The sequence below is a fragment of the Hemitrygon akajei genome, chromosome 5 (genome assembly GCF_048418815.1).
Source record: "Hemitrygon akajei chromosome 5, sHemAka1.3, whole genome shotgun sequence".
Classification (NCBI taxonomy): Eukaryota; Metazoa; Chordata; class Chondrichthyes; order Myliobatiformes; family Dasyatidae; genus Hemitrygon; species Hemitrygon akajei.
The window spans coordinates 148,993,748-149,130,004 of record NC_133128.1 but is presented as its reverse complement, the minus strand read 5'-3'; the positions used below and the strand labels follow the sequence as shown (position 1 = coordinate 149,130,004).

Here is a 136,257-nt window from a genome sequence, read left to right as displayed (position 1 = left end):
GTGATTTTTTTCCCCTTCTCTGTGCATTGGATGTTTGTCTTTATTTTATTTAATTGGGTTCTTTCAGGTTTCTTGCTTTGTGGCTGTCAGTAAGCATACAAATCTCAAGGATGTAAAATTGATACATTCTTTGTTAATAAATGTACATTAAAACTTTTAATTTGGATATTGGATACTCTTGACCTTGGTGTTTATCCTTGATTTTAAACTTCAGTATTCTTAGTAATTAACGTTGATTTTTTTAATCAAACACATGAATTTATATTCTTCTAATTTATTCATTGTTTAAAATGCTCTTGGGAAAAATGAAAATTTAAGATATCATAACACTCATAGCATTTTAAACAACAGGCTTCTGCAAAATACTTTGAAGTGGAAAACAAATGTTAATTGCTTTCTTTGGTTTTATATGTTAAAAAACTAGCATTTCCAGGATTACCATTTAACCAGATCATGGTTTCACCTACAAGAGAAAATCTGCAGATGCTGGAAATCTGAGCAACACACAAAATGCTGGAGGAACTCAGCAGGCCAGGCAGCATCTATAGAAAAAAGCACAGTCAATATTTTGGGCCAAAACCCTTCGTCAGGACTGGAAAAAAAGCTGAGGGGTAGATTTGAAAGGTGGGAGGAGGGGGGAGAGAAACACCAGGCGATAGGTGAAACTTGGAGGGGGAGGGATGAAGCAAGGAGCTAGGTAGTTGATTGGTGAAAGAGACATAGGCCATGGAAGAAAGAAAAAAGGCGGGAGGAGTGTCAGAGAGAGGCGACAGGCAGGCAAGGAGATAACATGAGAAAGGGAAATGGAGAAGGGGGGGATGTTTGAGAAATCATTGTTCATGCCATCAGGTTGTAGGCTACCCAAAAAGAATATCAGGTGTTGTTCCTCAAACTTAAGTGTGACCTTATCGCGACAGTGGAGGAGGCCATGGATAGACATATCAGAATGGGAATGGAAGTGGAATTAAAATGGGTGGCCACGGGGAGATCCTGCTTGTTCTAGCGGATGGAGCATAAATGCTCGACGAAGTAGTCTCCCAATCCATGTCAGGTCTCACCGATACACAGGAGGCCGTACCGGTAGCACCGAACACAGTATATGACCCCAACAGACTCACAGGTGAAGTGTCGCCTCATCTGGAAGAACTGTTTGGGGCCCTGAAGTGAGGGAGGAGGTGCAGGGGCAGGTGTAGTATGGTTTCAGCTATTGACAGTGCTTTGAGACAAGTATGTTCCCAATGCATTATTGACAATACTGTGCCATTAACAATTTGCAGTATAAGCATTTTATAGCATAAGTAATTCAATGACAGAGAGATAAAAAAGTCATTTATTTCATTTGTCTATGCAAAATAGTCTTTCAAATACACTTTATATTTGCATGCATGTAAAAAGCACAAAATGGACTATGTCCCCTAGAACAAGGTCCTTCAATTTTATAATATTCCAAGAAGATTTAAAAGAAAATAGTAATAGCTAATCATTGAAATCATATATTGCACAATTATGCCAGCTCCAGTTCATCAGTGCAGAAGTTCTTCGGAGCATTGTCCTAGAGCCCAAACATTTATATCTGTTTTCTCAGTGACCTTATTTTCACCACAAAAGCATAAGTGGAATGTTCACTGGTTATTGCACAGTATTTGCAAGACCTAGACAATGTTTGGCGTATTCTGATAACTGCATTACAATAATCTAGGCAATGAGTATCTTTCAGAAAAGGGAATGCAACTACCTACCTTTGTCATTTGATGGCATTACCATTGTTGAGTTTTGCTCCATCATTATCCAGGGATCACCACTGGCCAGAGAATCAATAGACCAGTCACATAAATACTATGACTAACAGAGCAGGTCAGAAAATTATATGTTATGGAAAGTGACTTATTTCCCACTTGCCAAAAGCCTTTATACAATTAAGTAAACAAGAGTTGGGAGTGAGAAAGAATACATCCTTTTTGTCTAGATGCATGACATTCCAACAACAATAAAGTACTTCAGCACCATCCAAGACAAAGCCACAGGCATCAATCCATCACCCTAAATGTTAATTTCATCTGCCACTGGTACTTTGTGGCTGCAGTATATGCAATACATTTAATCTACTGTAGCTTCTCACCTAGGCTACGCTGACGGCATCTTTCAAATCCACAACCCCAATTACAAAGAAGGGTGAATACAATGTGCTTATGGGAACACAGCCGTTTGCAGATTCTCCTTGTAATCATTCTCATCTTAAGTTATGATTGCCAGATGTAAATTGTGGATTTCATACAAACAACATTCTGAGGGTACTTTCATCAGATTGACTACGATTCTCCAAGAAGATGGCCTGCAGCTCAAGGACAAGTAGAGGTAGATGGTGACAATTCTGGAGTAGCAAACAATCTGCTGGAGGAACACTGCAGGTCAGGCAACAAGTCAGGGAGAAGGAATTGTTGACATTTTGTTTCACAATCCTGCAACAGGACTTGTTGGGCTTTAAAGTTCAATATAAATTTATTTGCCGACAAGCATCACATTCTGTTAAGAGAATAGATTGATAAACTACTTCAAAGATGAAAACTGTTCATTCTTATTCCCTGGCATGAAGTAAGTATGATAAAGATGTGATAGTGAAACACAAGGCAAGGAAACAGTACTGAATTCTCAAACAGCCTTGAAATATTTATTTTTCACATTCACTTCATAGGAGTAGTTCTTTGGGCAAGTTACCAGAGCTCATTCTATATTTTTCGCTCTGTTGGTGGAACAAGACTTCAAGTGAAGAGAAACTGATCAGATCAAGTTCAGGGTATAAAAAACAGCATATATCAATTCTATTGAGCATTCTTCCAATTTGGAATTTAAATTCTTATCATCATTCTTGAGTTTTACAATAATGGGATAATGATATTTCAAATGGTACTTGGCTAAAGAAATTGATGATTTGTATCAGCACAACTAGAATGAAAATAAACATGAGAAGTACTAAAATATAATGTATCTAATTACTCCGTATGATTCATATGTATGTACTTTGACAGAAATATCACTTGGGAAAGTCAGAAATAAAACAAATTTTAGATTTCAGACAATGTGGGGGAGGGGTAGGAAACAAAAACAAGGCTCTAGAGTAGCAACACAAGAGAATGCAGATGTCGATCGCCAAGGAATTAGACTCATAGACTCAGGGCTCCAGCCATTGGGACTTGACTTTTCCTTAATTTTGAAGAATGACCACTTGTTCAAGATTTCCCCCTCCCCTAGCAGAGAGTTCCACCACTCTCTTCTTTAAAAAAAAGTACTTCTGACATCCTCCTTATCCTTTTATCCAATCACTTTAAAATGATGAATTTCTGCAAGGTTGGCTTCTGGTAACTTTGCAGAATTCAGAGTTGTGACATACTCCTCAAACAACCCTCATCATCATATAAGGCTGGGTGAGAGACATTCACTTGTCTTTATAGAATGTGTATGTTGCAATAAGCCATTCATAAAACATCACAGCCATTGGACAAGTGCTAATGACCACAATTAATATATATACATTGAAAGCCTGAATTTTTTATTTTACTTTAGACTTAGACAATTTCAAGTTTGCTGATTAACATCAAGCTAAAACAAAAAATGTCAAAACCCCTCACAGATCAGGTAGCATTGGTAGAGAGTAACTAAATCAACATTTCAATCCAATCCCACAATTGATTCAGAGCCTGAAATACTAAATCTTTTATTCACTGGTGCAGCATGGCATGTTGAGCATTTTCTGGTTTTGTTTCAGGTTAATAGGATCTGCAGCTAATTGCTTCAGTAATGAAAAACAGATTGATCCAGTGCCAGCTGAACTGTGCCAAGTGAAATACTGTGGCCACGCCCAGGGTAAAGTAGGCGAGGCAGCATTTTTGGAAAGAGAAATAGAATTAACGTTTCATCACTTCATTGGAACTCATGCCTTTGGCATTTCTGTTTATCTTTTGTTACGCCTGCGGCCCCCTCCTTTTTGAGAATCGCAGGATCGCTATTGATTCGAGTCAGGAGACCCAGGAAATGAGAGGGAGACACGCCCATTCCTCAATGGTTAAAATGTGTCCTGGGCCTCCGAGATACAAAGCCACGGAACAGGTCATTGTCTTTTGGAGACAGAATTGTGTATTGAATACTGTACGATTCATCGAAGCCCCCCCCCCAGGCAATGAACCGAGGGGGGTTGGTGGAGGGATTGCATCATCCCAACCTGATTGACATCTGAGACCCTGTGAGTCAGGATAAAAGAGGGTCTGTGGTAACAGCCCCTCAAACGCACCAGAAGAAATGCTAGAACTCCTGTAACAGCGTACTAGTGAAAGCCGGTGGAAAAGCCCACGTGCGTCCTTTTCCATTTGCCTCGGAATCGGTGGGCCTTTACCACGGAAGCCCGGCTTTAGCTAACTACAAAGGGGAAATCAGCCCCCAACGACTCTCGAAGGATTGACATCATAAAAGGAATGGGCAAGTTAAACCTCCGTCTCTCTCTCCAACCAACAAGCTGCAGCTTGAATGAACTTGAGTGACTTTTATATTTCCATCGGACAATACATTATCCCCTAGACGACGATAGAGCTATTTCTTATTGATTATTATTATACCCGCGCTTTTAGATTTAGTATTGACGACGTATATGACCTGTATGTTTGCATTGATATTATTTTTGTGTATTTTATCAATAAATACTGTTAAAAATAGTACCATCAGACTTCAACGGACCTCTCTTTGCTGGTAAGTGACCCAGTTACGGGGTACGTAACACTTTATTCCCGGCGATCAATTTTAACTATCTCATAACAACCACCTCTCACTCTATGTCAGCAAAACTAAAGAACTGATTGTTGACTCCAGGAACGAGAAGGATAGCAAACATGCATCAGTCTACATTCAGGGATCGATAGTGGAGAATCAGTAGCTTTATATGCCTGGGTCTTAATCCAGAATGACTTGTCCTGGGCACACAGGTCATAAAGAAAGTACACTAGCATCGCTATTTTCTTAGGAGGTTAAGGAGGTTCGAATTGTCACCATATACTCAGAATCAGAATAACATTTAATGTCACTGGCATATGTCAAGAAATATGTTGTTTTGCAGTAGCAGTACATTGCAATACATAATAAAAAGACTATAAATTACAATAAGAATATATATATATTAAATAAGTAGTGTAAAAAGAGGACAAAAACAGTAAGTCAGTGTTTTTACTGGCTCATTGTCCATTCAGAAATCTGATGGTGGAGGAGAAGCAGTTCCTAAAACGATAAGGATCCTTCATGGTAGTGATCAGAAGAGGGCATGTTCTGAATGATGGGGGTCCTTAATTATGGATATCTCCTTTTTGAGGCATTGCCCTTTGAAGGTGTTCTCGATGCTGGAGAGGCTAGTGCCCATGATGGAGCTGGTTAATTTACAGCTTACTGCAGACTGTGCAGTGTCTGTACATCTGCATTTCTACATCTGCAGAAATTTGCAAGAGTCTTTGGTGACATTCCAAGTCCCCTCAAATTTATAATGAAATCTAGCGGCTGTCATGCGATCTTTGTAATTCCATCAATATGTTAAGCCCAGGTAAGATCTTAACAAACTCCTATAGATGTACAGTTGAAAGTATCCTGGCTGGCGCATCATTGCCTGGTACAGCAATTTAAATGCACAGGAAAGCGAGAAGCTGCAGAATATAGTCAACTGTGTCCAATACATCATGACACATCCCTCTCCATCATTGGTAGTATCCACATGAGGCACTGTCTCAAGAAAGCAACATTTTTATCATCAAATCATATCTCCCATATCATCGTATGCAGGAGCTACAGAAGCCTGTGGTCCAGGGGTTCTTAACCTGGAGTCCTTGGACCCCTCTGGGGGCAGTGAACTTGAATGGGAAAAAAATTTACATCTTTATTTTCACTAACCTTTAACTGAAATTTACCATTTCCTTCAATTATGATTGTAGACAACAAACTACAGAAGTATTAGCAGTACCTGTGACTTTATCACCAATATAAATCATGGATATTTTCATATCACATTACAATTAGACATTAGAAAGTTTTTAACAAGAATAAGCCATTCAGCCCAAGAAAGCTTGCCAAATTCCTGTTCACATAGTTTGTTGAATTAACTATCAAGTTTACATTTCAACATCTCTAACGTACAACTCTCAACTACACAACCACGTAATTTGTTCCATGTGTCCACAACTTGCTGTGTAAAGAAATACTTCCTGATCTTAGTGTGAAATCTCCTCTTAACGAGTCTGCACCTATGGCCCCGTGTCCTTGATGATGGATTAATTTTGAAGTAGCAGCTAGCATCCACTTTACTTATGCCTGTAATGATTTTGAACACTTCTGACACGTCTGTTCTCATCTACATCTGCTTAGGCTAAAGAGAGTTCGTTCTTTCATTTGTTCTTTGTAGCTCATAACCTGCAGACCTGGAATCAGTTCTCTGAACTCTCTCTGGTAGCTTCACATCCGTTACACAATATGGAGACCAAAATTGTACACAATACTCAAGGTGTGGCCTCATTGAAGAGAATATCCCTAGACTTGAACTCACTGAGTGCATTATATAGCTCATCGTTCTAATAGCCTTCCTAATCACTTCTGTGCGTTATTTAGATGTCAATAGGGATGAGTCTACCAGGATGCCCAAATCCTTCTCATACAGTGCACTTTCTAACTCAAGACCCCCCCCATTGTATATTTATATCTAATATTTCCACTTCCTATATGTAATACTTTAAATTTACTTACATTTAATTTTGTGTCATTTATCTGTTTGAACTGACTGTATTAATACAGCTGTCTGAATGTTATCTGCCCATCCCCCTGATTTTGAATCATCTGCAAATTTTACTAGTTATTAAAAATATCTCAACATATTATTTATGGCACACTCATCGCTACTTTGAAATTATGGTAGTTACTAGACCCACTATTAGATTGAATGTGATCGTAGTTTTTCTGTGCTATGTAGCTGGCCAACTATCGGGCAGCCTTGCGCAACGTGACTCCAAGCGCAACAATACCAAATTCCAGACAGGACAAGATGCCTGAGCTCCTGCTGTAATACTTGTGTCTATCTGAGTATTGAAAAGCCATTAAAAGTGTTAAAACCTTGGATAAATTTTAAAATCTACCTTATTTTACTTGGCACACAAATTTCTTGAATATCTTTCACTTCACTTAATTAACATATAGATTACTTATTTTTTTGCAGATTTATCAAACAAATTACTTAAAAACTGAACAAAATATTGAGTTTCAAAAAACAGCAATTGAATGAAACAACAAACAAGACAAAATCTGCAGGTGCTGGAAATCTGAGCAACACACACAAGATGCTTGAGGAACTCAGCAGGCTAGGCAGCATCTATGGAAAAAAGCATAGTCAACATTTCGGGTCCTGCCAAAAGGTCTTGGCTCAAAACATCGACTGTACTTTTCTCCATAAATGCTGCCTGGCCTGATGAGTTTTGTGTGTGTTAATTGAAGTAAATTGACTAGGGGGAATGCCATACTAGATCTAGTATTAGGTAACGAACCAGGTCAGGTCACAGATCTCTCAGTGGGTGAGTATCTGGGGGGATAGTGACCACCGCTCTGTGGCCTTTAACATTACCATGGAAAAGGATAGAATCAGAGAGGACAGGAACATTTTTAATTGGGAAGGGCAAATTATGAGGCTATAAGGCTAGAACTTGCGGGTGTGAATTGGGATGATGTTTTTGCAGGGAAATGTACTATGGATATGTGGTCGATGTTTAGGGATCTCTTGCAGGATGTTACGGATAAATTTGTCCCAGTGAGGAAGATAAAGAATGGTAGGGTGAAGGAACCATGGGGGGGCAAGTGAGGTGGAGAATCGAGTCACGTGGAAGAAGGCAGCATACATGAGGTTTAGGAAGGAAGGATCAGATGAGTCTATTGAGGAATATAGGGTAGCAAGAAAGGAGCTTAAGAAGGGGCTGAGGAGAGCAAGAAGGGGTCATGAGAAGGCCTTGGTGAGTAGGGTAAAGGAAAACCCCAAGGCATTCTTCAATTATGTGAAGAACAAAAGGTTGACAGGAGTGAAGATAGGACCGATTAGAGATAAAGGTGGGCAGATGTGCCTGGAGGCTGTGGAAGTGAGTGAGGTCCTCTTTGGTATTCACCAGTGAGAGGGAACTTGATGATGGTGAGGACAATATGAGTGAGGTTGATGTTCTGGAGCATGTTGATATTAAGGGAGAAGAGGTGTTGGAGTTGTTAAAATTCATTAGGACGGATAAGTCCCCGGGTCCCGACGGAATACTCCCCAAGCTGCTCCACGAGGCGAGGGAAGAGATTGCTGAGCCTCTGGCTGGGATCTTTATGTCCTTGTTGCCCACGGGAATGGTACCGGAGGATTGGAGGGAGGCGAATGTTGTCTCCTTGTTCAAAAAAGGTAGTAGGGATAGTCCGGGTAATTATAGACCAGTGAGCCTTATGACTGTGGTGGGAAAGCTGTTGGAAAAGATTCTTAGAGATAGAATCTATGGGCATTTAGAGAATCATGGTCTGATCAGGTACAGTCAGCATGGTTTTGTGAAGGGCAGATCATGTCTAACAAGCCTGATAGAGTTCTTTGAGAAGGTAACCAGGCATATAGATGAGGGTAGTGCAGTGGATGTGATCTACATGGATTTTAGTAAGGCATTTGACAAGGTACCACACGGTAGGCTTATTCAGAAAGTCAGAAGGCATGGGATCCAGGGATGTTTGGCCAGGTGGATTCAGAATTGGCTTGCCTGCAGAAAGCAGAAGGTCATGGTGGAGGGAGTACATTCGGATTGGAGGGTTGTGACTAGTGGTGACCCATAAGGATCGGTTCTGGGACCTCTACTTTTCGTGATTTTTATTAATGACCTGGATGTGGGGGTAGAAGGGTGGGTTGGCAAGTTTGCAGATGATACAAGGGTTGGTGGTGTTGTGGATAGTGTTGAGGATTGTCAAAGATTGCAGAAAGGCATTGATAGGATGCAGAAGTGGGCTGAGAAGTGGCAGATGGAGTTCAACCCAGAGAAGTGTGAGGTGGTACACTTTGGAAGGACAAACTCCAAAGCAGAGTACAAAGTAAATGGCAGGATACTTGGTAGTGTGGAGGAGCAGAGGGATCTGGGGGTACACATCCACAGATCCCTGAAAGTTGCCTCACAGGTAGATAGGATAGTTAAGAAAGCTTATGGGGTGTTAGCTTTCATAAGTTGAGGGATAGAGTTTAAGAGACGCGATGTAATGATGCAGCTCTATAAAACTCTAGTTAGGCCACATTTAGAGTACTGTGTCCAGTGCTGGTCGCCTCAGTATAGGAAGGATGTGGAAGCATTGGAAAGGGTACAGAGGAGATTTGCCAGGATGCTGCCTGGTTTAGAGAGTATGCATTATGATCAGAGATTAAAGGATCTAGGGCTTTACTCTCTGAAGCAAAGGAGGATGAGAGGAGACATGATAGAGGTATACAAGATATTAAGAGGAATTGATAGAGTGGACAGCCAGCGCCTCTTCCCCAGAACACCACTGTTCAGTACAAGAGGACATGGCTTTAAGGTAAGGGGTGGGAAATTCAAGGGGGATATCAGAGGAAGGTTTTTTTACTCAGAGAGTGGTTGTTGCGTGGAATGCACTGCCTGAGTCAGTGGTGGAGGCAGATACACTAGTGAAATTTAAGAGACTACTAGACAAGTATATGGAGGAACTTAAGGTTGGCGGTTATATGGGAGGCAGGGTTTGAGGGTCGGCCCAACATTGTGAGCCAAAGAGCCTGTACTGTGCTGTATTGTTCAATGTTCTATGTTCTACATATTTTATATTAGTTTTATGTATTTTATATTTTTGCAGAACTAATTTAAGCTGAAATGTTGAAGAAAAGGAGGTATGACAAAAACTATGTATTATATGGTCTCACTTGCATTGATAGATGTGACAAGACACAAAAGCCAGTGTTCTTTATGTGGAAAAATTCTTGCAAATAGAAGTATGAAGCCAACAAAACTGAAAGAACATCTCATAGTGAGAATGCATTTAAAGATGTGGGTTTTTTCATACAAAGAAAGCTTATATCAAAAAAGTCGGGACATTTCCAAAACTTGGATTTGCCATTTCACAAAAACCTTTTCTTGAAGCATCCTATAAATTTGCTTACCAGATTGCCAAACAAAAGAAACCCCAAACTATTGGAGAGTCTTTAGTAAAGCCATGTGCACTGGAAATGGTTGAGTTGGTTTATGTCAAACATGAGAAAATCTGCAGATGCTGGAAATCCAAAGCAACACACACAAAATTTTGGAGGAACTCAATAGGCCAGGTAGCATCTATGGTAAAGAATAAACAGTTGACGTTTCAGACCGAGGCCTTTCTTCAGGTCTTCAGGATGCTGCCTGACTTGCTGAGTTCCTCCAGCATTTTGTGTGTGTTGAGCTGGTTTGTGGACTGACTGAAATATAAGAAAAAATTGCAAGTCATTCCCTTATCAAATAATGTGATATGTTCTAGAATAGTTGATACTTTTTTAACGTTTTGAAGCAAGTCATTAAGAATTCGCAGCCTCGCAGTTCCCATGCAGTATGCCACTGGATGAAACTATAGATATCTCTCTATGTAGTCAGCTCCTTGCTTTTGTTTGTTATTTGCATACTGATACTATCAAAGAAGAATTCTTATTTTGTGAGTCCCTTTTGGAAATTACAATGGCTGTTGATGTCCAGCATCTTGTGTGAAATGAGAAAACAAATATAAATTGCAAAGAGCTTGGGGGAGATTGAATTAGAATCAAGTTTATTATCACTTATTTATATGGTATGAGAATAGTACAATGCAAAGCTATAAAAATTACTATAAATTACCAAATAATTTGAGCGTAGAAGGTTGAGGGGGACTTGATAGAGGTATTTAAAATTATGAGGGGGATAGATAGAGTTAACGTGGATAGGCTTTTTCCATTGAGAGTAGGGGAGATTCAAACAAGAGGACATGAGTTGAGAGTTAAGGGGCAAAAGTTTAGGGGTAACACGAGGGGGAACTTCTTTACTCAGAGAGTGGTAGCTGTGTGGAACGAGCTTCCAGTAGAAGTGGTAGAGGCAGGTTCGATATTGTCATTTAAAAAAAAAATTGGATAGGTATATGGACAGGAAAGGAATGGAGGGTTATGGGCTCAGTGCAGATCGGTGGGACTAGGTGAGAGTAAGCATTCGGCATGGACTAGCAGGGCCAAGATGGCCTGTTTCTGTGCTGAAATTGTTTTATGGTTATATGTTTGGAAATAGTAAAAAGTTTTTTCGCCAAACAAAATTTTGACTGGAAAGGAAAGCTTCATACTCTGTGCACAGATGTAGCTCCTACGATGCTTGGTAATACATCTGGTTTTGCTACTTGAATGCAAAAGGAAGCTCCTCACATAGCCGTCACTCATTGTTTTTTACATAGGCATGCACTGGCAACAAAGATTCTTCCAACAACCCTGAAAGAAGTTTTGTCAACAGCCATAAAAGACATGAGGTTTATTAGAAGCATTTCTCTGAATAATCGCATTTTTAAAAGACTTTGTCAAGAAATGGGTGCAGAATATGGAATGCTTCTCTACCACAGAGTAGTTCGCTGGCTTTCAAGAGGATAAATCTTGAAGTGCTTATTCCAATTACGGATAGAAGTTTCACATTCTCCTGAAGAAAAAGAAAACCCACTTTTGGAACAGTTTGAAAAAAGGGATTGTATCCATGAGTTGGCTTTCTTGGCAGATGTTTTAACCATATGAATGAAATAAATCTTTCAATTCACGACTTTGAAGTTACCACTATGGATGCTACTGAAATATTACAGGCTTTCTTGGCTAAACTCCCGATATGGAAGAAGAGAGTACAGGCCGATATCTTTGCAAATTTTTCACTGCTGGAGGAAGTGCCTTACAAAGACGGAGTTGAGATACCAAATTCTCTGTCAATTTCTTTGAATAGAGACATTTGTGTACACCTGGAAACACTTCAGAACTCTTTCAAAGGTTGTTTCCTTCCTGATGGCATCAAAGTTAAACTATGGGTCCGCGATTCTTTTCTTTCTAGTACAAACTGTGTTGAAGAATTTGATCTAGCCGAAGATGAATTCATTGATCTTAGACAAAAAACTTACTACAATTAAGGTTTAACGCAAAAGCCTTGGAGATTTCTGGTGTTCCTTAGAGAAGCCTATTCTCGCTTTGTAAAGCAAGCTATGGAAGCTTTAACTCCCTTTGCAAAAGCACATCTTTGTGAATCAGGATTTTCAATGCTTTTACCCATTAAAACTGTGGTGAACTACATATACCTGTCTGGACACGCCCCCCCCCCCCCCCCCCCCGCTGACTGCTCCTGTGGCTCCTCCCAAGGACCCCAGTATAAAGGCGATTGGAGACACAGCCCTGGCCTCAGTCTCCAGGATGTTGTGTGGTGGTCACTTGCTGCTTGTTCTTTCTTCCAGCCAATAAAAGCCTATATCTCGCCTCACGTCTCCGAGAGTTATTGATGGTGCATCAAAAACAAAAAATCGTAATCAATTGGATCTCCACCACGACATGCATGTTGCTTTGTCAAAGACCACTCCACACTTTAATGTGCTTATCCAAGCTAAGCAACACCACCCTCCACACTGATAACTTTAAAAATAAAACTTAATTTTAACTTACCTATATTTTAAATGTATTTAATGCATTAGTAAAGAAACAGATATATATCCATATCACAAATTTTGTTTTTTTAACATTTCAATATAATTGGTTCATTTTGTAATCCTATGTATTTTACTTTATATATTTGAACACATTATTCTGAGATGACACCCAGAGGATTCAATGGACTACCAAAGGGGTCCATGGCATAAACAAGGTTAAGAGCCCCTGCTGTAGTTCCACACCACCACATTCAGGAACAGCTATTTCCCTTCAATCATTTGGTTCCTGAACCAACCAATAAAAGCTATTCACTTTAGTTTAACATGATTATAACCATATTGATCACTTTGCATTAAAATGGACTGTTCTGATCTTGTAAAATTGATATATAATTCATATTTATGGTTTTTTTTCTTGTGAACAATGCTTATATGATGCCATCTGCTTATGATACCATAAGCTTTTTCAAACATTTCACATAAACATGAGAAAATCTGCAGATGCAACACACACAAAATGCTGGAGGAACTCAGCAAGTCAGGCAGCATCCATGGAAAGTCCTGACGAAGGGTCTCGACCCGAAACGTTGACTGCTCCTTTCAACGGATGCTGCCTGACCTGCTGAGTTCATCCAGCTTTTTTGTACGTCTTGATCCATGGAAAAGGTGCTCCTGATGAAGGGTCTTAGTCCGAAATGTCAACTGTTTACTCTTTTCCATAAATGTTGTCTGCCTGCCGAGCTCCTCCAGTGTTTTGTGCATGTTGCCATGTGACAATAAACTTGACTTTCCTTTTCCAAAAAAAAATGCATAACCTATTTGACGAATTACTGTCTCTTCCACAATTGCTACTCGATCTGCTACTTTGGATAAATGGGGCCTTTTCTGGTTGGCTGTCAGTGACTAGTGGGGTTCCTCAGGGGTCAATATTGGGACTGCTACTTTTTGTATTGTTTGTCAATAATTTAGCTAGTGGAATTGATGGCTTTGTGGCAAAGTTTGCAGATGACATGAAGATAGGTGGAGGGGTAGGTTGTGCTGAGGAAGCAATGCAATTGCAGCAGGACTTAGACAAATTGGAAGAATGGGCAAGAAAGTGGCAGATGGAATACAGTGTTGGGAAATGTATGATAATGTATTTTGGTAAAATGGTAAAGTGCAGACTATTATCTAAATGGGGAGACAATACAAACATCTGAGATGCAAAGGGACTTAGGAGTCCTCGTGCAAGATTCCCAGAAGGTTAATTTACAGGTTGAGTCTGTGGTAAAGAAAGCAAATGCAATGTTGGCATTTATTTCATGAGGAGTAGAATATAAAAACAAGGAGATAATGCTGAAGCTTTATAGACGCTAGTCAGGCCGCACTTGGGGTATTGTCAACAGTTTTTGGCCCTATATCTCAGAAAGAGATTTGCTTGTGCATGAGTCACAAAAGGTTGGTTTGCAGGTGCAGCAAGCTATCAAGAAGGCAAATGGGATGTTGGCCTTCATTGCTAGAGGGATTGAATTTAAGAGCAGGGAGGTTATGCGGCAACTGTTCTGGGTACTGGTGAGGCTGCACCTGGTGTACTCCACGCAGTCCTGGCCTCCTTTCTTGAGGAAGGATATACTGGCTTTGGAGGTGGTGCAGAGGAGGTTCACCAGGTTGATTCCAGAGATTAGAGGGTTAGACTATGAGGAGAGATTGAATCGCTTGTGACTGTACTTGCTGGAATTCAGAAGAATGAGAGGGGATCTTATAGAAACATATACAATTATGAAAGGGACAGATAAGATAGAGGCAGGAAAGTTGTTTCCACTGATAGGTGAGATTAGAACTAGGGGACATAGCCTCAAGATTTGGAGGAGGAGTAGATTTAGGGTGGAGATGAGGAGGAATTGCTTTTCCCAGAGGGTGGTGAATCGGTGGAATTCTCTGCTCAGTGAAGCAGTGGAGGCTATCTCAGTATTTAATACAAGGTCAAAAAGGTTCTTGCATAATGGGGGAATTAAGGGTTATAGGGAAAGGCAGACTACAGTGGAGGCCAAGTCAAGTCAAGTCATTTTTTATTATCATTTCGACCATACACTGCTGGTACAGTACACAGTAAAAACAAAACAACGTTCCTCTAGGACCATGGTGCCATATGAAACAATACAAAGCTACACTAGACTATGTGGGACTACATATTAAAGTATATTTAATATATTTATATTTAAGGCAGAAGTTGATAGATTCCTGATTCATCGGGGCATCAAGGAAAATGGTGAGAAGGCAGGTGTATGTGGTTGAATGGGATCTGGGATCAGCCATGATGAAATGGTGGAGTGGACTCGATGGGCTGAACGGCCTTATTCTGTTCCTATGTCTTAAAATCTGTTGGGTGTTCCCAACGTTTTATTTTATACGTATTTGTAATATGTGCGTTTTGAGAACTCGCACTTCTTTTAAGCGAGTTCCCTTCCCTAAAGTGCAACAGAAATTCACTCTACGAGAGGAACAGCATCAATATCCCCGCGTGGGAGGGAAATCCCGCGCACGTGCACGCCGATCAGAAGGGAGGAGGGAAATCCCGCGCACGTGCACGCCGAAGCGGCCGCGCGGATACAGCGGCAGCCCGGGGCCGCGGGCGCGCGCTGTGGGAGGACCGTCATTGGTCGGAGCGGCTGGAGTGGGTGTGGGCGGAGAAGTGACAGCCAGGGCCGGGCCGGGGCGGTAGCGGCAGCGGCGGGACTGAATGTCTTGACTCGCCGCCCGGCGACAGCGTGTCCGTCGCTCGGTGTGGAGCCGGGCGAGAGGTGAGCTCTGCAGGGGCGCGGGCTCGGGTTCAGGCCCTGAGAGCGGCGGACTGGGAGGGATTGTTGATGCCGATGGCTGCTGTTGTGGCTACACAAGATGCCCTGTGTACGAGGCCTTTGTGTGTTCACTCTGCTACCTATGCTTTTCCTGCCCTTGAACTTTTCGTTCTCTCGCTGATCTTTGTACTGGAGATCTCGTTTGGGGTTTGGAGTCCTTGCACAGCGCCCCGCCCAAACCTCACTGCGAAGTGCAGGATCAAATCATCACTGGCACGAAGCTTTGCGTTTTCAGATATGCCATTCCAGGATGCTATGATGAGAGAACGACCAGTCTCATGATCTGTTACTCCGCCTTCTCGTCTTGGCGGCAGTGCCTTTTAAAAGCCAGTTTCTAGTGCCATCGCTAATGTTTTGGAGGTATCATGGCTGCTTGGTCTGAAATAAAAACCAAAGCGCTGGAAGTGATCGGGCTATTTCTCTCTCTCTCTATGATCTTACATTCTGTTTTTTTTTAAATTTAGGGTATCGAACAACTGTATTTTCCGTTTTTTTAACTGCTTAATATGCTTGGACACAGCGGATCAGTTTTCATTACTTTTGCTGTAACAGGGATGGTTTCCATGGGCTTCAAATCCAAAGATTCCCTTTGCGTGCATAATATCTCTAGCTCCCCAGACTAAAATATCTCACTTTAATATACATCTGCCAGTGAAAAGGCAAACGAAGTTGGATTCTTCGGAACCTCCAAACCCACAGAACTCCGCAGTAACAATCTGAAAGAAATAAGAAACTTCCGTGCATGTGAACTTCATGGTCAAATTCACAGCGTAAATTAGGGGACAGAGTTTTGTTTAGCACGGTTACATTATGTGCTATCTCTAATGTGGACTGCTACAGAACATACTATGAATAGTATAGTACAGTACAAGAACAGACCCTTTGGCCCACAATGTTATGACAAACCAATCAGTAATCAAATGGCCAACTAAAGTATTCTCTTCTACCTACATGATGTCTATATCCTTTCATTTCCCTTACTTTTATGTACCTGCTAAGCATCTCTTAAAATGTCCCTAATAGATCTTTCTCAATCACCAATCCAAGCAATGCATTCCAGGTACCCAGCACTCTCTGTACATATTCCCTCATTTCCCCTCAGCCTTCACTGCTCCAGAGAAAACAACCCAAGTTTGTCCTATCTCCTCTTATGTCAATGATATGTTCCAAAAATGCAGTTTTTGCTTATGATGGAGGTGGTTGTAAATAAACACTGTATTTTCAGAACTTTGAAAAAAGAAACATACAGAAGTGGAAGTGCAGCCAGATATTAAGATTTAGTAAATAGAGTTGATAATACCTCTTCATATTATAACAATGTGTGGTTTGGAGTGGATTGGTGTTTTATTAAGCATATTGAAGATGTTAATTTGTCTGCTGAATGAAATGAACTGTGTTTCTTCCATTTCCATCGGCCCAATGTCAAAAGAAGCTTCAAGTGTACACTTCACACTGTTCTTTCAAAGTACACACAAACTCCTGCAATGTACTGCAGTGAAATGCACAATCATGAATAAATACCATGCAGTCCTTAAAAAGCTTTGTTGCTCCTCAGTTAATTACTTGTCCGTGTCTAGTTTTGGGTGCTGGAGATCTGGTTTTGGAGATCTAGTTCAAAGCACAACTAGTCCTGAGTTTAGGGAAGTCTTATGGAAAACTCACCAGCATAATTTGACTGGTATGGATTCCGGAGTTGTGATGAATCTGATTTAAATGTAATAACAGCATCCTTTTGAATACAGACCTGAAGCGCTCATGCCAGCAAGTTTAATCATTTTGAATTTCCCAGCCATTGTACTACTTGAAGTAGTATCTCTTGAATATTAATAACTTTGGTTCATTCAAATAGCACTACCTACCAGAGTAAGTATTGTAGAAAAGCAAGATACTGTTGATTTTGAAAATTGAAGTGGGAAATAAATAGTGGGGAAGAAAAATTATTTTTAATGAACCAGCAACCTGAATTTTATATGCAACCTCCAATTTGTCTGGGATTAGTAAAATTGCTTAATGATTATATTTGTTCAGGTAAATACATTTAATGCATGAGTTCTGTATTTTTGATCGTACCCAGTAGTCTTGTATTTCTGTAGTTGTTCAGGTGGTAGTTGAATAGACACCTTTGTTTAAAAGAAAAATGCTGATTGGAAAATTAACTTGTACTACTTAGATTTCTGGAAAAGAAAAGGGAAATTCAGGAAGTAGTTTCATATTTTTATTTTCTTGAACCTAATCCAATCATTTATCATTAAACCAAGGCTTTTTAATGTGTTTAATTGAACAGATTCAGATTTAGAATAAAGTTAATAGTCAAACTGAATATTATTACTGCAATTTGTGTGGAGATTATATGGAAGAGAGTTGCTGTCCAAGTAAGCTTGTTTTAGAGCATTTCTTAAATGGTACAGCTTTGCATAATCAGATGTAGATATTAGGCAAGAACTGGGTTTTTAGTTTGTTGTATTAAATTTCCACATCATTGATGTAGTGTTACTTTATGGGAAACCAGAATGGTGTGACAGACACTATTTTGAATAGAACAGAAATATGTTTCACTAACTAATTAGATTGAAGAAGATGTTGCATTTGGTCTGTTGACATAGACATTTAAATGGTGTGTCCCGCAGCAGATATTGGCAGTTGTTGTGTTGTTTACTTAGAATAAACTGGTTCTACATCAATTTTTCATATTTGGAATTTTAATGCTCCATAAAACAACTTGAGGCTGGAAAATCTAACATTGCTTTATGATACTGAATTAGGTGCAGGATGGTGGTTAGATTGATTGGAGAGAAATATTACTGATTTACTGTACCTCTGTGGGTGAAGGTAATTATAAAGTTCTGAAACAGCATGGTTCAGAAGAAAACTAGAACATTTTAAAATGTGGGATCTGAAAACAGAGTTCAGGATCTTATGGAATAGAAATGAATCATTTAATGCACTTTTTAAAGACCTCTTCAGAAATAGTGTAGGGTTCCCAGACTTTAACAACCATACTCTTTCTGAGTAACTGCATTATGTTTCCTCTGCTTGGGAGCCAAGATCGCATTAATTAGGTCAGTGATTCTTTAGTGCAGTGTAATTGGCAATCATGAGGTATGAAGGAAAATGCATGTTTTGTGCCTTTGCTGTGTTTCCCTTTCCTGTAGTTTGAAAGACTATTGACTGGAAATTGTACTTAGAAAATTTTTGATGCATTTAGTAGGTGCTATCTTTAATGCTAATGCAAAATGACAAGCCTCAAAGAATCATGACACCAGGACATCCTTGTTTTAAGAAAATATTGCCCCCATAGTTTGCTAGAACTTGATTTGCATGTTTGACAGTGACACTAGATACCATTTTCACAATGGTGAGTCAATATTAAGGCTGTTGTGAACGTGAGCAAGAAGGGTAGTGGCAATGTTGCATTGGTCATGCAGGGGAGACCCACCATCCTGTCTTTGAACATAGAATAGACTAATCAGCGCCAACATCAGTTCCATATGTTCCTTGTCCTTTGCGGATGGTTGTTAGTATTGATTTTTAAAAATATAATTAAATAGATGTGTTTTTTACTCAATGTAGCAGGAGATGGATCATTTTAGTTCATAAAGTTTACTCTGTGTTATGTACAGCCTTTTTGCTGCTATGTATTTATGAAGTTTTTTCTACTTTAACAAGTAAGTAATTAAAATGAATCTGCACTTTAGAGCATCACAATATGTGCAAACTGGCATGGGAAAGTGAATCCTGCATTGAGGGGAATCACAAGGTGTCTGAGCCAATTTCATATAGCATGTGTATTCAGTAGGAAATACATTCTTCAAGATGGGTTTACAAATTTTTGTGCAATTTATATATAAAATTGAGTGCAAAGGAGTTCAAATCGTAGGCAGGTCTATTAGACTTAATTCTGCTGAAGGAAATGTTCGACAATGTGCGCTTTGTAGGCTGAGCCAGCGTGTACCTGCCTACCCCTAGTTGCTTTTCAGAAGGTAGAGGTAAGCTGCCACTTAAAACTGCTGTAGTCTTCGAGTTGCGGGCATTAGGGAGAGAGCTCGTGGATTTTGATCCAATAACAGTGACAGAGTGCCGATACATTTCCAAGTCAAGATTATGTGTTTCGTTGAGCCAAGGCTCCTTGATGCCATTCTCGATCATATGTTGCCTTGAGGTCAAAGACAGTTACTCTCACTTCACCTCTGAAGTTCAGGTCATCCATTTTGAATTAAGGCTGTAATGAGATCAGGAGGTGACTGATTTTGGAACCAAAACTGAGCTTCTGTTGCAAAATAAGCACCTCTTCAAAGTTAAAATCAACTTTGTTGCCATATGCACAGGTGCAATGAAAAACTTTACTTGAAGCAATATCATAGGCACAAAGCATCATATAAGCACAATCGGAAGAAAAGCATAAACAGTCTTCACAAGAAAGAAGACCCATTTAAACAAAAAAAAAGTCCATTTTAGTGCAAATGATCAAAGTGATTGTGGTGTTGCTGAACTGTAGTGATTATTGTTGTGCCAATTGGTTCAAGAACTGAATGGTTGAAGGGATGTAGTTGTTTTTGATAGCATTATCAATTATTTTTTCCATCACTTTACTAATAATTGAGGGTAGACTCATGGGATAGTGATTGGCTTGGTTGAATTTGTCCTGCTTCTTGTGGACTGGACATACCTGGTCAATTTTCCACATTATTGGGTAGGCTGTAGGTTTGAAGCTGGAGTGGAAGAAAATGGTCAAGCGGTGCAGCAGGTTCTGGAGCAGATGTAGCATTGTCAGTTGTTGGCAGTGCCTATGGCCTTTGCTGTATCCAGTTTCTTGATATCATATGGAGTGAAACTTGCACATACAGTACTTAAGCTTTCTCTTTCACGCGGATGTACTGTGCTCCCCCAGCATTGAAAATAGGGGTATTTGTGGAAACTGCTCTTTGAATGAGATGTTTATTATCACCACCATTCATGACTGGATATACCAGTACTGCAGAGCTTAGACCTTATTCGTTGTTTGTGAGATTGCTTATTCTGTCTGTTTATGCTGTTCGATTATACAAGAACTGCTGTCTAGTAGCTTCACTAGGTTGATTTCTAATCCAGAGATATGTTTGGAACTCTACCTGGCATGCCCTCCTACACTCTTCATATAACTGGAGTTGATCCCTTGGTTTGATGCTGATGGTAGAGTTGGAGATGCTCTGTGCCATGAGGTTTTAGATTTATGGTTGAGAATAGTTCTGCTGCTGGCTTGCAGCATCTCATGCATGCCCAGTCTTGAGTCAATAGATTTGTTTGTAATCTCCCCCATTTAATGCAGATGGTAGTGCACATGACATGATATGTATTTTCAATGAGTGGACAGGATTTCATCGCCACAGAAGTGTGTGGTGGTTACTCCTATCAATATTGTCTTAGACAGATGCATCTGCATCAGGTAGATTAATATGGATCCTTTCAGTTTTGATGGGATGCAATTTGTCTTGCTGTCAATGGAATTGTTGTAAACCCTGAAAATATGCTTTTTTAAAAAATATATAGGTTTAAAGGAATGACAGAATTAGTCTCAGAGAAGCTTCTTTGTCTTGTATTTGGAGAAATTAACTTTGGTTATGTAATTACTATGCAAAACACCATTCCTTGCTCAGTTCAGTTTTATGGTTTTATTAATTGGGAAGATACTAATCATACATTTAATATTTGTGAAATTGACATCAATGGCCTAATTAAAAGTTGAATTGAAATGTTCTTTTGTTTCACTGGCATTAAAACTAACAACCATGGATATAGACGGGGGGCAATCATAGCAGTTTTAACAGATTATGCTGTTGTTATTTTGCTTCGTAATAACCTTTACAAAAGCATCAGTTTCAGTTGGTCAAAAGAAATGAGATAATCTTTTAAATGTCCTATTTAAATCTCTTCTGCTAATTTGTCGGTGGGATGTAAGGTTCCCCAACTGACTGTCAATTACTGCATCATTTTTATAGAATTGTTCATTCTGATATTGTTTGTGTGCTAGTTGAGTACAGTCGTCCCTCCTTATCTGTGGGATCTACATGCGCGGATCGGGAAAACCCAGAAGTTCTCTCTCCAGCACTTGTTGTTTGAGCATTGTTTGCCTCACATCTTGTTCGGTCACTACTTTGTTTCTGTGAAAGTATGGCTCCTAAAATGTAGTTAAGTGGTCAAAGCAATTCCTCAAAGGCTAAGAGGGAGAGTAAAGTGCTAACTCTTGCCGAGAAAGTAGAAATCATAGATCTTTTGAGAAGTGGCATGTCGCTTGACGAAGTGGTTCTCAGCCCTCAACCTCCACAGATCCTGACTTTAGTATTATTGAGCTTCCTCCAAAGCCTCCGAGGCAGCATCAGCATTCCCAGAAGAGCTACGATGGTTGCGTCTGTACTGAACATGTACAGACTTCTTTTTCTTGTCATTATTCCCTAAACAATACAGTATAACAACTAATTACATAGCATTTACATTGTATTAGGTATTATAAATAATCTAGAGATGATTTAAAGTATACAGGAGGATGTGCATAGGTTATATGCAAATACTATGCCATTTTATATAAGGGACTTGAGCATCTGTGTTTTTTGGTATCCGCGGGGGGGGGGGGGGTCCTGGAACCAATCCCTCGCGGATAAGGAGGGCCGACTGTAATTTGAATTGTCATAATCATGGATACTGACTTGTGCAATTTTTTTCCACTTGTGAACAGAGTAAAGTATATGCCATGACTCTTAATTTTGCATTTTTTTTCCAACAGTACTGAAACTAGTAATCAAGAAGCAGACTTTTCAGCCCAGCAAATCAATGCCAGGGCCTTGGTTGCACTCAAGCCATTTTTGCCCTTCATCTGACATAAACAACACATTCTTTTTAATCCTTTGTTCTTGTGTGGCTTCTGGGGAATTGGGTAATTTGCATTTGCACAACTCTCTCCAGATTAAAGAACTTCCTTTTGTATTTGGAGGTATTTGGAGCTGAATGGGATTCATTATTAGCATCAAAAGCGTGCATTTATGTTGCCTTATTCAAGCAGCCCTTGTTCTTGTGCGTTACAGCATTGAGTGTCAACAATGAAAGGGCTCATAGATGATAAAAGATTTTGGTACGTGGATGGGTGGCACAGTGAAGCAGTTTAAAGAGCTGCTGACTCACAGGTTAAGTGACCTGGGTTTAATTTTTATCTTCAAGGCTGCCTGTGTGGAGTTTGTAAATTCTCGTTTTGACCTCTTTAGTTTCTAAGGCTACGTCCACACTAGATCGGATAATTTTGAAAACGCCAGTTTCGCATAAAAACGATAGGCGTCCACACTATGCATTTTAAAAAATATCTCTGTCCACGTTGAAACAGATATTACAGTGAATCTCCTCCTACTGCGCATGCTCAGGACACATCTACCGAAAACAAGCAACATGTTTGGTGTCGACTCTCGCTGTGAAAGATGGTGCGTGTTTGTTCAGTTACAGACTAGAAAAACTTAAAAGATGGACAGCTGTTGGCTCTATGCAGGAGGACTTAAAAGTAAAAAAAACAAATACTGGAGCAAATGGAGGCAACTGACAGGGAGTTCATGGACATTATGACCCGGCTGATGACGAACACTGAAAAACTGATGAACTCTGTTGCATTAATAAAGCCCCTTGTTAAATGTATAAAACATGTCTACATCAGTATTATCTTGTATTTCCATACAGTGTCACATTAGGCTGTTACACATCTATTGTCAGAGAAGTACTTGCATACATAGGTAAACCACCTTCATACGAGCAAGGACAGAAAACGGCAAAATGAATATTCTCATTTATTCAGTAAGTGATGGGTCAAAGTATTTGGTGAGTACACTTCTCACTCTGCTGGCTTCAGTCTCGTTGCCATCTGTTCTGAAATTGTTAGGTTGCCTTCAAGAAAACAATGAAATAGCACACTGCCGTCACAATCTGTTCTGGCAAGTCATGACAGCGTTTTCCGATTTCTCCGGTTACCCTGTCCACACTGATCTGCCCAAGTGGCATTTTCAAAATTATACACCCTGGAGAGTGTTTATGAAAATCTCCAGTTTCAGGGGATGAAAGTGCCATTTTAGTGTGGACAAAGGGTAAAAAGGAAGAGAAAAAGCTTCGGTTACGGATTTATCCGGTGTAGTGTGGATGTAGCCTAATAGATGAGCTAGTTACTAACAATGTCCCAAAATGTGCAGGTTGGTGGGTTCTACTCTCATCTACAAACTTCTGTGTGTAAGTATCTGGGGGGAGTTGATGGGAATGTAGACAAGAATTATGGTAAAGTGAGTACAAAGTGGTTTGGATCTACTAAGCTAAATAGCCTGTTTCCATACTATATCTCTCCATAACTATTTAGTCATCCCAGGTATTTCTGTCTGTGCGAACCACTTTGTTCAATTAAATTCTCTTGCTTCTCATGCATCTCTTAGGGATTTCTCCTTTTCAAGAAATCATTGACTTCTTGTTGAAAAGATTGATGTATGTTGAAGGCATAAGGCACTTGAGGGGTGCAAGGACAATGGGCTTTGAAACAAAAGAGAAGGGATTATGGTCAAAGTGTAGATTTTAAGCAGAGTTTTGGGGAGAGCAGAATGGGAACAACAGATATGTGAGTGAGGGAATTGCATAGAATGGGGCTGAGAGATTTAGATATACCATAGTTTGATTCATCAAATTGAATCTACATGTTTTTTTTAAATGTCTGTGATCCATGGCCAGGAAATTATCAACTTCAAATCTATTCAAGAGAGGTCCCCGTCACCACTAAAACTACAGCACTGTCCCCTACCCCCAACCCATCCCCGTCACTCCCTTATCCTGCACACTTAAACTAGATGTTCTGAATCTAGTTTACAGTATTCCTGGTGCCAATCTTGCTGAGATCTTTGAAGGAATTCTGAAGGACCCTGAGTATTTATGACCTGCACGGCTGAGTTGGTAGCAGACTAACCTATGAGTTCTACCATGGTACTCTAGATTTTCCTTTTTATTTTGGTTTGCAAAGAGCTAATAATTTTATATCCATTAAATGTATCAAGGTTGGTTAAATTTTAGAGAATCAAAGGAGCTTCAGGAGACAGAAATTTGAAACAGAAAATATTGGAAATCCTCATTAGGTCAGTTGGTATATTAAGAAAGAGAAACATTAAACATTTCAGGTTCAGAACTTTTTATCAGAACTGAGAAAGAGGAAAACGAGAGACTCAAGAGTCTACAGATGCAAGTAAGACAACATCAATGGAGGAAAATGGACAGTTGACATTTTGGATTGAGACCCTGTATCGAGACTGAGAATGCAGAGAGCAGGTGGCCACTACAGAAAGATTAGAGGGAGGGCTGAGGCTGAGGCATGCATATGATAGCTTGAATCAGTCATGGAAGGGTATAACGTGCAGATTAAGTCATGGGAGAGGAATGCCAGCATACTCCTGACTTGAAGTTCAAAGTAAATCTATTTCAAAGTATATATATGTCACTATATACAACCCTGAGATTTATTTTCTTGCAAGCATACAGAGTAAATCTATGAAACACAATCAAATCAGTGAAAGACTGCACCCAACAGTATGGGCAAACAACCAATGTGCAAAGGACAGTAAACTGCGCAAATACAAAAATAAAATAAAAAAAGCATTAATTATTGAGAATATGAGATGAAGAGTCCTTGAAAGTAAGTCCATAGGTACAATGAACAGTTCACTGCGAGTGAGGTTGTGTGAAATTATCTGTCCCCTTTGGTTCAAGAGCCTAATGGTTGAGAGGTAATAACTGTCCCTGAACCTGGTAGTGTGGGTTGTGAGGCACCTATGCCACCTTCCTGATGGCAGCAACGAGAAGAGAGCGTGACCTGAATTGAAGAGGCCCCCGATGATGGATGCTGCTTTCCTGCGACAGTGCTTTGTGTACAGGTGCTCAATGGTGGGGAAGGTGTTACCTGTGATGAACTGGGCTGCATCCACTACTTTTTATAGGCTTTTCTGTTCAAAGGCATTAGTGTTTCATACCAGGTTGTGATGTAACCAGTCAATGTACTCTCCACCACACATCAAAGAAGTTTGTCTAAGTTTTAGATGTCATGCCAAATCTTCGCAAACTTTTAAGAAAGTAGAGGCGCTGCTGTGCTTTCTTCATCATTGCACTTAATGTGCTGGGCCGAGGGCAGATACTCTGAAATGATAACAATCACGAATTTAAGGTTGCTGACCGTCTCCACCTCTGATCCCCCAATGAGGACTGGCTCGGGGACCTCCAGTTTCCTCATCCTGAAATGGATAATCTGCTCCTTGATCTTGCTGACATTGAAAGACAGGTTGTTGTTGTGGCAACGCTCAGCTAGATTTCCAGTCTCCTGCCTATATGCTGATTTGTCACCACCTTTGATTCAGCCAGTGACAGTGGTGTCATCGGCAAACTTAAATATGACATTGGAGCTGAGCACGCAGCCTTGTGGTGCACCGGTGCTGATGGAAATTGTGGAGGAGATGAATTTGCCATTCAGAACTGACTGGGGTCTGCAAGTGAGGAAATCACTTGGTGGTGTTGAGGCTAAGGTCATGAGGCTTGTTGATTATTTTTGAGGGGATGATGATATTGAGTGCCGAGCTGTCATCGATGAAGAGCATCCTGATTTATGCACCTTCGCTGTTCAGATGTTCCAGGGTTAAGTGAAGAGCCTGGAAATTGGAGTGGATCCAAGTCACTTCTCAGGCTGGAGTGGATACGTTTCATCACCAACCTCAAAGCACTTCATCTCAGTGGATGTAAGTGCTACTGGACGATAGTCATTAAGACAAGTTATCACATTCTTCTTGGGCAGCGGCGTATTAAAGTTTGCTTGAAGAATATGGAAACTTCAGGCTGTCAAAGCAAATGGTGCTGAACACTGCAATCGTCAGCAACCATCCTAACTTCTGACTTGTGATCGAAGGAAGTCTATAGGTGAAGCAGCTGAAGGTAGTTGAGTCCAGGATATTATCTTAAGGAGCTCCTACAATGACACCCTGTGGCTGAGATGATTAACCTTCAAACACCACTTCCTCTGTGCTCAGCATGGTTCCACTCAGTAAGAGTTTCCCCCATTTTCCATTGATTTCAGTTTAGTCAGCGCTCCTTCATAACACACTCGAATCAAAAGTGGCTTTGATGTCAAGGCTTTCATTTTACCTCTGGAGCTCAGCTGTTTTATTCATATTTAAGCTAAGTCTGTTATGAGGTCAGGAGCTCAGTGAATTTGGCAGAACCGAAACTGAACTTCTGTGAGCAGATTGTTGTTAGATCCCATTCTCGATTATCAAGATGTTGCAAAGGATAATTGAGAGTGGGCAAATGGGGCAGTAAAGGGTGGATTAGATTTGTCTGCTTGTGGATAGGACTTATGTTACATACCTCGTGGGTATCTTGTGACTGCCTCATGACCATGATGTAATTGAGTATCTGGTGAGCAAGATTTTGTGGTCTTGTGATGGTGGGGTGATGTATTTTTCCGCCAGTGTGAGGTCACATGATGTATATTCCCGCCAGTGTGAGGTCACATGATGTAATTTCCCCACCAGTGTGAGGTCATGTGATGGCCTGTAACAACAGGTATAAAATGGGGAAAGCCTGCTGTGACGCAGAAGTTTTTGTTGGGACGTCATTTAAGTTGTCCGTTGCTCCGTTATGCTGTGTATTTGGTTTCCTGACGCAGTTTTGTTTTAAAGTAGAGGTTGAATTCTTACTGTAAGGTACATTGTCGTTGTGCTAGCAGTTTTGAGAATTGCTGCCAGTTATGTTTGATGTATCTTCGATTTAATCTTGAAGTCTAAGTATTGGAGAGTGAAGATTTATCAAAGTACGGAAACCAGGACGATTGAGTAAAGTTGGTGTCGTTGGCGGTTTAATACAGGGTCGACCTTATTGGATCTTTGTTCCGGAAATAGTAACCTGCATCCGAGATAGCCCCTGCATTGTAAGAGCAGAAAGGGTTGGGCGCAGTGTTATTCGCCTAAGAAACGGTCAGTTTCTTCAAGCCGTTTTTGTTCCTTTCATCATGAATCCTTCAGGCAAGGCATATTTCGGCTGGGATCAGCAGTAACGTCACGTTGTTGAGAATTCATTACTTCAGAAAAGTCTCTCCTAATTGACTGTTAAATCATATGGACTTTCGCATTTGTCACTTTAAGAACTGTGTTCGCATTTATCGCTTTAAGAACTGTTCGAGTTGCCGTATAGCAGTTAACTTCCGGTTAAGTTAGTCGTTTGTTTACTTTTCATTTTTATTGAGCAGAGTTTAAATAAATGTTTATTCGTTTATAAAAAAAAAACTGTCTCAATTCTATAATCATTGTTGCTGTACCGTAACACTTATCAGGGACTTTCCACATTGCAGAAAGATGCCAATGTGGTACCAGAACAGTATGGTCAAAGGTGTGGCAAGTGCAGAGGCACAAGTCTTAATTAGTATGTCAGGGGCCATAGATATTGCTTTATCCAGTTGTTACAAGAAGTGAACTGAATTGGTCAAAGGCTTGTATCTTATGCTGGGGATGACTGGAGAATGCCAAGTTGCGTCATCTACTTGATACTTCTGAATGAAGATTCTTGCAAGTTCTTTAATTTTCTCTTTTGTACTGATGGGCTGGGCACCACCATTGTTGAGAACAGGCAGCGAGCTGCTTGTGGGATTGCTTAGCTCTGTTTATCATATGTTAATTATTTTGTTTGCTATGCAAGCAGTTTTCAGTGTTATACCGGATTGATTACTGAGATTTGTATCTGAATCAAAATTTGACCCACAAAGTACAAGTCACAGCTGATGTGGCAATTGAAAGTTTATTCTCTAATTTTTAATTTTAGTTGGATTTTCCTTTTTATTTCTTTTTCCAGGCATATCAGATGGCAGCAGAGGAGAAGAGCACATCAGCTCTGGATCCCGGGAATGAACAGTCTCGCTCTCCCACTAGCCCATCACGTCTCACCCATTTTAAGCCTCTGACTCCAGATCAAGATGAACCTCCTTTCAAATCAGCCTATAGCTCCTTTGTGAGCCTCTTCCGTTTCAGCAAAGGTGAGAACTGGATCAATTTCTGAAAAACAAGTGAAGTGCTAACAGCTTATGTTTGTGTATTATAAATTATGTATTAGAGACTAGGTATATTTCATATTACAGTTCAGTTCTGATGCTCATTGATTAAACTCTCGATATGTTTCGTAATTGAACAGTAAATTCTGTTGGTATCATGACACAGATCAATCCTGATTATTGGAGATGATTCACCTTAAGATATTGGAGAGAAGAGTAAATTGATCAAGCAATTCAGGATAGGAATTACAAAAGAAGAGAAACAAAACTAAACACCTTTGTTGCATAATCTTAAAGATCTTGATGTACTGTATATCTTGCTTTAGAAACAGTTCTCTGTAATTCTTTACATACATCGTAAAATGTGAGTTGTTATTTTAAATATGTTTTTGGAAAGACTGTAAAATGAACTATGTTATCATCCAATGTCAGATGATGGGAGACCCAACTCTTCATACAGGCCAGAACTACCCCAGAGTGAACCACAAGTTACAGGAGCAAATTGGTCTAACCACCAAAATGACGGACAAGCATATTTAAGGACGCCACCAGCCTACAAAAAACAATGTATTGCAGAAAACACTCGGAGAGCATCCAGTGCATCAATGGTCAAAGCTCAAGGTGCAGGTAAAGAGAACAGTTAGTGATTTAACTTTATTATTTTTACAAGCATTAAAATTACCTAAAAGCACTTGTACATAATCATTTCACATTGTGTTTTAAAGTTATGAATAACGTTTGGTAAATGCATTTTTATTACTTGAAAGCAGTACTAATGCTTCAACCATTTTCTCAAGATTTTCTTTAAAGGGTTATATAAATACGCTAATAACAAAACAAATGCTATAAAGCAACTGTATCAACCTATTCACTTTATACATTGCTGCATTTGAATGCAGTTTCATAGCTGTATTTCTGTTTATTATTAACATATCATGAAAAGTTAGATCTCATTGAGGTGTACGCTTTTGATGCAGAAGTTAAATTGTTCATCTGTGAACACTCCTTCCTTCCGATTTTAATTATTGATTTTTCTTATTTAACATTAATCTTAATTCTGATTCATTTATCTTCCCCTTTATTTTACTTTTTATGTATGTGATTGGTTAAAACAGGTCATTAATTTTCTTGTTCTTGATTCAGGACATTGCAAAGATTCTAATTTCTACAACTGCAGTTTCTAGTGCAAGTATAATGAATGTCCAACACAAATTTGTAATGCCAGACCACGCATTCCACTGCTCTGCGTTTCATTACCACAGTGCGCGTATGTGCTATAAATTTCAACTGTATGTTAACAACAAAATCTTTCTTCTGTATTTAGCAATGTTTAGGATGCACTCACTGGGATTTTGACTCTTTCACTGCTGGTAGAAAAGATGATAAAATTTTCCTTTTGGGTATAATTTAAGTGATATGGGTTGTGTAAGGATAATCATATTTGAAGTAAAGCTACAATTATCAAACTACAGCAGTTAGAAAATTGTCAGACAGCATTAACATGTTGGTTACTGAAATAGTAATTAAATAGTAATTAATGTATCTGTATCATTGCTTATGCCTGTTAAATTAACACTTGGAATTTCTATGCACGTGCCAAACTAACATCATTACTGCAAAATTCAAATGGCTTTTTTTCATACCTTTGAAGCCATCTGGTAAGTGAAACCAAATGCACTTAGTTCCTCAAACATAAAAAGCTTTCAAGTGGAAAAACTGAAGTTGCTCTGCTGCAGGCCTTTTCTTAGCATAACTGAAGTTTATAGCAAAATTTGCCCATTTTTATCAAGAAGCCACATGATAGAACATGGGGGGAAAAATTTAAAATATATGACATCATCAAACTAAAATGAATTTTAAAATATTTCTCACAGTTTCAACGATAGCAATGTGCTGACAGCATAAAGATCATGAACAATTGTAGACAAACAGCAAATTTAAATTATTTTATGGATTTTAGTTAATGCAGTTAAGAACCTTAAATGAAGTTTGGGTCCAGAGGGGCATAGGTGAGTGGATTGTGAGAAACCTTTCCCTATAATTGAGAGATCTAAAACTAGAGGGCATAGATTTAACGTAAGATGGCGGAAATTTAAAGGGATTCAGAAGGGTACATTTTTTCACACCAGAAGTTGTTAGTATCTGGAGTGTGCTGCCAGAAATGGAGGTGCAAACAGTTATAATATTTAAGATGTATCTGGACAGTTACTGTACTGAGGAAGGCAAAGAGGTATATCGAATTAATGCAGGCAAGCAGGATTAGTGTAGATAGGAATGATAATTTGCAGAGGCACGGTGGGCTGGAGGGCCTGTTTCTATACTGTTTAAGTCTGAGCGACAGGATACAGGAAATTGCTAAAGAAACTACCGTAAGTCAGGCTGCATCTGTGGGAAGAGAAGCGAAGTCAAAACTGAAAAGGAGACTGGAGTTTGGTCCACAGCAGGCAGGATACAGGATGGGAGTTGTCTCTCTTCAGATAATAACCAGATACATTTGTTAACAGTTTATCCTCTTGGTCACTTTGGTTTTACTCTAGCAGAAGTATACTCCTCCTACAATCTTCTGCAGCCGAACAAGGTGAGATCATATTCTTGAATTGGGTTTTGATAAGTGGCACTCATTCTTAAATGTTTTATTCTTTAAAAAAAAATAGCTCTTGAATGCTTCCCAATTGTATTTAGAATGCACATTTGGCAAGATGGACAATTGGCTGAATCAGGGGCTTTTCATTAGCAAGGCTTATTCTGCCTCACCTTGCTGCCATGTAATGTGGTGCAAAAACTCTTCAGACAGGAGCTTCACGAAGGATCAGCCCACCTGAGTGCAGCAGCAAATCTGCAGAAGTTTTACTTGTACTTAGAAATGCCTTCAAACTTCTGTTTCATATTGTATTGAAAGGCTTACAATGTATGGTTTCTAATTTATAGTAAACATGCATCTTGGTTTACAGATTCTAATGGTTAACATTGTAATGTTGAGGGTGAAAGAGAATGAAAGAGCACCATTTCCACTTGTCTAATGGGTATTTAACCTAAAACTGGTCTTGTAGTCCTTGCTTGCAAGTTTTCTTTTATGTGGGCAGCTATCTTATTTTATGGTTTTGTCATCAATTGCTAGCAAGAGCACTGACTTAAGTCCCATCTCCATTTTGTTAAAAGAAAGACTGGCTTATGTTCTGGATTGGTTATAATGAAGGGGAAAAAAAGCAAAGCATTCAACTCCTAATCGATTTGCATTGCAAAATAATAATGTGGTATAATCCAAATAATGTGCTTCCTGTTGCAACATGTTATGTTTAAGATTGGTTTTGTTTTTATTAACCAGATGGTCATAGGAAACCAGATGTTTCTATGGGTGGCCATGATCCTCGAACAGCAGTACAACTGAGGAGCCTGACTACAGTTTTGAAGCGTTTGAAAGAAATAATGGAGGGCAAAAGCCAGGTATAGTACACAGTCAATAAGGAATTAAAATAAAATCAAGCAAGTTGAACAAGTAGGAATAGCTACAGTAAGGTGAGATATGTGATGATTTTAGAAAGGATCAAATTGCAACTTGTAAGACACTTCAAACATAGTAAGGTTCTGTCAAATTAAGCTTGTCACCAATTTGACTAAAGATAAAGTAGGCAAAAGAATTCCATAAAATAATCAAGGGATGATTCATTGCTGCTAACTTGGGGGGGGGGGGGTTGGGGGTGGGAAGAGAGAACAACAGTCTGAGGGAATCTCATTTATGCAGGATTATTCCAAAAAGGAGTGAAGAAGACTTGATTGTATTCTACATTGGTTTAATGTTATGGGATTTGTAAGTACCGCAAAACATTTTACAACTAAACCTTCTATCAAAGGGGAATTTTATTTTAGCCAAATTTTCAATGAGAACCAAGATTTTAGTGTGCAAGACAGGGTCTGATTAGGAACAATCAACATGGATTTGTGCGTGGAAGGTCATGTTTGACAAATCTTATTGAATTTTTTGAAGAGGTTACGAGGAAAGTTGACGAGGGTAAAGCAGTGGATGTTGTCTATATGGACTTCAGTAAGGCCTTTGACAGGGTTCCGCACGGAAGGTTAGTTAGGAAGGTTCAATCGTTAGGTATTAATATTGAAGTAAAATGGATTAAACAGTGGCTGGATGGGAGATGCCAGAGAGTAGTGGTGGATAACTGTTTGTCAGGTTGGAGGCCGGTGACTGGTGGTGTGCCTCAGGGATCTGTACTGGGTCCAATGTTGTTTGTCATATATATTAATGATCTGGATGATGGGGCGGTAAATTGGATTAGTAAGAATGCAGATGATACTAAGGTAGGTGGCGTTGTGGATAATGAAGTAGGTTTTCAAAGTTTGCAGAGAGATTTAGGCCAGTTAGAAGAGTGGGCTGAGCAATGGCAGATGGAGTTTAATGCTGATAAGTGTGAGGAGCTACATTTTGGTAGGAATAATCCAAATAGGACATACATGGTAAATGGTAGGGCATTGAAGAATGCAGTAGAACAGAGTAATCTAGGAATAATGGTGCATAGTTCCCTGAAGGTGGAATCTCGTGTGGATAGGGTGGTGAAGAAAGCTTTTGGTATGTTGACCTTTATAAATCAGAGCATTGAGTATAGGAATTGGGATGTAATGTTAAAATTGTTCAAGGCATTGGTAAGGCCAAATTTGGAGTATTGTGTACAGTTCTGGTCACCGAATTATAGGAAAGATGTCAACAAAATAGAGAGAGTACAGAGAAGATTTACTAGAATGTTTCCTGGGTTTCAGCACCTAAGTTACGGGGAAAGGTTGAACAAGTTAGGTCTTTATTCTTTGGAGCATAGAAGGTTGAGGGAGAATTTGATAGAGGTATTTAAAATTATGAGGGGGATAGAGTTGATGTGGATAGGCTTTTTCCATTGAGAGTAGGAGATTCATACAGGAGGACATGAGTTGAGCGTTCGGGGGCAAAATTTTAAGGGTAACGTGAGGGGGAATTTCTTTACTCAGAGAGTGGTAGCTGTGTGGAATGAGCTTCCAGTAGAAGTGGTAGAGGAAGGTTTGGTATTGTCATTTAAAGCAAAATTAGATAGGTATATGGACAGGAAAGGAATGGCGGGTTATGGGCTGAGTGCTGGTCAGTGGGATTAGGTGAGAGTAAGCATTTGGCACGGATTAGAAGGGCCGAGATGGCCTGTTTCCGTGCTGTAATTGTTGTATGGTTATATGGTTATAAGTGGCTTAAATGCTACACCTGAGCATACACCACCTCCTTCACCCCATTCAGGGCTCCAGGCAGTCCTTCCAGTTAAGGCAACACTTCACCTGTGAATCTGCTGGGCTTGCCTGTTGCGTCTGGTGCTCCTGATGTGGCCTCCTCTACATCGTCAAGACGTGTAGCAAATTGGGGGACCTCTTCATCAAGTACCTCTACTCCATCTGCCACAAGTGTGACTTCCTGGTGGTCAAACGTTTTAAAATGTCCGACATGTTTGTCCAGGGCTTCCTTTTGTGCCAAGAAGAGGCCACCATCATGGTGGAGGAGCAACACCTTATATTTAATCTAGGTAGCCTCCAACCTGGTGGCATGAATATCGACTTTTCTTTCCCTTCTGGTAAACAAATTCCCCCTCGTCCTCTTCCTCTATTCCTTCCCTCTGACCTTTTACCCTTTTGCTGCCAATTACATCCCTCTGGGTCCCCTCCTCCTTCCGTTTCTTCTGTGGTCCAGTCTCTGTTCCTATCAGATTCTTTCTTCTCCAGCCCTTGACCTTTCCCACCGACCCGGCTTCACCTGTCAACTTCCAGCTATCCTCCTTCCCCTCCCCGACCTTTTATTTCAGGCATCTTCCCCCTTCCTTCTCAGTCCTGAAGAATGGTCTCGGCCTGAAACGTTGACTGTTTATTCCTCTCCAGAGATGCTGCCTGACCTGCTGAGTTTCTCCAGTGTTTTGTGTGGGTTGCTCTGGATTTCCAACATCTGCAGACTTCATCATGTTTAGTGATAATATTTTAGATAAAAGGTTTTTGCTTTCACTCTTACACACATAGTATGCTTATTCCATGAAATGAGGCAGTTTGATCTGTCGTCTATACTGCCTTCTTTCATCTGGATTTCTGTTTAAAGTTGCCTGCATTGCCAGCTAAAAATGTGTGTTGTAAATCTGTGAGGTGTACTGTTTATTTGACTTAGAATAACATTTTTCTCTTGAGGTAAGCACTGAAGGTATTGAATTTTGTCTGTCAGTCAATTGAGATGGGAGACTGAGTGCCCATCTGGCTGTTCTGGTGAGTTGGGTAGAGGTGATGGAGATTTAGCACAATTCAGTAGATTTGAATGTTGTCCAGTTATTGTGTCAGCTTCTTTCCTTTAAGACATACCAAGAAAGGGGAAGCTAATAACTGAGATAACAAAATGCTGGAGGAACACAGAAGACCAGGCAGCTTCTATGGAGGGAAATGAACAGCTGGTGTTTTGGGCCGAGACTCTTTGTCAAGACAAACTAACTTGGTCTATTTGACATAGGAAAAAGAAATGATAAACCATGAATTTTTACTTAACGTCCTTTAAATGTTGATGGAGGAAAGGAAAACCAAGCGGGGAAAAAAGGAAGACCAGCAGTGATTAAGGAGTTTGTGGAGTCTGAATAAGCTTCTACCATAAGCTGCTTGAAGGAGGAATAGGACATTACAGATAAATAGTCCAGTTTAAGAGATAACATTTTAGGAAATGCTTTACATTGCTGCCCAATGAGAAGAAAGTATATGCAGAATTGATTTACTTACAAAATGTGCACTTGTATACTGATTGCACTATACTTTGTAGTATTTAAGAATCACTAAACTCTGTTACCTATGTTTTGTAATATAGGATACTGACTTGAAGCAGTACTGGATGCCAGACAGTCAGTGCAAAGAGTGTTATGACTGCAGTGAGAAGTTTACTACTTTTAGGCGTCGACACCACTGCCGTTTATGTGGGCAGATTTTCTGTAGTCGCTGTTGCAATCAAGAAATTCCTGGGAAATTCATGGGTTATGCAGGTATGCAAATAGTAAACCTACATTCAGTGTCCACTTTATTTGATACACCTGCTTGTTAATGTAAATATCTAATCAGCCAATCATGTGACAGCAAATCAATGCATAAAAGCATGCAATCATGGTCAAGTGGTTTATCAGACCAAACATGAAAATGGGGAAGAAATGTAATCTAAGTGACTTTGACCGTGGAATGAATGATTGTTGGTGCCAGACAGGGTGGTTTGAGTATCTCAGAAACTGCTGATCTTCACACACAGCAGTCTCTAAGAGTTTACAGAAAATGGACCGAAAAGCAGAAAACATCCAGTGAGCAGCATTTCTGTGAGCAAAAATGCCTTGTTAATGAGAGAGGTTGGAGGAGAATGGTCAGACTGGTTCAAGCTGACAGTAGGGTAACAGTAACTCAAATAACCACGTATTACAACGGGTGTGTAGGAGAGCATCTCTGAACGCAAAACGTGTTGAACCTTGAAATAGATGGGCTACAGTAACAGAAGACCACAAACATACACTCAGTGGCCACACATTTTTAGATAATGGTCATTGAGTGTAATGTGAGAGATCAAATCCTCTGGTATATGCCAAGATTGATCAGTTTAAGCAAATGGGTAGAACATTGGAAGATAGCAACACATTAAGGTGAGTTAAACAATATAACCAAAGGGCCAATAATTAACTTTAAATTTATATTATATATGGAGTGAAGTAACTGATCAGAATAAAAATATTTTAAATGGAGATCTTGCCGTACATAGAATTAGATTTTTTTTGGTGTGGGATTGGGGATCAATGGAGAATGGGTGAGGACGGCATACACAGTCAATTCTCCAATATTGTTGGTCATTTCAGATGTTACTAAATGAACATTATCTCCCTTCAATCCACACTACCATTTGGTCATTATCAGTATTGGTGTCAAGAATATTTGAAGCTTAAGTTTGTTTACTGTGGCTGCAAGTGCTTTAACTCTGACCCACTATTTGTTCATTGCTATTGCCCATTCACTCCAAGATGTTTCTATCCTAATGCTTTCCATTTGACTAAATAATTACTTTGCAGTCAGGTCTTTGTAACTTATTTTTTTCCTTTGTCATTGTTGATGTATGCATTTTGCCTTCAGCTGTGGATCTGACTGCAGATGGATTAGATGAAGTTTCAGTCTTTCTTTTCGTTCCTTGTTGACATCTCGCCAGCTATCACTCCTTGTTCATTTCAATTTCATACACTTAAAAGTTAGCATCTTGATGTGTCTTTGGTAAACTTGAGGGAATTCAAAACTAATTGCATGTGTCATAACATGTGATGTTTTAAGTCTCCAAATTCTGTTTTAAGTCTGCATTTGCTGAGCTGCATCGACTTGTACAGCCTCAAGATATTCTGTAAAATTAAATGAGGTAACTATAAATTTTAGTGGGGTATTTGTTCTGATGTATATCAGCATACTGGCTCATCCTTATGAAGAATGCATGGGGTCATACAGCAGGGGTCACCAAACTTTTTTGCACCGTGGACCGGTTTAATTGACAATATTCTTGCGGACCGGCCGACGGGGGGTGGGGAGGGGGAGCGGGGGTGTTAATCATGACCAAAATATAGGTGATAAGTCAACTATAAATCACTTATAAGTGGCTAATACACTCAATTTCATTTCTAAAACGGTTTATCTAACAAATTTAATATTAAACACACAGCGCATATTTTCCTTGCATGAATGTAGTGATGTCAGTTATACCTCACTTATAAGTCAATAGCATCATAACATCTTAAGTAACGTTTGGATATTAAGCACACAGCGCATATTTTCCTCGTATGAACATCTAAAATCATTGCAACACACCAGTGAGAGGACAAGGTAAGGGCCAGAGGTCCCCGTGCCAGGGCTGCTGTGGTCGCAGTCCGGAGAAAGCGACTGACCGAGCGAGAAGTGCGACATGACGCGTGCCCGCCCCCCTTGTAGGTAGGTAGGATCTATTGGCAGACAAAAGTTTGGCTCGAGGGATGATTTTCAGTAGATCGTAGCGAGGTAGCTGCTCTGCTACTTACGAAACCCTGAGCCTGAATTAGGTCGTCTGCGAATATTTTAGCACCGGGTCCCCCATGAACATTCGGTGTGCTAAACAGGTTTAGAGGCAGTGCCCATCTGTCCGCGCTCCAGGCCAGTATCAACGGCACTTCTTGCGCTGAGGCCAACCAGTGATCCCTGGCGTGAGGGTGTCACTGCGTTTAGGCGACTGATGACTTTGCGTGCATAATGGCCTCGTGCGTTCAAGTACAACAGTGGGTGTGACAGGGAATGAGGAAAGGTGCAGCTGACTCGTATCGTTTCATATCACCAAATCATTTTGTTTACTCGCAGCCTGGTAGCACACGCTTTGCGGCCTGATACTGGTCCGCGGCCCAGTGGTTGGGTACCACTGTCGTGCAGCATAGAAGCAGGTTCTTTGGGCTACCCATGAAGCATCCATTATTTCATCAATCTTACACTAACCTCATGTTTGCTCTATTCTCCCTGCATTTGTATCAACTCTTCCAGAATATGCAGTCAAATTTCAGCTCATGAGTAGAACAGTTTTACAAGAAACTGGTTTGACCTACGTATCTTATGTTAATACCTTTTTAAATAGATAATTTGAATACACTTATGATTAGCTTGAAATGAGGGTAAGTATGAACATATTTTAAAAAACAAGAAAATATTGAGCCAGTCAGTCCTTTGAATTTGCTTTGCCATTCAGTAATACAAAGACTGATTTGAGTGTAAATGCCACAACATTCCTGCCTGTCCCCTTCCACTTCCACTAGTAACATTAAAGCCTCTTGCTTATTGAGAATCTACTGACCTCCACCCTAAAAATAATTCAGACTGCCTCTACAGTCCTTTTGAGGAAGAGTTCCAAAGACTTGCAGTGTTCTGCAAGAGGGAGTTGGGAGCTTTATTTTGTATAAATAGGGGTTTTTATTTACAATCAGAAATTTACATACCCCTTAGCCAAATACATTTAAACTCAGTTTTTCACAATTCCTGACATTTAATTCTAAAAAACATACCCTGTCTTAGGTCAGTTGGGATCACTACTTTAGGTTAAGAATGTGAAATGTCAGAATAATAATAGAGAATGATTTATTTCAGCTTTTATTTCTTTCGTCACTTTCCTCGTGATTCAGAAGTTTACATATACTTTGTTAGTATTTGGTAGCATTGACTTTAAATTGTTTAACTTGGGTCAAACGTTTTGGGTAACCTTCCACAAGCTTCTCACAGTAAGTTGCTAGAATTCCTCTAGGCAGAACTGGTGTAACTGAGTCAGGTTTGTAGGCCTCCTTGCTCGCACACGCTTTTTCAGTTCTGCCCATAAATTTTCTGTCGGATTGAGGTCAGAAAATGATGTCAAGTGTGGTTCATCCTTGGGAGCAATTTCCAAATGCCTGAAGGTACCACGTTCATCTGTACAAACAATAGTACGCAAGTATAAACAGCATGGGACCACACAGCCGTCATACCGCTCAGGAAGGAGACACATTCTGTCTCCTAGAGATGAACGTACTTTGGCGCGAAAAGTGCAAATCAATCCCAGAACAACAGCAAAGGACCTTGTGAAGATGCTGGAGGAAACAGGTAGGCAAGTATCTATATCCACAGTAAAACGAGTCCTATATCGACATAACCTGAAAGGCTGCTCGGCAAGGAAGAAGCCACTGCTCCAAAACCGCCATTAAAAAAAAGCCAGACTACAGTTTGCAAGTGCACATGGGGACAACGATCTTACTTTTTGGAGAAATGTCCTCTGGTCTGATGAAACAATAATTGAACTGTTTGGCCATATTGACCATCGTTATGTTTGGAGGAAAAATGGTGAGGCTTGCAAGCTGAAGAACACCATCCCAACCGTGAAGCATAGGGGTGGCAGCATCATGTTGTGGGGGTGCTTTGCTGCAGAAGGGACTGGTGCACTTCACAATATAGATGGCATCATGAGGAAGGAAAATTATGTGGGTACAAATGTATATTGAAGCAACGTCTCAAGACATCAGCCAGGAAGTTAAAGCTCGGTTGTAAATGGGTCTTCCAAATGGACAATGACCCCAAGTATACCTCCAAACTTGTGGCAAAATTGCTTAAGGACAACAAGTCAAGGTATTGGAGTGGCCATCACAGAGCCCTGACCTCAATCTAATAGAAAATTTGAGGGCAGAACTGAAAAAGCATGTGCGAGCAAGGAGGCCTACAAACCTGACTCAGTTACACCAGTTCTGTCTGGAGGAATGGAACAAAATTCCAGCAACTTACTGTGAGAAGCTTGTGGAAGGCTATCCAAAATGTTTGACCCAAGTTAAACAATTTAAAGGCAATGCTACCAAATACTAACAAAGTGTTTGTAAACTTCTGACCCACTGGGAAAGTGATGAAAGAAATAGAAGCTGAAATAAATCATTCTTTCTACTATTATTCTGACATTTCACATTCTTAAAGTAAAGTAGTGATCCTAACTAACCTAAGACAGGGAATGCTTTCTAGGATTAAATATCAGGAATTAGGTAAAATTGAGTTTAAATGTATTTGGCTAAGGTGTATGTAAACTTCTGACTTCAACTGTATATCTGCTCTAAGTTATACAAGGTATACTCCAGGCTACTGTGAGAAGTGAAGGAGGAGATTGCTGAGCCTCTGGCGATGATCTTTTCATCATCAGTAAGGTGGGAAAAGAACCAGAGGATTGGAGGATTGCAAATGTTGTTCCCTTGTTCAAGAAAGGGAGTATAGATAACCCAGTGAGTCTGACTTCCGTGGTCGGCAAGTTGTTGAAGATCCTGAGAGGCAGGATTTATGAGCGTCTGGAGAGACATAACCTGATTAGGGATAGTGAGCATGGCTTTATCAAGGGCAGGTCATGCTTTATGAGCCAGATTGAATTTTTTGAGGATGTAACAAAACACACTGATGAAGGTAGAGCAGTGGATGTAGTGTATATGAATTTTAGTAAAGTATTTGATAAGGTGCCCCATGTAAGGCTCATTCAGAAAGTAAAGAGGCATGCGATCCAAGGAGACCTTGCTTTGTGGATCCAGAACTGGCGTGCTCACAGAAGGTGGTTATAGGTGATTCGTATTCTGCATGGAGGACAGTGACCTGTGGTGTTCTACATGGATCTGTTCTGGGACCCCCTCCTCTTTGTGATTTTTATAAATGATCTGGATGAGGAAGTAGACAGATAGGTTAGTAAGTTTGCTGATGACACAAAAGTTGGGGGTGTTGTGGGTAGTCTGGAGGGTTGTCAGAGGTTACAGTGTGACATCGATAGGATGCAGAATAGGGCTGAGAAGTGGCAAGTGGAGTTCATTCATTTTGGTAGGTCAAGTTTGAAGACAGAATATAATATTAATGGTAAGAATGTTGGCAGTGTGGAGGATCAGCGAGATCTTGGAGTCCGTCATGGGGCACTCAAAGCTGCTGTGCAGGTTGACAGTGTTGTTAAGAAGACGTGTGGTGTGATGGCCACCATCAACCGTGGGATTGAGGTCAAGAGCCATGAGGTAATGTTGCACTATATAAGACCTTAGTTAGACCCCACTTGGAGTATTGTGTTTAGTTCTGGTCACCTCACTACAGGAAGGATGTGAATACTATAAGAAAGAGTGCAGAGGAGATTTATAAGGATGTTGCCTGGATTGGGGAGCACACCTTTTGAGAATAGGTTGAGTGAACTTGGCCTTTTCTCCTTGGGGCGACAAAGGATGAGAGGTGACCTGTTAGAGGTGTATAAGATGATGTGAGGCATTGATCGTGTGGATAGCCAGAGGCTTTTTCCCAGGACTAAGGGGGCATAGTTTTAAAGTGCTTGGAAGTAGGTACAAGGGGGATGTCAGAGGTAAGTTTTTCACACACAGAGTGGTGGGTGCGTGGAATGCACTGCCGGCGATGGTGGTAGAGGTGGATGCAATAGGGTCTTTTAAGAGACTCTTAGATAGGTACATGGAGCTTAGAAAAATAGAGGGCGATGCAGTAGAGTAATTCGAGGCAGTTTCTAGAGTGGGTTACATTGTTGCCACAACATTGTGGGCAAAAGGGCCTGTAATGTGCTGTAGATTTCTATGTTCTTTGATAAGCTGATTTGCAATTTCTCTTCAGGTGATCTTCGGGCATGCACGTACTGCAGGAAAATAGCTCTGAACTATGCACATTCCACAGACAGCAGCTCCATTGGTGAAGATCTCAATGTTTTAACCGACTCAGCGTATTCTGTGTCCATGTTGGATCCCAATGAGCCTAGAACTCCTGTAACTGGACGTAAAGTCAATAAAAATAACTTTTTGGAAGAGGACCTTGCATGGCAGAGGTATGAAACATATTTTTGGGAACAGTTTTTAAATATGTATTAAATGTTTGAGTCAAGAGAGTTTTGTGAAAGATTCACCCCTATTACGTTAATCTGACATATTTGTTTCATCTGCATTTTAATTAATCTGTTGATGCACAGCACAAGTTGTCAATAAAATGGTAAACTTTTAATGATCATATTTTTAAAAATAGGAAGGTTCTTATGATTCCGTCAGCTGCCCCTCTTCAAAACTTAAAGTAAATTCATTATCAGAGTATGTTTATGTTACCATATGCTACTTTGAGAACTGCAAAGAAAAATAGTGCTGTGAACACATAGTTGTAAAGAGTCCTTGGAAGTGTGTCTGTAGGTTGTAGAATCAGTTCAGAGTCGTGGTGAATGAAGTTATTCATGCAGGTTCAGAAGCCTGATGGTTGCAGCATAATAACTGTTCCTGTGGAAGCTATAGAAAGGGTGCAGAGGAGATTTACAAGGATGTTGTCTGGATTGGGGAGCATGCCTTATGAGTGTAGGTTGTGTGAACTTGGCCTTTTCTCCTTGGAGCAACGAAAGATGAGAGGTGACCTGATGGAGGTGTATAAAATGAGGAGAGGCATTGTTCGTGTGGCTAGTCAGAGGCTTTTTCCCCCAAGACTGAAATGACTAACACGAGAGGGCACAGTTTTAAGGTGCTTGGAAGTAGGTATAGAGGAGATGTCAGGGGCAAGTGTTTTACGCAGAGAGTGGTGAGTGCATGGAATGGGTTGCTAGCGACGGTGGCAGAGGCAGATACAATAGGGTCTTTTAAGAGACTCCTGGATAGGTACATGGAGCTTAGAAAAATAGAGGGCTATGGGTAACTCTAGGTAATTTCTAAAGTAAGTACATGTTCAGCACAGCATTGTGGGCCAAAGGGCCTGTATTGTGCTGTAGGTTTACTGTGCTACGGTGAACCTAGTGGTATGGGACATAAGGCATCTGTATTTCCTGCCTGATGGCCTTGTAAATGTACTCTATGGTGGGGAGGGCTTTGCCTGTGATGGACTGGGCTGTATCCATCACTTCCTGTAGTCTTTTGTTCTTGGGCATTGGCATTTCCATGCCAGTTAGGATACGCTTCACTGTGCAGCTGTAGAAATTTGTCATAGTTTTTGGTGACATGCTGAATATATGTAATCTTCCAAGAAAGTAGAGGTGTTGCCATGCCTTTTTGGTGATGATCCTAGAGCGGATCCTCTAATGTGATCATGTAATATTTCAGGGGTTTGTTATTTACATGTAGGAATAAATCAGTAAGAATAAAAACTGTTCCATTCTACTTGACATTGATCTTTAAAGTTAGCAGTAGATCTCAAAAATATTTATATTTTGCAAAACTTTTGGACATTGGTGCATGCAATTTAAGAATAGCTGCTGCTGAAGTCTACGTGAATTATTGAGAATTCATTACAAATGTTGTGTTTCGTAATAGGTAAGGAATTATGATGAAAAATAAACATCATTGTAGGCTGTACATGTAAAATCTCAACATAATAAAAAAACCATAGGTAGTGATGGTGGTGACGAGAAGGCGTACAGGAGTGAGATAGATCAGCTGGTAGAGTGGTGTTGCCACCACAGCCTTGCATTCAATGCCATTAAGACCAAGGAATTGATTGTGGAGTTCAGGAAGGGGAAGTTGAGGGAACACAAACCAGTCCTCATCAAGGGATCAGCAGTGGAAAGGGTGAGCAGTTTCAAGTTCCTGAGTATCAACATCTTTGAAGATCGATCCTGGGCCCAACATATTGATGCAATTACATAGAAGGCACAACATCAGCTATATCTGGTTAGGAGTTGAAGGAAATTTAGTATGTCACTAAACTCTTGGAAATTTCTACAGATGTTCTGTGGAGAGTATTCTAACTGGTTGCATCACCATCTGATATAGAGGGGCCACTTCACACGATTGGAACAAACTGCAGAAAGGTGCAAACTCAGCCGGCTCCATCGAGGGCACTCGCCTCCCTTTAGAAAGGTGGCATCCATCATTAAGGACTGCCATTACCCAGGACACACCCTCTTCACATTGCTACTATCAAGGAGGAGGCACAGAGGCTGGAAGACGCGCACTCAACTTTTTGGGAACAACTTCTTTCCCCTCTGCCATCAGATTTCTGAATGGACAATAAGCCTATTCACACTACCTCACTTTTTTTTCTATTTTTGCTCTCTTTTTGCACTACTTATTTAATTTTAAAAAAGAAATACTTATAACTTATAGTGTTTTATTATTAGGTATTGCAATGTACTGTTGCTGCAAAACAAATGTCACAACATATGCAGTGATATTAAACCTGTTTCTGATTCTGAGCTGTACAATTAAATGCCTCTGAAAGAAAGTCAATCTTTTACTTAGTGAATGCTCTTCAAAATCTCTTGAGGTCACAAATTACCTAAGAGCTAATGAACTGGAGGTATTCTTATGATTAGAGAAATGCAGCATCTAGTTGTACTGTGAATATCAAATGATAACGGCATTATTAAACTTGATTATTTAGCTGATTGAAAGATAACTTGCCTTTTCTTGTACAAAAGAGCATAAGATCCTTTTTGTCACCAGTAAAGTCACCAGGGTCTCAGTTTAAAGACTCAGCAGCACGATGGCACTTCCAACCATGAAGAATCCAATGTTGAACTGGATGTGAATAGATTTTTGTGTTTAACTTGAGGATGGGATCTGAACCCGTAAACATTATTATGGAGATAGATGTGAATGAGCCACCTTGAGCATTTTTTGTTATACAATCCAGTCTATAGTTAAATGCAGATTTATCATGTGAAAATTATTGGAAAAGAGCTGTTCACTATTTTTGATAACCATTGATCTGTGAAACAAGTGATTATTCGTTAAATAATTCTACATTTTAGTATTCTCAGTATTACTTGAAAAGCTTTTATTTTCAGTAGCAGTGAAGCCTTTATGGATCTGATGAATGTGTAATGGTCCTGCCGAGTCTTTCTCTTAATAACTCCTTGTCTATTTTAATCCCTGCTGCTATTTTTTGCTCTCATGCTGAAGAAATTATTTAAAATATTCCTTTAATCAAGTATTTTTTGTTTAGTCCAGGTTCTTTCTCAAACAAGGGGACAACGCCATTTTTAAAGTGCAAACTTTCTTCTTTTCCATTTCTTGCATTCCCCTGTAACAAAAAAATTTACATTTTGATTGACTACCATACATGACCTAATTAAATTAAGGCAATATAGGGTAGGCTATGAAGTGAGCAAGTTACAAAGCTGATACTCACTGTATTATTATCAAACAACTTGCTTTCAAGTATCCGAACAGTACCATAAGAAAATTGTGATATTACACCTTCCAAATTGCAAATTGGGATAGGAACTAATGTTAATAATGCTGGTTAGATGTGTTAAAGTGCTGCATTGGTTTCAATATAGCCTTCAGGGAGGTGAACCAGGAAAAGCATCCAGTCCAGATAGGGTAATTGGCTTAGTACTAAAGATCTGTGCTAGTCAACTGGCTGGATGTTCAGTGAGATCTTTAGTCTCTCACTTTGGCAATCTGAGGTAACCGCTTGCTACAAGAAGGCTTCAATTATACTTGTGCCCAAAAAGAACATGGTAAGTTGTCTCAATGACTTTCATACAGTAATACTTGCATCCATGGTGATGAAGTGATTTGAGAGGTTAGTGATGAAATACAGCAACTCCTGCCTGAGAAACAATTCTGATCTGCTCTAATTTGCCTACTGGAGCAGTAGGTCCACAGCAGATACCATCTCATTGGCTCTTCACTCAACCCTGGAACAGCTGAACAGCAAAGATGCATACATCAGGATGTAATTTACTGACTACAGCTTGGCATTCAATACCATCGACCCCTTCAAAACTAATCAATACCTCATTGTGTAATTGGATCCTCGATTTCCTCACTTACAGAGCTCAGTCGGGTCAGATTGATAACAACATTTCCTCCATGATCTTCATCAGTACAGACTGTATGCTTAGCCCCCTGCTCTACTCGCTTTTGATTGTGTGACCAAGCAGAGCTCCAATGCCATATCCAAGTTTGTTGAGGAAACTACTGTTATAGGCCGAATCAAAGAGGGTCAACAACTGTAAATTCCTCGGTGTTTTAATTTCAGAGGATCTGTCCTGGGCCTGGCACTTTAGTGCAATTATGAAGAAAGTATGGCAGCGCCTTTACTTACAGTAGGAGTTTGCATGGATTCAGCATGACATCTAAAACTTCGACAAACTTCTATAGATGTGTGTTGGATAATATGCTGACTGGCTGCATCACAGCCTGGTAAGGAAACACCAATACCCTTGAATGGAAAATCCTACAAAAAGTAGTGGATATAGCCCAGTCCATCATGGGTAAAGCCCTCCCCACCACTGAGCACATCTCTGGAAGTGACCCTGAGTTTAAGTTTTGCATTTTTAGTCTATTTATATTCTGACTATCAGAAAACTAGAATTTGCTTTCTTACATGCAAGATTAGTGCAGTTTTGCAGAGAAGGAATAGCAATTTTTTTTTGTTTTCTGATCAACTTTAGAGTCACTGCCTTAAATCTCCTGGACTAAATCTCTATCTCAAAGCAGAGTTAGATTTACCCAAAACAAAATGCTTAAAATGATGTGACAAAGTCCATGCTTAACTTGTTTGCACACATTGTTTCCAGCTGAATTGGTTCATGGCTGCCTGACCTGCCCTCGTGCAATTCAACATCTGCAAGCAGCATTATTTGTGTATCCTTTACCGATTATAAAAATCAATGATTATTTTTGTATGCATTGCAACAATGTGATCTATGAACTGTCTAGTAAATTAGTATTCTGGATGAAATTCTCACAGCATCTTTTTGGTTAGTTCGCAGTTTTTTCATGCATGCCTATGCCTCTTACATGAAGTTTCCATTTAAGGCCATAATAGTATCTGATGTCCAGTAATGTAGTTAAATGTCAACACAAGGAAATCTGCAGATGCTGGAAATTCAAGCAACACACACAAAATGCTGGTGGAACGCAGCAGGCCAGGCAGCATCTATAGGGGGAAGCCACACTCGGGTTGGATGAACAACACCTTATATACCGGCTGGGTAGCCTCCAACCTGATGGCATGAACATTGAGTTCTATAACTTCTGTTAATGCCCCCCTCCCCTTCTTACCCCATCCCTGATATATTTAGTTGTTTGCCTGTTCTCCATCTCCCTCTGGCCTCCTGTCCCATGATCCTTTCCCTTCTCCAGCTCTGTATCCCTTTTGCCAAACACCTTTCTGGCTCTCAGCTTCACCCCACCTCCTCCAGTCTTTTCCTATCATTTCGCATTTTCCCCTCCCCCTCCTACTTTCAAATCTCTTACTATCTTTCCTTTCAGTTAGTCCTGATGAAGGGTCTTGGCCCGAAACGTCGACAGTGCTTCTCCTTATAGATGGTGCCTGGCCTGCTGTGTTCCACCAGCATTTTGTGAATGTGGTTTGTGTTATGTTTTGTAACTTCAAAACATTAAACTAATTCAAAGGGAAACAAGACAACTGAGATGCGATCATTTTTACTTTCACGAGGTGCGCACATATGTCGAGGTAGCATCATGTCATAAGCAATTGACATATTTTTGCATATAACCTATAATGAATTATTTAAGCAAACAAGAATGCTTATTCAAACAATATATTTATAATATTACTAAACTATTACTGATATATTAAATACACAACAGTTAAGCGTGAAGATTTTAAAGGTTTTGGGGCTTAAAAGTGTGATGGTATGTAAAAGCAAAATATCATAATTTATGCAAATATTCCTAATTACTGTGGGCCAATCTCTCTATATCCTTTCAAGGAGGCCAAATGTCATGAATGCTATCAACTAATAATTGGGACACTCATAAACTATGCAGGATCAGAATCGGGTTTAATATCACTGGTATATGTTGTGAAATATGTTGCTTTGTGACAGCAGTACATTCTTATACTAAGTAAAAGAAAATTATAAATTACAATAATATTAAAAGATTAAATTAAATAAGAAGTTCAGAAGAGGGCATAAAAGGGGGAAAAAAAGTAGTACTTGGATTTATTGTGCATTCGGAAATCTGATGGAGGAGAGCAAGCTGTTCCTAAAATGTTGAATGTGTGTCTTCAGGTTCTTGTACATCCTTGATGGCAAGAGTGAGAAGAGGGCATCTCATTCTGACAGGTGCCCCCTTTTTTATTGTTTTGAAGCATCACCTTTTGAAGATGTTCTTGATGCAGGGGAGGTCAGTCCCCATGATGGAGTTGATAGAGTTTGCAACTTTCTGCAGTTTTTTCTGATCTTGTGCAGTGGCTCCTACATATTATATGGTGATGCAATCATTTAGAATGCTGTCCATGGTAAATTTGTAGAAATTTGTGAGAGACTTTGTTCAAGTCTCCTCAAATTCCTGATGAAATACAGCCACCTTTGTAATTGCGTCAGTATGTTGGGCCTACGGTAGTTCTTCAGAGATGTTGGCACCCTGGAGCTTGAAACTGCTCAACCTTCCCACTGCTGATCATACGATGAGGACTGGTGTGTGCGCACCCTAGAATTCTTCCTAAAGTCCACACTCAGTTCCTTGTCTTACTGACGTTGAGTGCAAGGTTGTTGTTGTAACGCCACTCTTGATGCAATCAGCTGATCTGCCTCACTTCTGTACACCACCTCGTCACCATCTGACATTTAGCTGGCAAATTTGTAGATGGTGTTTAAGCTGTACATAGCAAGCACAGTCGTGGGTGTAGAGCAGTGGGCTAAACATGCAACCTTGAGATGGGCCCATGTTAATTGTCAGCGAGGAGGAGATGTTATTTCCAATCAGCACTGACTGATCTCCCGTAGAAGTCAAGGATCCAGTTGCAGAGGGAAGTACAGAGGTCCAGATTTTGGAGCTTGTTGATTTTTATTGAAGGCATGATGCTGTTGAATGCAGAGCTGTAAGCAATAAACAGCAGCCTAATGTAGGTACTGCTATTGTCCAGGGGACCCAAGGTCGAGTGGAGAGCCACTGAGATTGCATCTGTTGTAGACCTGTTGTGACTAAAGGCAAATTGCAGTGAATCCAGGTCTTTGCTTAGGTAAGAGCTGATTTTGGCCGTGACTAATCTCTCAAAGCACTTCTCGCAGATGTGAGTGCAACTGGGTGATAGTTGTTGAGGCAACTTGCCCTTCTTGGCATTGGTATGATTGTTATCCTTTTGAAGCACGTGGGAACCTCCGACTCCAGCAGTGAGAGATTGAAGATGTCCTTGAACAACCTGCCAGTTGGTTGGCACAGGTTTTCAGTACCTGTCAGATACGCCATCAGGGCCTGAATCCTCGTGAAGGTCACCTTCATGAAAGATGTTTTGATGTTGGCCTTCAAGACAGATCACCAGATGCTGCGGGGAATTGCACAGGTGTAGTTTTATTCTCTGTATCAAAGCACGTATAAAATAGCCTTCTGTGGGTCATACCTGCAGTACTTGTATAGTTCTGGATCACTGGTCTTGAATGCCACAGATCTAGCCCTCAGCAGACTGCAAATCTCTTGGTTGGGTATGTTTTGGTTTGTGTACGTCTGGTATGTTCTTGAAGCCAGACTTTTATCCATACAGGTCTTGATTGAAGTCCGTAACAACTGTGGCTTATTGATGCAGATTGGTGGGCGAATCCCTGAATATGGTCCAGTCCACTGACTCAAAGCAGTCTTGTAAGTGCTCCTCCCCCTCTCTTGACCATACGTTCTTGCTCCACACTACTGGTACTGTGACCTTTAGTCTCTGGTTATATGCCAGGAGTAGTACAGCCGGGTGATCAGCTTTTCCAAAGAGTGGCTATGGGGTGGCACAGTAAGCATTTTTGTTGATGGTATAACAGTTGTCAAGTGTATTGGATCCTCACAACATAGGTGATATGTTGGTGGCAGTTGTTCAGAGATGTCTTCAAACTGGCCTGGTTCAAATTTCCTGCAATGATAGGGAAGACATCAGGTGCTCTGTTATGTGACTGCTGATGACGGTACTTTGCTCCTCCATTGCTGCCTGACATTGGCCTGAGGTGAAATGTTACTAGGATGATGGTGGAAAACTCCCTCAACCGATAAAATATGCAATACTTGACTGCTGGATGTTCTAGGTTGGTTGAGCAGGACTGAGACAGAACCATCATGTCTGTGCAGCACAATGAGTTAATCATGAAGCACACACTCTCTCTCCTCTACCTTTTAAATGACTCAACTGACCTGTCTTTATGATGAAGCTATTGGGCTGCAGTGCTGAGTCCAAAATGGCAGGAGTTGGCCATATTTCTATGAAGACATATTTCTATGTACACAACAGTCCCTGGTGTCCCTCTGGTACTGCAGTTCTGCTCTGAGGTCTTCAGCTTTATTCTCCAGAGACTGTACATTTGTCAGCAGGATTGTTGGCAGTGGGGAGTATAATGCCTCTGCTGTTCATTTGTACCTGAGCCCAGCACTCCTCCCTGCTTCATTTTTCTTAAGGGGGAACTACACTTGCAACCTAAGTCTGCTGTCTGGAGTTCGTCGATTTTGAGGATTGAAAGGTTGTTTTTTAATGTCTTAGAACATTTGCAAGAGCTATATACCTTTTCTAACATAATTATTTAGTGGCCATCATTGGGTTGGAAGTGAATAATAATTACAACAAAGATCCTCGAGTCTTTCTTCAATTACAGCTGTTGCTGGTAATGCATTAGTGATCAAAAAAGCTTACCTGTTAACTCAGAATTTTGTATAAAGACAGGCAAAATTAAGCAAATTTATTGAATGATATCTGAACACTGTTGCTTTTGATTTGCAATTTTAAATATATATGATTCATGTGCTCAATATTAATATATTTCTAATAGGCACATCCAATTGATTATATGTTTTTTTAAAAATTAGCCTGGGTCATCAGGACTCGCAGAATAATGCCTTGACATCACGTCTCACAGCTGTACAAGAAGATGTAGGAATGTCACCTGCACGTAAAAGGTACATGAGAGAAGATTCAGAATTTTGTTCTTTATATTTGTAATTATTTTTCTGTGTAAATGATTGCAATTTAAAAATTAATGAAAAGGATGTAAAATGTTGGAAATACTCAGCAGAATGGGCAGCATCCGTAGGGAGGGAAGCAAAATTAAGATTTCAGGTCAATGACCCTTCATCACCTGCTCAGCATTATCCATTTTTATTTCAGATTTCAAGACCCTTTTTCTAATAGTTTGCATGTAAAATAATCATGTCCATGTAGACACCGTCCACTGTCTTGCCTTCATCAACTTTTCTGGCAACTTCTTTGAAGAACTCTAAGATTGGTTAGACATGACCCACAACACACAAAGCCTTGCTGACTATCCTTAATCAGTCCATGTCTATCCAAATACTCATATCTGGTCCTTAAGAATACCTTCCAATAACTTTCCCACTACTGATGTCAGACTCACCAGCCCATAATTTCCTACTTTATTTTTATTCTTTCTTAAACATAGGAACAAAATTTGGCTCTCTTCCAATCCTCTGGTACCTCACCTATTGCTAAGGATGATTTAAATATCGCTGTTAGGGTCCCAGCAGTTTCTACACTTGCCTCCCGCAGGGTCCGAGGAAACATCTTGTCAGGCTCTGAGGATTTATCCACCTTAATTTGCCTCAGGCCAGCAAACACCTCCTTCCTCTAATCTGTACAGAGACCACGAAGCTGATGACATTTTGTCTTACCTCTGTAGATCCTGTGTCCATCTCTTGAATAAATACAGATGAAAAAATGCATTTAAGATCTCCCCCATCTCTTTTGGCTCCAGGCATGGATTACTATTCTGATCTTCTAGGGGACTAATTTTGTCCTTTACAATCCTTTTGCTCTTAACATATCTGCAGAATCCCTTGGGATTCTCCTTCCTCTTGTCTGCTAAGGCAACCTCATGCCTTCTTTTGGCCCTCCTAATTACTTTAAGTGTTCTCATGCATTTCTTATACTCCACAAGCACCTCATTTGTTCAACCTGCCTATGCCTGCTATGCACCTTTTTTCTTAACCAGGGCTTCTCAAAATATCTCTCAAAAAAACAAAGTTCCCTAAAGCTCTTATCCTTGCCTGTTATTCTGACTGGTACATACAAGCTTTATGTTCTCAAAATTTCACTTTTGAAGCCTCCCACTTTCCAAGTACACATTTTCCAGAGAACACTTGCCAGCTCCTTTCTGATACCATTAAAGTTGGCCCTACTCCAATTTAGAATCTCAACCCGTGGACCAGATCTATCTTTTGTTTATTTACTTTGGAAACGAATGCCATTGTGGTCACTAGATACAAAGTGTTCCCCTACACAAGCTTTTGTCACCTGCCCTGTCTCATTCCCTAATAGCAGATCAAATATCGCACTCTCTCTTGTTGGGATTTCTACGTACTGATTAAGAAAACTTTCCTGAACACATTTGACAAACTCTACCCCATCTTGTCCTTCTACAGTATGTGAGTCCCAGTCAATATGTGGAAAGTTAAAATCACCTACTATAACATCCCCCTGCAACTCTAATTTAAAATAACCCCCCCCCCCCCCACACACTAGCAAACATTCCTGCTTATTAATTCCCTTCCAATTCAGGTGCAAACTGTCTCTTCTGTACAGGTCCTACCTTCCCTGGAAGAGAGTGTAATGATCCGAAAATATGATGCCCTCCCTCCTACACAAACTCTTTAGCCATGTGTTAAACTGTATAATCTTCCTAGTTCTGGCCTCACGAGCATGTGGCACAGGTAGCAATCCTGAGATCACAACCCTAGAGGTCCTACTCTTAACTTAGTACCTAACGCCCTGAAGTCACTTTGTAGAACTTTGTCATTCTTCCTACATGTACACCCAACCCCCCCCCCAAAAAAAACAGCATCCAACGTGGTATACGTGTTGTTGAAGGGGATGGTCGTAGGGGGGTCTCTGCACTTGCTGTTTAACCCCTTTCCCTTCCCTCCCTGTCACCCAGTTTCCTGTGTCCTGCAGCTTGGGAGTAACTACCTTTCTATATGTCCTATCTATCACTTGCTTGGCCTCCCCTCAGCCTTCCGAAGTTGATGATAGCAAGACAGTGGATGTTGTCTATGTTGACTTTAGGAAAGCCTTTGTCAAGGTCTTGCAAAGGAGGTTAGTCAAGAAGGTTCAGCCACTGGGCATTCAGGAGGAGGAAGTAAAATGGGTCAGATGTTGTTTTGCAGGAGAACATAAAGAATGGTGATAAATGGTTCTGTCTCTGACTGGAAGCCTGTGATAAGTACTGTGCCACTAGGATCGGTGCTAGGTCTATTGTTGTTTGTCATCTACATCAACAGTCTGCATGATAATGTAGTAAACTGGATCAGCAAAGTTGCAGATGACACCCACATTGGAGGTGTAGTGGACAGCGAAAGAGGTTATTAAAGCTTGCAATGGGATCTGAACCAGCTGGATAAATGGGCTGAAGAATAGTGGATAGAATTTAGTGCAGACAAGTGTGAGGTGGTACATGTTGGGAGGACAAATCAGGGGAGGACTCTACATTGAGCAGTAAGACTCTGAGAAGTCTGGTAGAACAGAGCGGTCTGGGAATACAGATTCATATTTCCTTGAAAGTAGAAAGGGGTGTAAAGAGAGCTCTTGGCACATAGATCAAAGTATTGAGTAAGTAAGGCCTGTTTCTGTGCTGTACTGCTCTGTATCTCCATGACTTCGACCTTCCATTTCCCTCAGATTCATTTGCCTATCTAAACATCTGTTAAAAATCCCAAATGTTTCTGCTTCTACCACCTCTACCATCACCCCAGGCAGTGCATTCTGGGAACCCACTACTATGTGTTTTTTTAAAAAGACACCAAAAAAACTTGCCTCTTGCATCTCCTTTGAACGTACACCCTTTCACCTTAAATGCATGCTCTCGGTTCAACCCTGGGGAAAAGAAGTACTGTCTGTGTACTCTGTCTATGCCTCTCATAATCCAATAAATCTCTGTCAGATCTCACTTGGCTTCTACAACTCCAGAGAAAACAGCTCAAGTTTGTTCATTTTTGCACATGCCCTCTAGTCTAGAAAGCATCCTGGTAAACATCTTCTGCACTCTTTCCAAAGTCTCGACATCCTTTGTGTAATGTGGCTACCCATTACATCCATTGTGTACTGTGACTGTATGCAATATTCCGGGTGTGGTCTAATTAGAGTTTTATAAAGCTGCAAAATAAATTCCTGACCTTTGTACTCAGTGCCTCAGCTAATAAAGGCAAGCATGCCATATGCCTCCTTAAGCACTCTTATCAACCAGTGTAGCTACAGAGTAATGAATTTGGACACCAAGATCACTCTGCTCATCAACATCAGCTCCTCACCAGCCCTCTGGGACCCTGTCTGTGGCTAGAGAAGATGCAACAATATAGGTTAAGTCCCCAGCAATCTCATCTTGCCTCTCTCAATAGTGTTAATGCTCTTTAAGAAACCCAACACTACCTTGAAATGCCCTAGCATGTTAATATGCCCGACACTGATCTCCCTATCCTCCACATCCTTTTCCTTGTTAAGTATTGACAGAAAGTACTCTAAGGACCTCACCAACATCCTATACATAGAAGCAAACATTCCCCCCTTTATTCTTGAGTATTCCTACTCTCTCCTTAGTTATCTTCTTTCTCTTGATGTATGTATTAAATGCCTTGGGATTCTTTCTTATCCTACTTGCTAAGACTTTTCATGGCCCCTCCTGGCTTTACTAATTCTCCTTGAATTCTTTTCTGGCTTCTTTATAATTCTTAAGGGCTCTATTTGATTCTAGCCTCCTTAGTTTTATATACTTTTCGTTTTTCTTCTTGACTAAATGCATCACCTCTTAAACATCCAAGGTATTCTTACCTTGCCATCCTTGTCTTTCCTTCTGACTGGAAAATGTCTGTCATATACTTGGTGCATTTGGTCCTGAAACACCCTTCACATGTCAGAGATGGATTTGCCCAAAAACAGTTGTTCCCAATTAACTCTCTCTAATTCCTGCCTAATGCTCTCATAATTTGCCCTGGTTCAATTTAATACTCTCCTGCAATTTCATACAATCATTATCTATAGCTATATTAAAACTTGAGGGAGTCATGGTCATTGTTCCCTAACTACCCACTGAATGGTGGGTCACCTTGCCAGGCTCATTACCCACCACCAGGTCTTGTACAACCCCTCTTGTTTGACAATCCACCTATTGATTCAGGAAACCCTCCTGGATGCACCTAGCAAATTCCATCTCATCTCAACCTCTTGAACAAAGAATGTCCCTGTTTATATTGGGGAAGTTGAAGTCTCACATGACAACAACTCTATTGTTTTTGTGTCTTTCCTTAATCTGCCTACATATCTGTTCGTTAATGTCCTAATGTCCAGGTGATTTTTGGGGGCTCTCTAGTACAATCCCATCAGAAGGATTGAACCCTTCCTTTTTGTGAGGTCTACCCATACAGAAGCAGTGAACAGCCCTCCCTATGTCCCTTCTGAGTATGGCTGTGATACTGTCTCTGATTAGTAGTGCAACTCCCCTCGCCCCTCTTTTACCCCTCTCTGTAAATATTCTAAAACAATCAACCCTGGAATATTAAGTATCCATTCCTGTCCCTCTCAATTCTCTGTAATTGCCACAACATCATAGTTCCATGTATTGATCTATGCTCTAGGTTCATCACCTTTTACCCATCTACTCCTAGCATTAAAGCACACACACTTTAAACTATCCATCCCATTGTATATTTTACTTTCTTCCTGCCTGTTTTTATTGACCCTGACATCTACTTTCCATTCCATTCCTCCACCTTCTGATGTGGTGCTCTGGTTCCTCGCCCCTTGCCAAACTATTCTAAACCTCCTCAGGTGGCACTAATAAATCTCCCAGCCAGGATATCAGTTTCCCTTCAGTTTGTATGCAACCCGTCTCTCTTGTTCAGGTCATCCCTGCCCCAGAGGGTGTTCCAATGATTCAAGAACTTGAAACTCTGCTCCCTGCACCAGACCCTTAGCCACTCATCCATCTGTACTATCATTGTATTTCTACCCTGACTGGCACGTGGCACCAGGGAGTAGTCCAGAGATTGCTACCTTGGAGGTCTTGCTCTTCAGCCTCTTCACTAATTCCCTATACTCACTGTGCAGGATCTCTTCCTCCCGTTCTACCTATGCCATTAGTGCCGATCTGCACTAAAACTTCTTGACTGCTCACTCTCTCCCCCTTGAGAATATTGTGCAGCCACTCCAAGACATCCTGGACCGTAGCATCTGGGAGGCAACACACAATCCTGGCACCTCTTTTGCGGCCACATAATCTCCTGTCTATCCCCATCTCAAATCTCCTGTTACTATCACTCATCTTGACTTTACCTTTCCCCACCAGGCCTCAGAGCTGGCCACAGTGCTGCTGGCCTGACTGACTGCTGCTACTGTTCCTTGTTAGGTCAATCCCTCCACCCCCCCCCCCCCCCACCCCAGCAGTATCCAAAGAGGTACTAAGATGCAGACATGCATGTTGCTGAGGGAAATAGCTGCAGGGAAACCCCACACTGACTGCTTCTCCTGCTGATCACACGTGTTCTGTCCGAAGCCTGCACTCTGTGTGTGACCACTTCAGAAAAAGTCACCTGTGAGGTTTTCAGACTCCCTATGGTGCTGAGTGTCCCTAGCTCCAGTTCCTTGGACCTGGTCAGTCAGGAGCTGAAGTTGGGTGCACTTCTGCAGATGTAGTCATCAGGCAGACTGTTGGGTACCCTGAATTCCCACATTTTACAGGAGGGGCATTCCACTGCCTTAACTGCTATCCTTTCTACACTGAACTAAGGAATAAGGAATTATGGACAACATTTAAAAAAAAGCTTACCTTGTTCTGGCCTCTGTCTTCTCTCTGAAACCTTTTGAGTTTCACACTCATTTAAGTCACTTACTCAGCCTCTTCTCACTGTGTTTGTAACACCTTTGGGCTTAACCTCTCAAGCTTAAGTTCTACAATCAAATAAATTATTCCAAATGACTCAGCCTGTTGAGCAAAAGGATTGGTTCTATATTTATTTTATAATACTGTAGTGTTATTTGTTTATTTACAGTTGCTGGTGCATATTTTAATTTGAAGATTTAAACATAGATATCTTGTGTTTAAAGTCATCCTCCTTTTAGAAAAACTATGCCTCCTTTAACTTGGAATTCTTCTATTTGCTTATTTATTTTGTAGCGACTTGCATTAATTTTAAGAAGCAGCCATTGATCTCCTTTATGAGATCTTTTGTCAGTACTTCATACTTTAGTGGCATTGCAACTTGTGTTTTAATTTGATATTCATCAGCTGAGTGGTTAACATCAAATTACTGATAAATGTATGTAGTAATTTAAATGGCATTGTGAATGGGGTTGTTCATTGGCTTCACATTAAGATTTATTGTACTTTTTGATCTGCACAGAAAATTTCAATATATGAATCTTTAATTGCATTGAAAGATTCAGCCATTATGTTGAACTAAGAAGTTGTCTTATTGCTAGCTTTAGTAGATTCATGCCCTCTTTGGGATTTGTTTTGTAAATTGAGAACTCCCATAGGGCGAGTAAAGTAGATTAAAGTAAAAGAAGTGATTAGGAAATATCAAAACTCAATTTGTCTTGATCCTGTTCTATTTGTGTTAATTAGCAGAAGTTTTGCAAAACTACATGTGGAGCAATACCAGTACTTTTCCCTCCAGTGTCATATTTTGAAAGTTACAACTATATTAAGTTACTTTTGGTCAAATGTTTCAAACATAGGTATCAGTTAATTGTGGGTGATAAGGAGACCTAACAGCAGTCTCTTTCTGATCTTGTAGTTTTAATGAGATATTACAAGGCTTACTACTTCCTTTTAATTAGCATTTTTTGTTTTCATGACAGATCTGCGAGCATAACCAATCTTTCTCTGGACCGATCTGCTTCACCCATGATTCCTTCCTATGACAGCTCTATTAGTCCTCAAGCTTCTCGGGCACACATCAAAACTGATCCCAATGAGGAAGAAAGGAAACTCCTTCTGGTACTTGCTTAACTTGGGTTTTAATTCTTTTCTTGATGATGGAAACAGTCTCTGTGTGATGTAATATACTACTTTTTTCATTTTTGCTAGTTAAGTCCTCAAAATGTGCAACTGCATTTATCCACTATCCCTTAGTAATCACTAGCATTGCATTTCCCTCGACGAGCTGGTTGTAATCCTACACTCTCTTAGGCAAATGCAAATAATGCAATAACCAACCACTGAAACAGCATCTGTAGAAAGAGAAACCAGTCAATTGTTTGGGTTGTGTCCTAACCTGAAACATTAACTAATTTCTCTTTACACGTGCTATTTCCTGTAACTGAGTTATTCCAGCATTATGTTTTTTCTTTCAGATTCAAGCATCTGCAATTTTATTTTTCCCATATATATAAGGAATATTTTATATATTCTTAGCTTTCTGTTAGAATCCAATAATAAACTGTCCATTATGACCTGAAAATGTGGTGATTGGTTTTAAAGTAATGTAAATTAATTGGAAATTATAAATTTTTACTTTCATTTTCAGGATTCTGTGCAACTTAAAGACTTGTGGAAGAAAATATGCCATCACAGTACTGGCATGGAGTTCCAAGATCATCGATACTGGTTGCGAACGTATCCTAATTGCATAGTGGGAAAGGAACTGGTGAACTGGTTGATAAGAAATGGACATGTAACTACACGGTAACTTCAGTAACTGATCTTGTGGGGAACAGAATGAATCAGGCTCACTTCGAATCCTCTATTAAAAACACATTTTTACAAAGGCTGGACATCTAAAATAGAACTGAAAAGATACTGGAAATACTCAGGCCAAATGGCATCTGTGGAGAGAGAAGTGGAGGTTGTTTAAGGTTGCTCTTAGATTCGAACTGGAGAGAATTGGGGCTGTAATAGGTTTTTCTCATCCATGGAGCAGGAAAGAACAAGAGAGATGGTCTGTTAAAGGCTGGAGATAAGCAGAGATTGTGTTAAAGAGAGTGAGACACATAAAGGAACAAAAAAAAACAAAATTTGATGAGACAGGATAGGAAAATCTGGAATTGTTATACTCACTTCTGAGTCTGGAAGGCTGCAATGTTTCTGAGTAGAAGTAGAGTTACTGCTTTCCAAGTTTCATTGAAAGAATGTGCAGGTCAGGATATTTTGGCAATGTGTTTTGGGACAGAAATAGAAGTAACTGGTGAAAGGAAGCTTGGGTCTCATGTTGGACTAAGCTGGTGTCCAGTGTACTAATCACCCAATCTACATTTGGGTTTGTCAGCACAGAAAATGCTATGTTGTAAGCAGTGTATGAAAATGGGAAAAAGTTAAACACTAATGTGGGATGTAAAAAAAAGAGTAACATTTACTGTTGTGAGAGAAAGCGGTGGTGGAAATGAATTAAGGCCGGATGAAGGCACTGTCTACTAGAGTAAATAGGCATTCAAGATTAAGCAGAAGGGGAAATATGTCAGAAGCAATGGAAGGAAGGTGGGGATTGTCAAATGAGATGTGATTGAGGTGGTGAAAACGGGGATTGGAAGAGTCAGAAATAATCATGTAAGTCTGAGGGAGGGATGAAATTAGCAACAAAATTGATTGAATTTTCCAGTCCAGGTTGAAAGCTAAGAAAGAACAGCATTAAAATTGCCAGTATGCCAGTTAAAGAGATGAACTGAACTGGAAGACCTATTAAACTGGAAGGTAAAATATTCCATACAGTCTATCTATAAAGCTGGGATCAATATAGGTTCCCTAAGTGGCACATGTCATTTGTAGGAAGCGAGTTGTTTCTTTGGATATATTCTTCAGTAGGAATCACCCATCACCCGCCAGCTCTTGTTTTAACCCTCTTCCTACTCTATCATTCTGGCTTCTCCCTATTTATTTCCAGTCAAATCAAATCAAGTTTAATTGTCTTTCAAACTATCCATGGATACAGCCGAACGAGACAGTGTTCCTCTGGGGTCAAGTTGCCAAAACATACATGTGTATTCAAGTTAACAAGAAAGGGGGGGAAAAGAACAAAGTCACATAAGAAAGCACATTTTTAATCCAAGTCCTGCAAATTGATGGTTCCCGGCAGGCCAGCCTGTATTTCCACCGATCCAATACTGGTGGGTAGCACTGACAGGAGAGGCCACCTTTAACCGAGCCAAGAGGCCATGCTACAACGCAAGCCCAAGGACTGAGGTCTAGTCCTTGCCACAACCAAGGCAACGAGCCACCCCCCCCCCCCCCAGTTCCAATGGGTCTTGGCTGGAAATGTCAACTTTTTACTATTTTCCATAGATGCTTCCTGACCTGCTGAGTTAGTCTAATATTTTGTGTGTGGCCTTGCCTATGCATTTCATTGTTGAATCTCATAAAACTGGCTGCCATTTTTGTCTCAAAGTCAAGTCAATGAATTTGAAAGATTGTTACTACATGAAACAGTTTGTGAAGTTACTTTGAGGAAACACAGAATGCTATTTAAACTCAAAATCACCTCTTCTTTTTCCTCTTCCTTATTTTCAAAGTAAAATTGACTAACGGAAATCAGATCTTGTTTTAACTTCTAAAAGGTATTATTTCGATTTAATTACAAGTATACTTCCATGTTATGAATTGCTTTATTTCAATATCTCGAATATTTTGTGCATGATAATCAGTTTCTCCTGTATTGAGCATCTGATATGATGTGTCAAGGATAAAAGCTATAAATGTGCTTCTATCTTCAAATACGAAGTTATTCTCACTTTTTTCAAGTTGAAGAGCACTGTATAAATTAGTAATATGCTATAATTCAATTTTTTGCAGTGCTATCCCCTGATATGAATATTCCAATAACGGATACTTCATGCATTATCTTTTCTCTTTCAGAGCCCAAGCAATTGCCATTGGCCAGGCATTATTAGATGGGCGATGGCTTGACTGTGTAACTCATCATGATCAGCTTTTCCGAGATGAATATGCCTTGTATAAACCTTTACAAGTATGTGAATAGGACACTCAAATTGTTTGTTTCTGTTTACACAAAGTAGTTCTTTTTAAAATTATTTGCAGTAAGACACCAAAATTATCTGCAAGATCTGTTACAATCTTGCTTGCATTAAATTTTTCATGTTTTTTTTTATTCCACCTTGCTGTGGTAATCATCCCTCTTGGTCCACAGTGGTCTAAAAAGGGAGGGTGAACAGCTGGAAGTTGTGGTGCACATTGATACCAGCAACATAAGTAGGAACAGGGCCTCCCAATCTTTTTTGATGCTATAGACCAATGCCATTAAGCAAGGAGTCCATGGACCCCAGGTTGGGACCCCTGCATGTAGGGTAACACTCAGTGGTGTAGAGCAAGTCATCACTCACCCTCAAAGGTGCATATACTCCACAAGATAGTGGTTTGCTCTAAGAAAAATTCTCTGCATTGAAGCTGAAAAAAGGGAAAGGCCAGTAGCTCTATGGCCTGCAAAAAAAAGTGTCTCAATCTTCTGGTTTACTGTTCAAGGTTCATGTGGCCAAGTCATCTCAGACCAATTTATGGAGATTATCCCTGATCACCATCAGGAAGAACCTGTCTTGAAGGTCCTTCACTCTATTTGCTATACTGTTCTTGGTGCTTTCTGCCATCCCAATGGCAGATTTCCTTTTAAACTGGAATATGAGAAGCGAATCAGAAGTGAAACAGATTTGGTGAGATAGAAGTCTCACCTCACTCCATAAACGCAAAAACATAGCCTTATCTCAGTAGAACACAGTTTTTGCTCCTTACTGTTCTGCTAATATACAATTGATTATGTCAGGTTTCAAAATCCACAACATGTAAAATAATGCCACACAACATGGAGAGTTTGCGTTCCACTTTCACCACTGATCTTGAATATTTGTGGACTTCCTCACTTTATCTGGTGCCAGAATCAAATTTATTTAGCTGTCAAGTAGTGCTTAGACACTGGAATACTAAAGCACAGTACAGGCCCTTCGGCCCTCGATGTTGTGCCGACCCATATATCCTTAAGAAAAAGTACTAAACCCACACTACCCCATAACCCTCTGTTTTTCTTTCATCCATGTGCCTGTCCAATTAGAGTAATATCATTAAACCAGTGGCCAAGGCAAGAAAGGCTTGCGATAGAATGTCACTGGCTAACTTGCTTATTTTTTTTCCCTACTTGATATGGTTAAATCATTTAATTAATGCTAATTATCTCTCCAGTGCATTGAGAAGACTATGCTCAGAGGAGCAGAATTAGATCATTTGGCCCATTGAGTCTGCTGCACCATTCCATCATGGCTGATTTATCATCCCTCTCCACTCCACTCCCCTGCCATCTCCCTGTAACTTTTGACAACCTGACTAACCAAGAACCTGTCAACTTCTGCTTTAAATATACCCAGTGACTTGGCCACTCCAGCCCTCTGTGGCAACAAATTCTAGATTCACTGCCCTCTGGCTAAAGAAATGCCTCATCACTGTTCTGAATGAACATCCCTCTATTCTGAGGTTATGCCCTCTAGTCTGAAACTCATCCACTAAAGGAAACATCCTCTCTACATCTAGGCCTTTCAATATTCACCCCTCCCCCAACCCCCATTCTTCTAAACTCCAGCAAGTCCAGCCCAGAACCATCAAATGCTCCTCATACTTCAACTCTTTCACTCCTGGAATCATTCTTGTGAGCATCCTCTGGACAATCTTCAATACCAGTACATATTTTCTTAGATAAGGGGCCCAAAACTGCTCACAATACTCCAAGTGCAATCTGAAAAATGCATTATAAAGCCTCAGCATTACATCCGTGCATTTATATTCGTCCTCTTGAAATGAACGTTAACATTGCACTTACCTCTATTTAGAAAACAATCCATGCTTTATTTCTTCTACCAAAGTCATGACAATACATTTCCGTACACTATATTCCATCTGTCACCTCTTCGCCCATTCTTCTAATCAAAGTACTTCTGCCGACTCCCTGCTTCCTCCACACTACCTGCCCCTCCACCTATCTTTGTCTCTTCATCAAACATGGCCACAAAGTCATCAGTTTTGTCATTCATATTATTGACATAAAATGGAAAAAGCAGTCCAAAAATGACCTCTGCAAACACTTCTAGTCTCCAGCAGCCAACCAGAAAAGGTTCCCTTTATTCCCACCCTCCTACCAGTCAGCCAAATTTCTGGAAAATAACATGGCTAGCATCTTGTTAAACAGCCTCATGTGCGCACCTTGTCAAAGGCCTTCTGAAAATCCAAATGCACAACATTCACTGACTCTCCTTTGTCTATCCTGCCTTTCCTCAAAAATTCCAAGTGATTTGTCAGGCAAAATTTCCCCTGAAGGAAACCATGCTGACTTTGGCCTATTTGATCCTGTGCTTCCAAGTACCCTGGAACCTCATTCTTAACAATGGACTTCAAAATCTTCCCAACCACTGAAATCATGCTAACTAGCCTTCAATTTCCTTTCTTCTGCCTTCATCCCTTCTTAAAGAGTGGAGTAACATTTGCAACATTCCAGTCCTCCAGAATCATTCCTGAATCAGGTGATTCTTGAAAGATCACTACTAATATCTCCATAATCTCCCCAGCTACCTCCTTCAGAACCCCGGAATGTAGTCCTTCTGGTTCAGGTGACCTATCTACCTCCAGATCCTTTAGCTTTCCAAGCATTTTCTCCTTAGTAAAAGCAACTACACTTTTCTCTGCCCCCTGAAACTCTTGTATTTTAGGTACACTGTCAGTGTCTGCTACAGCGAAGACTGACGTAAAATACTTACTAAGTTCATCGGTCATTTCTTTGTCCCTGATTAATACCACTCTAGCGTCATTTTCCAGCAGTCCGATATCCACTCTCACCTCTCTTTTACAGTCAACTGTATGAATCTGAAGAAATGTTTGGTATCCTTATTTATATTACTGGCCAACTTAACTTCATATTTCATCTTTTCTTTCCATATGGCTTTCAAGTTGTGTTCTGTCTACTTTTAAGTTTTCTAATCCTCTTACTTCCCACTAATTTTTGCTGTATTACATGCTCTCTCTTTTGCTTTATGTTGCCTTTGACTTCAGCCAAAGTTACGTCATCATCCCTTTAGAATACTACTTCCACTTCGAGATGTAGCTGTACTGCATCTTCTGATTTGATCCCAGAAGCTCCAGCTGCCATTATCCCTGCTAGTCTCCCCTTCCAACTTTGAAACAACTCCTCTCTCATGCCTTGCTCCACTGTAATACTGATGCATCTGACTTTAGCTTCTCCTTGTCAAACTGCAGGGTGAATTCTATCATACTATGATCACAGCTTCCTAAGGGTTCTTTTACCTTAAGCTCCCTAATCAAATCTGATACACACACCCAGACCAGTATTGCCCTTCCCTTAGTGGGTTCAACCACAAGCTGCTCGAAAAAGCCATCTGGTAGACATCCTACAAATTCCCTCTATTTGGATCCAGCACCAACTTAATTTTCCCAATCTCCTTGCACATTGAAATCCCACATCACATTGCCCTTATTGCATGCCTTTTCTACTTCCCATTGAAATTTATATCCCACATCCTGGCAACAGCTTCGGGGCCTGTACCTAATTCTCATCAGGGTCTTTTTACACTTGTAGTTTAATTCTACCCACAAGGATGCTACATCTTCCAATCCTGGGTCACCTCCTTCCAAGGATTTGATGTCATTTTTTTTTGGCACCAACAGAGCTATCCCACCCTCTTTGCCTACGTGACCATCCTTTCCAGACAATGTGTATTCTTGGATGTTAAACTCCCGACCATGATCTTCCTTTAGCCACAATTCAGTTATGCCCACAACATTTTATCTTCCAATCTCTAACTGCAGTACAAGATCTTACCCATCTTATTCCATATACTGCGTACATTCAAATTTAGCACTTTCAGTCCTGCTTTCATCACCCCTTCAATTTTACCTCCATGATACACCAACTCATCTCACTCTCTGTAATTTTGGTCTATCATCTGCCCATCCTCCCTCATAGTCTCACTACAGATTGCATTAAATTGTATACCAGCTGCCTATCCTCAGTCCTATCCCTCTAATTCCCATCTATCTTCTGCCAAAATCAGTTTAAACCCTCCCCAACAGCCCTAGCAAACCTGCTGCAAGGATACTGGGTCCTCAGGTTTAGGTGTAACCTGTCTTTTTTGCACAGGCCATATCTTCCCCAGAAGTGACCCCAAAGTTTCACAAATCTGAAACCTTAAACCACACCCCTCTGGCAACAGTTCCTTAGTCACACATTCATTTGCCAAGTCAGCCCATTCTTAGCCTCACTAGCATGCGGTACAGGCAGCAAAGCAATGTCCCCTTGGATCCCATGCCTCCTTACTTTCTCAATAAGCCTTGCATGAGGTACCTTATCAAATGCCTTGCTGAAATCCATATACACTACATCTACTGCTCTTCCTTCATTAATGTGTTTAGTCACAGCCTCAAAAAATTCAATCAGGCTCGTAAGGCATGACTTGTCCTTGACAAAGCCATGCTGACTGTTCCTAATCACATTATACCTCTCCAAATTTTCATAAATCCTGTCTCTCAGGATCTTCTCCATCAACTTACCAACCACTGAAGTAAGACTCACTGGTCTATAATTTCCTGGGCTATCTCTGCTCCCTTTCTTGAATAAAGAAACAACATCCACAACCCTCCAATCCTCCAGAACCTCTCCCGTCCCCATTGATGATTCAAAGATCATCACCAGAGACTCAGCAATCTCCTCTCTTGCCTACCACAGTAGCCTGGGGTACATCTCATCCGGTCCTGGCGACTTATCCAACTTGATGCTTTCCAAAAGCTGCAGCACATCCTCTTTCTTAATATCTACATTCTCAAGCTTTTCAGTCTGCACTGCAATCACCAAGATCCTTTTCCATAGTGAATACTGAAGCAAAGTATTCATTAAGTACCCCTGCTGTTTCCTCCGGTTCCATACACACTTTCCCACTGTCACACTTGATAGGTCTTATTCTTTCATGTCTTATCCTCTTGTTCTTCACATACTTGTAGAATGCCTTGGGGTTTTCCTTAATCCTGCCCACCAAGGCCTTCTCATGGCCCCTGCTGGCTCTCCGAATTTCCTTTTTAAGCTTCTTCCTGTTAGCCTTAGAATCTTCTAGATCCTAACATTACCCAACTCTCTGAACCTTTTGTAAGCTTTTCTTCTTGACTAGATTTATTACAGCCTTTGTACACCACGGGTCCTGTACCCTACCATAACTTCCCTGTCTTATTGGAACGTACCTATGCAGAGCTCCACACAGATATCCCCTGGAATATATGCCACATTTCTTCCGTACTTTTCCCTGAGAATATCTGTTCCCAATTTAAGCTTCCAATTTCCTGTCTGATAGTCTCATAATACCCCTTACTCCAATTAAATACTTTTCTAACTTGTCTGTTCCTATCTCCCTCCAATGCTGTTGAAAAGGAGATAGAATTGTGATCACTATCCCCAAAATGTTTTCACACTGTGAGATTTGACACCTGAGCAGGTTCTCTTCCCAATACCAAATCAATTACAGTCTCTCCTCTTGTAGGCTTATCTACATATTGTGTCAAGAAACCTTCCTGAACACACCTAACAAACTCCACCCTATCTAAACCCCTTGGTCTAGGGAGATGCCAGTTGATATTTGGAAAATTAAAACCTCCCATCACAACAACTCTGTTATTATTACACCTTTCCTGGATCTGTTTCCCTATCTGCTCCTCGATATCCCTGTTACTATTGGGCGGCCTATAAAAAAACACCCAGTAGAGTTATTGACCCCTTCCTGTTCCAAACCTCCACCCACAGAGACTCCATAGACAATCCCTCCATGATGTCCACCTTTTCTGCTACTGTGACACTATCTCTGATCAACAGTGCCACGCTCCCACCTCTTTTATCTCCCTCCCTGTCCTTTCTGAAAAGTTTTAAACCCGGCACTTGAAGTAACCATTCCTGTCCTTGAGCCATCCAAGTCTCTGTAATGGCCACCACATCATAGCTCCAAGTACTGATCCACGCTCTAAGCTCATTCACTTTTTTCACAGTACTCCTTGCATTAAAATAGACTCATCTCAACCTGTCCATCAGAGTGCGTCCTTTCTCTATCACCTGCCCATCCTCCCTCACACACTGTCTACAAGCTTTCTCTATTTGTGAGCTAACCTCCTCTTCCCCAGTCTCTTCAGTTCGGTTCCCATCCCCCCAACAATTCTAATTTAAACTCTTCCCAGTAGCCTTAGCAAACTTCTCCACCAGGATATTGGTCCCCCTGGGATTCAAGTGCATCCCGTCCTTTTTGTACAGGTCACATCTGCCCCAAAAGAGGTCCCAATGATCCAGAAATCTGAATTCCTGCCCACTGCTCCAATCCCTTAGCCACGCATTTATCCTCCAACTCATTGTATTCCTATACTCACTGTTGCATGGCACAGGCAGTAATCCCAAAATTACTACCTTTGCGGACCTGCTTCTCAACTTCCTTCCTAACTCCCTGTAGTCTGTTTTCAGGACCTCTTATTTGGGCCCCTTATTGTAGAAGGAATATGCTGAAATTAGAGAAGGTTCAAAGGAGGTTCAAGAAAATGTTTCCAAGATTGAATGGTTTGTAAAATGAAGTGCGCCTGATGGTTCCAGGGCTGAATTTGCTAGAATTCAGAAGAATGAGGTGTGACCTCATTAAAACCTATCGAATAGTGAATGACCTTGATGGAGTGGATGTGGAGAAGATATTTCCTATGGTGGGAGAGTCTAAGACCAGAGGACACAGCCTCAGGATAGAGGGGTGTCCTTTTAGAACAGAAATGAGCAGGAATTTCTTTAGCCAAGAGTGGTGAATCTTCTGTGGAATTCTTTGCCACAGGCAGCTCTGGAGGACAGGTCTTTATGTGTATTTAAGGCAGAAGTTGATAAATTCTTGATTGGTCAGGGCATGAAGGGATATGAGGAGAAGATAGGAGATTGGGTCTGAGAGGAAAATTGGATCAGCCATGATGAAATGGTGGAACAGAGTCGATGGGCCAAATGGTCTAACTCTGCCTTTAGATCTTATTGTCTTATTTTAGGAAGAATATTGAACTTTTGGAGAGGTTGCAGAAGAGGTTTACCAGGTTGTTGCCTGAATTGAAAGACGTGCTTTAACAGGAGGCTGGGCAACCTTGGGTTCCTTTCTCTTGAGCAGTGGTGGCTGAGGGGAGGTTTATAAGATCATGACTAACATAGATATAAGGTCAGGAGTAATGTAGATACAAGATCATGAGTAACATAGATAGTGTAGATTAGCAGTATCTTTTTCCAAGGGTGAAGTGTCTAATACCAGAAGGCATGCGTTTACGATGAGTGGAGGTAATTTCAAAGGGGATGTGAGGGACAATTTTGTTTTTTATACAACGAGTGGTTGATGCCTGGAATGCGCTGCCTGGGTCAGTGGCAGAGGCAAAAACATTAGAGACTTTTAAGAGATGTTTAGATAGGCATATGAATATGATGAAAATGGAAGGAATTAACCTCATGTACGCAGAAGAGGATAGTTTAGTTAGCTGCTTGATCACAAATTTAATTGCCTTGGCACAACGTTGTGGGCCAAAGAGACTGTTCCTGTGTTGTACTGTTCTATTTTCTAGATGCATCACAGCACCCACCCATCCAATATTAACCCTCTTGCAGTCTCTCCACACAGGGCAATGGGTGATTCATTGCTGGTTTCATGCCCAATACCTGCAATGGCAAAGCAATAATGACCTCTCATTGCACTGATTCTAGTAACACACATCTGACTGTATTTTTTCAACAAGGCTGATGTCCCCTGACGGTGACATTAAGATCTTGAGACAAACTTCATGAAGGTAAATTCTGTGGAGAAAAAAATTGGTTAGAGGAGATAGCATATGAAGACTGGCCCTTCAGGGAAACTCTGAGCCTTCACCACCACTTCTGGGACCTCTTTTCACCTTCCACATATGTGCTCAGGGGTTCAACTATTACAATTGCATAGAATTAGGAAATCCCCAGGGAAGCAATTATAGGTCTCAGTGCGTGAATTTTCACCGCTCTTGCTGAAGTCTTATGGTGCAGCATGAAAGTACCCAAGCTTCAAATCAGATTGAACAAATTGTATGTCCAAGGTATCCTTTTTATTTAACTTGTTAAATGGTTTACAGTATGAGTTTTTTTTTGAAGAATTACAAATAGAAATAGGGTATAAACTTTCTGGCATTTTCATAACATTTACTAAGTCGTATTTAATTTCAAAGTTCTTGAGGTATTAAACAATAAGCAAGCTTGAAAAGTGGAAGTGATGTTTAAGGAAGTTAATTAAATATTGGGAACTATTTATATCTTAATATTGTTCATGACGGAAGCATTAGATTATGTTCTAACTTGTGTTAAAGTTTCCTTATATTTAATAGACATTTACTGTATAACCTGTGTTTCAAAATAGCAGAATCTACCTTCAAATAGATGATGATTTCATTTCCAGATAATTTTAACTGTTTTAAAAATAATGTGTGTATTTCAGAGTACTGAGTTTTCTGAGACACCATCACCAGACAGTGAATCAGTAAATTCAGTGGAAGGCAATTCTGAACCATCATGGTTTAAAGACATTAAGTTCGACGACAGTGATACTGAACAGATGCAGGATGATGGAGAAGAAATCATGCAAAGTAAGTTGCACTTTTTACAGTGTAGTTAATGAGGTTGCTTTATGTTGAATAACATGAGTGAGTGAGGAAAGTATCCTTTGATAGTACGTATTTGGATGTTTGTGCTGCCCTTACGAAGAACATTTATTTTGAAGTGGAAAACAGTTAAATTAATGTGTGTAACAATTTTTGTGCTTGTGTGTACTCAAAAGGAGTGAAGAGAAGCCCCTTTCTCATGTTCTTGCCATGAACTGCAGGTTAGATAAAAATGCTCAGTGTACACTCTGCCACCGGTTTAAACATATTAATGAGCTGTTGAAAATATAGAAAATTGCACAGATTAGTTGTCACTCTTTCTGTGTTATTCCATATGTTGCAACAGATTTGCATCAAATCGTATGAATTTCTTGTGTCTTCTTGGCAGCCTGCAATCTTGAAGACAGATCATATTAAGGAATTTAAGTAGTTTAATTGGATCTTTGTTCAAAGTAAATTTTATTATCAAAGTACATATATGTCACCATATACAACCCTCAGAATAACACAATTAGATTTGGATCCACTGACGAGGCAGTTTTAGAATTAATGAGATAGACTGCCTGCTTTGTGTTCCAATGGTGTCAATAGGATAAATAATCAGGTTTTGGAGAAGAGAAAAACTGAAATAAGTGATGTTTTACCTCAAATGATTTGAGAAAAGTTAAGAAGCAATCTGCTATTAAATCTTTATGACCTATCAGCTAATTTCAACACAATGGTTTCTGTTGAGTAATGCAAAATTTTAATCTAATCTGTAACCGTAGGAAGATACTAACAATGAGTCATTGTTGTAGAGGAAACAGAACAGTGAAATAAGAATGGCAGTGTGCAGTGGTGGGGATAGATAGAATCCAGTTGAGTGTTATTTTGTAGAGATAGTCTAAGGGTAGGGTACCCAGTTCTCTAGATTTTGTGTTTTCATTGCAGTCTTTATGGGATAAAGAGGAATCTATAGACCTTCACCATCTTGGTTGCAAAAGGTATGTGCTATAGTGGGAGGGAGGGTGGGAGAGACAGGACACCAAAAAATATTAAGAATAATTTTCTAAGAACATAAATATGTAACTCAATAGAGCCTTTTGTTGAAAGTATGTTTGAAGTAATGTTAGTATCAATTGAGCATTCCCTATTGGGATTACATTTACAATTTGTAAATGATCCATTTCGTAGATGATTTAAAAATTTGTCGTTTGACACACGAGTAGGAAAAAGTTACAATAAAATTCCAGTGTAAGGTTTTGTGCTTGTACTATATGTATACATTTGCTATCCACAATTTTAAATTTGGTGAATAGTATTTGCTTTACTTTTAGTGTGTTCATGTATTGTCTACTTTCCAGCTACCTCTTGTGTAATTGTGTCACATCAACAAGTTTCCCCCATTCTTTGTGACAGTTAAGTGTATTCCATGCATCAAAATATGGAGTTAAAAGTCAGTAATTACCATGATTTGCACGCTTGGACGGGTCTGTTTTCAACGCAGCCAAGAGGTTAATCAGTCCTTTTTGCAAATATTACTTTTATCTAGGCAAGTTATACAATGTATTATGTTATTAACTATCTGGTTTTGCTACTTGAACATTTTTTCTAACTAATAATAGGTTGATCTGTTTATAGAATACATTCTTGTGTAACAAAATGTGTTTAGGTTCTAACTACATTTGTTAGTCATAGCTGTAAGACTTTCCATCACTAATTGTATAGAGATCCTGGGATGCATAGTAAGTATTTATGTAAATGGCACATTATTACCACATTTAATTTCTAAGCTGTCCTTTTTCTGCTTCTTCCCCCTCAAATACCATTTTGGATATGTCAAATTTTTTTTATTCTGCAAGGTTACTTGGTCATGAAAATAGCTTCTTCGTTAAGGAGTTATCATATATTTCTGTAGTGTGGAGGAACTAGGTAAACAATAATAGCTGTACATTATATAGTATATCTCATAGACTGTATAGTACATAAAGGGGGGAAAAGAGCTGGGAAGCTAATAAAGCACAAGAACATTGTTGTGACCATTGATGTTTTTAACTCATGTCATTTATGTGATAAACTGAAGTCTAACAAGGGCATTATGTGCCAACATTAGTGAGACTTTTCTATTCCTATTTAACGATATATATCTTCTCCTGTCTGGTGCATAATTGCTCCCATTCTAGTTAGCTGTATGGTGTCAACCAATTGTCCAAGTATAAGCTAACTAATAAGCAGAATCTGTGTTAATTTGGTAAAATACCATGGTGTGAAACAATCTTGGATTGTTACCATATGTCTTGAGCAAACTAAGGTTTTAAAATTTGCTTTTAATTTATTTAGAAGCAATACTTTTGGTTCTGCTAGAATTAACTTTGCTCTTCAATTAGCTGTGCTGAAACCTCACAGTGACTGTGACTAAGTTTCATTGGGTCGTGACAAACTGATTCAAAATTGAGTATCAAGTGGCTTAGAGATAATTTTTCAAAGAGGTGAATACAAGCCATGACATGGGTTGGTACACAGTTTACATGTCGATGGCTATTTAGGTGTTTTGCTTAAATTTCCACGAACGCAGTCATCATAATTTTTTACAGGCTTTTCCAGCCCTAGCAAGCGTACATCAGTAAGCAGCTTTCAGTCAGTCGTGGACAGTGACTCTGCAGCTTCTATCAGCCTAAATATGGAAATGGACAATGTCAACTTTCATATCAAGAAACATTCCAAGTACCCATATGTCCCAACACATCCAGCAGATCAGAAAGGTATGGAAGGGTAAAAAAAAAACACAATGAAAGAGTCAGTGATAGGAGTAAAGTTTAGTTCTTTAGTCCAAAGCTTTGGATAAAGCAAATCCCAAGATAAAAGTATAATTAACTTAAAAACAATGTAATTGTACCTCTTAGTGAGCATAAAGTTTTAAACCCTAGATTTTACCTGGAGAAAATTGTCTTTCTTAAACCAAAAAGGAATTCATTTTATTGAATGACTACACAGTGCCTGAGTACTGGGCTGTATTTGCACCTTGGCTTGCCAGTAAAACAGCCTGATTATTTTTGCCCTATTCTACTATTCCCTCTTCAGCTTCATCCACTCTAATTTACATATATATAAAAAAATGAGTGTTGTCAAACTTTTTCCCTGTATTTTTGCATGGTAATGTAATTCTTCTACCTGCTTTGTAGCTAATCTTGGCTTTGCAACTGATTTTACAGATGCCACAGATTTGTTGTCTTGCTATTCTGTTTGCCTGCAATATTATATTTTATTAACATTCATATTAATTTTTTATCTTTCCAAAATATAGTATATCACTTGTTGTCACTATGCTGAATGTTGTCCATGTGCTGTATTTGTATCACAGCTTCTTTAAGCTAATGCATATGCTTCTGCAAGATGCCATTATTTGCTAAGTGCCATATAACCATTTAATTTGAAGTGTTTATTTTTATCTTAAGCTTGGTTTAAACTGGTCCATGTATGTCTTGTGCTTGTTGGTGGATAACCTATTCATGCATTCCTTCATTCTGAAATTTACATTCAGCTAAGATTAAATATTCTAGTTTTTATTACTTTTTAAAATAAATAAAATCTCAGAAATGGCATGCACAAGCTTTGCTTTTGTATTCAGGACTTTATTATTGTAGAACAAAAAGATGTTGATTTTGGTTTCCTGTACAATTTTGAAAGCGTGTTTCTGGTCTACTGTGAATTACAGTTTGTACATCGGCATGATTTTCCAGGTTACTAAAGACAATTTACCCTTTTTGTTTGTCAGAATTCCTTGTATCTGAAGATGGAGTACAACAAATCATCGGTATTAGTGATGCTTTTATTAAAGGCAAGTAAAACATGATTTTCTGAAACTTATGACAATATGAATGACCAAATTTGTTTGTGTATTGCATTAGGCCAAAAACTATAACCAAAAATGAAATATTGTTGTTTGTTTGTACTAGAGTTCAATCTTAATTGTTTAAGCCAATCACAGGAATTATACACTTCATCACCAAACAAACTATATAAGAAAAAGGATAGAATCAATGAAAGACCACAACCAACAGGATGGTCAAACAACCAACATGCAAAAGACAACAAACTGCAAATGCAAAAAGACAGAAATAAAAAGGAATAATAATAAATAAATATTCAGAACATGAGATGAAGACTCCTTGAAAGTGAGTTCAGTGGTTGTGGGAACAGTTCAGTGATGGGGTGACTGAAGCTGACTGAAGTTATCCCCTTGGGTTTAATAGCTTGATGGTTGAGGGGTGAAAACTGTTCCTGAACCTGGTGGTGTGGGTCGTGATGTTCCTGTACCACCTCCTTGATGGCAATAGGGAGAAGAGAGCATGGCCTGGATGGTGGTGATCCCCAATGAAAGAATATTTTACATCAGTATTTACCAAGGAAAAGGATGTAGAGGATAGGGAGATCAGTACTGACTGTATTGATATGCTAGGTCATTTCAAGCTAAAAATAAGGCGATTGTGTTGGGTTTTTTAAAGAACATTTAAGGTGAGTAAGTTCCCATAGCCTGATGGGAATATAGACCTGATTATTGAGAGAGGCAAGAGAAGAGATTGCTGAGGCCTTAACCAATATCTGTGTCCTCTCTAACCACAAGTGAGTCCTGGAGGACAGGTGTGTACCTAATGTTGTTGCATTATTCATGAAGGGAACCAGGGATAATCCTGGAAACTATAGAACAAAGGGTTTCACATCAGTGGTAGGAAAGATACTGGAGATAACTGTTAAGGATAGGATTTATGAGCATTTGGAAAACTATGACCTAATTAATACAGTTTTCTGCTGAGTATGTCATGTCTTACTAAGACTGAGTTTTTTGACACAGTAACGAAAGTGATTGATGAAGGTAGAGCGGTGGATATTGACTACATGGATTGCATGGATTTTAGTAAGCTGTTTGACAAGGTCCCTGATGGAAGATTGATCCAAAAGATTACAATACATGGGATCCATGCGAATTAGCCACTTGGGTTCAGAACTGACTTGCCCATTGAAGACAGAGTCAAAGGGATTTATTCTAGCTGGGGGTCTGTCACTAGAGGTGTTCCACAGGGATCTGAATTGGGACCTCTGCTGTTTGTCATATATACAAGTGACCTGGATGAAAATGTTGACAGATGGGTTAGTAAGTTTGCAGATGATACGAAGATTGGTGTGGAGAGGTCCCGATTGTGTAGATGACTGTCAAAGAGTACAACGGGATATAGATTGGTTGAAGATATGGGTGGAGAAATGGCAGATGGAGTTTATCACTGCCAAATGTGAAGAGTTCCACTGTGATAGTCCAAATACAAAGAGGCAGTGCAAGATCTTTAACAGTGTTGATGAGTAGAAGGATCTTGAGGTCCATATTCATAATTCCCTAGAAGTGGCTCCAGAGGTTAATGGAGTGGTTAAGAAGGTATATGGCATGTTTGCCTTTATTAGCTGAGGCATTGAATTCAAAAGTCAGGAAGTTATGTTACTGCTTTATAAAACTCTAGTTAGGTTGCATCTTGAGTATTGCGTAAAGATCTGGTTGCCCCTTTATAGGGAAGAGTTTGAGTCTTTGGTGAGTGTGCTAAAGAGGTTTACCAGAATGTTGCCTGGATTAGAAGGCAGGTGCTATGAGAGCTTGGACAAACTTGAGTTGTTTTCTCTAGAGCGGTGGAAGCTGAGAGGAGATCTAAAAGGGGTTTATAGGATTTTGCTAGGCATAGATAGAGTAGATAAACAATATCTTTTCCCGGGGTTGTAATGTCTAACACCAGAGGGCAGGCATTTAAGGTGAGAGGGTGGTAATTTGAAAGGAAATGTGAAGGGCATGTATTTTTTTAGAGTTTACTGGGTGGTTGGAATTTGCTGCCTGGGGTGATGGTAGAAGCAGAAGCATTAGAGACTCTTTAGAGATGTTTAGATGGGCACATGAATGTGAGGAAAATGATACGACGTGACCATTGTGTTGGCAGAAGAGAGTAGTTTAGTTAATCAAGAAGCTTATTGTCCTGGTAAACACTACCATTAAGCATTTGAATTAATTTTATCACAGATATTTTAAGCATTCCCCTCCCACTTTCTGTCCCACTGAAATCTAACATGTATAACTCTCAAGAGACTGCTGATATTGGAATCTGGAGCAACACATAATGTGCTAAAGGAACTCAGGCTACGTCCACACTACGCCAGATAAATCCATAACAGAAGCTTTTTCTCTTTGTTTTTACCCTCCGTCCACATTAAAACGGCGTTTTCGTCTCCCGAAACCAGAGCTTTTCAGAAACGCTTTCCAGGGTGGGTATTTTTGAAAATGCTGCTCGGGTGGATCAGTGTGGACGGGGTAACTGGAGACTTCTGAAAACGCTGTCAGACGGCAGCGCGCCATTTCATTGTTTTCTTGAACGCAACCTAACAATTTCAGAACAGACGGCAACGAGACGGAAGCCAGAAGTTAGAAATGTACTCACCAAATACTTTGACCCATAACTTACTGAATAAATAAGTATACTCACTTTGCCCTGTTTTCTGTCCTTGCTCGTATGAAGGTGGTTTACCTATTTATGCAAGTACTTCTCTGACAATACATGTGTAACAGCCTAATGTAACATTGTATGGAAATACAAGATAATACTGATGCAGACATGTTTTACACATTTAACAAGGTGCTTTATTAATGCAATAGAGTTAGTCTTTCAATGTCCGTCGTCAGCCAGGTCATACAGTCCGTGAACTCCCTGTAGTTTGCCTCAATATGCTTCAATATTTGTTTTTTTTTACTTTTGAATCTTCCTGCGTGAGAGCCAACAGCTGCCCGTCGTTTAAGTTTCTCTAGTCTGTAACTGAACAAACGCGCACCGTCTTTCACAGCGAGATTCGAACACCAAACATGTCGCTTGTTTTCGGTAGATGTGTCCTGCGCATGCACAGTAGGAGGAGATTCGCCGAAATCTCCGTTTCAATGTGGATAGAGATTTTTTTTAAACGCATAGTGTGGACGCCTATCGTTTTTACGTGAAACTGGCGTTTTCAGAATTATCTGGTCTAGTGTGGGTGTAGCCTCGGTGAGTCAGGCAGCTTGAGTCCAAATGAAGGGTCTCAAACTGTCCAATTCACTTCACAGATACCACCTGATCTGTCGAGTTCCTCTAGTAGTGCTTTGGGTTGCTTCTCCTTTCCTATTTCCGAGGAAGGGTCACAAACTCAAAATGTCAACTATTTCTCTTTCCTTTGATGTTGTCTTGATCTGCTGAGTTTCTTTGCATTTTTTTTCCTTTTCAGATTTCCTGCCATTGGTGTGGGACAGTCTGATTTGGGATCTTTGAAATTCTGCAGTGGTTGACAATGGATAATGTTCATGTTAATTGACACTCATTGAAACTCTGATTTAACATTTTTTGTATAAAATCTGCTATTTCCTTCTGAGCTAATGAAATGTGTCTTTAAATTATGTTTTGCTTCCAGAGTCTCTCTTTGATCGTCGAGTTGAAGAAAAGTCAAAAGATCTTCTTTTTACACCACTTGGGTGGCATCACAGCTCCCTGGAACACCTCAGGGAAGAAAATGGAGAAAAACAAGCAATGGAGAGACTACTGTTAGTATATATACATATATCTAAACTGGAATGTAATATGATTTTTATTGCAGTCTAAACAAGTAAAATTAAAATTGGTGTTAGGGGTTATTCTGGAGTTATGAAATTATGGACAGATATAGACTAAAAGATGAATTTTATTTGCTATCCATAATCACCTCCAGAGAAAAAAAACTACAGGAAACAAAATGTGTTCACTAGTCAGTTTCAACAAATGCCATCAAAAGCAATCATTTGGAAGAGAATGGACTGTTACTTGACACTGATTGAAATTCATTTAACACATTGTTTGTTTGTCTGTCACAAATTACTAACCTCTGCTAACCCTTTGGAATGTGATAAGAAAACGAAACACTTAGTGGACCCCCACAGTTTCCAGAGGAAACAGGTAACAAGAGAGGTGTATTTTTTAACTCTGGGTGGCATCCAATCTGATAGCATGAACATTGATTTTTCTAACTTCCTGTAATTTCCCTCTTCCCTCCTTTCTTTTTCCATTCCCCATTCTCAATACCACCTTTTCTCCTCAACTGCCAACCACCTCCCTCTGGTCACCTGTACCTTCTTGTCCCCTCTTATTCGATTCCTTCTTCTTCAGCCCTTTATCTCTCCACCTATCCCCTCCCTGCTTCTTACTTCATCTTTCCTCCTCCACCCACCCAGCTTCTCCTTCACCTGGTCTCACCTATCACCTTCCAGTGGGTACTCCCTCCGCCACCTTCTTATTCTGGCTTCTGTCCCCTTTCTTTTCAGTCCTGATGAAGGGTCTTGACCCGAAGTGTTGATTGCTGTTTTTCTCATCCTCTGTACCTTGCTCAAGATTTCCAGCATCTCTTGTGTTTATGTTTTGGGTCTCTAGAATTGTTGTTCAGAAGCTCTTGGTCCTTCCACCAATTTTTTTTTGAATATTTAAAACATTTCTGCCCATTAAGGTGTGCTTCCATTGTAAATATGCAAACTTTACCTGACTGCATTCAAGATATTTAAGTAGGTAATAATAGGCATTGAAACTGTAGTTAATAGTTTATTGCCTTTGTGTTTAGAAGTATGAAATATTGTGTCAGGAGGGAAGAAATAAATATTGTTGAGAAGATCTACTATGTTGAATAAAGAACTTTTATTTCTCCCAGCTACAGCCTCAATCTGGCTCATTTCAGCAGTCATAACAATTGGTTAATTTAAAACTGAAGCTCATTGGAAAACATGTTGCACCTCAATATACCTTCCATATTTAAAATGCATACAACTCCTATTAATAATGTTTGACAGTTGTTTTAACTGTAATAATCAGGAACGATATTCAGGTGACACAGTAGCGTAGTGGTTAGCACAGTGCTTTACAGTACCAGCGACCCAGGTTCAACTCCTGTCGCTGTCTGTAAGGAGTTTGTACATGCTCCTCGTGACCTATTGAGTTTCCTCCGGGTACACTGGTTTCTTCCCACAGTCCAAAGATGTACCAGTTGGTAGGTCATTGTACATTGGCCTGTGATTAGGCTGGGATTAAATTGGGGGATTGCTGAGCAGCGTGGCTCGAAGGGCCTTTGCTAAACATTATCTCAATAAATAAATAACATCAAGATGTTTCAGCTTAATATCCTGTTTTGAAAGATATAAAAAAAGTCTTTTTAATATTAAGCTTCAAGCCTGGATTTCATGATATTACTTTGAGTTTACTCAATGTTAACATTGATCTTAATTGTGTTATGCAGAATATCACATTGGTATTTTCAGTTGTGTTTAGCTCCAGTGTATAATTTACAAAATATTGTTTCATGTATTCTTTAAAAAAAACAAGTAAATTGGTTGACATGGACTCATTGGACTGAAGGGCCTGAATCCATGCCTTATTTCCCCAGGACTATAAATTGCAGATATTTCTTTCTAGATTCAACAAGTTCAGGAACTCTGAAAGCTTAATTTAGGTTTTCAGAAGTTTGAAATTATTGCTTTATTTTTACTTAATTTTGTAGGTGGAGAAAGAACAGTGAACATTTTGTACAAGCAAATATTTTGTGTATTCAATTAAAAAAACAATTTCCGCTCAAATTTCTTTACATATATCAAAAAATTACATTAACTATTTAAAAGTACTAACTCTTGCATTATTAGGCACTATGCATATTAATTTCAGTGAAAACATTTATTTCTATTTTTTATCTTATTTTTACATGCAGTTCGGCTAATCATAGCCATATGATGGCCTTGTTACAGCAGCTTCTGTACTGTGAGTCTCTCTCATTATCATGGAGAGATATAATTGTTCCTGTGGTACGGCAAGTTGTGCAGACAGTACATCCAGATGTCAAGAATAATGATGACGATATGGATATCCGCCAGTTTGTTCATATTAAAAAGGTATCATTTGCTATGTCTGAGAGACAGTTATGTACAGTAGCATCATTGTGAACATATATATAAAATTTACAGTTTTATTACAGTTTTACATTTTTGTTTGCTTGCACTTCAAATGGCTTTTGTATTCCTTAATACACCTGCAACTTTTTAAAGATGGGGGTTTAATTTTAGAATTAATTTAAGTAGAATATATTTTCAGCAATTAATGAATTTGATTGCTGAACGTGAAAATGTATCTGAAGATTTGTCTTCATTTTTCTTTTGTTTTGAGATTCCTGGTGGCAAGAAATTTGATTCTGCAGTTGTAAATGGATTTGTTTGTACCAAAAACATAGCCCACAAGAAGGTGAGAAGTTTGTCTTTTGCTAAATTTGTCTACGTTGCGAAAGAGAGCAGTCATTGATAATTAAGTTTATATGCAGTTAACTTTGTGTCTGGTAATACTGTTGTAGTATAATTGTGGTTTTGAAACTTTCACAGATGAATGCTTACATAAAAAATCCAAAGATCCTGCTGTTGAAATGTTCCATTGAATATCTGTATCGAGAGGAAACTAAGTTTACGTGCATAGATCCCATTGTTCTTCAGGTTTGTGTTTTTATCACCCATGAATATTCTTTTACTTTCCTAAATTCTACTATGTACCTGGATATATTACATAAATCATATTGCATCCAGCAAATCACCAAAACAATGTCATTTTGGTTTTCAATCCTCCCCCTTGTCATGTATTGTAGATCATAACTGACTTAGAGTAACACTAATCTTATTGTGATAATTAGGAAAGAGAATTTCTGAAGAATTATGTACAGCGAATAGTGGATGTTCGGCCAAATCTGGTACTTGTAGAAAAAACCGTTTCTCGCATTGCTCAAGATATGCTTCTGGAGAATGGCATCACCTTAGTTATTAACGTAAAGCCAGTAAGTATTCCAGTATCTTGCACCGCCATCCCAAAGCATTATTCAGATTTCTAATCACTTGTCAATATATTTCACACACAAGTACAGTATATTAATCAGATCATATTGTGTTTGTATAGGAAAAACTAATGGATGTACAAATGTTTTATGATATTGTTCAGTTTCCCCATTTATTTTGATTAAATTTGATTCCTTTTCATGGAGCACTTTTTTAGAGCAACTTTAATTAATTTTATGGCAGGTTATCTATTTTACTTGTTGTTTCTGTTTCAAAGTTTTCTGGAAAAAGTATTACTGAATTGTGATGGGCAGGAAGAATCCTGGCTAACTTTCTACTGCTAGCCATGGCACTCAGATGAATTATTCATTGGGTGACAAAGTAAATACAATTGATAACTTGAGTACTACACCAAAAACTGACTTTGAATGTTTGTACTGTGTCATTTCATTAATTGTCAGCCACATTAGGTGTGATAATGCTGTTAATTGGTGAGCTGAAGGCATATTAAAATTTAATTGTTTTTTTGCAAAATTCAGTGACAATAAACATTACCTTTGTTTATTCGCATAGAATGTGCTAGACCGAGTGAGCCGTGTTACTCAGGGCGATTTAGTTATGTCAATGGACCAGCTTCTAACCAAGCCTCGGCTTGGCACATGTCATAAGTTTTATCTTCAGCCATTCCAGCTGCCTAGCGGTAAGCAATTAACTGTACATCTTACACGACCATCTCTAAAAATGAATTTGGGCTTGTGTTTAATGGGTAAAAGTGGTCTCATGGTTATGAAATAAGTGGATGAATATTGAGTCCTGGCTATAATGTGTTCTCATTTGATATCCCCTCACGTTCACCCAAGTACATAACAGTTATTACAGAGCTGCACATCTCAGAACCATTACTTGTTGTATTGTTTCATTTTGAAATGGCAAGGTTAAAGGCTAAGTGAAACATTGTTCCATATACGTTGTTGTGGTTTATCATATTCCATTAATATGTTAAGTACAATCTACTCTGTCTATAAACAATGGCAGCATTTGAATTCTGCTTGTTATATCTGCTTGGCAATTCGTAAGTGCTTGGGAGTTGTGAGCAACAACATGTTATGGTGTCTGTTTAATAGCAGAGCAACATTTTTATTATCTCAGAGCAACTGAAGTGGACGACCCACTCTCAAAGATTCAGAAACACTATTTCTTCAATGCCATCAGATTTCTGAGCAGTCCATGAACCCATAAATACTACCTCATTATTCCTTTTTGCTTGCATTGTTTATCTTTAAGTTATACTAATTTTATGTCTTGCTGCCTCAGAACAACAAATTTTCATGTCAAATAAATCCATGATAATAAATTTGACTCTAATGATGGAAACAGTAAATTCAGCCATTCAAGGAATTTAGTACTGTCTCAATATTTGCACTAAATCCATATTAATTATGCCATGCATAGTCAGATGACCATTCACTTTCTTATGGATGACTTCATTCTGGAACACTTTATCATTATTTTGACAAGAAGCACCTTTTGTTCTTGCATGTTTAGTCAGAATGCAATGATGAAAAGAAAATGGTTGGTTGCACCTTGTAATTGATGTCGTTGGAATATGTAACCAAATAGATTTTCTTCAGAAATGTCTTAAAATTATCTCTATTTTCCCCACATAGGTCATACGAAGACACTTATGTTTTTTGAAGGATGTGCCCAACATTTGGGTTGTACTGTGAAGCTAAGAGGTGCATCAGAATACGAGCTAGCAAGAGTGAAAGAAATTCTCATTTTCATGGTCTGTGTAGCTTATCATTCTCAACTTGAACTTTCTTTCCTAATGGATGAATTTGCAATGCCTCCAAGTTTATCTAAAAATGGATCAATTAATTCCATCATTGATGGTGAGTCTACAGACAATGATGGACAAGACTTATTTAATGATGAAAAGATTGGCTACCTTTCCAAAGATTCTGATGCTGCAATCGAAGGCATTCCTTTAGTATCTGAATTTACGCAAGCTCCTAGTTTCGATTGTTCAACAGAAAATGCACTTTGTGAGGAAGATAAACTGCTAAGAAAAAGTGTTTCTCAAGATAGTGTTTTTGCAAAGCCAGAAAGTTCCACACCTGTTAGTGCCCCTCCAGATTTAGATATTCCTTTTTTTGACATCGATTCATCTCTAAAAGACTCACTGACCATTGAAAATAAAGAAGACCAAATGCCTCCAGGTGATTACCATGCATTTTTAAATGAGCAACCCAGATCACGAAATGACTCTGCAGGGTGTGATCAGTCGGTAGGAAATGAACCTAAACTGTTCCGTGATCCCCTTCAGGATGATACAGGTCTTTTTGTTGCTGAACATGTTACTTCTTCTGAAGACAGACTAAAATCTTATTCTATTGCATTCAAGCAAGAATTGAAAGATATTATCCTTTGTATATCTCCTTTTATTACATTCAGAGAACCTTTTCTATTGACAGAGAAAGGTATGAAATGTCCAACAAGAGGTTATTTTCCTGAGCAAATCTATTGGTCCCCTCTCTTGCACAAAGATGTTAAAGAAATAGAATGCAGAAGAAAGAAGCAACTTCTTAAGGACTTAACAAATCTTCAGGGCTTAAATGGAAACGTCCAGGCAAAATCTACACGAATTCTTCCTTCACATGATTTGCTGAGTACCAGAATAACTCATTCCTTGGGAAGTAACCAAAGCTTATCAAAGCTGTTAGCTGATTATAGAGCTCGAGGTGGTAGGATAAAGAATGAAGAAATAGATCCCTTTACACAGAGTAAAGAGGACAACAGTAAAACAACTATAAAAGATGGAGATGAGGAAATCCAACGGGGACAGAGCCAGAATGAGTTGATATGGGCATCACAGGTAAGGATGTCAGTTTCCTTTTAACTTTAAGCTTGAGTTTCCCATGATCAGTCCCCTAGTTTTGAAGGAGGTGCAATAAACATCAAATGGATCCAGATCACTGGTGATTAAACATTGAGCTAATAATTGCTTGATTCATTCTGCATTATAGCATAAGTATATGTGCTCATCTCTTAATACTCTATGTTGCTGATTCAAAATTAGATGAATTGTAGTTATGGTTATTTTTGGTTTGTAAACTTAAATCTGTTTTTCTGTAAGTTAACAGATGGTAAAACTCTGCAGTAGATGATATTTATTTTGAAGCTTGCATGCCCTTTTGGTAAGAATGCGAGCTATTTTTTGAAGTGTTTTCCTATTTCAGGTATCTTAAAATTGGGCTTTTTGTGGTATTTTGAAGCAATTCTCATTGTGTATAAAATGACAAAGTATTTGAAATTTAAATGAGAAAGAAAGCATTTTGGAAAAAGCATGGAAATGCATTGGGTTTAAGTCTGAGAGAGTTGAAGTGAGATAGAATATTATGACCAAATTGCTGATGAGATTTGGGTAACTTGGTTTTAAATGTGTTTTATTTTGGGAATTTGTGTAAATAAAGTGATCTTCTTATGCTATCTACAGAAAATACAGCCCAAAATTGATCTCTTATAAAATGTGATGTAGTCAGTCTTCATTGTTGTAATAGGTTTAATGTGTCAGCAATGCCGACACATTCGTGTAGCAAAACATGGAAATCCAGAAACTGTTTAGCACACGGTTCATTAGTATAGGTTTTGCTGACAGATTTGGCACTTAAAATTTGCGTGTGTGAAAAGTTGTGGTTGTTGTTCCTAAATACCGGTAAGTGAATTGTTATCTCTGTGGTAAGGACTGGTATTTCCGAATGGTCTGACTGTGCTATAACATATATTGGCCGTCTTTTTAAGAAGAGGATTATATTTAGCTCTGGTACGCCAATGCATATTTGTTAATGACAGTTGTATCTCAAAAGTTAGTAGTATTGTTAATTATAATACATTTTCCAGTGATCCATGTAGTTTCATGGGAACATGGTAAACCAAAGCAAAAGTTTCCACTGAGTGGAGAAACCAAAGCTCCTGTGAGATTCAGTGGGAACACACTGAAACAGATACCAAACTGTCAGACTTTACAAATGATCATATAATGGATATGAATATATAGCCTTTAGTTCAGGCGATTAACTTTTAGTGCACCAGAAAGTGTTTGTCAGGTTTGTTTATTTCTTTTAAAGGTGGACTGTTTGAGCCCTGCAAACCATCAGAAGCTTTGTGTTCTCTTCAGTAGTTCTTCTGTCCAGTCAAGCAATGCACCAAATCCATGTGTCAGTCCGTGGTAAGTGAGTGTTTCTTTCTTATTGCAACTTTAGGTGAAATTCAGTTCCATGATAGTTGTATTCTTTTTCCTGTTCTAAGCATCAAAGTTCTTTGTTTTCCACAGTCTCAACCATCCACTTCCTCTATCAATTGTAGCAGATTCTAGGTTCTAACCATCTGCTGTGTTTAAAAATTGTTTCCTTGCATTTGTTCTTTTTCCAGTTACTTCCATTGTTCTCTAGTTTTTGATTCATCTCTCAATGGGAACAGATTTTGCTCTATCTCAATGTCTAGACACTTTTTGGTTTAAAAACACTTATCAGGTACTCTCACATCTCTTAAATTCCCAAGGGAACCAACTCTAGCTTCTGCAGTTCACCATGTACAGGAACTGAAATCCATCTTTTGCGGAATCATTCTAGTAATGTTTTTGTACCTTTGTAACTGAAATATGATGTGCTGAACTAAACCATTGATGTGACTGATCCTATTGAATTCCCTTGTTCGTCTCCATGAGATACTTGACATCAGCTTTGAAAAAATGACTGGATCCTACTTTAATAAAATATTACCTTTTCCAGCATGCAGTAGTTAATCAGTATTCCACTGATGTCTTAGATTAAATGTTGAAATGTCTGGAGCAGGACTTGAACTCACTGCAGAGGTAAGAGGATTACACCTATAATCCTCACAGTGTAATAGTTTTGCACTTTTATTTATGATTTTTCCAATTACCAGTCTCACTGAAATGTCAAAATTTAGAAGTAGCAGATGTGACCTGTAAATAGTTCTGGATTTAAGATTTACACTATTACTTTTGTCGCTAGCCATTTTAAGTCCACACGTATGTATATTATAACCATTCCCCAAATGTTGACACATTTTAATGATTTTCTTTGTGCCACTAAACCAGAGTTTATGCTCCAAATTTTTGTTATCAGATTTTAGGGAATAAGTAAAATAATTCATTGACACTTTTGTTTGATCACAAAAATATGGATTGTCTACAAATTATGCATTGGAAAGATCACCTCTTTAGATATGAGTAATAAATATTTTCTTTATCAAATGTTTTGATTAGTTATTGTGGTTTTAATTTTAGGATTGTCACAATGGAATTTTATGGGAAAAATGATCTGACTTTGGGAATATTTTTAGAGAGATACTGCTTTCGGTAAGTCCAGTGGTTCTCTGTTCATGTCAGATTATATCTCTGACTTTGATTTTGGATGAAGATAACCATTTGTATTTGATGTATGCAAGTGTACATAAATGTTAAGAGTCAGCCTGCAAACTGTTAAAATCTCAAGAATATGATCTGCATCTCATAGTCATACCAATGGAGAGAGTCGATGTTCTGTTTTTCATCTTTCTAAGTTCTATGGATTCTGTAGGTGTTTTGGAACTTTCTGAGTCTTGATAAGGTCCAACACTGGTCAAAACAATTGCAGGAATGGGATTGGGATTATGCCAGTGTTGGCTAAGAGTTAGTTAAGAGAAAACAAACAGTTGGAATAAATAAGTACTTCTCGGGTCAGCTGACTATAACTACCGTAGATTGGATCATACTGGGCTAAGTGCATGGGTCCAGGTGGTGATAATCTGTATCAGCAATTTGCTTGCCTGGACCGTTCTGTAAATTTCTAGATCACACAGATGATGTGGGAATACGAGTAGTGGTGAGCCTGCCAAAAACTTAAAGGATATAGGCAAGTGCAATGTTCAGCAATATTGTGGCTGATCTTCTATCTCAGTGCTATTTTCCTGCACCACTTGACTTATTTACTATTCAGAAATTGGTCTTGATATTGACTGAATTCAAACACAGAATCTTTTAAATTCTTCAGGGTAGAGAATTCCACAGACAAGGTGGGAAGGTTGGTCTGTATTGTTACAGGATTTGAATATTATGTTGACAACATATCTGGAGTACCATTTACAATTTTGGTCTCATTTGGAGGATATAGCTGCTATAGGAGTAGTGCAGCCAAGGTTTACCAGACTGATTCTGAGGGTGGTAGGTTCATCAGAGGAGCAGAGACTGAATACACCAGGCCTGTATTCACTCGAGAGGCAAAGAACGGAAATAAGCCTTCATTTGTGCCCAATTTTTTTACACTATTCTAGTATTAACCCTCACGTTCTCATGAACCCAGATTCTACTGTTGACCCACACAATAGGGACAATTTACAGATGCCTATTACCTTGGCAACCTGGAGGAAACGCACTCAGTCATGGGGAGAACATGCCGATTCTATGCAGGCACCACCTGAGGCCGAGATTGAACTTGGGTCGCTGGAGCTATGAGAGAACAGCGCCACTAGCTCTGCCACTTCTGTTACACAGGGAGATTACACTTGTTAAACTCTGGTTACTGCATTCCTTCAGCTGATGTGTCAGTACTTCTCCACATTAAAGCAGTGTTTTGTTGCACCAAGGACCTTTCAGGAGCTACAGAGAGCAGGAGAAGGCTGAGTGAACATTCCCATACTTGAGACATAATGAGGTACAGCTCATGTAAGGTGCAGAATAAGGCTGAAATGTTTACAATATTAAATATCAGTTTGGTTTTAAAGCTATATGGCTTTAAATATTTAAGATGTATCATACTTTTCATTTTTTGTTCTTTTCAGACCATCCTATCAGTGTCCCAGCATGTTCTGTGAAACACCGATGGTGCACCATATACGTCGTTTTGTACATGGCAATGGCTGTGTACAGATTGTACTAAAAGAGCTTGATTCTCCTGTTCCTGGCTATCAACACACAATCCTGACCTATTCATGGTGTAAAATATGTAAACAGGTATATAGGATGTTACCATTTTTTCAGAGATAATTTTGTATTAAAACATATTGCATAATGTCGGATTAAATAGTATTCTCTTAGATTTTCTATAGGGAGTAGATTTTTGTTTTTTTTCCCCCATGTATGTAATATATTGCTTCTCATCATAGGTAACCCCAGTGGTTCCACTGTCCAGGGACTCATGGTCTATGTCCTTTGCTAAGTATCTGGAATTACGGTTCTATGGTCATCAGTATACCCGAAGAGCAAATGCAGAACCGTGTGGTCACTCAATGCATCATGATTATCATCAGTATTTCTCCTATAATCAGATGGTTGCTTCTTTCAGGTAATGGAAATAGATCAATCTGCAACTTACATTAAACTGCTATCAATACTTTCTAGAAACAATTTTGTGTTTTTAAATTGCATGAAGCAATCTTTGGGTTGGGTAAGTATATAAACCTTCAAGGCTTTAAATCAGTGCTCATTTGGTAGTAATGTCTTAAGATAAGAAAAGTGACAAGTATAAGGAATCTTTGGCCTTTCATTCCAGTAACTTGTGAAATTGCATTAAGTGAGACTGATTATTAAGAATGGAATTATTTTGTCATCAATCTTGGTGTGAAGTGACATCAACTTCCATTAATATTAGAATTTAAAATTTTCAACTAAGCAAAGAAATGCAACTAAAGATGTAGCGATGATTTTGTTCTGCTTTACACTTGTGCACTGGAAGTGACATTAAACAATTTTGGATCTTGAACACGTGATTCTACGGATGCTGGAAATCCAGAGCAACACACACAAAATACTGGAGGAACTCAGCAGGTCAGGGAGCATCTATGGAAATGAATATACAGTCAGTGTTTGGGGCCGAGATCCTTCTTCAGGACTGGAAGGGAAGGGTGGGGGTAGGGGAAGGAGGATTAGCTAGAAGGTGATGGGTGAAGCCAGGTTGGGTGGATCTGGATATACCTGATTACATCTTCACAGCAGTCTGATTAGAGAATTAGACACAGTGCCAGTGTCTGTTTTTCATTCTTTGTGCGACCGAGGTATTGATATAGATATACCTGTATGTTGATGTAGCTAGAACAAGCAGAGTTACAAAAATTGGTCTGAGGTTTGCCATGTCCTCCATTTGGCACCTCCCGGCAGTTAACTGTTTGTAGACATTTTCCTATTTCCCAGGAAAATCTAATCCTACGAAGCCTTAATTTGCTCTTCTTGTCAAAACTTCTTGTTCCCTGACAGTAAAGGAACTTTAACTCACACCCTTCACCCACACTGGTTTAGATTTATTATGGTCACTTTTATCAGAATACTTTTGTGTGTTGTCCAGACAGATCATGCTAGACATTAATGCATCAAAGTAGTTGAAAGGAGGCCAGAATGCAGATATAGTGTTACAGCTAAAGAGCAAGTGCAGTGTAACTAGATAAATAAAGTGTAAGGTCCTCAAGGAGGTAGATTGGGGAACCAAGAAGTTTAAAAAAAAATTGTATAAAAGGTCCATTCAAGAGTCTGATATCAGCGGGACAGTAGCTAACCTTGAGCCTGATGTTACATGTTCTCAAGCCTTTGTATCTTCTGCCCAGCAGGAGAGTGAGAAGAGAGAATGACCATGTGGGAGGGTTCTTGATTATTTTGACCACATTCCTGAGGCATTGAGAAGTATAGACAAAGTCAATGGAAGGGAGCCTGCTTTGCTTGGTAGTTCTGCAATTACATGTGGTCTTGGGCAGTATTACACCTAAGTAGTTCTACCTATCAACTTAGAGCAGCACTTCGAACCAAGATTGTAGTGCTTTTGGTTTTTTTCTTTTGTGTTTTATGGTACAGTTTATTCTGTGTTTTAATTAAATAGTAATTTGGTCCCATGTTAAATATGTATAATGTCATTCATACTTTGATACTAAGTATAAAATAGATTTGCTATTGCGGCTGGTTGAGAAACACTAACTTTTTTTATATTTCTAGCTATTCTCCAATTAGAATGCTTGAAATTTGCCTTCCGCCACTTGAAATATACATTAAACATCAAATCCCATCAAAGCAGCTGATTGTACAGGATTTGAAAGACTTTTCACAGAAGTAAGTTTGAATTTGATTGTTAAAACAGTTCTTCTGTTTGTTGAGGGATAGCTTGATTAAGCTGATTGCTAACAAAAGAATTTTATTATTTAGGGTATCGCAGATTTATTCAACTGTAGATGATCGTCTTGTCTCTCTGAAAACTGATACATTCAACAAAACAAGAGAAGAAAAAATTGAAGATTTGTTTGCACAGAAAGAGGTAATTTAACATCTTCCTATGTTTGATAATTGTATATATAAAATTACATTGAAAATAATTTCTTCTGGAGACTAAATTGCATTTGTTGATGTAGATCGAAGAGACAGAGTTTCGAAACTGGTTTGAAAAAACGCAGGCAAGATTGCTATCCTCTCCAATTGACAGTTGTCAACAGTTGCTATTTGTGAATGATTGCTTAATTACCAAGAAGCAGAATTTTTGTGAACTTTTACAAGCTTGGAATAATAGGTGAGATTAATCATGAATGACATATTTGAATGTTTCTGATAGAGATTCTTCAATAAGCAGTTGTATTATACTTAGGCTAAAGAAAATGTTTGTATTAAGTCCTTGTTACTCTGCAATTTTATGAACCGGGAAGAAGCATGATATAAAGAGATGTTATTTTACTGTAATACAACCTGCTAGAGTCATACAGGGGTACAGCTTAGAACAGATTGTTCAGCCCTCTGAGTCTGCATCAACTATCGACTACCAATTTACACTAATCCTTTATTAATCTTACTTTTTAAATTCTTCCTGCATTCTTAACAACTGCTCCCAAAATCTACTACTTGCCTATATACTAGGGGTGATATCACTGAGGCCAGTTACCCTGCCAGCCAGCATGTCTCTTACAGAGTACCCATAGGAAACCCATGCGGTCATAGGGAGACTTTGCAGACAAAGCACAGACAGCACCTGAGGTCTGGATTATATCCGAGCCTCTGGCACTATGAGGCAAACACTCTACCACCTGTATCATTCTGTGCTACAATCAATAAGTATTAGTTTTTAATTAATAAGTAACTGTTATGCATGTGCTTTTGTTCACATGATTCCCAAAGAGTTAGTATTTTGTCACATTTTTCATAGCTTAACTATTTTGGCTATTCAGCTTTCTAACACAATACCATGATTCTTTAAAAATTGTTTTATTTTAGACTACAGGACTTATTTCAGCAAGAGAAAGGACGTAAGAAGCCAGCAGTACCACCAAGTCCTGGTAGATTAAGATCATCAGAAGAAACAAAGGTATTCAATTTGATCAATTGAAACAATATGAATAAGCCTGAGCATCTTTCAGAGTAATTATTTTTAATTATCACTATCATAACATATACTTCTCTCAATTTGCACTTAGGGTTTAGATACTGTCTAATACAGTGCCCAGTTCCACTGAGGTGACTTCTCCTTCCCTCTACCCTTAAAAGCTCAAGGAAAAGCTGAATAACATCTGAAGGATACATTTCTCAGCTAGTTTTTAGTAATTTCAGTGATTGCAATGGTGAAGAGAACATTCTTTAGCATAGGTGCTGCGTGTAATATTTGCCTGCCAAACACTGCTTTGTTGGAATGCTCTTGGTCCTGGAGTCTGGGCATCCACAGGTGCTCTTTCTGTACATTGGAAAGATTTGGTCTGCATTCTGTGGTGCAGCAATGAGACCCTGATCACATTACCACATAACTCAGGGCGGAGTAAACCACAGAGGCAGCATGTAGACGCTGCCTGTAAGTGGTGAGCAGTGCACGGTTCAGGGATGACAGTGGGCATTTGCTGAGGACTGGCAGAGGCTGCTCAGTGTGATGATAGGCTTGCCTTGATCCCACAGTCCTCCTTGTCACCAACTATTAGATGTGACAGAAGTTGCTGTCTCTCCCATTCTTCAATTAGCTATATAGCTCAGTGTAGTTCCAGAGATTCCTCTCTGATCAGCTCAATATGGTTCTTGGCAGATGATGTTGTTGCCTTAGAGAAATCTTTGGACTGCAGGGAGCTAAGCAGGCAAATATATGAGAGGGAGGTCAAAGTTGCAAACTAACACAAAGTATAGTTATGAAAAGTATGGCAACACACAATGAACAGTACTTTGTCCCAATCAGTGATTCGCACTCCTCTGCCAGGATGCACCCCTGACCACAGCTGATCAACACTGCTCCTTAAGACATCCGTTGCATATTGCCTCATGGTTAACTCCACAATTAGCTATGAACTATCGTTGTGGGAGCACCAGCCCTCACCAGAGCACTTAACCAGACTTTTAGCATTGTTTTCTACCAGCTTCCTGATATGGAACTCAAACCAGCAATCAATCCACAGTCAGTCACTCAGATCCCATTTCTTCCTCCTTCTGACGTTTGGTCTGAATGACTACATTTCTTGATTATGTCTGCAGTCTTTTATGCTTTGAGTTGCTGCCATATGATGGGTTGATTAGGTATTTGTATTAACAAGCAGATGTACACATTTATCCAATAATGTAGCCACTGAGTGTATTTATGATACCATATTGATCTGTTCAGGCTGTATTTCCATTCACGCCATCTTTCCTGAGAATGCATTCTGAAAACTAAGCATGGTAGCAGTGGGTTATAAAACAAAAATCTATAACCTTATTTTCTGCAGTCACAACTTGCTTGTTTGGGAAATTATCAACTTTCATATAGAGTGAAACAGCACAGAAACTAAACTATCATTTATACAGTAGGATGTATAAAATACAGCGGCCAACCTGCACGTCCTCAGGATGCAGGAGGAAACCTACATGGTCGTAGTGATGTTGTACAGATTGCACCAGAGGCCAGGATTGAACCTGGATCTTGGCCACTGTGAGGCAGTGGCTTTACAGCTGTCCAGTCTGATTTTGGTATTGCAAACTCAACTCAAAATGTGTTGATTGTTCAAACATGAGAAGATTTGCAGAATCTGGAAGTCCAAAGTAACAGACACAAAATGTTGGAACAGCTCAGCATTTGATGAAGGGCATCGACCCGAAATGGCGACTGTTTACTCTTTTCCATAGATGTAGCCGGGCATGCTGAGTTCCTCCAGCATTTTGTGAATATTGATTGCTAAAGGCACCTTTTGTGCAAAATGCTTGTCACTTTAGATTACAACCAGAAACACTCTGCAAGTCGAGCAGTATCTATGGAAAGAAAAACTGAGTCAATATTTCAGGCCCATGAGATGGGCTGCTTGTACTGTTGGTAATTTTGGTCTTTCTTTGCTGCATTGTGTGGTTTTAGGGTTATTATTCTTCCTATTTGCATCATTGAGATACACAGTTTCAATGTTCAGTAAAGTGCATCGCACATTCTAAATAATGTTTTATATGTGCTTAAGAATAATTAATTAGTATAATTTAACTTTGGATCTGAAAAATGTAAATTTCTCCTTTGTTTAATGGTGTAATTTATTGCCTTTTCATAGAGCAGTACACAAGATTCTTCACCACGAAATTCTTCTTCAGGACTACAGAATGGAGATAGAGGTTTGATTTGCCTTTTTGTTAAATCTGATAACTGTAAGTGATCCATAATCGTGACTGAATTAAAATCACAAGCTACTATTATTAAATCTATAAACTTTATTTGTTTTCATTTAGAGATAGAGCATCGTAACAGGCCCTTCAGGCCCAATGAGTCTGCACTGCCCAGGTACACTCATGTGACAAATCAACCTACTAAATCGTCTGTCTTCAGAATGTGGAGGAATCTGGAGCACCCGGAGTCACGGGGAAAATATTTAAATTCCTTACAAACGGTGGTGGAATTGAACATGCTGCAATAGCATTATGCCAACAATGTGCTACTGTGATGCCTGTTAATCATGCCTGAAATCAAGACAGTGATGCACCATCCATGTTTTAAACTTCCAGCCAATAAAATTGATGCACCATCAATAACTCTCCGAGACGTGAGGCGAGATGTAGGCTTTTATTGGCTGGAAGAAAGAACAAGCAGCAATTGACCACCATACTACATCCTGGAGACTGAGAGCAGGGCTCAGGCTCCAATCGCCTTTATACCGGGGTCCGTGGGAGGAGCCACAGGAGCAGTCAGCAGGGGGAGCGTGTCCAGACAGGTATATGTAGTTCACCACAGACAGCCACCTCACTGACCTGTAGATTGCTACTATTTGGTTTGAGATAATTTGTTGCACAGATGCTGCAATTTATCCATTGTTTAGTCATTTATATTTGCTTTTTTTAAAAACAGCAAGAAGCTAAGTTGTCTTTATTGATACGGATAAGCTATTTTGTTTTGGCCGATCACATTTCTAGGTTTTGTAATTCATTTTCTCAACCTTGGCTCTGCCAATTGCACCAATCACTAGCTTCTTTGGAAGCTCTCAACAATGATTAGTTTCTGGAAGCAGAACTGACCAGAAACAAAAGTAAGTGTAAAAGAGGGAGAGGGAGAGAGAGAGAGAGATCGTGTTCAATCCTTGTGGCACAGACAGCCACGATCAGACCCTTAATGCATTCCTCCTTGTGTGGAGCCCAGGATATTCATTCTCAATAACTCTGCACTGTCAGTTGAGGATTGAGAATGCAAGTGTCGACATTGCACACTGTGTGAAAAGTTGAGTGGGCTTTTTAGCCACCCGTTCCAAAACATCTTCAACATAGTGAAAATTGAAATGGTAATCTGTTCCCTAACTTAGTTCTTATTATCAATCATCTCTCTTTTACGTGAATAAAATATTCATTTTTTAAACAGGTCTGTAAATTTAATCTCCATATTTTGCTAAATTTTTATTTCAAATTTATTCATGTTCAATATACTAGTTTATGAAATTTAACAACAGATTCAGTTGCACCAAATGTTTAAGCCATGGTTTGTAAATATGTATTTTTCAGAGGATCGCTTACTGACTAATATGCCAACTGCTGTATCCTCTATGAGCAATGGCAGCTCTCATTTACTCTGCACTCCAGATGTCCACACAGAACAACTAACTGCTGGGCCTGTCATTCCTACTGTGTCTATTACCAATGACCAAGATAGCAATTATGTTGATGGTAAGGACGTTTCATTTTCAACTTGAGTGGTATAGTTGCACTTTCGCTAGTCAAATTTTGAATACATTTAGAGCAGCTCTCGAGAACCAGGTTATTTTAGTAACTTTGAGCTATTCTTTATGGATATGGAATTTGAATCCAACCTGCTTTTCTAGGATATTACTTAACCCACATTCAACATACCTCATTGTAGCCAACATAATGTCACAATTTGGGGGGGGGGGGGTGGCGTACAAGGGGAATATGCCTCTCAGTCCACTTGTTAATAAAACATTAGTGGATAGCACTCCAAAAGCCCAGGTTGGCACCTTACAGATGCTTTCACACTCTCAAATCTCAACTTATGCACTCTTAAATGCAAATATTATTTTCAAATTCTCAATAGCAAGTGCACACTCCCACATTATAAGACCATAACATATAAGAACAGAATAAAAAGGCAAACACGAAGAAATCTGCAGATGCTGGAAATTCAAGCAACACACACAAAATGCTGGTGGAACACAGCAGGTCAGGCAGCATCTATAGGGGGAAGCGCTGTCGACGTTTCAGGCAGAGACCCTTCGTCAAGTCCTTATGAAGGGTCTCAGCCTGAAATGTCAACAGTGCTTCTTCCTATAGATGCTGCCTGACCTGCTGCGTTCCACCAGCATTTTGTGTGTGTTGTAGGAACAGAATTAGACCATTTGGCCCATCAGGTCTGCTCTGCCATTTCATCGTGGTTGGTCCAATTTTCCCCTCAGCCCCAATCTTCTGCCTTCTCTCTGTACCCCTTCATGCGCTGACCAATCAAGTATCTATCAACTTCTGCCTTAAATATACATTAAAACTTGGCCTCTACAGCTGCCTGTGATAAAGAATTTCACAGATTCACCACTCTCTGACTAAAAAAATTCCTCCTCATCTCTGTACTAAGAGGATGCCCCTCTATTCTGAGGCTGTGTTCACATATCTTAGAATCACCCATCATAGGATACATCCTCTCCACATCCACTCTATCAAGGCCTTTTACCATTTGATCGGTTTCATTGACGTCACCCCTCAAACTTGCATAAACACTCCCAAGCATGGGTACACTCTCTCACGTGCACTCCCAACCGCTGGCACGTGCACACAAACGTACAGAGAACAAACTTGGAATGCCAACATGCATATTTTTTGGAATTGGTTTGTCTGTGCATATATTGGATGTAAATGAACAGAGTAGTGGTTTGGTTGCTGAAAATTTGCTCTAAGTCCAGAATTCTGTTAATTAATTAGCAATTAATGGCCTTTCAACTAAATAGTTGCATATACTTTGGTTATCTTTGTACTTCTGGTGCTCACAACCTTGGATAATCATGAATGTAATGTTTAAATGCTGTGTGATTCAAAGTTAAAAGTTCAAAGTAAATTTATTATCAAAGTACATATATTTCACCATATACAATCCGAAGATTCATTTCTTTGTGGGGATACTCACTAAATCCATAAAATAATAACCATAATAGAATCAATGAAAGACTGTACCAACTTGGATGTTCAACCAGTGTGCAGAATGCAACTGTGCAAATATAAAGAAAAGAAATAATAATAAGTAAATAACCAATAGATATCGAGAACATGAAACGAATCAGGTTTATTATCACTGGCATGTGTCATGAAATTTGCTAACCTAGCAGTAGCAGTTCGATGCAATACATAATATAGAAGAAGAGAAAAAGAAATAAAATATTAATTAATTAATTGATTGATTGCAGTGTATGTATATTGAATAGATTAAAAATAGTGCAAAAAATCAGAAATAATATATACATTTAAAAAGTGAGGTAGTGTTCACGGGTTCAACGTCCATTTAGGAATTGGATGGCAGAGGGCATGCCCTGGGTGCTGGAGGTCCTTAACAATGGATGCTGCCTTTCTGAGACACTGCTCCTTGAAGATGTCCTGGGTACTGTGTAGGTTAGTACCCAAGATGAAGCAGACTAAATTTAGAACCTTCTGCAGCTTCTTTCAGTCCTGTGCAGTAGCCCCCACGTACCAGATGGTGATGCAGCCTGTCAGAATGCTCTCCACAGTACATCTATAGAAGTTTTTGAGTGTATTTGTTGACATACCAAGTCTCTTCAAACTCCTAATGAAGTATAGACACGTGTCTTGCCTTCTTTGTAACTGCATCGATATGTTGGGACCAGGTTAGGTCCATAGAGATCTTGACACCCAGGAACTTGAAACTGCTCACTCTCTCCACTTCTGATCCCTTGAAAGTGAGTCTACAGGTTGTGAGATCATTTCGATGATGGGGCAAGTTAAGTTGAGTGAAGTTATCCCTTTTAGTTCAAAGTTCTGATGGTTGACAGGTAATAACTGTTCTTGAACTTGGTGGTGTGAGTCATGAGGCTCCTGTACCTTTCTGATGGCAGCAGGGAGAAGGGAGCATGTCCTATGTGGTGAGGGTCCCTGATGATGGATGCTGCTTTCCTGTGACAGTCATAATTACACTTAAATGCTCGGCCCAGGACAATTCCAGCGAAATATTAACACCGAGGAATTTAAAGTTGCTGACCCTCTCCACCTCTGATCCTCTGTTGAGGACTGATTGGTATCTACAGTTAATTGCTGTTACAGTTAATAATGTAAATTCTTTGATGCACCTTGAGGTAAAGTGAAGCCCTCAGAGAGCTTATTTTATCAGAGCTAAAGATATGAATGCATTTTGGAATGTTGATTTACTCTGCTGGATTTTGAATAGTAACGACGACATGTACTGCTGCAAATTTAGTTTGCATTCAATAGAAATCAATAGAAATAACGAGGGGATGCGTATATTTTATAGTTTGATATCATTCCATTGTCTTCCATTCACATGCTAGAGTTTTTAGTATAATTAACATAAACAGGTTACATTAATGTTTGCAGACGTATATGATGGACATCTTCTGGGCTCCATTGACAGTCAAGTGAAAGAAAAGTCAACAATGAAGGCCATTTTTGCAAATTTACTTCCAGGAAGCAGCTATAACCCCATTCCTTTTCCATTGTAAGTTTTGTTCCTTTCAAAATAAACTAAACTGTTACATTTTGAACTTAAAACAACCAGATGATAATTCGCATCATGTCTTTCTGAATTTCATTCCCTTGTTTTGGTAATCATCATTTGTAATTAAGGAGATGAAAATTGAAAAAATATACCTAGAGGTTGGGTTTTTTTTCTGTTAAAAATATTATTCAATGCAGAGTATAAAAGTGTTTGTTTATTAGAATGTATCCATTGATCACATTAGTATAATTTTATGGAGTACTATTCATCAGTTGATGACAGTTGATCGTAAGAATGCCAATACCAGGCCTAAAATATTTTACTTCATAAGTCAACTGATGAACAAATGTGAGAAATAATTAGGCAGTGTAATTAATCATAGATGTGGAAATGAAACATAGCCTACTTCCCAATTAACTCTAAGTATACCAGATGTACTGTGGTACACTATACTCCAGAGAATCTGCTAATATTTTAAAGCATTTTGAAGTATTGTTTTATGTGTTCAGAATGAACATATTCAATGCAATGTCAGGATCATGTGGATAATAGCATAGTAGTTACTTGTAGCAAAATGGTGTAACCGCTTGTTTACAATGCTCTTTATTAGTGATCCGGATAAGCATTACCTTATGTGGGAACATGAGCGTGTCCCGATTACTGTGTGTGAGAAGGAACCAAGTTCTATCATTGCATTTGCACTCAGGTACAGTTTTAAATGTTAAATCATTCTCCCCCACCCCCCTGTAATTTGTGTGAATTCTAGCTTTTAACTTCCGAATATCTCTTGCAGCTGTAAGGAATACAAGAATGCTGTTGAAGAACTTGGGCGAGAATCAGTGAAGAGTGGAAGTGATGACACCATGCAGCAAACAAAGTAATTGTGCTTGGGGTCAAGGGAATGGAAGTGGAGATGCGTTTTTTTACTATTTCTGTTTATCAACATTACTGTTTTTTTGTAGATGTGACACAATGGTGTTAGGTTTTTTCAGTTACATTCACATTTAATGTTTTAAATGGATCTTTAATGTGACCCATCAGTTTCAGTCTCATGGGCTTTTGGGTTTTGATCTTTTTTCTGTACTTTCAAATTATTTTGATTTGTATTTATCTCAATTTTTAAAAGTTTAAATAATGTCTTGTGATTTAGAATATAATTTCTGTATAACCTGGTACAGCAGGGCAGCAAACTCTTTACTCTGATGGAAAGCTGCAGTTTTCAACACAATTCAGGACCGATATTGCTGAAATGGTCTTAAAATAAATATCGATAGTTTTAGTGCAATGAGTGCTGAATCTGAATTAATTTTGTTCCATAAAGAGAGATCCAGCTATGGATATCTTGTGAAATTATCACATTTTATATATTTCGAAGATAAACATCAAATGGTCCGCTTTCATCCTTCATCTCTTCCTTATTTCAGTAATGCAGACAGACCAAAGGCCAATAGTCCTGCAAGACATTTGGAAAGTAGCAGCAATCAAGGGAATCGCAGTTCTGATTCTGAACAGACGAGTAAGTTTACTTTGAAAGCTTCCTTAGATGCATTTCCTATTTTTGAGAGCTTTGTAGCATTAAATATTGAGCAGCACCACAGTTTTTTTTTTCTTTGCTACCATTAGCTGCCTGGCTTGCTTTTAGTTCTTGGCAAAAGTTGAACAAAATTAAAGTAGAAATTTCATACAAGTATAAAAAATGTTATTGCTCTTTTCTAGCAAAAAAGACTTCTGGAGTTTTATCATTTTTCCGAGGTTCAGGGGGTAGAAGCCCTGATCTGTCCATTCAGAGAAAAGAGACTTTACAAGGTGCAGATAGTGCTTATTTCCAGGTCACACAATCAGGGAGAGAAGGGGCAGAGAATCATGCTGCAGAGTCACAAGGTACAGTGAAGTCCTGGTCACTGACACACTAAACCTTTATACAATGACAGTTCGTATGCCCTTTTAACTGCTGTATTGCTAACAATATATATGTTTCTCTTAATATTCTTGCAAAGTGACTGTACTAATACCATATCTGGAAACAACCCATATTCCCCACTGGTACCATGGAGTGGGGGGGGGGGGGCGGGGGTGACAACCAAGATATAAGTGTGGAATGCTGTGAATTAATGATCATGTGAAACGGGAGTTTCCCTTGTTGCTTCATTAGTCATGTTATTAAGTTCCCTAAAAGTTGACAAATATTCCCGTGGGCCATCTGTAATATAAATGCATAAATATTGGTGCACTTTATAACATGTATTATTTTCAAAACCAATTTGTATTCTCGCTCTCTGTTATTTTCTCTCTTTCCTTTGACGGTCTAACTGTCTTTAATTTTCACATTACAACTTTGTATATGTGTTGAAATGCCCTAATAAAAGATTGAACAATGCTTATCCTTTGGCCAAAAATATAAAATTCTTTTTAATAGAGGGCATGCTTCCTTGACTCTGAATGCAAATTTGCCTCCATTTCGATTTTTTTTAAAGATGGTACTAACTCAATTTAGATTGTCAGTAAGTTGTTTCTTAACTGTAGGTGGTCTATGTTTGCATTTCTCCACACCAACATTTTTGATTCATGCTCTGCCAACCCTTGGTTTCAGCTCTTCTCTGAAAATTGAAGATTGTAAAGAACTGTGCATATCACGACATTGTTTTAATTTTATGTGCAATAAAGAAGTAAATTTCTTATGCACTTTTAGTAATTTCACTAGAAAATTTCCTGGTCATTCTTTAGATATCAACCAAAAATATATGGTTATATGGATAATGTCATTAAACCATTGGAATCTAACAGTTCCTCTAAGAATGTGTACATAACATCCAAGATTTTGTAGCTGACTATAAACTGATGGCTGACCTTGAAGAAATGTGCTTATATAAACTTAGTGATCAGTGACATGGAGTTCCTCTCATTGATTGTCAATTGTTTTCAAGCAGCATCAAGAGGTTCCCTGGTATCCAGTAACTATGTTATCAACCAGCTAACTGAGCAACTAATCACATTGAGGAATTCTGATAGACACCAAACTAGGATATAAGAAAGCTCAATTTCCTATTTATCACTTAAACAAAGAATTTCATTTTCAAAGGGCTGAATTTACAATACTCTGACTACATCAGTTTAAAACAAAATAAATACTTCTGGTTCTATAAATTATTTTCCAGTTGCATGATAACTGATTGAACCTCATTGTCACCAGATTGATGCATTGATGCTTACTTGAAAAATACTTTTAAAAAATATAATTGAATACTTACAGCATTCAAAACAGGAAGCTTTTCATAATGCTCTAAGCTGAAAAGTACTTGTTTGTTCTGTGAACAAAGTATGTAGCATAGCATAGCTATATCAACTATATGTGATCAAACACACACAAGTAAAGCAACAGTCTGTCTACTCCTAAGAAGACTGAGGATTTCAAAAAGTTTTTTTATTTTCTTTTTTTGCAATAAAAAGTTAAAAGTTGGCCACTGTACAAGGTCTGAAAATCTAATCAGATTAACCTGATCTCATTTTCAGTTCATCACATTTCTGGGTTTTGTTTAATGCTTGGTCTCCTTGTGGCTGTTGTAGTGCTTGAGACTTCCTTACTGTATTAAATATGGTTTGCAAAAGAACATGGGCTTGATGACTGCTTGCTAATGAATTGATCTGTGAGTTTAGATTTGTTGCAAAGTATTGTCTATGTTAAAGTAGTAATCATTGTAGCTAATTAATGACATGTTTATTGTAATAATCCATTTACCGAAGTTGTATTCTAAATCAGATTAGGTGTATTAATAAGGCAGGCTCTTAGTGGCTTATAGCATATACTGGAACTGACCACAGTTCAATAGAATGAGGAAGTTAAAAGTTGTTCTGAATAAAACCTATGATCTTGTATGTCAAAATATCAAATTATAAATTATCTACAACATTTGACATATTAATAACAATGTTTAACCATAAACTTGGAAATGTTTAAGTGAATATATTTGTCAGTCTATTTGAACACAAGTGATGAATTTATTTTAAACTTGCTTTTTTTTCTCCTCTATGTAACACTGAAAGAGAACTATGTAGAAGCATGGTTTGCAGTAGTATTTAAACTGAATTGTGATGCTGTCTGGAGCTTAGTACTTTTAGTCATAAGTCCAATTTCTGGCATTAGTCATATAGAGTTGTACACCAGCTGCACACCGGAGAGAACTTGGTGTTCCTTCATTAAGTACTTTGCTTTATTTTAGATGATGGTGATGGAGACAAACAAAAGAAGCAGCTCGGAAACAGTCATGTGGAACTGCGTAAGTATTAATTATTTACTGTGCTTTGCTAGAGCTCTTCTCTTCATTTCACTCAACACTAAATGTCTTAGATCTTCTAATGGCTGATTATATGCATTATTTTAACACTGAACAATGTAAATTAAGTTCAAGGCTGAATAGCTTGCTTTGATAAAGAAGTCATTGCTTACTCCGGTTTCTAAATATGCAATTTATTGTATTACTATGTTTATATGAAACTGGAATTTAGGGTTCCTGTTCTTCCATGGTTATTTCCTGAGCTGTATTCTGGGGAAAAATAAACATCCTAGCAATACACACAAAATGCTAGATGTAGAGATACTCAGTAGGCTGGGTAGCATCTATGGAAAAAAGTGCAGTTGACGTTTCAGACCAAAACCCTTCAGCAGCCCTGCGAGATCCCACTTGCTCTGGTGGGTGGAGAATAGATGCTCAGCAAAGTGGTCTCACCAATATACAGGAGGGCACACTGGGAGCACCGAGCACAGAAAATAAACCTCAACAGACTCCCAGGTGAAGTGTCAGCTCACCTGGAAGGACTGTTCAGGGGCCTGAATGATGGTGAGAGGAAGTGTAGGGGCAGGTGGGAAGGGACAAATGGACAAGGGAGTCGTGTAGGGAGTGATCCCGGCAGAAAGCAGAAAGTGGGGAGGGGGAGCAGGAAGGAAGTGCTTGGTGGTGGGATCTCATTGGAGGTGGCAGAACTTTCGAAGAATTATGTACTGGATGCGGAGGCTGCTGGGTGATAAGTCCAAGAGGAACCCTATCCCTGGTAAGGTGGCGGGAAAGTGGGATAAGAATAGATGTGCGTGAAATAGAGGAGATGCAGTTGAGGGCAGTGTTGATGGTGGAGGAAGGAAAGCCCCTTTCTTTCAAAAGGAAGGACATCTCCTTTGTTCTGAAATGAAAAGCCTCATCCTGAGAGCAGATGCAACAGAGACAGAGGAATTGAGAGAAGGAGATGGCATTTTTACAAGTGACAGGGTGAGAAGAGGTATAGTCCAGGTAGCTATGGGAGTTCGTGGGTTTATAATAGACATCAGCGGATAAGCTGTCACCGGAGATCAGTGAGATCGCGAATGGGAAAGGAGGTGTCGGAAATGGACCAGGTAAATTTGAGGGCATGGTGGAAGTTGGGGGCAAAGTGGATGAAGTTAACGAGTTCTGCATGTGTGCAGGAAGCAGCACCAATGCAGTTGTCGATGTAGTGCAGGACAGTCACCAGTGTAGTCTTGGAACATAGACTGTTCATGTAGCTGACAAGCAGGCTTGCATAGCTGGGACCCATGCGAGTGCCCATGCTAACCCTCTGGTTTGAAGGAAGTGGGAGGAGCCAAAGGAGAAATTATTTAGAGTGAGGATAAGTTCCACTGGACGGAGGAGAGTAATGGTGGAGGGGAACTGGTTAGATCTGGTGTCCAGAAAAAAACAGAGATCTTTGAGGCCTTCCTGGTGGGGGATGGAGGTGTACAGGGACTAGACCTTTTTCTTCTAAGTAATTGATGTGGAAGATAAAGGCCATGCATACATTTGTTAGAAAAGTAACTATGTTTAAAACTGCCTTTAAGTTTTATCTGCTAATTTCAACAGATTCTGAAGGGAAACCTTAATGTGCCATTTTTGTTTCTAATATCTGACCCAAGCATAGTGTTCTTCGTGAAGCTAGTAGTACTGCAAGTACACCCTACTCACCTTTCGTGTTAGTTAACTTGTACACACAAATCTTCCTTTCCAATACCTCTGACTTTCATGCTTTGTGTCATTTTAGATCACTGCTAAGGTTGTAGCCCCAAATTGGAAGATTGGAGATTAAATCTCACATGAGAAACTTGAATGCATAGTGCAGGTTGACACTTAATTTTTACACTGATTGTTTGCAGGTGATGAACCAGTCCCCTTTTGTTTAAGACGTGCATAGAATGAGTTAAACTTATTGGGAAGAGATGTGCTATTGTTATTGGTGCTGCCCTCCATTTTGTAGTCCATTATATCATGTAAATCTGGCACAGCTATTAGCTGGTCTTGGACTTGGTTTTGGGCTGTTACTGTCTCTTGGCATCTCCCATAGCTTTATGGAGACCTTATCTCTATTTCTCGTAAAGCTCAGGGTTACCTGATTTGAACACCACAGACCGAAACTTCAGTAGGGAGTGGATCTCAGTGCATAAATAGACAGCCGGTATCTTTTCCATGGGTTGAAATGTATAATAGTAGTGGGCATGCATTGAAGGTGATGGGGGAAAAGTTCAAAGGTGATGAGTGAGGTAACTTTTTCTTTCAGAGTAATTGATGCCTGGAATATGCAGCTGGAATGTGGTGGAGGTAGATATGATAGAAGTGTTTACGAGACTCTTTGGTAGTCATATGAGTGTGCAGAGAATGGAGGGATGTTGACGTGTAAGGAGAAGGAACTCGCTTAATTAGTTCTGCACAACATTGAGGGCTGAAGAGCCTATTCCTGTGCTGTGCTATTTTATGTTCTAAAGCAGCTCCCTCAGAAACCTTGAAGGAATTATAAACTTCAATTAGTCTCAATCCAGCTGCTACTTTGTAACTTAATTCACAGTCATCTATTTCATGAAGACATAGGAAACTATATACCACAGGCCAGCATGGTAGTGCAACGCTATTACAGTCTCTGTACCTACTCCCCGTGGAATGTGTAGGTTTCCTCCCACAGTCCAAAGACACACAGGTAGGTTAATTGGTCATTGTAAATTGTCCCTTGATTAGTTTAGGGGTAATTGTGTTTTGTCGGGCATTGTGGGACTCCAAGCGCCAGAAGGGCCTACTCCACATTGTATGGCTAAATAGTTAATTCTAAAGGATTGATCTCATAACATTTAATTTAAAATCATCAGCTTCAGTAACTCATGATTATGAGCTGTCCTCCGAAAAAAATCTTTAATTCCACTATTTATAGATGATTTCTTTTTATATACTGTTTACCTGTGGAATGTTTGCATCACACAGAAGATCGGCATTTATTACCCATCCCTATTTGTTCTTGAAAATTTGAACATGTTAATTGTGTCACTGTAGCCCACTTCTTGGAGGAACTTTTCCTTGGCTATTTATGTCACTGTAGTCCATTTCATGGAGGAACTTTTTCCATTGCTTTGTTGTCAGGAGTTGAGTTTTGAGTTGGTCATGAGAGACTGGAAATGTACAAGTCAGAGTGCTGTGTGAAGTGGAGGGATACTTGTGTGTGGTGATGTTCCCTGGGCCTGCTACCCTAATCCTCAACCAATGATATTGGGAAACTAATGTGGTATTGCTGCAGCTAGAGTACATTGGAAGCAAATGGAGTATAGTGGTCTTTGACCATGCTGAAAACCAAAACAAGTTTTTCAAAGTCTGATGACAACATTTGAAGGTCGCCAGTGTAACTGCACATTTCCAGAGTATGTTCATTAACTTTTACAAACTACTTTGCGTAGAATTTTCAGATGCCAATGCCAAGTTCTACTGTCGAATTTATTATGCCGAAGAATTCCACAAAATGCGAGATGTGATTTTGGCAAGCAGTGAAGATGACTTCATTAGATCTTTATCTCACTGTATGCCATGGCAAGCCCGAGGAGGCAAATCGGGAGCAGCCTTTTATGCGACCGAAGGTTAGAAGAATTTTCTGATTTAGTACCATGCAACAAAGTTTTGATATGGCTATCTTATGAACAAATTGTAAAGAGGAATTGTTGAACTTTGTATCCGAGAAGTTTTTTTCAAACCAGACAATATAAATAAGGTATATTAACAGAATGCAAGTTAACATTTAATCCCATAGGTTAAACCATAAGGTTATAGAGCTAGAAACTCATATGGGATAAAACATTTTAAATTAGATAGATAGATAGATAGATAGATACTTTATTCATCCCCATGGGGAAATTCAACTTTTTTTCCAATGTCCCATACACTTGTTGTAGCAAAACTAATTACATACAATACTTAACTCAGTAAAAAATATGATATGCATCTAAATCACTATCTCAAAAAGCATTAATAATAGCTTTTAAAAAGTTCTTAAGTCCTGGCGGTTGAATTGTAAAGCCTAATGGCATTGGGGAGTATTGACCTCTTCATCCTGTCTGAGGAGCATTGTATCGATAGTAACCTGTCGCTGAAACTGCTTCTCTGTCTCTGGATGGTGCTATGTAGAGGATGTTCAGAGTTATCCATAATTGACCGTAGCCTACTCAGCGCCCTTCGCTCAGCTACCGATGTTAAACTCTCCAGTACTTTGCCCACGACAGAGCCCGCCTTCCTTACCAGCTTATTAAGACGTGAGGCGTCCCTCTTCTTAATGCTTCCTCCCCAACACGCCACCACAAAGAAGAGGGCGCTCTCCACAACTGACCTATAGAACATCTTCAGCATCTCACTACAGACATTGAATGACGCCAACCTTCTTAGGAAGTACAGTCGACTCTGTGCCTTCCTGCACAAGGCATCTGTGTTGGCAGTCCAGTCTAGCTTCTCGTCTAACTGTACTCCCAGATACTTGTAGGTCTTAACCTGCTCCACACATTCTCCATTAATGATCACTGGCTCCATATGAGGCCTAGATCTCCTAAAGTCCACCACCATCTCCTTGGTCTTGGTGATATTGAGACGCAGGTAGTTTGAGTTGCACCATATCACAAAGTCCTGTATCAGTTTCCTATACTCCTCCTCCTGTCCATTCCTGACACACCCCACTATGGCCGTGTCATCAGCGAACTTCTTTGAGGGATCCTTGGTATTTTACAATGAAAATCTACAAACTGTCACTCTGTTTAAAAAAAAATCAGAAAATCGTCTTCTTTATATATGAATTATTTCCATTTTGTTAGAAATTATTGTTAGAATTTTTGTTTGGAAAAGGTTTCTTTGCCAATCATTCCAGATCCAAGTGAAAAATGAATTTGCATTTATCCTGCATCTTATAAGAGGTAATATAGAATTTGAATTTCTGCATAGTTATCCATACAAATAACAAATGAGATGGATTTCTGATCAGTAGTAAGTACTGTGGATTGGATACTGAGTTCAGTTTAAATGAAAATAAATCCTTATTCAATTTGGACAATTTTTATAGTAAGAACTTGGATTATTACTTAAGGACTTTCCATGATATGAGAGTGTCACATAGAGCATCCTAAATAGGCCACACCACATAAATAGAACCTTCAGTGGTCAACTGAGTCAGGCACCTAATTTTGTCAATCATCTAAATGTTCTAAATATGTCTGAGGATTACAAAATAATCATTAAAAGCAAAATAACCATAATGCAAAGAGAATACAAAATAATCATATAGACCTTTGTAAAGAAGAAAGCTAAAGCATGTTAAACTTCTCAAAACTTTTAAAATCTAAATTTCAAAATAGTTAATATTTGAAATATGGCTTGAATTCCTTTTAAGCTTAGATTTTAAAATATTCTTGCATCTTCCTATATATAATTTTTTTACCGAGTGGTAAAGGCATGGAATGCAATGCCAGTGGTGGAGGTAGAAACTGATACATTTAGGAGGTTCTTGGATAGGCATGTGGATAAAAGGAAATGGATCACTATGGGCTGTGTAAGAGAGAAGGGTTACATTGATTATGGATATTTTAAAATGTCAACAATACTGTGGGCCAAAGGGCCAAAAGTTCTCTTCTGTTCCATGTTCTACATAAAAGTATTTTTACTCTGATATGTACCTAATGCGCTTGTAGTCATTTCCTTCCTGCCAATTATAATTGAAGTTTAGAATATTTTGTACAACAGACATATTGTGCCTCTTAATTATATGGTTTAGGATTATTTGTCCGATGTCATCATAAACGTAGGGCCCTTTCCTCAAATCCTAGCTCCCGCAATGAATCCTCACTGACTCCTTTAAATGAGCAGAGGATGAATCATAAACAACAACATCAGGATTTATTTCTTTCCATGACCAGAAACAGAAACTGCAGCTAGTTTTCTGTGATAATTTTGTAAAATGTTGATAGTTTCAATAACATTATCTCCTGAAACCTAAGCTATTTGCTTTTGATATTTTTAATAGATGAGAAAATATCTTGTTGCAATATTTAATTGAAAGAGCAAAATGATTGTATGTATGTACGTATAAAGATGAGAGTGAAGAATAGTCACGTACCATACAGTCAAGTAAGTGAGTTATTTTGGCTGGAGGAGTAAGAATTCAAAGTGATCATTACACATTTCGAATTAGGTTAACTGTAATGTCAGAGGGTTATGAAAAGAAGCCAAGGTTTGCTGATTTGAGAGATTTCCTTGCTGATGCTTCCTCAAAATTTACACTTTTTTTAATGACTCACAAGAGCTGCAATATTTCATAAATGAGAAATTCTCCAGATTCTGGAAGTCCAAAGCAATACACACAAAATGCTGGAGCTCAGCAGGTCAGGCAGAATCTATGGGAATGAATAAATAGTTGGCGATTTGGGCTGAGACCACCCTTCCAGATTGGAAAAGACAGTCCTGAAGAAGGGTCTAGGTCCAAAATGTCGACTGTTTATTCACTTCCATAGATGCTGCCTGATCTGCTGAGTTCCTCCAGCACTTTGTGTGTGTTGCAATATTTTATTTTAGTTTTATGGTACACGAGTTTAAAAGCATTTTAAATCTCAGCTGACTTTGGCAATCTACGTGATAGAGTAACAGTGGAAGTTGGCTCTTCCAGAACTAAGTAACTAATCTCCTTTCAACTAATATTTTGCTAATAATAAAAATAATGATAATTTACACTAAATCAGCATCAGTACTTAAAAAAGCTGTCTGTAGCTATCTTCAACCTCAGATTGAAAAAAAGGTTACCCTGGCAAACTAAGTTGATAAACCTTTGTAATCATAGATCATTAATGGGGGACAGATCAGTGCCCCATAGTCATTTTGGTTTTATTAACGCAAAATCTTAGATTAAGGCAAAATGAACCACTTGTATCTGAAATAAACTTGAGTGCCCTTTAAATTGAATTATTGGAATATGTGCTTGTAAGAACGTCTAACTATATAAAGCTTACTGGGGATGTTAGACTTTAATTTTTTCAAGTTCAAATATCTTTATAAATTTCTTGAATTTATTTTAATTTTTTTTAGATGACCGCTTTATTCTGAAGCAGATGCCTCGCCTGGAAGTCCAATCTTTCCTCGATTTTGCTCCTCATTATTTTAATTACATTATAACTGCTGTTCAGCAAAAGGTAATTGCACCTGGTGGTGAGGATGAGAAAAAGCTACAGATTTTTCTGCCAGTTATTTGCCTATCGTGCCAAGTTTTTAAAAATTTCTTGTGACATGGCTTTTGATTGGCAATGATCACTAATTTATTATTCTTTGTGGGATTAGTAGTATGTGTGCTACATAAAGCAAACAAGTACTAATGTATTTTCATTATTGTGAAAAATACAGGCCTGGAATCTCCTGTAAAGTCAGTGTCTTATCCTACAATTTAATTGGCTGTTGATGCTAATGGTCTCAACTTTAGAACATAGTTCCTGTACAATATAGTGTTGCATTGAAGACACACATCCTTTGGCACAAGGCCTACAATTGGTGATTCAGGAGAAAAGAATGGGAAATGATAGGATTGCCTGTCAAATGGTATTGCGTGCCTCAAGTAAGACATTTAACAAAATTAATTGGTAAATTGGTTTCTGCAGTGGCACAAATGCAAAGACCTTAGCTGGGACAACATATCTTGTGTAGTTTTTGTCTCTTTATTAAATGAAGGATAAGTTTGATTTGAAGGGTATGCAACAGTGATTCACAAGATTTATTCCAAGAATAATAGGGCTGTTCTTTGTGGAGAGATTGAGTAGTATGGGGAATATATTCTCTCATTTTTATGAGTCTTGCTAATGTAGATGTTGACCATGCCCCGGGACAAAGTAACCCACAGAATGCTGGAGGAACACAGCAGATCTGGCAGCGCCTATGGGCTCAGGAGAAAGGGTTGGCAACTAGGTCTGAAATAAGATATTTTTTCACTTTTTTTTTTGCTTTTGGAATTCTGTAGATTAGTGGACTGTAATGAGTTCAAGACGTTTGTGAAATTTTGATTATGAAGGGAAGTTAGAGTTAGAAATTTGTACTTGATCTTACTGAAAGAGCAGATTTGGAATGTTGTTTGGGCTACTGGTACTCTTTCTTACATATTGCAGTACATTTTAATTTGGCATTAACATTACATATTTAATTTTCCCTCTCCCCTCCTCCAATATGCAATACAGAGACCTACTGCACTGGCTAAAATTCTGGGGGTATATCGAATAGGCTACAAGAACTCTCAGAATAATACTGAGAAAAAGCTTGATCTTTTGGTCATGGAGAATCTTTTCTATGGAAGAAAAATGGCTCAGGTATGTAGCAGCAACATTTGAATATGGCTTGGGTTCACTTTCGGTTTCGAATTCAAACATTTTCATAAGATGTTGTATTTTGATTATGTTGAAGAACTGTGAAATTCAAAGAATTGTCAAATTAAAAACAATTGCTATGTCCTGCTTATATACCCCACTCAGATATAGCAATCTGTGGTTTATATAGGCAGCAAAGTATATAACTTTAGAATTCAAGTAGCATCGGTTGTTTTTTAATTTTGATCCATTCAATAAGCTGAAATGGTATGATATATCTGTAAAACATTATCCATGCCAAAACTTTGGGCTATTAGCTGATGTCCAGTCCATAGAGATTTTGAACTCTGCAGTCTTGCCATAATGCTCACTGCTTAGGTTCTTATTAAAGACAAGCCTGTGTGTGTTTTTGAAAGTCCTTAAATAATTCTTGTTTTTTTTTCCTCATACAGGTTTTTGATTTAAAGGGTTCGTTAAGAAATCGAAACGTTAAAACAGAAACTGGAAAGGAAACATGTGATGTGGTATTACTGGATGAAAACTTTTTAAAAATGATTCGTGATAATCCTCTATATATTCGATCGCACTGTAAATCTGTGCTGCGGGCATCTATTCATAGTGATGCATACTTTCTATCAAGCCACCTCATCATTGATTATTCCCTCCTTGTGGGCCGAGATGACACAAAAAATGAATTGGTTGTAGGAATTATTGGTAAGTAGAATATATAATGGTTTATGAATTTGCCCTGTTATGCTAACATTAAACTTTAATGCAGTTTGAACATTGTTGCCTCTGCTTTATAAACCTGAGGTGAATCTGGATTCAAATTGTATAGAATAATAGATCTACTTGCATGTCTGGGAAATATTTTTAACTTCCTTGGACACCGTTTGTTTTAATGACCATGCAAAATGGAATATAGTCACACACATGGTTTCCTTCCTGAGAGCTGTCTGTAAGCCAGTTTCTCTGTAAGTTCAGAAACATCAGTTTTATAACTAAATTGATGGTATTATTCCACATACACTAACTATAATTATTCCATTTCATTGATTAATTAAACTAGAATTTGTGTAAAGTCAGATTTGCATAAGTCAGGTCATCCTTATCCCAGGGAGCCTGATATATTAGTCCAATAGATGTCACACTGGAAGAGCAACTAGTCTGTTTCTAAGTTTAGCCTTTCTTCTCAGGTTATTTCCCTGAAAATAGCTTACTAACACTTGTTTTTTTAAATTTAGATTATATCAGGACATTTACTTGGGATAAAAAACTTGAAATGGTTGTAAAGTCCACAGGCATCTTAGGTGGACAAGGTAAGTCTAAAAGTGATTGTTTATAGGCACTGTGTACAAAAAGAGCTAATAATTAAAGCAAAATAAAAAACAAATATATAGTATAGGATTAAAGGCTTCAAAGAGTGTTCCAACTGAGGCAAAACGAATAATATTCTTATTCTAGTTCTTACTATCCATCCTTGCAGTATTTTAGAAGAATTCAGCACATTTTCCATATACGATCCTACTTTTCACCAGAATAACATGTACGAAACACAAAATCTGGCACTCAGATCTTACTTGCAAATTACTTTTTGTTCTTATTTAATTTAATTTTTGTTATTTTCTTGTGCTTCCTACTTCTCATTTTACGTTATAAGACATTTGTAGTTTCACTCTCATTGTTACTCAATTGGAAATGTCTTTAGTTTATGTTAACGGTTTTCTTGGTTAGAATAACCAAGTACTATAGTATATCATAGTGGTGCTTGGCCAGGTGGTTAAGGTGTTGGACTAACGATCTGAAGGTTGTGAGTTTGAGCCCCAGCCAAGGCAGCATGTTGTGTCCTTGAGCAAGGCACTTAACTACATGTTGTTCCAATCCACCCAGCTGAAAATGGGTACCGGCAAAATGCTGGGGGTTAACCTTGCGATAGACTGGTCAGGGTCAATTTTTGTAAGGGTTTTGTATGTTCTCCCTGTAACCATGTGGGCTTCCTCTAGGTGTTCCGGTCTTCTTCTGTATTCCAAAAAGATGTACAGGTTGGGGATAGTAAGTTGTGGGCAAGTTTGTTGGTGCTGGAAGCGTAGCAACACTGATAGGCTGTTCCCAGGACATTGATGTACATGTGACAAATAAAACTAATTTTCAGATCTATTTCCTGTATTTAAACAGTATCTGTTCAAGACCAGCACAAAACTAAATATGATTCAATACACAATTTTTTTCAGATCTACAGATTTTTAGTTATTTAAATGTCTTGTTTCAAGCAATTAGTTTTTATATCATTTCAGTATTGTTCTGAATATAAATCTTGAATTGAGCACCACGGTATCATAGCAGTTAATGTGACACTATTACAGCTTGGGGCATCAGAGTTCAATTCCAGCATCCTTTGTAATGTCCTTCCCATGAGTGCGTGGGTTTCCTCTGGCTGCTCCAGTTTCCTCCCACAGTCCAAAGACGTACCAGTTAGTAGCTTTGTTAATGATTGTAAAGTGTCCTATGATTAGCGTGGTGTTAATTAGGTGGTTTACAGGGCAGTGTGGCTCATTGTGTTGCAAGGGCCTGTTCCATGCTATATTGATAATATTGATAATTTCTTTGCACAGGGAAAATGCCAACTGTGGTTTCCCCAGAACTTTACCGAACACGGTTCTGCGAAGCAATGGACAAATATTTCCTAAAAGTGCCAGAACACTGGACAGGCCTGGGAGTGAATTGCTGAAAAGATAAAGCATAACTGAATGTATGTAAATGAAGAGGAAACATTCCATGAGCTGCACTGAGTCAGACCAATAATGTTTCATTACAGTATTGAATGGAAACAGGAAGAAATCATTTGCCAGTTTCACTGAAGAATTCTTAACTTTGAAGTTATGTTTGGATGAATGAAAGTTCTTCGGAAAACTACTTAGTATTTCAAATGGTTCAATTTGAGGGTATTAAATGAGACTTGCAAAGCTTAAATTTTGGTTTTACTTTGTGCTTAAAAAAACTGTATGATAATGTTTCAATTAATTAAGGGTTTATCAGACAAAATGCATACACCTGCTTTCAGATTAATTCAGTACGTGCACAGTTGTGCACTGTAGTTGCAATTTCTACATTATAAAGAGCATGTTATATACGGGGTATTTTTAAAAAGCTTCTCCAGAGTGCGAGAGCAATTTTAAAAAAACTTACTCCTTCAGTATTTGTACTTAGGCTGTAAGTAAGAGACAATAAATTTCAGTGTTGACTTACCTGTCCCACTGCAATATGCAGCTGCAAGAAAGATGGAGCTCAAAGTAAGTTCTCAAAATTTAGAGATGTTGCCATAATTTTTGCTTTTTAAAGAACTTTTCATTGTAGTATTTATTAAATTGTTGCACTTTGTATATTATTGCTCTAACACGGGTACAGAAATAGATTTGTAAATTGTGCTGAAAATAGCAAACATCGTGGGTTTTCTTGTGCTCCTGTTTCATGCAGTGTCCTTTTAGAACTAAAACCTGAAAGGATCATAAATCAAGTTAATGCAGCAGCTATTAATGGTGCACCTTGAAAAGTTGTTCAGAAACAGATTATTTGCATTTAAAACATGAATTTAATTACAAGGTAAAGTTCATTTCAGAGGCTTGTTAATGAGAAATATTACCAAACCTTTCCCCAGAAATCTGGAGTAGCAATGTATACTGTCAGTAGATTCCAGAAGGTGTTTTATGATGCTCAAAATAGGTTAATTTATTCAAAACTTTATTGATACTTTTGAAAAAAAACTGTAGTGCATATTACAGTAAAATATTAAGAGCAAAAGTATGACAAATTACTCAACTTTTTTGTTGTTGAAGACTTTAAATTTGTTTTGTTCGGCCACATGCAGTGCCATTTTAAACTTTCAGATTTTTTCAGTGAAGTGCTAGGGCATTCAAATTACTGAAATTTGGCAGAATTTTTTTTCTCTAGCATTTAATTTACATTTGTAAAGCAAGTGTATTTTCCCCCAGTATTTAAATACAATGTAATTTAAATGCTAGAAAATACTCTGCCGAATCTCTGTAATTAGTAGTTACATTTGTAATCTAAACACTATAAATTCTGTGAGTTTTTGTGCTGGTTTGCATACTAATTCTTTCCGTTACGCATGAAGGTAGACTTCATCTATCCCACAAGCCAAAGTGCCTCGTTCCCCCTCTAATGTCAATAGATATACAGCAAGCAGTCCCAGAGATAGAGGCATCATCTTCCCTATTGGGATGTATCACCTGCTCACACACGTTTGATAAGAGTGAAATTAAAAAAGGCAGACAGAAACTGATAAACTGCACAAACACTACCACCAGCCTATAGGGCCAAATAGTTTGTTTCTGCACCTGTTAATGAATATCTTCATTGATATTGAGGGAGAGTGAAAATCTCCACAAATTCATTTAATATTACATAGATATAAAGTGATGTTTCAACACAGATATATATATATATAAACATTTTCTATTATTAATATGAAATAATTAAGATATTTTTTCTTTTGATAATTCTCAACAAAACATTAACTATTAAGACATTTCCTCTGGTTTATGAAGCTACCATGGAACCCTATCCAGCCTAAGTTTTGCTGCTAGCTTTAGATTATCTGTGTCTGACATGGTATTTTTGAAACAGTACAATAATTTCAAAAGATGTTTTTACACTCACTTTCTGTTTATGAAATGTTGGACCTTAGTTTTCTGGAAATTTGACATTATAGTGCTGATGCATTAATAGTGAAGCTGTACCTCATCTGTAAAATTTCCTGGAAATAATAGAATAAATGAGTTCTGCTATTGGTTGCATTGACCCATATTTTTTTGGGGCATTCACATAACTCTACAGTTAGCTTAATCTAAATCGATAAAATGTGCTTTAATTGCACAACTCATTTTTTCGGTACCAAAACAGAATTTCCACAAGTGGAGTGAGCTTGCGACATTGCACGTTCCTCCCTCTGATTCCCTAGACATGGCAACAGAATTTGTGCTATGTGAATATTTAAGAGCACATTGTCAATTGTGATTTAGGAAATGTGGTCTGTGAACTTACGGAGAATTTAGAAGAGTCATCTATTTTATAAGTGGGATGATGTTTAAATCTCTTGTGCATGCAATAAATTGCTATCAGCAAAAAGTGTCAAATGTAACATGTAACATTTCACCTTATGCCTTCTGGCTTTTAAGAACGTGCACGCTATATGTCATCTTTGATGAGATGTATGATGTTCTAGTTTCTGCTTTTATAGTATCCAGTTGATCTTTAGTTCATTAACAGCAAGTGATACGGAGAAACAGAAGAAGAATAACAATGGGAGGGAACATGAAGGTTTGGACATTTTCACTTTCCACCTTTGTCACCCTTCAGATACAGTCTGTCTCATACCAAAATTGCAATGGTTGAATTTTACCTACGCCGGTTGAGAGGCAGCAGTCTATGGCAGGGTTTTCTCAACTTTCAAAGCCAAAAGGACATTGGCCAAGAAAATTTCGACAATTGGAGCGGGAATCTATTGGAATTGTACTGGGAGAAGGAAATGCAAAGAGTTGAAGTTGCACATAGAAAATAGGTGCAGGAGTAGGCCATTCGGCCTTTCGAGCCTGCACCGCTATTCAGTATGATCATGGCTGATCATCCAGCTCAGAACCCTGTATCTGCTTTCTCTCCATACCCCCTGATCCCTTTAGCCACAAGGGCCATATCTAACTTCCTCTTAAATATAGCCAATGAACCGGACTCAACTGTTTCCTGTGGCAGAGAATTCCACAGATTCACCACTCTCTGCATGAAGAAGTTTTTCCTCATCTCGGTCCTAAAAGGCTTCCCCTTTATCCTTAAACTGTGACTCCTCGTTCTGAACTTCCCCAACATCGGAAACAATCTTCCTGCATCCAGCCTGTCCAATCCCTTTAGAATTTTATACATTTCCATAAGATCCCCCCTCAATCTTCTAAATTCCAGTGAGTATAAGCCTAGTCGATCCAGTCTTTCTTCACATGAAAGTCCTGCCATCCCAGGAATCAATCTGGTGAACCTTCTCTATACTCCCTCTATGGCAAGAATATCTTTCCTCAGATTAGGGGACCAAAACTGCACACAATACTCTAGGTGCGGTCTCACCAAGGCTTTGTACAACTGCAGTAGAACCTCCCTGCTCCTGTACTCAAATCCTTTTGATATGAATGCCAACATACCATTTGCCTTTTTCACCGCCTGCTGTACCTGCAAGCCCACCTTCAATGACTGGTGTACAATGACACCCAGGTCTCGTTGCACCTCCCTTTTTCATAATCAGCCACCATTCAGATAATAATCTGTTCTCCTGTTCTTGCAACCAAACTGGATAACCTCACATTTATCCACATTAAATTGCATCTGCCATGAATTTACCCACTCACCTAACTTATCCAAATCACCCTGCATCCTCTTAGCATCCTCCTCACAGCTAACACTGCCGCCCAGCTTCGTGTCATCCGCAAACTTGGAGATGCTGCATTTAATTCCCTCGTCTAAATCATTAATATATATTGTAAACAACTGGTGTCCCAGCACTGAGCCTTGCGGTACCCCACTAGTCACTGCCTGCCATTCTGAAAAGGTCCCGTTTACTCCCACTCTTCGCTTTCTGTCTGCCAACCAATTCTCTATCCACATCAATACCATACCCCCAATACCGTGTGCTTTAAGTTTGCACACTAATCTCCTGTGTGGGAGATTGTCAAAAGCCTTTTGAAAATCTAAATATACCACATCCACTGGCTCTCCCCTATCCACTCTACTAGTTAACATCTTCAAAAAACCTATAAGATTGGTCAGACAAGATTTTCCTTTCACAAATCCATGCTGACTTTGTCCGATGATTTCACCTCTTTCCAAATGTGCTGGTATCACATCTTTGATAACCGACTCTAGCATTTTCCCCACCACCGATGTCAGACTAACCGGTCTATAATTCCCCGGTTTCTCTCCCTCCTTTTTTAAAAAGTGGGGTTACATTAGCCAACCTCCAATCCTCAGGAACTAATCTAGAATCTAAGGAGTTTTGAAAAATTATCACTAATGCATCCACTATTTCTTGGGCTACTTCCTTAAGCACTCTGGAATGCAGACCATCTGGCCCTGGAGATTTATCTGCCTTTAATCCCTTTAATTTACCTAACACTACTTCCCTACTAACATGTATTTCCCTCAGTTCCTCCATCTCACTAGACCCTCGGTCCCTTACTATTTCCGGAAGATTATTTATGTCCTCCTTTTTGAAGACAGAACCAAAGTAGTTATTCAATTGGTCTGCCATGTCTTTGTTCCCTATGATCAATTCACCTGTTTCTGACTGTAAGGGACCTACATTTGTCTTTTCCAATCTTTTTCTTTTCACCTATCTATAAAAGCTTTTACAGTCAGTTTTTATGTTCCCTGCCAGCTTTCTCTCATAATCTTTTTTCCCTTTCCTAATTAAGCCCTTTGTCCTCCTCTACTGGTCTCTGAATTTCTCCCAGTCCTCAGGTGTGCCGCTTTTTTTTGCTAATTTATATGTTTCTTCTTTGGACTTGATACTATCCCTAATTTCCCTTGTCAGCCATGGGTGCACTACCTTCCCTGGTTTATTCTTTTGCCAAACTGGGATGAACAATTGTTGCATTTCATCCATGCAATCTTTAAATGCTTGCCATTGCATATCCACCATCAACCCTTTAAATATCATTTGCCAGTCTATTCTAGCTAATTCACATCTCATACCTTCAAAGTTACCCTTCTTTAAGTTCAGAACCTTTGTTTCTGAATTAACTATGTCACTCTCTATCTTATTGAAGAATTCCACCATATTATGGTCACTCTTACCCAAGGGGCCTCGCACGACAAGATTGCTAACTAACCCTTCCTCATTGCTCAATACCCAATCTAGAATGGCCTGCTCTCTAGTTGGTTCTTTTACTTTTACTGCCACTTTTACTTTTCACCTTACTACTTTTTGCTTCTACCCTCATTTTACACCCCTCTGTCTCTCTGCACTGGTTCCCATCCCCCTGCCACATTAGTTTAAAGCCTCCTGAACAGCAATAGCAAGTGCTCCCCCTAGGACATTGGTTCCAGTCCAGCCCAGGTGCAGACCGTCCTGTTTATACCGGTCCCACCTCCCCCAGAACTGGTTCCAATGCCCCAGAAATTTGAATCCCTCCCCCTTGCACCATTTTTCAAGCCACGTATTCATCTGAAATATCCTCCTATTTCTACTCTGACTAGCATGTGGCACTGGTAGTAATCTAGAGATTATTACCTTTGTGGTCCTACTTTTTAGTTTATCTCCTAACTCCCTAAATTCACCTTGTAAGGCCTCATCCCGTTTTTTACCTATATCGTTAGTACCTATGTGCACCACGACCACTGGCTGTTCACCCTCCCATTCCAGAATGTCCTGCAGCCGCTCAGAGACATCCTTGACCCTTGCACCAGGGAGGCAACATACCATCCTGGAGTCTCGTTTGTGGCCGCAGAAACGCCTATCTATTCCCCTTACAATCGAATCCCCTATCACTATAGCTCTCCCACTCCTTTTCCTTCCCTCCTGTGCCACAGAGCCACCCATGGTGCAATGAACTCGGCTGCTGCTGCCTTCCCCTGATGAGACATCTCCCCCAACAGTATCCAAAACAGTATATCTGTTTAGGAGGGAGATGACCCCAGGGGACTCCTGCACTACCTGCCTACTGCTATGCTGTCTAGTGGCCACCCTTTCCCTTTCTGCCTGTGTAGCCTTTACCTGCGGTGTGGCCAACTCATTAAATGTGCTATTCATGACTTTCTCAGCATTGCGGATGCTCCAGTATGAATTCAATCGCAGTTCCAGACGCTCAATGCGGTCTGCCAGAAGCTGCAGCTGGACACACTTCCCTGCACACATAGTCGTCAGGGACACTGGAAGTATCCCTGATTTCCCACATGCTGCAGGATGAACAAACCACGGGGCTGATCTCAGCTGCCATGACCTACCCGATACTTGCCTCAACTTTTGAAACTTTCTCCTTTGAAAGGAACTTACCCGGCCTTACCTCACTTGGAGTGAAGCTCGTCCTCAGCCTCTGCTCGCCGAAGCCTCTCAAGACAAAGCCTTCCTACTCTGTCTCCCTCTACTCCATCGCCCGCTCTGTCTACTGTTCTCTTTAAATACTTCCGCTGCCTCACGGTCCGACTTACACGCGCTTGCGCAGTCGTGCCCCCGTTAAACTGCCGAAGAAACCCGTTGTACGGGTTAAAGTGTTGCACAGTTAGATTAAATTTCTACAATATAACATATGAACGGTATTTGCATATTTGCATTATCTTTAACGCTTCAGCAAGTGGCTTTTCAATATGCAAGATGGTAAGAAATGGATGTTAGTATCTTTGAGTCTTGTCCTCAAATTAGAAGGTCTTGTCCTCAAATCATTTTCTAGAAGGTCAGTTGCAAACCTCCATAGTTTGTTGGGTGATTTGCTTTACTCCACTATTAACTTTGTAAAACTGTATTTTGAGGAAGTGGTGTATTTGCTAATTAATTGCTGATTGCACTGTGGCACAACTCCCAACACCCAGCATTGTGCCATAACTGCAGTCCAGAACTTTTCAAGCCTTTCATTATCACTTGGATTGTATCATCAACAATTTTTTCCTATTCTTTAAGCTGTCTTTTCCCTCCCTCTGAATGAGTAGCCATATAAAAACAGTGCGGAAACAACAGTAGTTATCTCAATTAACTGGAGAAGTACTGCCAATGTGAAATCCCCCGAATCTATTGACCAATTACTTTGCCACTGTCAGCATCCTCTTTTGCAACTGTGTGGGATTCTCCCAGCTGCTTTGATTTTCTCCCACATTTTAAGCTATGTGGGCTAGGAAGTCTCCTGGCTCTGTGGCAAAGTTTGCGGATGATATGAAAATAGGTGGAGGGCTAGGAAGTGCCAAGGAAGCAATGTGATTGCAGCAGGGCTTAGACAAATTGGAAGAATGGGCAAAAATCTGGCAGATGGAATATAATGTTGGGAAATGTATGATAATGTGTTTTGGTAAAAGGAACAATAGTATGGACAATTATCTAAATGGGGAGAAGGTTCAAACATCAGAGGTGCAGAGGAACTTCAGAGTCCTCTTGCAAGACTCCCAGAAAGTTAATTTACAGGTTGACTCTGTGGTAAAGATGGCAAATGCAATTTTGGCATTTATTTCAAGGGGAATCGAATATAAAAGCAAGGTGATAATGCTGAACCTTTAAAAGACACTAGTCAGGCCGGACTTGGAGTATTGTCAACAGTTCTGGGCCCCATAGCTTGGAAAGGAATTGTTGTCATTGGAGAGAGTCCAGAGGAGGTTCACAAGGATGATTTGGGGAATGAAGGGTTAACATATGAGATGCGTTCGGCAGCTTTGGGCCTGTACTCACAGGAATCTAGAAGAATGCGCGGATCTCATTGAAGCCTACCAAATGGTGAAAGGACTAGATGTTTCCCTTGGAGGGGGTTTCCGGAACTAGAGGGCACAGACTCAAAACTGAGGGGCGACCCTTTGGAACAGAGGTAAGGAGGAATTTATTTTGGCCAGAGTGGTGAATCTGTGGAACGCTCTGCCACAGACTGCGGTGGAGGCCAAGTCCATGGGTATACTTAAGTTGAAAGTTGATCATTTCCTGATCAGAACATCTAAGGATATGGCGTGAAGGCAGGTGTATGGCATTGTTTGCTATCTGGGATCAGCCATGATGGAATGGCAGAGCAGACTCAATGGGCTGAATGGTCCAAATTTGCTACTATGTCTTTATGGCCTTGAAGTGCTGGAGGGTGGTATGAGAATTGTGAAGAAATGGGAAGTTAATAGGCATGTGAGAGAGATTAGATTACAGAGAAATGTGGGGAATGGAACTCGTGGAATTGCTCTGAGATCCCATATAGCCGCAATGTGCAGAATGGCTACCTTCTACATGATAAGAATATGAAATGTAAATATTAAGTATTGTCATGCAGGATAACGCATGCATACAGGAGTTGTGTACAATGCATGCGTTAGCAACACCCTTCTGTATGGTAGTGAGACTTGGACCATCTACTCCAGGCAGGAGAGGAAACTCAATAGTTTTCACCTGTGTAGCCTTCACCGCATCCTCGGCATCACCTGGAGAGACAAAGTCCCAAACTCTGAGGTCCCCTCCCGCACTGGACTTCCGACAATGTTCACAGTTTTAAGACAACGCAGACTGTGCTGGCTGGGTCACACCTGTTGTATGAAGGATGGTAGACTGACAAAGGATATCCTCTATGGAGAACTGGCAACAGGCAAGAGGAATGTTGGTAGACCCCAGCTTCGCTTCAAGGACCTCTGCTAGCGCAACATGAAAGCCTTAAAAATGAACACAGAGTGCTGGGAGGATACAGCAGATGACCGCAACAAATGGCGAGGTACTCTTCAGTAACACCTAGAGCAAGGTGAAAGAGTGATCTTGAGTCAGTTTGAGGAGTGAAGAGCACAGCGGACAAGAATTCCACAACGCCCTACGCATGCAGCAACTGTGGCAGAGCCTGCCGTTCCAATCAGAGACTACCAAAGGCACAGTACCCATGGTCAACCACGACCGACGGAGGCCACAAGCACATGCAAGATGCATAATCTGTGTGCTGCCCTGTATCAAAATTGAAAGAGCAACCACCCTGGGTGTGAGGTTGGTTTGTTCTAACCACCAAGCCAATTTGGAGAGCTTAAGGATGGCTTTGGGCTGGGTGGTGTGGTTTATACCCAGGGCCTTTCATTGTGGCAGGGCCCCGGTTCTAATGTGAGTCACAGTCCACTGTTTGGACAATTTAAAGGCCGGCCAGATAGACTGGACAGGCAGGGTATCAGTCAGAGGTGAGGGTCGGGCTGATTTTTATTGTTCTTCTGCGATGTTCACTCCACTCTCCAGAATGCTGAAGCTGAGACTGCGCAGCTGCTGTGCTTTGTGTCTGAGCCCCGTGGGGATGAGCCCCGCTTATATGATGAGCTGAGGCTTGGGCCTACTCTAGGCATCTAGGATATAGAAATACCTCAGATGTTAGCACCATTCTTGGAAAATCTAGAAAATTCTGACATAGAAACCCCAAATCTGATCACTTCCATATCAACCAAACAATGGCTTTCCAATCATATCTGGGAAGCTATTCAGCATTTCGGGTCTCTAATGGGAAGATCATGGACCGTGCAGAAATATCTGAAACTTACATTTCACGCTTATCTTGCGATAACTTTTAATGGCCTCCCTGCACTCAGTTCTTGCAAAGAGCATTTCCAGTAATTTACAACACCATCTTCTTTTAACTCTAACAGTGAATTAGAAAAATCTACCAAATGACACCTTCTTGCCTGCACGATCTTGTGAAGGCAGTTAATTCAATACTCCTGGGTACAGTTACAGATGTGCACTAGTTCTCCTCTCACGGTCTGGGCCGAGCTTGCGAACAGTCTGCGATCTGAAACATTCAGTTTCTTAGTCTGTATATTACTGTCAAATGTAGGTGATATATTTTGCTTGCTTTGCCAACCATTTCATTTCATTCACTGCTGCACAACATGAAAACAGGCTGTTGCAGACCGCCCCATAATGTGCAGGAGTGATAGCGAATTAGATCACGAATTCACTTTTATAGTATAGACTCTTCCATAATTTTTGATATTTTGTTTCTGTGTGTTGTCGTGGTATTTCAGATTTCAAGCACCTATTTTCAACTATGGATAAACACTGCGCGCGCATCGCTTCCGGGAGTTTGGGGATGCGCGCACGCGAGGCCGAGCGGCGGTGCGCATGCGCCATGCGCATATATCCCGGCGAGCAGCGCGCGCTTCCGTCTTTCGGTACTCGGGTTGACAGGTGAGCGGTTGTTCGGGCTTTGTGTCCATCGCAATCCGACCCGTATCGGCCCTTTAATCCAGCCATCCGACTTCGCTAACCCCATTTATCTTTTCTTCTGCAGGTCCCTGCCGATATGCGAGCCAAGGTAAGAACCTTTATCGATTTAAAACATTATTATTGAGCAGTCGTAGGCCTGGGCTGATGGGCGAGACCAGGGCCTATTATTCAGATAGGGGGTGTTGGGCCTAGTGAGTCCTGATGGGGCGTGGGCTATTCCTCTCCGTCCCCCGACGAATGCTCCTCGGCCCGCTGTGTTCCTCCTGTGGATATTTTGTATGTCCTGCGGTTGGTTGTATGATTTGGTCTGGCGTGTGTAGGTGGCCTGATGGTTAGTCGCTATGGTGACTGCTGGATGTTTGTGAGGTTGATTCTTTTGTCTGCTGCCCCAATTCTGGCTTGCATGTGGTGCTTTTAGGGCAGTCAGAGCTTTCTCAAGGGTACAATTGGCAAAATGTGTTCATTCCCACTTAGACGTACTTGGGAACAATCACGCTAATAGTGTTTTGCATTAACATAATCCCCACGTGCCTCTCCCTCCACCGCCTCTAATACATTTTACTCGCTCATTTTCTATGATTATTCCTAAACTCATTTGTGAAAACATGTTTGTAAGGAGTTGTTAGAAGTGGTAGAGGTATATGTATTTAAGACACTTAAATTGGTTAGATGGATAGGAACGGCTTAGATGGATGTGGGCCAAAGGAAGGTAAAATTAAAATTGGATTATTATTGTCGCCTTCTGAGATACGGTGAAAAGAATGTCTTCCATACTTTACATACTTAGCCATGTGTTCTATATGTGCTGTTGGTAATGTGTTTTGTACCTTTGCCCCAGAGGAATGCTTTGGTTTATTCACGAATAGTTAATTAATAATTATGCATAAGAGGTGTAGTTGGAGGGGATATCCAGGGTGCAACTGGCTAGTACAAGGGGATATACTTTTAAGGAGATTGGAGGAAAGTATAGAGAGGACATCAGAGCTAAGTAGAGTGATGGATGTGTGAAATACCCTGGATGGCGATGAGGCAGGTATATTAAGAACATTTACGAAATTTTTATAGAGGCGTGTAGATAGATAAATGAGGCTTCTATAGGAGAGAAGTATTAGATTGATCTTGGGACAGGTTAGAAGATTGGCACAACATTGAGGGCTGAAGGGTCTGTACAGTACTTCAAAGCAGTTCACCATACTATCCTGGTAAGCTCAGACAGAAGTTTTTTTAACCTGCTGAAGTGAACATTCTTGGCTGTGGCATTTTGTAGCTAGACCACGAGCAGTTTATTGCATTTTTAACTTTTGATGTTTTTATTTTTCAGTGGCGGAAGAAGCGAATGCGCAGGTATGTGATATGGTGATAACTGTGAAATGTGGCAAAATGAATTTTTTTGTGAATTGCAATTAATTTCACATTTTAAGTGCCTTTTGACATGTTCATGAAGTTCATGGGTATTGAGATTGGAAATGTGTAGTCCAGATTTCCCAGGTGTAGATTTTGATTATGGACTAGGCTAATGTTTTAGAATAAAAGTAAATTCTTACTGAAGGCATCTAGTTGTATTGAGAACTATGAGATTGCATCACAAGGCCATCCAGCGCTGTTCCTGCTAACTCATTGAATTGGAAACGACAAATTAATGTGGGTTTGTCAGGGATATTGAGGAATGTGGAGTTGGGTATTTATGTGCCAGCCTATGTTTGCTTAAAGGTTTATTCTGAATGTCTTGTCTGCTCTGTCTTTAGTCAAGTTGGCTTTTTTAAAGTAGTGTTGGTTAGACTAATGGGAGCACTTTGCATAGAAGACATCCTTTGTGGAAAGAAAAGTGGCCCCTATCTGGTGTTGTCTTGGAGCAAAGGCATCAGAATCAGATTTATTATCACCAGCATGTGACGTGAAATTTGTTAACTTTAGCAGCAGCAATTCAATGCAATGCATAATCTAGCAGAAAGGGGAAAATATTAAATACAACATAATAAATAAACAAGTAAATCAATTACATGAATAGATTATTAAAATGTGCAAAAGCAAATACTGTATATTAAAAAAAAGTGAGATAGTGTCCAAAGCTTCAAAGTCCATTCAGGAATCGGATGGCAGAGGGAAAGAAGCTGTTCCTGAATCACTGAGTGTGTGCTTTCAGGCTTCTGTATCTCCTACCTGATGGTAACAGTGAGAAAAAGGCATGCTTTAGGTGCTGGAGGTTGATTATGCATGCTGCCTTTCTGAGACACCGCTCCCTAAAGATGTCCTGGATACTTTGTAGGCTGGTGCAGACTAGATATACAACCTTTTGCAGCTTCTTTCGGTCCTGTGCAGTAGCCCCTCCATACCAGACAGTGATTTCGAGTTCCTGGATGTTGCCTAACCTGAGTGTTTCTGGCATTTTCCATCTTCACATCTGCAGCTTTTGGCTTTTCATATCATTTGGGAGTTTAATTTGTTTTAAGTTACCTTGTTAGTGTGGGTTGGTGACAAAGAATTAAAGTTGGAATAAATTTGGAAGATGAAGTTGAGTTTCAGGGAGATAAGGAGAGGGCGCATGGCTAATGGTTTGTTTGCTGGGAGCCAGCATGGGCTTCATAACCTCTTGTTACTGTAGACTGCAGTGCCCTGAAAAGACATTCAGCCCCCAACCTTTTAGTTCATATAAATGAGTAATACAACCTGGGAGTCTGATCATTTTAACTGAGAATTTCTATTTATGATCATCATGCTCCTTTTTCCACAGTAGAGCTCTGAAACCAGGAAAAATGATAATAAAGCATTAGAGATCAAAATCTGGAATGCCAGTAATTCAAAAGTATCTCCTCTTCCCCCCCCCCCCCCCAGTACTCTCACAGCTATTACAGCTAGGAGTCTTTGTGGATAAGTCTGTTAGCTTTGCACATGAGCAGCGGTGGACAGCAAACAGATTGATCAGGTTAAGGTCAGGAATGATTGGGCCATGCAGGGACATCAATTTTATTCATTTGAAGCCATTCCATGTCATTTGGGTTGTCCTGTTTATGCTTTCTGGCAGAGGCTGACAGGTTTTTATCCAGAATATCTATTTATCTACATCAATCCTAACCAGATATGTCCCGTTCCTGGTGCTGAAAAGTATCCCATAGCATGATGCCACCTCCAGCATACCTTACAGTAGGAATCGTGTTATCTGGCTGATGAACTGTATTAATTTTATACCACTTAGTGTTCAGGCCAAAAAGTTACACTTTCTAATCTGGCCTCAAGACATTCCACAGTTTTACCATATCTTTTAAGTGATGCTTTGTGAAGTCTGAGGTGAGCCAGGGCTTCTTCCTTATCACTCATCCATAATACCCATTTTGTGTAAGGCCTTAGCGATTGTAGGCCAATGAATTTCATCTCTAGTTGCAGTCACTGTCTTCACACATGAGTGACTTGGCTTCAGTCTTTGGCAGCTCCTTTCGGAGGGGAGGCCTAACCTCAGCAGTTTGGCTATTTTTTCTCACTTTTTCATGGTGGTCTGTACTGACCTCCAAGGTATTTATGTTCAATGCCTTTGAAATGGTCTTGTCCGGATTTGTGCTTCTCTACTATAATTTCTCTGACTTGTCTTGAATGCTCTTTTGGTTTGGAATGTTCAATCCCCCATACTGTTGGACTATATAGAGGGCAGGTGGGTATACAGATGATCCTCTAATTTTTGACATCAGCAAATTTGTTAAGTAAAATATAGTATTGTACCTGAGGTAAGAGAGTATTGTAATTGCAAAGGGGATGAATACTTTTGGTTTTGTTTTTTAATAAACTTGGAAGTTTTGGAATTTTTCTTTTGATTTGACATGATGCACAATTTTCAGTAGATTAGCTCAAAAATCTTATTTTTCAATTACTTGTCTACTTTTTCAAGGCATTATAATGCCTTGATAAAGTTGTCAAGTAGTTCGTGTTCAGAAGTTCTTCTTGCCTCCTGTCTATAATCCTTTTCATTTTGTCTCCAACTAATCATTTTGATCCTCTTACAGACTGAAGCGTAAAAGACGAAAGATGAGGCAGAGGTCCAGGTGAACTACTGCTGATGGTGCAGTACCGATCAGGCTTTGTTGAATCTTGCATGGCAAATGGACTCTTAGACATTTCTGTTTATTGTTCCACTAAGATCAACAATATATATGGACGTCTTGGATACTGGTCATGAAAGAAGCTGAACACCTGAACATCGGTCTGTTTTAGTACTGTGCCATGATGTATAATAGCTACAAAATAAAAGATAAACTAGACAATTGTACATTGTCTCATTGTCCCCCAAAGGGATGTGCTCAATTTATTCCTTTACTTGCTATATATAGTGAGACAAAGCCTATGTGGGGTTTTCCTTGAAATGGCTTATCAGCTAAGTTGGTATGGCATTTAAATATGCATGCACTTTTACTGTGCAAAGATATGTTTCATACTAAATGCATTTTGGTTGTCATACTGTGGAGAATTGATTTGCACTGGTCGGTTGAAGGCATTAATGTAGATTCCAGATTGCATGTTGAGTGGTAATTTTAATTCTGAAGTAAGATGTAAAAGTGTTCATATCAGATTTAATTCAAGTCAAGTGGCTTATGCAGGGAAGTAAAGTTTTGCACTGCTAATTTCGGGCTCATTTAATTTGCTGGAATTTAGAGTAATGGTTTAGATTGGGTAGGAGATGCAAGAAGTTTAGTTTTAAGTTAATTTCTATACTTGTAAAGGAACACCGGATGATTCAATAATAATGTACCAAAGAGTAGAATAATTTTAAACGAGAGAGTCTGCAGATGCAGGAAATCTGAGCAACACAAAATGCTGGAGGAACTCGGCAGGCCAAGCAGTACTTGTGGAAGAAAGTAGTCGACGTTTCAGGCCAAGACATTGGCAGGACTACAGCAGAATAATTTTAATTCAGCCTTCAAAGTGCCACCTCTTGATGTTTCATAAGCAAGAGTAAGGCAAATAATCGATCCTCATTTATGATACAATGGTAATAAGACTGCTGATTCATCAAACACAGTAATCTGGGCTTGGATGTGATAAGCATAGGAAAGGGGTACTTGGAAGAAAAATCATTAAACAGGCCTATCTGTTGCGAAACATATTTCATTTGGCAATTGTGTAAATGTCAAGTACTCTAAAGGTCGAATTCACTGAAGACTCCCTAATTGCTATCCTTTTGTTCCAAGTATACCATGCCTTTGTATGCATTAAATAAGGTGTAGGAACAGTAATGATAATTTGCATACCTATCTTTAAGATAGCAAATTGAAAGGATCTATAATGCGGAGTACCAAAATTAGTTTGGTTATCGAGTTTTGGGTACTGTTCTGAATGGATCCCAAGCCCTCAAATAACAAAAGACCTGGTTTTGTGGTGTGATTTAAAATGGTTAGGTCTTTCTTAAAGCAATCAAGTAGATGTATTTAAAATTTTGTATGGGTGGTGTTTGTATAATACAGCAGGTAAATGGGATGTTGTGGGAAAATACCTGTTGAGTAGCAAGGGTATATCTGAGTAGGGAGAAACGATGGAGTACTGAGATCAGATTATCCCAGTGCATGATCTTCAAAATCAAGTACAACAAATTGGACTTAATCAAATGCTCAAGCAGGGTGCTTGTACTTCAGTTATATGGAGCCACTAGGGAAACTGGAGTAGAGTATATGAAGGAATAAATCCCCTACCTTCCTGGTTGCATGAAGAGTTTGTCACGTGTTCTAGGAAAGCACTAGATACTCAATATTTGAAGGGATGATGTTTTGGCAGCAAATTGGAGAAGGGTTACCTGAGCAGTCACACAGCACAAAAACCTGTGAGCTAGGCTGTTCTGCTTGTGTTTGGCTCATAACCGTCTTAAACCCAATCATGCCCATCTCAACTATTTCTGGGAGCTCATTCCAGATGCTACCCTTTTTAAAAAAAAATCTTTGTCCTCTGATCTTTAGCCTATGGCCTCTTTGTCATGCCCTCCATGGGGGGGGGGGGACGACTTTTCACCCTGCCTATGTCCTTTATGATCTAGTACTGTACATCTTTTAGTTCCCTCAATATATATTCCAGTCCACATAAAGTCTTAGTCTACGTAATTCTCGGTAACTCATAACCCCAAGGTTTGGTAAGTAACATCCAGGTAAATGTTAAAACTTAAGTATCCTTTGTATAACACTGAGCAAAAGTACAGCTTCACCAACATCTGGTATGCAGTGTAATGTTCCAGTTCCTATACTCCCTCCTGATTGAAGGTCAGTGCACTGCTGTGCTATTTTCAGTGAACTACATACTGGACTCCTTAGTCCCTTTCATAATACTTGCCAGAGCATACTGCTCATTAGTCCTATTGTGTTTTGGTTTCCCAGAACGTAGTCACTTGGAGTGAGTACAGTAAATTCTCTTCAAAGAAAAGTTTGCATGTCTAAGTGTGTATATGCTTGAATTTAGATTAGGTCATTTGAAATGAAAGCTGCAGAATTCATCAATTGGAGTGGATGTCAAGGATATTTTCTCATGAGTGAACCCAGAACTAGAGGTAATTGAAGACAAGGAGTTGGCTTATGGATGAGAACATTTTTGACGTTTGGGAATCTGCACAATTCTCCAAAGGGTGCTGGAAGCAGGGGCTGAATTTTTGTTAGATGAAGATTTTTGAAGAAGCAAGAGTGAAAAGTTACTGTGAATATATATCGTGCTGTAGGTTTTCTATGTAATATGCAAAATATAAAATTGAGGTAATTAGCTAGGCCATGCTCATTAAATACTGGAGCTACTTTGATTTATACATGTATGTACTGGAAACAAAGTCTTACTGATTGATAAATTGCTTTAAGATGGTGGTTGGGGTTGTTGACCTGAGCAATTAAAAATCTGAAATGCAGCTAGCTGCAACAGATCAGTGGTTCTTTTTACCATATGGTTCCTCTGGATTGTCACCTTGTCGTGGTGGAGAAGCTTTTGTGGTCCTGAGATCCCAAGAGCGATGCCATCTGGAGCTAAGCTCCTGGTAGGGTCACCCACAGCGGTAAGGTTGAGGGTGAGTTCCCTGACAACCAAGACCTCAACGGTGGAACAGGTGGATGAAGTTACTTAAATCTCAACAGCTGTGAAGGCGGATGAAGGCTGCAACAAATCTATCAGCTCCAATTGTCGTGGTTTCCATGCCATTGGAATCAGTTGGTTGATTTGTGATGTATCGTGTGCTTCTTGGAGTGCAACATCAAGAACACGTTAAATAAATACATACACAGGCATTTTCACTGTGATCAACGGATGACGATGAAAAAGTTGACACTTATTAGACTGCTTATGCAAATCATTTTGTGAATTGGCTTTCTGAAATGTCTTTCTGGATTGAAGTGATCAATAGTGGACGTATCAAAGGTCCTACCAGTAAGACCAATCAGAGATGGTTTGTGGGATGCTCATTGGAGAAGAGTAGTCTTGTATCCTTAAACTGAGATAACCTTATCCTTGTGTCTGATTTGAACTGGATGTAACTGGTTTGAAATGGTCTGACAGGAAAAAAACAAAGGAATGACACTAGAAGCATTATTTGATGGAAGAGACATAGAATATGGAAATCTATATTACAGGCCCTTCAGGCCACAATGTTGTGCCAACTATGTACCCTACTCTAGAAACTGCCTGGAATTTCCCTACCGCATAGCCCTCTATTTTTCCAAGCTCCATGTACCTATCCAAGAGGCTCTTAAAATACCCTATTGTGTTTGCTTCCACTCCTGCTGCCGGCATTGCATTCCACACACCCACCAATCTCTCTTTTTAAAAAAACCTTGACATCTAGGGCTTTAAAAGTAATCCAGGAAATTATAGGCCGGTAAGTTTGACGTCTGTAGTAGGTAAATTATTGGAAGAAGTACTAAGAGATACGATCTACAAGTATTTGGATAGACAGGGACTTATTAGGGAGAATCAACATGGCTTTGTGTGTGGTAGGTCATGTGTAACAAATCTATTAAGAGTTTTTCAAGGAGGTTACCAGGAAAGTGAATGAAGGGAAGGCAGTGGATGTTGTCTACGTGGACTTCAGTAAGGCCTTTGACAAGATCCCGCATGGGAGGTTAGTTAGGAAGATTCAGTCGCTAGGTATACATGGTGAGGTAGTAAATTGGATTGGACATTGGCTCAATGGGAGAAGCCAGAGAGTGTTAGTGGAGGATTGCTTCTCTGAGTGGAGGCCTGTGACTAGTGGTGTGCCACAGGGATCAGTGCTGGGTCCATTGTCATTTGTCATATCAATGACCTAGTGGTGTGCCACAGGGATCAGTGCTGGGTCCATTGTCATTTGTCATATCAATGACCTGGATGATTATGTGATAAATTGGATCAGCAAATTTGCTGATGATACAAAGATTGGAGGTGTAGTGGACAGTGTGGAAGGTTTTCAAAGATTGCAGAGGGATTTGGACCAGCTGGAAAAATGGGCTAACAAATGGCAGATGGAGGTTAATGCAGATAAATGTGAGGTATTGCACTTTGGAAGGACAAACCAAGGTAGAATGTACAAGGTAAATGGTAGGACACTGAGGAGTGCAGTAGAACAGAAGGATCTGGGAATACTGATACATAATTCCCTAAAAGTGGTGTCACAGGTAGATAGGGTCATAAAGAGAGCTTTTGGTACTGTTATGTACCCCGTAACTGGGTCACTTACCAGCAAAGATAGAGAGGTCCGTTGAAGTCTGATGGTACTATTTTTAAAAGTTTTTATTTATAAAGGGGCACAAAAGTAAGGTTAATACAAACATTCAGATAATATAAGTCGACAATACTCAATCTAAAGCGCGGGTATAGTAATAATCATCAATAAGAAGTAGCTCTATCATTTTGTCTAGGGGTAAAAATATTGTCCGATGGAAATATAAAAGTCTCTCAAGTTCATGCAGGCTTTAGCCTTTTGGGACCGCTGGGTTTTTCCTTGTTGGAGAGAGAGAGGTTTTGTGAAAAACTTGCCCAGTCTTTTAGGACGCAAAACCGTTGAATCGGGAACGTTGGTTCCCCATTGTTAGTTCGAAGTCCTTTTCGGTGTTATCAGCCACCCGCTCCCCAGGCCAGGGGAACGGAACGCATGTGGCTTCCGAATAGCTTCCCATTATCACGGGAGCGATGAGCGATGGTGTCTCCTTCTGGTGCGTCGCTAGGGGACTGCCTCCTGCAGCCCCTCTTTTATCTTGACTTGCAGGGTTGTAGATGTCAATCAGGGTGGGGTGATGCAATCTCCAGCCCACATTACCCGAGGGTGTGCACGTAGCCCAGTCCCCAATCCACAAAGGTGTCTCCAAGAAACAATGGCCAATGTCGTGTTATTTTGCATCTCCGGGGGGAACGAGGCATCCAGCACGTCGCTCTTCCATTTCCTGGGTCTACTGACCCCCCCCCCCCCCACTAGGGCTCTTGTGATTCTCACAAAGGAGGGGGCTGCGGTCATAACAGTACATTGGCCATTATAAATCAAAGAATTGAGTATAAGAGTTGGAATGTAATGGTAAGGTTGTATAAGACATTGGTGAGGCCGAATTTGGAGTATTGTGTGCAGTTTTGATCACCTAATTACAGGAAGGATATTAATAAGGTTGAAAGAGTGCAGAGAAGGTTTACAAGGATGTTGCCAGGACTTGAGAAACGGAGTTACAGAGAAAGGTTGAATAGGTTCGGACTTTATTCCCTGGAGCATAGAAGAATGAGGGGAGATTTGATAGAGGTGTATAAAATTATGATGGGTATAGATAGAGTGAATGCAAGCAGGCTTTTTCCACTCAGGCTAGGGGAGAAAAAAAAAGAGGACATGAGTTAAGGGTGAAAAGGGAAAAGTTTAAAGGGAACATTACGGGGAGCTTCTTCACACGGAGTAGTGGGAGTGTGGAATGAGTTGCCAGTTGAAGTGGTGAATGCAGGATCACTTAACATTTAAGAAAAACTTGGACAAGTGCATGGATAATGGGTATGGAGGGATATGGTCTAGGTGCAAGTCAGTGGGACTAGGCAGAAAAATGGTTCGGCACAGCCAAGAAGGGCCAAAAGGCCTGTTTCTGTGCTGTAATGTTCTATGGTTCTATCCCCTCAGTACTTATTTCCAAGCACTTTAAAACTGTGCCCCCTTGTGTTCGCCATTTCAGCCCTGGGAAAAAGCCTCTGGCTGTCCACATGATCAATGCCCCTCATCATCTTATACACCTCTATCAGGTCACCTCTCATTCTCTGTTGCTTCAAGGAGAAAAGGCCAAGTTCACTCGACCTCTTCTCGGTATAGTATCCACATCCTTCCTGTAGTGAGGTGACCAGAATGGAATACAGTCTGACCAAGGTCTTATATTGCTGTAACATTACCTCACAGCTCTTTAACTCAATCCCACGGTTGATGAATGACATCACACCACATGCCTTTTTGACAATACTGTCAACCTGCACGGTAGCTTTGAGTGTCTTATGGACACTGATCCCAAAATCTCTCAAATCCTCCACACTGCCAAGAGTCTTACCATAATATTATATTCTGTCTTCATATTTGACCTACCGAAATGAACCATTTCACACTTACCTGGGTTGAAGTCCATCTGCCATTTCAGCCCAGTTTTGCCTCCTATCGATGACCTGCTGACAGCCCTCCAGACTATCCACAACACTCCCAAATCTTTATCAGCAAATTTACTAACCCACCCTCCTTCATCCAGGTCATTTACAAAAATCACAAAGAGGAGGGGTCCCAGAACAGATCCCTTTTGAACACCACTGGTCTCTGTCCTCCATGCAGAATATAAACCATAGGTAATGCCACCTGTATACTTGTGCTAAAGCCAGTGAACTGTGGAAAGAGCAAACACGAGGAAAGCTGCCTGCTGTGTTCTACCAGCATTTTGTGTGAATTGTGGAAAGGATAGCTTGATTAAATCAGAACTAAAGGAATTGAAGTGCCGTGCTGTTTAAAAGTATTAGGCACTCTAAATTTTTTAAATATACATTGTTTTAAATGTTTATCTTTTGCATTAGTGTGTCAATAGAAAAGAACAAATTCATTTTCCAAAACTAAACTGATTAACTGAAAGAAATGGGTGTAGAAAGAATCAAACTGGACAAAAGACAAACCAGACTAAGATGAGGATGTGGTAGATGTGACAATTTAACCTTTCAATTCTTACATGGCAAGAGTAAGCATAACAAGATACAAGGTGGCAAGGTCTCCCAAGCGGAAGTTTTCATGGCAGTCAGGAATTTCAAGATGGTTATCTAAGCTCTTCTGAAGAAGTACAAAGAAACAGGCAAGATTGAGACCAGAAACATAGTGGTCAGCCATGGAAACATTGCAGCAGATGAGCCATATGTCAAGCTAACACCCCTTTTAAATCGGTTGTCCAATAATGCTATCATATCTGAACTCACAAAAAGCACTAGAACCCAAGTACACCCTTCTACAGTCAGGAGAAGTCCTGTCAGAAGTGGTCTTTGTGGAAGAATTGCTGCCAAAAAGTCATTCCTCCAAAGTGGAAACACAGCCAAGAACCTCACCTACACGCTGAAGTGCTGAACAACGGCAGCAAGTGCTCTGGACTGACAAGTCAAAATTTGAACTTTTTGGTTCAAACAGGAGGCAGTTCGTGGAAGAGCTCAGGGGCCTCCAGTTTTCTCCTTCTAAAGACGACAATCAGCTCCTTGGTCTTGTTGACATTGAGTAAGAGGTTGTTGTAGCACTACTCAGACAGTTTTTCAATCTCCCTCCTATATGCTGATTTGTCACCACTTTTGATTTGGCCAATGACAGTGGTGTCATCAGCAAACTGAGGTATGGCATTGGAGCAGTGCTTAACCACACAGATAGTGGGCTGAAGGGCTTGTTCCTGTGATGTACTGTTCTATGCACTATTATGTGGTGCTCCAAATGGAGAGATTCAATTGCAGTTCCATCCTGAATGCTACTGAGTGATCTTATCTAGGGATTTCCACAATTCAGTGGTATCCTTGAATATTTCTCTGATCACATACTGGTGACTTGACGGAAGATGCAAATGCTGGAAATCTGGAGCAACTCAAAACACTGGAGGAACTCTAGTCTACTTGTAACACTTCTCGACTAATGTGATATATGTTGCTTCTGTTGCACTAGAGCTGGATTTTTAAATTTGAATGAACAATAATTCACTTGGTCTGTATTATCAGTGAAAATTATATCAAGAGAATTTGTTCCTTTTCAGCATGACAAATATAAGTGGTGGCTGTCTTAATGATGCAGAATAAACTAAACTTTTGCCTGGGTCATTTGACTTGTTGTGCTACATGACCAAAGGGTCTAGTTCGAGAACACTGTGAAGCTCCCGATGTGTACATCTACCATGGAGGCCCTGGAGTTTACTTCTACTTATAGGAGACCACAGGCACATTCTTGCCACTGGGGTTTCTGACCATCTCTGGTAAATCACAAATGGGAAGTCCAATGCCTGGAGTTGTTTGGACAATTCCCAAAATTTAAGGTACATCTTTCATTGTATCTGCTTTTGCTTTATGTTACCCGAGGATCTCTAAAAGTACACACACACTGCCAGCTTTTCATGTTTCCCTCTCTACACCGTGTTATATTATACCTTCCCTTTCAACGTGCATTGATGCTCCTTGGGTACCTGCCTCTTGGTACGTCAACAAAATTTGACCTCGTGACTCCTCTGGATTAAGTTCTGTCTCCCATTACTCAACCCACATTCTACCTGATCTTTATACAACCTTTTTTTTTAGTAATCTATGTCTCCAAAGTTTTGTGGTTTGCAAGCATACTTGGCATAGATCAACGGGAAAAATGAGCATATAGATTTAACTCGATGTGCAAAGTGATGTAAATGGGACGTTAAACCAGGGCATGATCTATGCAGTGAATGGCAGGACTCTGGATAGTGTTGTAGAACGGAAAGATCTGGGGGTATAATGCATAGTTCCCTAATAGTAGTGACACCACAGGTTATACAGGGTGGAGAAGGATGCCCGCCTTCATGGGTAGGGGCATTGAATACACTAGTTGGGAGGTCTTGCTGCAGCTATACAAGACATTGACAAGATTGCAGTGTATATGGTATGCAGTTCTGGTTCCCATGCTCAAGTTATAGAACACTACAACACAGAAACAGGACATCCAACCATAGCCCTCCATAC

General features: G+C 39.5%; 1 protein-coding gene across 3 annotated transcripts; it reads left to right on the top strand.

Annotated features, from left to right (window-relative positions):
* The first annotated feature begins 15,275 nt into the window (after positions 1 to 15,275).
* Positions 15,276 to 115,012, top strand: pikfyve (phosphoinositide kinase, FYVE finger containing). 3 transcript variants are annotated; one of them, XM_073046828.1, is made up of 42 exons: positions 15,276 to 15,449; positions 28,371 to 28,551; positions 28,999 to 29,193; positions 31,892 to 32,010; positions 35,414 to 35,585; positions 41,713 to 41,920; positions 50,820 to 50,909; positions 57,814 to 57,952; positions 58,482 to 58,639; positions 60,800 to 60,911; positions 69,448 to 69,595; positions 72,184 to 72,351; positions 73,365 to 73,427; positions 77,054 to 77,183; positions 79,361 to 79,541; positions 79,813 to 79,887; positions 80,022 to 80,129; positions 80,324 to 80,464; positions 81,036 to 81,162; positions 82,130 to 83,337; positions 84,590 to 84,690; positions 85,774 to 85,845; positions 87,306 to 87,477; positions 87,630 to 87,808; positions 89,443 to 89,556; positions 89,650 to 89,758; positions 89,853 to 90,007; positions 90,703 to 90,793; positions 92,970 to 93,030; positions 94,402 to 94,563; positions 97,462 to 97,582; positions 98,193 to 98,288; positions 98,376 to 98,459; positions 99,007 to 99,098; positions 99,299 to 99,463; positions 101,800 to 101,856; positions 105,297 to 105,473; positions 108,949 to 109,052; positions 110,082 to 110,210; positions 110,660 to 110,921; positions 111,452 to 111,526; positions 112,820 to 115,012. In XM_073046828.1, exons 2-42 carry the CDS (start codon positions 28,380 to 28,382, stop codon positions 112,933 to 112,935), a joined length of 6,408 nt encoding a protein of 2,135 aa, XP_072902929.1. In that variant the 5' UTR covers positions 15,276 to 15,449; positions 28,371 to 28,379; the 3' UTR covers positions 112,936 to 115,012. The 3 variants fall into 3 exon arrangements, with proteins under 3 accessions (XP_072902929.1, XP_072902931.1, XP_072902930.1); XM_073046830.1 differs by lacking the exon at positions 72,184 to 72,351; XM_073046829.1 differs by lacking the exon at positions 99,299 to 99,463 and having other exon boundaries at positions 15,277 to 15,449.
* Positions 115,013 to 136,257: the final 21,245 nt, after the last annotated feature.

Coding starts and splice junctions, on each gene's coding strand:
- pikfyve (XM_073046828.1), top strand. CDS start 28,380: ATGGCAGCAGAGGAGAAGAGCACATCAGCTCTGGATCCCGGGAATGAA. Junction 80,130..80,323: donor TAGATCCCATTGTTCTTCAG/GTTTGTGTTTTT, acceptor TGTGATAATTAG/GAAAGAGAATTTCTGAAGAA. Junction 81,163..82,129: donor GCCATTCCAGCTGCCTAGCG/GTAAGCAATTAA, acceptor TTCCCCACATAG/GTCATACGAAGACACTTATG.